This window comes from Pezoporus occidentalis, unplaced genomic scaffold (genome assembly GCF_034315485.1).
Source record: "Pezoporus occidentalis ecotype Australia unplaced genomic scaffold, CSIRO_AGI_Poc_V1 ctg367, whole genome shotgun sequence".
NCBI lineage: Eukaryota > Metazoa > Chordata > Aves > Psittaciformes > Psittacidae > Pezoporus > Pezoporus occidentalis.
The window spans coordinates 75,794-212,605 of record NW_026915669.1 but is presented as its reverse complement, the minus strand read 5'-3'; the positions used below and the strand labels follow the sequence as shown (position 1 = coordinate 212,605).

At 48.2% G+C, this 136,812-nt stretch overlaps 2 protein-coding genes and 2 long non-coding RNA genes across 5 annotated transcripts; 2 read left to right on the top strand and 2 right to left on the bottom strand.

The window, feature by feature from the left end:
* The first annotated feature begins 6,104 nt into the window (after window positions 1-6,104).
* On the top strand, window positions 6,105-8,667 carry LOC134170046 (uncharacterized). The gene is made up of 2 exons (XR_009967101.1): window positions 6,105-6,287; window positions 6,934-8,667. It is a non-coding gene; the product is annotated as an uncharacterized LOC134170046 (long non-coding RNA).
* A 15,285-nt stretch (window positions 8,668-23,952) lies between these two features.
* JPH3 (junctophilin 3) lies at window positions 23,953-80,041 on the top strand. Of its 2 annotated transcripts, XM_062631089.1 has the most exons (5): window positions 23,954-24,715; window positions 39,818-40,595; window positions 60,949-61,073; window positions 66,045-66,964; window positions 78,442-80,041. In XM_062631089.1, exons 1-5 carry the CDS (start codon window positions 24,334-24,336, stop codon window positions 78,520-78,522), a joined length of 2,286 nt encoding a protein of 761 aa, XP_062487073.1. In that variant the 5' UTR covers window positions 23,954-24,333; the 3' UTR covers window positions 78,523-80,041. The 2 variants fall into 2 exon arrangements, with proteins under 2 accessions (XP_062487074.1, XP_062487073.1); XM_062631090.1 differs by lacking the exon at window positions 66,045-66,964 and having other exon boundaries at window positions 23,953-24,715.
* LOC134170045 (uncharacterized) lies at window positions 79,657-82,606 on the bottom strand. The gene is made up of 3 exons (XR_009967100.1): window positions 81,608-82,606; window positions 81,390-81,498; window positions 79,657-79,793 (listed from the first exon to the last, which is right to left on the bottom strand). It is a non-coding gene; the product is annotated as an uncharacterized LOC134170045 (long non-coding RNA).
* Window positions 82,607-84,692: 2,086 nt separating this feature from the next.
* On the bottom strand, window positions 84,693-116,495 carry KLHDC4 (kelch domain containing 4). The gene is made up of 12 exons (XM_062631087.1): window positions 116,261-116,495; window positions 114,820-114,911; window positions 113,768-113,846; window positions 112,735-112,833; window positions 109,596-109,732; window positions 99,458-99,550; window positions 98,409-98,568; window positions 91,096-91,177; window positions 88,005-88,213; window positions 86,288-86,687; window positions 85,569-85,685; window positions 84,693-85,283 (listed from the first exon to the last, which is right to left on the bottom strand). Exons 1-12 carry the CDS (start codon window positions 116,357-116,359, stop codon window positions 85,108-85,110), a joined length of 1,743 nt encoding a protein of 580 aa, XP_062487071.1. The 5' UTR covers window positions 116,360-116,495; the 3' UTR covers window positions 84,693-85,107.
* Between the last annotated feature and the right edge of the window lie 20,317 nt (window positions 116,496-136,812).

The following is a 136,812-nucleotide window of genomic DNA, read 5'->3' as shown; positions in this document are numbered from 1 at the left end:
CCGTAAGCCCGGCGCCCCGACACCCCCTAAGCGTCCCCCTCCGCGCTCCCGCCCCCCCGACAAGCCCGGCCCCCGGGGGACAAGGGGGCCCGGCGGCGAGGAGCGCGGGGGGCAGCCCCGGCTGCGGGCAGGGCCGGGCCGGGCCCCGCCGAGGGCCCGGTAGGGCCCGGCAGCACCAAGCAGGCCTCTACGCTCCCGCGTCCTTCCTCCCTTCCGGGGCGGCTCCTTCTTCCAGCCGGGCGCCGGCTGCCTCCATCCGCCGCGATGGAGCCGCCCCGCCGCCGCCACTACCGCGGGAAATAATCCCTCGCTGGAAGGCAGCGAGCAGGCGGAGGAGCACGGAACCGTGCGGCCAGTACCGCTTAGGCGCGGAGGGATCCCGCAGTGAGCAGTCCCAGCCGGCAGCGGAGCGGCAGGCAGAGAGGAAGGAGCAGCGAAGCGCCTTCACTCCCGGTCTGACCCCGCGGCGGGCCACGCCCACCGCCACAGGGATTGGCTGAGCTGTCTACGCGCGCTCGGTGATTGGCTGTCAGCGCGCTGGCTCCACCCGCTCCCTCTCCGGCGAGATGAGGCGCCTCAGAAGCTCGTCAATCAACAGCTCGTAGTCCGCGGTAATCCCGCCCCTGGCGCTGATTGGTCGAAAGGACCCTTAAATAGGCGAGGCGGGGGTCTACTCCTTCTTTTTGTGTGCGGTGTTTTGGGGGTGCGGTGGGCGAGGGGCTCCCTGCGCAGGCCGTGGTGGGGAATGGACTGTGGGTGTCCCAGTGCTGCCACCGCCTGTGGGGCCGGGCCTGAGGCAGTGACCCCCCTCAGGGCATGGCTGTGCTTTGCTCTGGACACCGCGGAGGAGCTCTGGTGGCTGATGTGGGCCTGGGGCTCCTGTCACGCCCTCAGGGAGAGGGGCACCCCAGAGAAGGGCCTGGGTGACTGACTGCCTTCCTGTGCTCGTTGCTTGCTGTAATATGGGTTAACGTGTCCTTTTCCCCTTGCTTTGCAGTTCAAAAGCATCCTCATTCAAGCCAGGAGGCGCTTATGGAGTAGCAGAGGGAATGGCCATGCTGCTCTCTTCTCCTAGCTGTTGTTTTAGGATGGTGAAGAGCCTCAAAGGCACAGCAGAAGGGTGCAGTATGGCATGAGATGTTGCTAGGTTTGTGATGCCAACAGCTTTTGGCACCAGTGTTTGCCTGAGCAGCCTCACCGGATTAAACCACACTCTCTGGTCCAAGCCAATTGGGCAGTTGATTTCAGATTACCTTTAAAAATGTGGAAATAAGCGACACTAAAGACCTCTTAACATGGTTATTTCCCACATGAATGCACATTCCCACTGTAAACTGGGGTTCTGGCTGACAGCAGTGCACTTTTTGAAGCACCTTTATCGTCTTTAGGCTTGACTATGGGTTGCATGGATGGCATCCAGCAACCAAGAGGCCAACACATCATTTCTTTTAGTTCCAGACCATTTTTCCATGGGACTTGGCTGTGTGTCAGCTGCAGCCTGGTAGCCAGGCTGCACATCAGCTAGATAAATGATACAGGTGGTGATCTTTAAGTGGAGCAGGCCAGGAATAACATTCTTAAATGCAGCCCCAGGCAGGCAAAGAATGATTCCAGACTTGTTTTTTATATGATGGTATTCTTCTTGGAAGACAGGGAGAGAGTGTTTTATTTTAGCAAGTGCAATATTGCTGCAACGCAGATAAACAAAACCTCTGACACTGTTGTTTTTTAGAAGCACAATTGCATTTTGCCTTGAGTTGATCTTTATGGGATGCCCACTGCACCCAGATGCAGGCTGCTTTCTGTCACATGAGTTGTGTGAACGCTTGTGTTGGTATTGGCTTATTCCTTTGGGTGATGGCTTATTGGAAACTTCATTATACACCTTGCAAAGGCAAACTGCCACACCACAAAAATTCCAAATGCTGGTAGCTTATCCTTTTTTATTTCCCTGTGGAATATCTGAGACCATCAAGTGCATTTATTGAAGCCATACTGAAATGCAAGAGTAAGCAGTCAAAGGATGCTTACTGTCATATATTGTAAAGCTGCACAACTCTGCTTCTGTGCTGCAGACTCCTGCTGTGAGAGGGTCCTTGAAAATCCCACAGCCTCTCTGTGTCCTTTCCTTGTAGTGGTCTGTTATTGAGTGCAAACCATATGTGCTTCCTTTTCCTGCCGTGCCCAGTATTGTCTGTTGGAGGAAGGGATAATGTGGAAAACAGAGGAAGTACTCTCAGACCCTTAGGAAAGGTTTGCATTGATTCACAGCAGTAGACATAAGGACACCAAGTTCTGTGGTGGCTTTTCTGCTTATGTTGGTGTCTTTATCCCAGCATTAATCCGTCCTGACGGGGCTGCGCTGTGCTCAAAGTCAGCCATCTCATGATTGCCTGGTCTGTAGCAAGATGAAAGTTTAAACTTTTCTGCTTGGGAACCAGATCTAAGCCAAATGAAAGTTGGAATGAGAATTTTGCTGCTTAAAGAGTGAGTAGAGCTGTGATTTGCAGCCAGAACAGAAATTGTTTGTCCTCAATGCCAGACAGACAGTAAGACAAACCCTAATCTGAAGTGTAGTATACAAACTGGGAGGCTTTTCTCTCATTACAAGTGGCTTTGGGAGAAGCCAGAGGAAACGGAATGGAGCATGACATATGATTCTGTCACAAGCCACCAAGAATTCCTGGCTAGCCAGTGGGCAAAGCAAGGAGCTGCCCTCAGCAAGATAAATCAGCTTTGTAAGAGCTCGTGTTACCACTTGCTCAAGGCAATGGGTTGTGAGTGAAGGTCATTCTGGGGTGCCTGTAGAGTCGTGATCCCGTAAGAGCCCTCAGGACACCAGAACTGGCTCCTTGTTTTGTCCTGTGTGCAGCATCTCCTCTCATCCTGTGAATTCTCCTTGTTTGTTTGAGACAAACAGCTGGGGAAGATTCCTTGTCGGAGTGATCAGTAAACAATAACTGAAAGCACAGTTATTTTCTTCTGATTTTCAGAACATGCACAGGGCATCACTGAATGTCTCCATCAGGCGAGAGGAGAGGGCCAGTTTCTTCAACACTGGGTACCGTCTTAAGGGTCTGAATTCTTGTACTCGGTTTCCTCAACCCTGTTTAACTAAGAAGCCCAGCTGAAGTGTTTCTTTCCCTTTAAACAGCATGTCAGAGCAAATATAGCCAAATCCATCAATATAATCTTTTCTTTATGTGAGTTTGACTCAATGCAACTGGGAATGTCCAAAAGCGTGTAAAAATGGACTAAAATAATACAGTGCGAGTCCAGAGTGAACAGAGTCAGCAGGAGGTGAGAATCTCTGCCACTGAAATGAGAGGGGGAGCTTTGTTCAGGAGGCTGCTGGTTAAAAGGACAGTGGCGTTACCCACATCTATCTTGTCCTCATTGCTCCCAGCCCACAGGATTCCTCCATAGGGACTTTTTCAGAGCTTTTATCTATCGCATTTTAAAAGTTCCCTAGTTCCTTTAGGAGGCCGTTCAACACTGGTCATTAAGTGGGCAGATTTCGCATGTCTGGCATTTCTAGACCTCCTAAATGTGGTTAAATATTAGCACTTCTGCCAGAAATTCAGCTTGGAAATTCTAAGTCTTCTACCAAAATGACTTGCAAAGCCCTAGATGAACCCGCTGCTGGCTTGGTCTCACTGGGGATGGTTTAACTGATTGGCATCCTTCTCTTGTGTGGGTTCTGCCCCAAACCAACTTTCCTCCCTTTGGGGAAATATGCTGAGAGAAAGCATACTTCTGAACCAGCTGTCTGTGTGTGTGAATGGCACCTCTGTGGACTTTCACCCTAGAGCTTCTGGCTCCTTTTGTGCTACTCAGAGCCACCTCCTTGTGTTTTCTCTGCCCTATCCCACCTCTAGCAAAGTCTCCGCTGTTGATCATCCCCTGCCTGTCTCCTCATACCCTTCCTGGCTGCCCTCTGCCAAAACCTTGCTCCCTATTGCCACCTAAACCCGCCAAATCTGACCTGCTCAGTGTCCACCTCTCCCACTCCCTTTCCCCACTCAGCCTCAGTGAAGCATTCTGATCCTGCAGCTCCACCCTGCACTCTCTTGTCTCATTTCTGCTTGGATGCAGTGACAGGAGCAATAGCATTGCGTGCTGTCCATACTCTTATACAGAAGGGAAAGATAAATATTGCTATGGCATGTTCACTCAACTACTTCTGTGCACACGGGTTATTTCCTGTAAGGTTTCTCGCAGATGCTGGAATTGGAGCTCTTGGTTTTGAAAAAACAAACAAATCCCAGCTTTGAAACACATAGAAAAACACCACGTGGGCTTTGGGAAGAGGGAGACTAAAAAAAGAAGCCAGATGTTGGGCCTGCAGCATCGCTTGTAGCTTGCCTTCCAAGTAATAAACTGAATGCGTTTGGTTTGGACGAGGGTGGTGGAAGGTGTCCTTGCTGTGACAGAAGCAAAAGCAGGATGGATTAAAGGCTGGCAGGGACGTGTGTGTGTGCGAGTGTCACTGCCCTCTGCCGATAGACTCTGGCAGGCACAGACGTGTCTTTAAATAAGGATGTTTCAGGGTTTTTCACCAACTGAAGGCACAAAGGATAGACTTGCCTAACCCTGAGTTAAGGTCGCCCCTCGATCACTACCCCTCTCATCTGTCACCTTTCAAAACTCAATGTGTGTGTTAGCCCTGAACTTCCCTTGCCCTGTGTTCCTCCTCCCACTGGGTACCCTGGCACATCCCTTCTTTGACCCAGAAGCCAGGCAGACCCTTCTGGCTCTGTGTGATTCCCCATGGTGCTGGCTTCAGTGTGACAATGCACGGTCCCTGGCTGCCCAGAACGATTCCCCCAGTTCCCTTCTGTTATTCCTTACGTCCAACTCAGGAAGCATTCTTTGTCTTCCCATGTCCACCCATGCTTCGGCCTGTCCCTGCCTCTCCAGCACTGTGTGTTGCAATGGCAGGGGTTCCTCAGTCTTTGTAAAGCCTCCCCATCCCTGCTGGCCCAGTCACAGGGCAGCTCTTTCTTTTCCATTCCTGCTTGAAACTCTTCCTTACTTTAATCTCACCCCAGGAAAATCACATTTTGGGTGACTCTTTACAAAACAAGGGCATGTTGCAGTCATTTTCACTTTCCTTTTACTTGAGCTAACGTAGCCGCTTGCCACACAGGGGCCAGAGCCAATGTTTGCCCCATGCACAGAGTCCTGCTCTGGCAGCCTGGGAGGGATGTGCAGCAACCCAGAGTGGAGTCGTCCTCTCCAATTCCACTTTCATCCATTACACAATGTCAATTTACTCTTTGCTACAGCCAAATCACTTTACAGCTGGAAAGGAAAGTCTGGAAATATTTACTTGGCTGTTCCAGTGACATTCCTTGGGGTGTTTTCACATCATATCCCTTCGCTCTCTGCCTTCGGTTGGTATTCCAGCTACATCCATTTAAAATGCAAGGAGAAAGCACGAGGAAGAAAAGGAACGTGCACAAGTATTTACTGAACACGAATGTAAAGTTCAGCGTTCCTTTGCAACATTTAAAGTTCATGCTGCACTTGGTTACAGAAATACCAGCTTGGGCAAGAGGGATAATGTCCTGCTAACCCCACACTTAAAGCACTTCCGTGCAAGCTCCGGGTGTTTACGTGTTGCATGCTGGAATTGCACACCAGGAATGGTTTCCTGAAGAAACCCACAAATAACTTCTGAATGACAACCAAAATGAGAAAATTGGGATTGGTTCACGGGCAATTCATGAATAGAAAAAGAGATGGAATTAGCTGAATGAACTGTTCATTATGCATTATTCAACCAGCTGTACTAATTAGTGCCTTTAGGACTGTTCCTGTTCCCTCTGCAGCCAACTCCAAAACTCCTTTTGATTTCAGTGGGAGCAGGATGGAGCCCTCAGAGAATGGGCCTGGTGCCTGCCTCTTCTGAAATGCAATGTTTTATTTTTGCCTTTTACTATTGCTTATTGATTCCAACTTTTTGTGTCTTCTGTTAAAAGCGCTACCTTCTGAAATGTCCTGCATGATGATCAGCTAATCACAGGAAAAGAAACGTACTCTCAGTCCCAGACACTGTGTCTTATGCCAAATGCGTTCTCTGAAGGAGAAGGTTTTTCATATGTCTTCGTTTGCTTTGTTTTTCTCCAGACTGAGTGGTGCAGAGGAGCAGAGAAGCTTGAAAGCCCTTTGGAAAACATGAATCAACCCAGAAATGTCACTAGGGCAGAAGGTGCAGGAATTAAATGTTTGCACCCTGAGCAACTTACAGCCATGCATTTAATTTTCTAATTCTTTTTCCCTGTGTAAGGATAATGTTTATGGTCCTTCTTTCCCACAACAGAGTTCCTACAGTACAGTTTTGTTTGGGATGTGGCATTGTTGGAAGAAGACATCAGCTCAACCTGGTGCATGTGCCTCTGTAATAGCTGCCTAGTATAAGACTTGCCTCAATAGCAGATAGCTTTGTCCTGCTTTTAGGTTTATAACACGATACTGTCTACATTGATCTCGCCATCAGACCACTCATGTTAGTGACCAGAATAGCATGCTTTATTTCTGGCTTTCCATACTATGGGCAAGCCAGCACCTTCAGGAGAAACAAAACCTGATTCTGCTTATGGGAGACTGCAATGTCTGCAGTCCTATTTTATTCTGGATTTCAAAGCCAGTTATTTCAGAGAGGCACAACTGCAGACCGTCATCCACATCATCCTCCCAGCTGGTGATGAGGCCACAGAAAACCCAGATCCCAGGTTAAACTTGAAGGGATCGCATTTAAACAAATCACCCCAGTCTCACTGCAGAGCCCTTATGTCCCTCCAGCCCAGGAGGACTGTGCAGGGAGTTGTTGGCTGGAAAGCAGCTTTCTGTTTACACACAGAGACATACAAGTTCTGTCTGGATTTTACCCAAGTCCATCCATTTTGTAACACATCTTTTTTCTCCCAGTTCTTTTGACCCCTTGGCAAGCAGCAGCAATGCAGCTCCTTGGTGCTGATGGTGGGGTTCTGCCCCAACCTGACCCAACTGAGGGGGAGCTGCTGCTGCATTTCCTTTCCCTGGTTCAGTAAAATCACCTACTGGGAAGAGAGCAGAGGATCTACCACCAGCTCAGCCTGGAGGAATCTCCACAGCCCCACTCTTTGGGCTTCTCTCCACAGACTGCCTAAAATGGATATAAAGGAGCCTCAGAGTGGAAATTATTTTCTTCCTAAGACCATCCTTAAAATAACAAACACCAGAAAGCTGGTGACATGCAGTACATCTGTTTGAATAACATGGACCTTCTGTCTATAATAGAGGAAACTCCAAATAACTCTTTGATTTGTGTTTCCTTTCTTCTCCTTCCTCATCTCCTCCTCCTCACTACTGTATACAAATCTGTTGTGCAAGCTCAAACCCACCAGTATTCTCTCTCCCCTGATAAGCTTGTTTTTATGCCATGTGATAGTTATTTAATTTCCTCTTTGCTTTTAACACTGCTAATATTTATGTTTCCGTACGGGATTGCGTCTTTGTTTGTACCCTGAAGTCAGGGGGTGAGGACAGCACTTTAGATCCAGCAGACCAAATTCCTGCCCTCTGACTGCATCTCATGGAATAGCATCTTCGCCTCCAGGCAGTCCTGCAGCAGCCAACGGTCCCAGTTCAGAAAAGCAATTAGGATTAAAATACATGTTTAAAGTTAGCACATGTACAAGTCCTTTCCTAAATAGGGACGTGCTCTAGAGCAGAGCCAGTGGAGTCACTGGTGTGGCAGGCGAGGTTCAATATGCATAAGGATATTGAATAATCTGGCCCAGTGTTAGAGCCTTAATTGCTTCCCCAGAAAGAGCAAGGCTACGAAAACAATGGCTAATGGCCATTTCTCCTTATTTTTTTAAAGACAGCCATTTAAACATGAAGTTTAAACACAGGCAAAATGGATATTGTAAGGCACCATTTCCAGCAATCCCACTGAAATCAGGAGGACCCTTAGAAAAGGCAGGATCTTTCCAGGTGGTGTGTATTGTCCATTTTCCTTTGTTCAAAGCTGCTCTCTAAACCGAGTTAGGAACCATCTTTTCCTCATTAAATTTGTTTCCTTTCAGCACTGATCCTTCATTACCACATGCAATTTTTTAAAGCCCTCATAGCTAATATCACAACTATAGACCTAGGGTTTATTTATAGCCCTAAACTCCGCAGAGAGCTGTGTGTCTTGTTGCTGTGGAAACTGGGATTCTCAACGTAAAAGGATTTTAAAGGGATTTTAGAAGAGATCTGCTGAATTCGAGTACTAGCTTCCACTTCCAGAGGTCTGTGATCAGCTGTGCCTTAAACTTATGGGTGAAATACATCGGACTGTCTCAGCTAGCCCTCAGGGAATACTGGTCCTCTATGCTTTTCATATGGCAGTTTGCAGCCTGCTTTTTCCTCTCAATTGTGAGACGAAAGAGGCACAGGTAGCTCTGGGATGTTAAACTCTTGGTGTCAGCAGTGGCACACTTGCCAGGCTCGGGTCAGTTTTTCTTTCACTTTCATTGGTTTTGGGGGAGCCTTTTGCCAAGGGAAATGACACCTTACGCGCTGCTATGTTTGCAAACCTCTTGCATGCTGCAGTAAATCCAGAGTTTTGAGACTGGCATGGATCAATGTTTCCTGGAAATCAGATTTCACTGTAATAGACAGTTATTTAAATGATTTTTATCTCTGGGTATAGTGTGTAAAGGGTGAGAGCATGATTGATGGGCTGGGTCCTACTTATTCCCTGCATCCTGTGTTGGCAGGTCAGCAATGGACAGAAATTGAATGCTTTACCTGGGGCAGGGATCTCACTGATCCCCCTCCGCCTGGATGTATGAGGCTGCTGGATTGTCACAGGAATGCTGTGCTTGCCACCACCCAGGCTTTTTCCATGCCTCTAAATGTCAGGTATCCCCTACCGCCCAGGGACATACCTTTTAGAGAGCTCTGCCAAGGGGCTGCGTGCAGGACTTCTCTGGACATGGGTGTCACTTTCTAGCAAGAGCTAAGGTTTAAAAGCCTCTTATAATTCAGAGCAGGAATTCTGTTTACAAACCAGCTCCAGAGCCACATCTAACCTGGGCAGAGATTTCAGGTGCTTCCAGACTGCCTAACTTGGAAAAATACCCTGGGAAATGCCACCCTATTGATGTGGCTGGGGGAGAGGTGGGGGGAAAGGGAGGGACAGGCAATGTAACATGACTAGCCCACGAGCATGTCACTTCAATTCGCAAACAAGGCACAAGTGTCGGAGCTGATCAGCTATTGCTTTGCATTTCCGTAAGTAAAGCAGCAATCCCTGTGTGTGCTGGCCTCCAGGGCTTAGGGGGCAATCGCCAGGCAGCCTCTCCTTCCCCAGAGCAGCCTTGACATTTGTTCAGCACATTCTCTGGGTCCACGCTGGCACAAGGTGTATGGTGCATGGCTAGAAGTTATTCCTGTGATACTAGTTTAAAAATAGAAATGCAAAAGCCAAGGCTCATAGACCTAAGGGATGGTGATTCAGTGACTTAACTTTTCCATTAGAGGGTGCCAGGAACCTACTGTTGCTGCAGACCCCAGAAATCGGCACTTTTTCCTATACTTTTTGGGGACCAGCAAATCTGTGCCCGTGGTTGGACCCAATGCTCATACTGCCCAATTAAAGTAACCTTCCTGCCATGCTGAAATGCATATGGGGAAAAACTGATGTGGCAGCTGTAAATGAAAAGCACATCAGCAGGTGAGAGGCTGCAGCAAACTCAATGAGGTGAAGCCCTCACATTGCTGTGTGTGAGCAGGAGCATCAACTGGGGATGGGAGAGGTCTTTACTAGGCTTCGTGTGATGACGATGAGATGTGGGTGAAGTCCACTGTTCCCTACTTTACATTGCCCCTGTGTAGGAGGTAGTGACAACAGGACAGACGTGCAAAGAGCCTTTGCTCAGCCTGGAAATGAGAGTTGTTATGCCCAATACACAGACCTGACTCGTTGCAGCATCCTTCGGGATGCTCTTAAGAAAAAGGGGTGACTGAAGTTTGTCAAGAGTGTCCCCTGTGTTATCAGTCCCTCCTCAGAAAAGGGTTCCCAGCCCTTCAGCTGTGAAGTGTGAGGAGTCTCTCCTGGATCTCATTGGCATGGTGAGTGTTATTAAAGAAATAATGTTTGTTCTGAAAGGGAAGGCAACCACATGCTCCCAGTTTACGCTTTTGAAAGAAAATGCAAACTTTGGGAGAGAACATGGCAGGGCAGGATGAAAGTCTTGGTTTGGGTTTTGAACCTTTGGAAAAACAATTGGAACAGTTGTAGGTTTGTGGAAGAAGTGTTAGTGAAACTATTCTGATTAGCCAGTCACTCCCAGCTCTGGAGACCCCAGCTCTTCTTTCTGCCCCAAAGGCCACCGGTGGACAGAGTTCAGATGGCCACCCATAGGACACCAGTTCCTCTTTACAGTGCAGCTGCAGAGGGACACACAGCTGCTAACACATGGAAAAAGCAAAATGAATTCTTGGTCTAGGACATATCTTTGTGCTTGGCCTGCTCCGCAGTGATTCATGAGGCAGTGCTGGGCACGTCCATCCCTGTGCATCACTTTCCCCATCTACCTGTCCAGCACAGTGCTCTTCTGGAGTATATGGCTTTCTGGTGGACCAAAAAGGTTCATAAGGAATATCAACCTTTTTGGGGATTGGTGTCCTGAAAGTGATAGGTAATAGCAGTGAGTGGAAAGGTGTTTAGACCCCAAAGCCCAGTGCTGCTTGGCTATGAATCACAACTCTGACAGCTTTCCTTGTGGACTTCAGCCAGTGTGGCTCACGGTTTGGAGCCGTCAGCTCCTGCCCCAAGCCACAGTGGGTGATTCAGAGCAGATGGGATGAAGGGCTGACCCTGAGCCCCACCAGCAAGACTGAGCTGTGCTTTTCTGCCCAGGATTTCAGCATAAAGCGGGGGAAGCAGTGTCTTCACCAGGTGGATAAGGGCTATGTCAGCAGCTAGCTGTTTTTTTCTCTGGCTTTGGGAGGAATGTGGTTCTTCTGGACCCAAAAGTCAGCATCATGTGCCAACAATTATTTCTAGCTGACAGATAAAAAGACAGCAAGTGACTTGTCTGAGACAGCAGTTCTGCAATAAACCATACTTGGCCAAGTGCTGGTGTTTACTGAGGCCATCTTTTTGGTCATGGTGGTTTCCCTGGTGTTGCAAGGACGGAAACTACGGTTCACATGCAATCCGTGTAGAGTTCAGGCAGACCTTTGTGGGCAGCCCTTCTCCCTTGCTGCTGTGGACACGGGGCAAAAAGAAACCCCACACCCAAGTCTCTGATCCCTCTCATACCTCTGAAGCACTCTGATTTCACAGGACGGGAATAGCAAATTGCCGGGCTGCAGTCACATCCTCATGGAAAGGGCCACCAAAGGAGGGTGTCCTCTTACATTGCTGGAGTGTCTTTCCTCCCAAAACGATCCTGAAGCATTTTGTGGAGTAAATATAAACCAGAGGTATTTGGGGAGGAGCAAGGGGTGGGACTCATGGCTCAGAGTGGCACGGCTCTGCTGCTTGGGATAGGAAGGGGAAATCCAACATCTGACAACACTGGAGGGAGTGCGGGCCAGCAGAGAGTACAGTACAGCAATGGCAAACCTGGGGCTTGGCCAAGAAAATCAACATAGGAAATATTTGAGACTGATGAAAACCATGGGCAGCCTGTTCTTGTTTAAAGAGGTCTTTTTGGGACACAGAAACAGATGCCTGTTGCAGACAGCATGAGATCCCAGCCATGTTCAAACTTGTGGCAAAACCTTCATTGACTTCAGCTGGGCCAGGATTCCATTGCAGATGGTTCTGGGTTTTCCCAGGATGTGATTGCCCAGAAGGGAGAGCAGGCTGTTGCAGTTCTGGAGGTTTATATACACATCCTCTACGGGGCTGAGTGCTGCCAGGTTGTCAACAGGAGCAAAGGATGCTCTGCAGTGCTCCAGAGGTAAGGATAAGCATGTAGAATCAATACAGTCAGAGCTGAAGACCAAAGCTGAGTGCTCAGCAGCCCTTCTAATCAGTTGAGTGCCTGTGTATGTCTTGAAAGCCAGTTTCTTCCAAATTTTCACTTTCAACAAATGACTTGGAGGCTTTTCACTCCAGAGTTTGACTTGGGCCACTTGCTTTAACAATTCAGGCCGCTTTATGTTCTTCAGGTTCCTAATGAAGATGGGAGGCCCTGTGTCAGTGCCAAAAGTATTCATTTGGCACTGACTTTTGGTCTGAGACCATCTCCAGAATTAACCATCCAAAATTCACAGGCTCTTGAAAATCGTGGTGACTTTAGGCCCCACTCCTTTTGAGGAATGACATTAATCCCATTGTGTCTGTGATGAGCAGTGGAGTTTCAGACCAAATCCAAATCCAGTTCCCAGCTGGGATTTATCAGGACTGTGTGCTCCTGGGAGCCTCTGTTCCAGCAGGACGAAGGTATGTGGTTCATCACAGTGAAAATTCAAATACCCTTTTCTTCTTCATCCCTGCTGCCTCCCATGCTTTGTGCCCAGGGTGTCGCTTGGCGGTGACAGCTGAGTTAATCTCATGGTTTGGAATTCTCATGGCTTTATTTCTAAGTACCTGGCTGTTCTAGGACGACATTCCTTTATCCCTCACCCTTTCTTTTCCTCCTGGATTATCCCGTGTTATTAGGCACCATCTAACACATTCTGTTATTAACTACGCCTGAACCCTGCTTGCTGATTCCTTAAGTAGAACTTGAAACCCCATGAATCTGGCATTGAGTTTTGTGGAGGTTTGGTTTGTGCTTTATGTGTTTTTTTCTTAAACGCTGCTCATGAAACGCATAGTACAGCTTTTCACTCCAGCTTTTGGTAAGCAGAGGAATTTCATGTGTTCAGACAGTCTAGATGTGCTATTCCAGACTGCAGAGTGTATCTGCTTAAATCCCCTGCAAAACAGGCCGTAAGAAAGAAACCTTGTTTGAAAGACTACATCAAATATGGAATAAATCCATCAATAGCTGTTTATCTGCTCAGAAAAAAAGGATCCTTGAACACCTTTGCATGACAGCATTTCATAACAAAAGAATATGAGTAAAGTCAACTTTCTTACTTCACTGTGTCTTCTTGCTTCAATGAAGGACATTTCTTCTTTGTTATGAATTATAAATCTGTTTCTACAGTCCAAACAATTCTGGGAACTACTGCCACTGGCTTGCTGAACACAGGAAGAAACACTGCCCTTACCATTTGAAATGCTCCAAGCATTTCCAAACATTCATTATTCACATGGAAATTCCCACATCAGCGTCTCTATCATGCTGAAAGCATGATCACTTCTTTTTAATCAGGTGCCAGACTGTTTCATTACTTGGTTTGTTCCTGAATGTCCACGGTTTCAAGCTTTAATGTTTGGCTTTGCTGAGGCTGGCAAGTGGTAGGTGATCCCATGGAGAGGACAACTCTGCCTAAAAATCCTATGGTTGGAGCAAGCAACAGGAGCAACAATGAGCTGCAGAGCACTGATAATCTGTACTCCTAAAACCAGGGATGGAATCTTAGTTCTTCCATCAAGAGCAGATGCTGATCCCAGGGTTCAGAAGCAGCACCTTTTCTGAAGAGGCAGATGGAGGAGTATTTCTTTCTCACCATGTGACAGCAGCAGTGTGGCTTTACTGTGTCACCTTTGGCAAGATGTGTTGTGGGTGCCAGCTTCAGTTTCCCCATTGGAAAAGTCAGATACTAATATTCAGTCCATTGGGAGCTTAAGTTAAAAAAAGGGAAATAAGGCCAGATTAGACATGGCTTGGAGCAGCCTGGTCTAGAGAAATGTGTCCCTGCTCATGGCATGGTGTTAGAACTGGATGAGCATTAAGGTCTCTTCCAACCCTAACCATTCTATGATTCTGTGAAAATCATTTTGGCCAATACTTGCAACCCTCAGCTCCAGAAATCCTGGGGTTCTTATGGGAGTTTTCCAAATAAAAAGAAGTGATTTTTTTTCTGTAGCTGCTAAGAAAAGCCAGAAAAAACAATCTCCTTCCACAAAATACCCAAAACCAAACTAACTCCCTCCTCTGAGTTGTTTATTCATTTAAATCTCATGTGCGATGAAGCCTGTTTCAAGACTGGGATGGGACACAGGGAACAGGCATGGATTTTGCTGCTAGGTTTGGCAGTGCTTTTGGGATGTAATCCATTTGGACTGGGCAGACTGACCAGCCCCGCATTAGCTCTTCTGTCCCTTTCCACCTTCAGCAGGCAGGAGTAGCCCTGCACATGGCAGTGATGAAGATGGAAACCAGCATGCCAAGCCGTTTTCCAAAGCAGGTTTCTTCTCCTCACATTATGTCAGCCGCATTTCCTGACAAAACCAGCAGGAACATGCGGGTGACAGATGTCCTTTAATTATCGCCAGTGTTCCTGCTCCTTGGTCTCAGACATAAAATTCAAAGGCTTGAAATGAAGGCTCTGTTTTGTTTGATTAGTACTGGCTACCTCGGTTTTATTTACAAGCATCTTTCAGCGATGGAAAGGTAAGGTTAGGCTAAGGTTAAGCTAAGGTTGGCCACCTCAGGTTTTCTGCCATGCCAAGGGGCATGCCAGACATCTGTGAAAGCAGCGGGTAGATTAGCAGGGTGAAAAATACAGGGAGATGTGGGGAAAGCTTGGGAAAGCCAAGTCCCTTTGGATAAATTATGTTATCACATCGCCTTTTGCAGAGGTTTGCCACCTGAGATGAGAAAGGCAAAGCAGCACCACGCTGCATGACAGGCTGTGTCTTGCAGAGCAGTTACCGTGAGAAGGATGTGGGGTTTATCATGAACAAACAGCTCGACACACATTTGTTGTAGGGTGAGCCAGTAAAACAGAAAGGAAAATGAGACATCTTGGGGGGAGATCACGTTGTTTTCCCTTTGCTTTATTTTTCGGCTTCCAAGATCACAGTGGGCAAAAGCTACATCTGTCCTTCAGCAAACATCACAGAGGGATGGAGGGACGGAAGGAGGATGAGGTGCTGCCACCTGCGGAGCCATGTACTGGTCCTTTTCTCCTTTTATCATACTTGCTTTATAAGCTTTCACGCAGGATAGGAGGTCAATTTTACTGAATACACTTGCTGGGTATGTTTCACAGCACAAAGGAGCCTGGATCTGGTCGTCATCCACCTATCAATGTAGCTAAACCTGCAGCAATGTGTACTTTCCTCCAGCCTGAATGCCAAGTGACCTGAATTATCTGCTCATATTTCTTTGCCCTTACTGCAAAATACCTCGTGCACACCTCTGCCTCCTATGCGTCAGCCTTGACTCGTTTGTCCCTTCCAGCTGATCGCAGCCCTATTCCTTCACTCCTGAAAGCACACAAAGCATCAGTGCTCAGAGGAGGCCTCTGCCCACCTGCCTGAGGTTCGCATGCTCCCCAGATCCTTTCTTCAGGCTGCCTGTAAGTGCTGGGGAGCATATAGGCCTGGGGGGCGGGGGGAAGATCCATCTGGCCATGAGGAAGGAAGCATCATAACACATTCCATGCTCCTGGCATTGCGAATCTTCCTTCCTATGAGCTCAGTTGATCAGGATCAGCTTCTTTGCTGCTGTTTTTGTGCCTCTTGATTTCCACACGGAAACTGGCTCTATTTTTACCCAGCTAAAGCTGATTAGATTTGCAGTCATTGGCAGGATAAACAGACACATACTGTATGCAGCAGGTTAATGCGATACATTCAGTGACCAGCAAATGCACTTAGCCCATGCCCAGCCCAAAGAAGACAATCAAGGTAATTTATTGTACACATGCCTGTAACATGCACATTAGCCACCCCTGTCCTTCCTCTGTCTGCAAGCCCATTTCCCCTCTGAGATAATGAGGGTTATTGCAGGATGCAAAACATGTCATCATTTTCTCCATAGCTTTTTGCAGATCGATATTAAGCCCAAGGACACACAGGAGTTTCTCATTCTGGTTAACCCAGGTCTTGACTTTTTTTGACCCGTGAGAGATGATTAGCACATATTAAAAAAGAAAAATGCTACTTACAACTCGAAGGGTGACCTCTTTCAAGCAATGCAGTTCCCAACCATTTCAATCACTTTCATAAGCTACAATCTACCACAAGATTAACAGTGATCCTGCTTGCTGCAGTATCATTCTGTTCTTTAATTGGGCTTGGGGTTAATTCAGCTAGAGGGCAAGTAGGTAAGAGAAAAATTGGGGGCAACATCAGGTAATTGGATATTCCTGAAATGCAATTCACTGGGGGAGGCAATGAGTGGGAAGCATTCATCATTCCAGTTTCCAAACCTGCTGTTAGATGTCGGGAGTACTCTGGCAGTTGTTGTGGTGGTGGTGGTGATGGGATGCCCAGAAGAGACACACAGAGTGAACAACTCCCCCCAGAAACCTTATGACCCAGGGTTGGAGGTGCCCTGTTTGTTTGAAACACCCATATCCAGTGCAATTCCATCCCAGAGGGCTTCCCATCCTTTTGGCTACTGCAGGACCCCCACTGACTCCTACCCTGCTGCCAAGAAGAGAACTGTTTTTTGCAGAGCCCCTCTGTGCATGGCTCTGAGCTGGATATAGAGAATAAACCCATCCTCTTGCTTGTTGCCAGGTTGCTCTGATCCCCAGCATTTAGCTCCTCTGCATGCGCTGGTGACACGGGCAGGATATTCAGACCACCTCAGTCCTTACCTTACCCAGGCATGCCGCAGCTCAGAGCTGCTGCCTGCACTACCTCTGGACACAGGCTTGCTCAACACATACTCGCTGTTTACAACTGTGCTTTGAGCCCTCTCCATTATGCAGTTTTAATCAGTTTCATGCAAGCCCTGTTGATTATGTATTGTTTCCTGATCAACCCACCACATGGGACCAAGCCAAGGGCTGTGCAGAAAGCTGAGGGTATTGCATGGATGTTATAGAATCATAGAATCATAGAATAGTTAGGGTTGGAAAGGACCTTAAGATCATCCAGTTCCAACCCCCTGCCATGGGCAGGGACACCTCACACTAAACCATGTCACCCAAGGCTCTGTCCAACCTGACCTTGAACACAGCCAGGAATGGAGCATTCACCACTTCTTTGGGCAACCCATTCCAGTGCTTCACCACCCTAAGAGGAAAGAACTTCTTCCTTATTTATATCCAATCTAAACTGCCCTTGTGTAAGTTTTAACTCGTTACCCCTTGTCCTATCACTACCGTCCCTAAAGAAGAATCCCTCCCCAGCATCCCTATAGGCCCCCTTCAGATACTGGAAGGCTGCTGTGAGGTCTCCACGCAGCCTTCTCTTCTCCAGGCTGAACAGCCCCAACTTTCTCAGCCTGTCTTCATACAGGAGGTGCTCCAGTCCCCTGATCATCCTCGTGGCCTCCTCTGGACTTGTTCCAACAGTTCCATGTCCTTTTTATGTTGAGGACACCAGAACTGCACACAATACTCCAGGTGAGGTCATGCCTAACACCCTGGTCACCTCGTTGGTGAAAGACACTGAGCTCACCACTGCCTGTTTCCCTCCAGCTCCTGTTCGCCATTCATTACTTCAGCCTCTTCATTCTCCATCTCTCACGTTCAGTGTTAGTGGTTCCATTAATTGTGGAAGATCCCTCCCAGGCTTAAAGGCTTAAAATTGACGGTGTCCTGTTCCCCCATTAAAGCGTGGGCACAGGGCTGGCTTTTTCCCAGTCCTCTAGTACTTTTGATGACTGTTCCAAGACGTATTGAAAACCACCATTAACTATCCAGACAGCTCCTTGGCCACCTCCCCTACAACTCTTGCAAGTTACTCAGCTCTGCTGGTTTACAAATATAGAGCTCTATCAGCTTGCTGTTCTGTGCATACCTCCCATGTACTCTTGGAAAGTATTTCATTAGCACGTTGTCTTTTTTTCCACCAGATACCAGGAAGAGACATGCACTGAGCATTTCTGCCTTTTCTATGTTATTGATGAACCTTCCATTTCTGTGGAATATCAGCCCACTTGCTAACACAAGGCTCCTTTTATTGAAAACCCTGGAAAATACGCTTCTGTCTTTAATTTCCCTGGCTTCTGTGGTCCATTAATTACTACCAGTTCCCCTTTTGTTCTTCTTGTGTATTTATATTTTATGTGTTAGTCTTGGCGGCTCTTTCACTTTCTTTCCAAGCACTGTTGATTTGTTTTTTGGTTTGTTTTTTGTTTTTTAAACAAAGGTTTCTGTCTCCTTAACTGCTTTTTGGGTAAAATATTTGTAAAGGCTTCTCCTTTCCCATCACATTTTTCAGTTACAGCCTTTCTCCAAATTGATCTGACCTGTGATTATTTTCTGCTTTGTGAAACAGGACCTTTTAAAGTGGCAAGTATATAAATATATTACTGCTTTAAGCTTTACTTGGTTTGCACATAACAAATGTAATCAAGCCATGATTGCTGGTGCCCAGCATGGTGAGAAATGCATCTTCACCTGCCGGGGTGAGGCTGAATGTGGACTTCCCTCGTGTGGGAGGCAGTATATTTGTATTAGGAAATCATCTTTCATTTTACTCCTCAGATTCTAAGGATATTTTAATACTGGCAGCTCAGGACCTCCAGCACCCATCGCTCTGCCTGAAATCCCCAGTGATCACAAGATTTTTATTAGATATTATGGATGTGGCTGCTTAAAGATCAGATTGTGTCAAGTCCCTGCAGTGGCATGGTGGTCTGCTGCAGACCCTTCTTGCCTCATGCTTTATTTCCAGGAATATTAATCCAGGAACAACCTGGATCTTTTATTTCCATGTTGCTAATGACTTGGAACCAGCCTGGGACTGCCGGTGCTTGGGAGATGGAGATAGCAGCTCCCAAACCAGTCCCAGCGGGATGCGGGTCTGGGCCAGCAGATCAAGACCTCTAAGCACAACTGGTAATCAAACAAAAAAGGTGGTTGTAACACAGGGCTGCAGTACTTCAGGTGGAGAAATCTCCCCACCAGCCTTAGGAGTGGGGCTCTGTCATGTATTCAGCAATTCCACCTTGTGCAGGTGGGTTTTGCCACTGCAGTTTCAATCCTTTGTGTCTTGTGATTTCCCAGTTGTATTTTTGTTCGGAACAAGCATGGTCCAGTGTCCTCATTCCTCCTCCATTACGTTACCAGGATAACGGGCCCTTGGCTTGGCTGGCTGGAATACCCTCCAGGAGCTTTTCCTGTTGAGGTGGAGGTCAGCTGAGCTCTACAGCTCCACCATGGATGGCCTCACCCTGGGAAAACACAAACCTCCCTACACCACTTAAACAACCTGGTATTTAACTCCACATTCAGCTGCCTTTTCCCTTTCTTTCCCTGTGAGACAGGGATGATTTTTCTAAGCTCACGTCAATGTGCTTCCCCTTCAGCATCATTTGGGCATCCCCAGGAGCTGCCCACAGTGTGTGAGGTCCTGTGAAGCCCTGCTGCTAGTGCCAATAAACATCCTCCCCCGTGGATGTAGACCCACTCGGTTGAGAAGCCTTCAAATCACACCTCATGCCTGGGCTTGGGGAGGACAGCACACTGTCCCTCCTCCTCCTCTCCCCATCCTCTGTTGTTCTTCACAGGATCACATTCCCAGAAGAAGCTGCCTGCCTTTCTGGGATGCTGGAGATGATTTTCTGAGCAGCTGGACCCTTGGAGATACATCCCTCCGCTCTCACGCTGAGGATGCAGCAGCAGCGTGCATTCCTTCACTTAATCCTCTCTCTCTCCCTTTGCTCTGTGGCAGGTTCTTTTTCTTTCTCATGCATAGCCAAACTTCCCAGCGGGTTTTCTTTAGAGGCTGGGTCTCCCTGATGGGCTGCCCTTGTCTTTCTGAACCATGTTGTACATCAAAACCCGTTGCTCCCTCCAGGAGCCGCTCCATTGGCTCTTTATAGGGCCAGGGTGGTTTCTGCATGCAAGGGATGGGATCAGCTGGAGATCTGTGCCTTTCCACCAGTGTTTTTGATTGCAAGGCATGCCAGGAATACGCTGGTGCTGATTTTATTCTGTACAATTCATATTGCTCCCGCTGCTCAGTGCTATTTTGCCATTCATACTCAGTTACTGACCATAAGCTGATTTGCTTTTTATTGTATTTTTTTCATCATTATTCTTTTATCCCAAATGTCACCTCACTCCCCTCATCCACATGTGCACCAGGTTATTAGAAAACCAACTTAAAGCCCTATCTAATGCTGTCTGTACCCTCTGGGACAATGTCTCCAGAGTTAGTCAAATATACTGGAGAAATCCTGCTGCAGCTTAAAGACAGTCCAGCTCCAGCTCTGGAATAGCAGCATCTGTGGAGATCAGCCTGGCTCTCACTGGTAGCAAAAGCATCTTCCAGAGGGAAAACCCCACTGATACTCAGGGCTGGTGTGAAATCTAACCTGGAATTTCCTCTCCGTCAGCCTCCTGCACATCGGCAGCACTGAGGAAACACAAACTGGCCCGAAAGGGATCCCCAAGGCAGTAAGGACTGCAGATGGCTGGGGTATGAGGTTCTGTTTTGAACTAAATCCTGACCTTTGCAGGAAGTCTGAGAAAACTGGATTTATTTGGGAACAGGCTCAGGGACAGCAGTGTGGCTGTGTCATAGTCAGCCACCACACCATGATCACCCAGGCATCTGTAATTGTCCATGCAGCCCTTTTGCCTGGTACTCCCACAGGTTTCTTTATTTGGCTGCCAGCATGGCTTTAGGTGATTTTTGGAGCATCCTGAAGCCCATCCTTTATACCCTTTAATAACCAAGGTGGTCCTTTCTGACCAAACCCTCCACTCCAGCCCCAGGGCAGCAAGGCAGGCTATGGGCACACCACAGAACCTAAATGGTCGTGAACCAAAGATGTAACATGTGGCTGCATTTTTGGTGTAGAAACTGGCCATAAAGGTCCTGTTCCCAAAATCATATTCATTTTAAAACCATACACCACCCTGACAGCCCTGCACTGGCACTTAACACGAGCAAATCTCGGTCTTCTTCCTCAGCAGATTGTTATTAGTGATTTGCTTTTTGCCAGGTACCAGTAAATATGCTGTTCTTTTAAACATTTCATTTAAAACATAGGTCCTTTTAAGCCTATTTTATTAAGAGCAGCATCCCACACTAGGCAGAGGTGTTTTTGCACCTTAGTGTGTGCACAGGCATTAGCCTATGGTTTCTGTACCCCGTTGAAGTATACAGAGGGAATAGCTGGCCATTAATTAATGTGCCAGTTAACACATAAAACTACTATAAATATGTTAAAATAGAAAGGGGATGGAATTTCTTTTCTTTCTCTGCCAAAATTTTAATATACATTTAAGTAACTTTGGTTGTAGTGGTTGTCTTAGAAAGTTTGGGGGTTTCCACCCAAAGTCTCTTTCCATGAAAAAATGGGAGCTTGCAGTTCCAAAAATGCAGTACCTGAAGTGTGTGATTTTTAGGAAAAAAAAAAACAAACAACAAAAAACAGCAAAACCCTTCAATGTACACGGAGGGCAGTTCCTGCATTCACAACGGGCAGGTGGGCAATGGAGGCACATGCTGAGTGTAACCATCCCTTCCATGGGGATGCACGTGCCTAAATCCTGTGGGTTTCCATCACCAGGGTTTATACAGCTCATTTTTATCCTCAAGGTTCTGGCTGAGCTGGGTCTCGAATCTCAGTTAATAGTCTTGGCTCAAAACTAGCTCTCCAGTAACTCCAGTTGTGATGGCAGGATGCAAATATGAGCCAGTGCTCCTGGAAGACCTAGTGGAGATTTTCCTGAAGAACTGTGTTTCCATACATTGCCCAGATTTTGCCTTATAAGGCAAAAAAGTGCTCACAAGTGCCTTGTGAGCATCGTTTTATTTTTTTCTGAGAGCTCCTCCTTTACTCATAGAATCATAGAATAACAGGTTGGAAGGAACATCAATGATCATCTTGAGGTCCCTTCCAATCTCCCCACAACTTACTCTTAGGGAGATCCCCGTTGGGCACAAGAGGAACATTTTTCTCAGTGAGAACCACCCGTTGGAATAATCTCCCCAGGGAAGTGGTGGATCCATCAGCACTGGATACTTTAAAGATTCAGCTGGACAAGATGCTGGGACATCTTGTCTAGTTAGTGCTTTTGCCAAGGAAAGTTGGACCAGGTGATCCTTGATGTCCCTTCCAAGATGCGATCCTGTGATCCTATGATTTGACTTGTGATAGCACCCAGGAAGATTCACTTTATAACTGAGTGAAATAAGACTTATGGGCCAATCATTTCCTGGATCCTCCTTTGAGCCCTTCTTGTAAATGGGGGTGACATTCGTCTTCTTCCAGTCTCCATGACTTCTCAAAGACTATGGAAAGCAGCCTCGCAAGGACCTCATCCACCTCTGTGAACACCGTCAAGCACACAGTGTCAGGGCCCATCCTTTTCATGGAATACCAGGTTGAAAGGGACCCCAAGGATCATCTGATCCAAAATTTTATAGGGGTCAAGCTCCTGTATTAATCAACAAACCAACTTCTTTTTTTCACTGCTGATGGGTTTATGTTTACATCAACCTGGATTTTTCCTTCAGACTTGTGCGTTACACTCATGTATTAAGACAAATATACATGCAAACAGCGCTGCACAGACACCCCTTATACTTGTCACACTTAGAAACAAAGGAGTGTATGGCCAGTGGCAAGAGCATATTCCAGAGGGAAATGCCTGGACCAGCATCCCATGTGCTCCATTGACATGGAGCTGTTGCCACTGCCTGGGGAGAATTTCACATCTTCAGCAATTCCGGATAAAAATAAGAAATAAATCTATGGACAGGACTGGTGGGGGCTTCCTGCTGCTTTGCCCCTTCCCAATGGATAGGAAGGGCCCCAGTGAGGTGCCCTGTGTTGAAGGGAGAGGACCAAGGTGTGCATCAGCCCAGCCAGAAGGGGATACAGCTGTGACCACTGCCATAAACCTGGAGTGACAGCACGGCCTTTCCATGAATAAATAATCCGTGTTGCAGTCGCAGTGTGCTGGGCCCGGCACGGAGCGAAGTCTGCCCGGAGACTTGGCTCTGCCGGCGCTGAACGAAGGCGTTTGTCCCTTTCCTGTTGGCCCCGCACTGGGAAACGGGGACCCCGGGTCTGGCAGGGAGCGGCCGCCCCTCGTCGCATCGAAGGAGAAGAGGCGGGAGCGGGGCGGGGGAGAGATGAAGGGATAAATAGGAGCATCCCGGAGCCTCGGCGGGGTGCCGGGGGGAGCGGGGGGCTGCGGCCTTGCCGGGGAGGGAGGCGAAGGAGACGCAGTTCCTGTCTCTTTAAATCCACCCTGAGCCCGGAGCCGGGAGCTGAGGCAGAGCAGAAAGCCCAGGATCCTCTCATTAATAAGCAGGATTTATCCCCATAGGGAGCAGGAGGTGGTGGTGCGGGCGGGGTTGGGGGAAAGCGCTGTGCGAGCGGAGAGAGACCGCTGCCCAGCCCCTCACCGCGGCATCCAGCCTCATTCCCGAGCATCCTCCGGCCGAGATGCGGGATCCGCTGGGCGAGGCGAGCGGGTCCTCCCGGCAGTGAGGTTTGCTGCGGGCAGACAGGCAGGCAGGCGGACGGACGGACGGGCAGGAGGGCGGGCTGCGGTGCGAATAGAGGGGGGGTCTGTAAAGATATAGCGGGGGCGATGTCGAGTTTTTAGGGCGCGGGGTGCTTGCGCGGTGCGAGGCCCGGAGCGGGGCGGGGGGGGGGGGAGCCGAGCGGGAGCGGCCGAGGCGCCGCATTGCTGCTGAGCAGCCGCCGCCGCCACCCCGCAGCCCCGCATCCCCTCCACCCGCAGCCCCGCAGCATCCCCGCAGCATCCCCGCCATGCCGCCGCTGCCGCCGCCGCCGCCTCCGGCCCCGCGCCGCAGCCAGGCCGGGCGGGCGGGCAGCCCGGGGAGCGGGGCGCAGCGGGGGCTGTGAGGAGCCGCGGCTCTTCCCTTCCCGGGGTTCTTTCTCCTTCTCTTGGAATTTGGCCTCTTTTTTTTTTTTTTTTCTTTTTTTCCCCTATTTTTCCCTTTTTTCCCCTATTTTTTTTTCCTCCCCCACCCCCGTTCCCTGCCGTGGATGGTTTTTAGGTGGAGTCGTTTGCACCAAAACCCAATAGCTGCTGCTGTTCTTGCTGCTATTTTTTTGTTTGTTTAATGATACTGTCTCCACAGCAGGGGAAGAGAGAACTGATCCTGAACGTACTCCCAGAGAATGAATAATCACAAGAAACTGGCTTAAGCAGCTCCCTTGGATCTGGTGCATGGTTGTGATTGATTTGATTTTTAAATTCTCTTTTTTCCCAAGTCATCGTTTGCATTTTATTTCCTTCTTTTTTTAATTTTTTTTTCCTTTTTTTCTTTTTTCTTTTTTTTTTTTTTTTTCACCTTTTGGGGGATTTGCAAACCGAATTACATGCATGTCCAGTGGGGGAAGGTTTAATTTTGACGATGGAGGGTCGTACTGTGGAGGCTGGGAGGACGGAAAGGCTCATGGCCACGGAATCTGTACCGGCCCGAAGGGTCAAGGTGAATATTCGGGCTCCTGGAGTCACGGCTTTGAGGTGCTGGGGGTCTACACTTGGCCCAGCGGCAACACTTACCAGGGCACCTGGGCGCAGGGCAAGCGCCATGGCATTGGCATGGAGAGCAAAGGGAAGTGGGTGTACAAAGGAGAGTGGACCCATGGATTTAAGGGACGGTACGGGGTCCGAGAATGCACTGGAAATGGGGCCAAGTACGAAGGCACCTGGAGCAATGGATTACAGGATGGCTACGGGACAGAGACCTACTCGGATGGAGGTAGGTGCTGCATTGATACCTTCCCTGCTAGGGTGGGTGATGCTGTAGGGTGGAAACCTTCTAACAGGGATCCTGGGTTAAGGCTGGAGTCTGGGAGTTTGCAGCCTACTGATGTGGATGGAGGGAGGGATGCCCATACTCCATAGGAGACAGGGACCCAGCCCATTGTGGCATCAGCCCAGCTCTTTGCCACAGGTAGCCCCACATGCTCAATGGGTCCCCGGTGCCAGGTGCTGCCCCCTTCTCTCCTCAACCAGGGTTTTTGGGGATGGGAGCTGGCTGCACTGGTTGTGGGGGGGACACCCAGCTCTCACAGTGGTGGTTGGAGGATGGGGATGGGCTGAGCCATCAGGAGACAACCCAAGTTGCACGTGGGATTTGCAGTTCTCGCTGCATCACTGGGACCTGTAGGATTTGTACTGAAGCAACCCAGGGCAGGGGGGGAAGTGAGAGTGTGTAGGGGTGTTCAGGGCAGATGGGTGCACCTCTAGTGCTGCCAGTGGTCCCAAGGAGGAGCTGGGGTCGTTGTTTGCCCTGCAGCCCCTCCAAACGCAGCCCCATGCTTAATAATACCAGGCAGAAGACTTTAATTCAGACAAGAGTCTTACATTCCTAGTTTGCAGCTTAATGCTTAGCATAGGGGCTCAGAGGGATCATCAAAGCTATTCTCTGCCGTCAACATGGCTTAACGAGATGTTGAGGGGAAACTGGGATTAAATGAAAAACAGGAAAACCCAATTGGAGAGACCTAAAACAAAATATTGCTGGACTTAAACAAGCTTAAAGGCTGAACCAGGGGAAGCAGCTGGTGCTTTGCTGTAAGTGGCTGTATCATCCTGTCTCATGGTTTGTGGCTACTTCCATCTCTATTGCCACAATAATCCGGTCCAGGCCTACCTACCAGTGGCCGAGGGCATTCAGCAGCACTGCCTCCTTCTTTCACTGTCAAATGTGTCCATCTAAAGCAGGCTCTTTTTAATTATTATTTTATTTAAGATATTATAATTTTCCATTATTTTGCTTCATTAAGGAAATTACAGCATTGATGAGCTCCATCGCAGCCTTCCTGAAAGGTGTTGCAAGACCTTTCTCTATAAAATCCAGTTGGTTGCTTTGTGATTATGCAGGCAGGCAAGATTAAACATTTCCTGCAGCTGCTCTTTTATGCTTTGGAAGGGAGAAGTGGAACAATATCTTGGGTTTTAATGATAATGATAATGATGCTGGTGGCTTTCTCCTAAAGGCAAACAGAGCTGCAACCTTTTGTTTCAGCCGCCTGGAATAATGCTGGGGTCTGGGCTGGAATCTGCCGGGTGTGTGTTTCCGAGCCATCAATAAATCCCAGCAGTCCTTCAGCTGAGAATAAAGCTGCTTGGCCAGAGAATAATTGTGGTCTCCCACTTTCAAAGTGGTCAGGAGGGGATGTGGGGGGGGGGGTTCTGCGTGCTCAATATGAGAGCTGTCTCCTTGCTCCCCTTATGGCACCCAGCCCCTACCAGGGGAGGGTTGCAGGAAGGCGGACAGAAGTCGTAACAAACTACATCTCTCTGAGGGCTGGGTGTTGCAGGGCACACACGTGCCCCCAGGCCAGCACGGTCCCCATCAACTGCAGCGCAGCAGTGATTTGGGAACCCTGGGGAGCATCCCCCAACTGGGGTGGTTTACCGGCAGTTTCACCGTTTCTGAGAACCTACCAGAAGCAAAGAGCTTCCTCTTCCATCTTGTCAGCCCGGACCGGTCTCTTGGTGCCTGGGGATTGAGAAGCTGTATTGGACGTTTATCATTTTAGGAGGAGGTAGGGAGATCAGTGGGAGAAAAGGGCAGGGTCTGTAGCAAAATGCTCCCTCAGGCACTCTGAAGCCTTTCTAGGAGGGGCAATGCAGAGTGATGGTGGTACCTGTGGCCAAGCCCATCGAGCTGCCAGGAGTAGGGACACCCCATGTGCGCCCCGATTGGGCTCCTCCACACCAGCTTCCCCCCATTTCAGTCGGGCAGTCACCACGGAGTGACTGAACCCAGCCAAAATTTCACATTCACCAACTTGGTTGCAAAAGTGTTCAGAGCCCGTGGCCCTTTCCCAGTTGCCTGTATCAGTTCCGGGTGGAAAACCCCGAAGTTGGACATCTCCAGCCTTTTTGGATACTGAAGGCTGATGAACTTTGAGCATTTAGATTCAAGAAGCCGATGTGTGCAGGAGCTCTGCTGGAGGGGTGGCTGAGTAGCTATGGCACAGAGGAGGCAACTGTTGGGAAGGATGTTTCTCATTAATCTATTCAAGCTATTACCTTCATCAAACTGAAGTATCCTAGAATCCTCGCCCCAGCATCTGTCACTTGCCACCCACAGATAAATATTCATCCCTTGCATTATGCTTTTTTAGCACATCAACCATGGCTAGGGGATGGGTCCCTAAATGCACAGCAAGGCTCTGGAAGCGACGTGCCCCAAAATCCATGGGTTTAGCTCCAGTTTCACCATTCCCTCACACTATAACGGGTGAGGACAAACCCCAACACTCCACCAGGTGCTATCTTGGGCAGTGATACTTTGCGTGGCTGATGCACACGTGTTGATGCACAGGGCTTGGACGCTGAGCAGTGGGATGCGGTGGCCTGAGCCACGCTGCCATCCCTATGCCCTGTCTCTGCTCATCGCCCCGGGTGCTCGCACACGCACGCACGCTTCCCCCACATGCAGCTTGCAGCTCTCACACCTCCCACACGGGCACACTCATCGCCATGCACACACGCCTCTCCTCCCCACGCCGAGGAGACGCTTCGCCCCTTCTCATGCATACCCACATGCACGTGGTCTGCCCCCAGCCTGGAGAACAGCCCTCTCCGACCCGTGCATGCACCAGGTGAATGCGAACTGTGTTCCCCGAGCTGTGTGGATACGTGTCCATCAATGTAAACCTATCCCACAGAGCCCAACTACGCAAATGCAAACGTGCTGTTCCCCTGTAAGCCCACGCTTTGCCCAATCTCCTTGGCACACGCCTGACCCATGTGTGGCACATGTATGCACTGTCCTGTCTTTCCCCTGCATGTACACATACACTTGGACCCCCCTAAACCTCAATACTGCAGACATGTCCTTATCTTTCTGCCAAAAATCCCTCCTGCCCGCATCCAGAAGCTCCCTGGTATTACATAAACCAGGATCCTGAGGGTTGCTTCAGTCAGATGCTGGAGTTGCACTGCTTATTTGCTCAAGTCCAGAGAGGGAGCAGGATTGCTCCCTTGCTTCAGGCGAAAGGGGCTGCATCCACATGGATCAGCACCGACGTGAGCCGGAGCTTCTGCTGTGGTCCTTGCTGGAGCTGGTGGAACCTCTCTAGAGCAGAGAGTTGGAGACCCCCACCTGAGCAGGTCTGGAGACATCTCAGCTGGTTTCTGCCTTTCTGTAACTCCTTGGACAGTTTGGAAACACTCAGGGATTTTACCCTGGGGACAGCTGGAGTGGTAGCTGCAGGCTGTGCATTGGGTATGGGTTTAGCTGCTGAAACCGTGGTTGTGAGGAATGGATGAGGTGGGGTGTGTGAAGGAAGCCCCAGATCTGCTTTTGCCCTTTCAGTGCTGTTTTTCTCCTCCCTCCACCTCTCCCCAGCTGAGAATTTTGGATCCAAAACAAGACAGGGTCTCAGGGAGGGCACCAGTCCCTTGCTTGGGTTCTGTTTGCCCAGCCAGTCCTTAGGGAATGGCTTGCAGTGATTCCCTGGTCCGTTCTGGGTCCCTCCCTCTGCTACCCACATCCCAGGTTCCCATGTGCTGCACACAGCCTTGTTTCTCAGGAGGGCTACCCCAAAACAGACGGGCAGTCGCATCGTGGTGCTTATCTTGTGTAATCCTCCGTGCCCACTCACCTAAATGAATCATCCCTTTGATAGGTGAGTGAAATATAATTAGTGTTTTCATTGTTAGCACCATGTGAGTAGGCATGTAGGTTTTCTTGGCCCAGGCTGGGAAATGTTCCTGCTTTGCAAGCAATGGGGAGAGGAAAGCAGTGCGGTGGGAGCTGCCGGTGTGGGCTGTCTCGCAGCCTGTCCTGCCCCAGTTTCCCCACCTCTGCAGTGGCACTGGTGACACTTCCAGCTGCCCTCTTAAGTGGATGCACCAGGAGCTACCAACCAAATGGCTTTAATATGGGTGAGAAGGTGAAAAACATGAGATATTGGGCAGAAAAAAGCCCTTTGCCAGTGTAAAGGGCTGCTCTTGGGGGGATGCACTGGGGATGCCGTGATGCTGGTCCAGGAAGGGGTTTTGAATGAACCACCACCATCCAGTGCCTCTAAGGGCAGCAGCATCCCTGACAGCTGCCTCATGCCTCTCTCCATAGCGGGGTTTTCCACGGGTTCCTCTACAGCAGCAGGGAACCAGCTAGTGAGGGCAAATTTCCATGTGGTCTATTCATAGCACGGATGTCAGAATTACCTTAAAAGTACCAGCTCTCATCTTATTTTGCTGCCGGGAAGGAATTGTTGATGCACTTTAAATAGTGGGCGGAAACAAGCAAATACAAGTGCGCCCTGATTCCCCATCCTCCCGCTTCCTGCAGATCCAGACAACCCCCTAAGAACCTGATAATTAAAGATGAAAGCTATGAACTCTGTTGATGAAGCATCCCACCTCCTAGGTTTGGTACGGAAGTTGCTCACAGCGCGGCAGTGGTTAGAGGAGAGCAAGAGCTGAGGCGTCAGGACCCACCTAGCATAGAAAAAATGAATCAAAATACTAAATGAAGATTGTGACCAGTGTTATTAAAAATAAATGACATGAACTCATGGTAATAACTTATCTCACTGGAACATGATGGTTAGATTCAGGTACAGCTTAGGACAGAGGAGGAAGGATTTTGACCCCAGGGGAAAGGATGAGAGATAAAAACTGTCAGACCGGCTCAGACCTTCACTCCATCTTCTTGAGGATTCCACCCAGCTCCAGGGTATGATGTAGGACCCCAACCCTGGGGCAGTCTGGCCTCCTTACACCTCTCTCCTTGACCCATAATAGAGGGTGACCTAAGCTGGGAAGCACTGTTTTAATATCCTCTCACTGGGGATGCTGGGGTGGGTTTCTCATGGCTTTTAATGCGAATCTCAGGGTATTTGCATGTGATTTGATATCCCATGGGGCCCCTCGTGGTTGGGTGACATCTGCTCCTGTAGCTGAGTGTTTTTTTTTTTCCCCTTGAAGCTCCAGCTTGTGGAATCATGTGATTTTGCAAGATTTTCAGCTTCATTTTCGAAGCAAGGTTTCCACCCAGGCTATTGCAGAGAAGTCATTCTTACAGGCTTGGAAACCAGCAGATGAGAGCTAAAAATGCCTTCTGTTTAAAAATGCCTCGATTTTAAAATGAACCTGATAAATTTTGAATGCTTTGAATCAGGTAACGCTGATGTAGATGAATGATCCGTATTAACGTAGGCATGACTTGGAGATGCATCCGGGCAGGATGGAGCTGGTGATGGTCCTAGAGGAGGCAACACTGTGGTTTAGTATCTGCCTTATGAGATTTGGCAGGGTTTGCCTGTCTGGGGTCGGGGTTTGACATTGACTGAAATCCTGAGCAATAAAGGAAGTTTTTGGCAGGAGTTTGCAGTAGTTGCAGGAGAGTTTTGATGCTAGTTTGCTGTTTAACTTAAACTATTGGTTAACATAAAAGGGGAGCTTGGAGGAAAAAAAAGCCCCAAGCACTTGAATGGCAAGTGTTTGTATTTTGGGGTTGATATTGGCTTTCCAAAGACAGATTCTTCCTTCTGAATCCAAAATCCTTAAGAATTGCAATCGATGCATGGGCATTCCCTTAGAACAGCCACTCCTTTCCCAAAATGATTCCCTGAAGATGTTCCACTTACTCTTAGCACACAGCAGAGCATCATGAATTTTCATGAATGAGTGAACAGCTGGAGCAAGGTCCCTAAATTTGCAGACATTTGCACCAAGATGACTGGTAAAAAGGTATAATTCCCTGCTCAGGGCATCGCTTTGGGTCTATGAGGTGTTTCCCTGGACTGCATAAGAGATTGACCATTTATCTCATAGAATAGAAATAAATCTTGCTTTCACCTCACCTCATCCTGCGCTATCCCTGCTCCTGGTGCAGCCTCCTATCCCACATCCATGGGGAGCTCAGCCTCATCCCATGGACCCCCAAAGCCTGGTGCTGGCATACAGCACTGTGTGTGAGCATTGGAGAATTAGCTCTTACTCCTGTGAGCTCTGCTCAGAAATGGGGTGAGATCACAGAGTTTGCAGTGAGGATTAGAGTGCTGAGGGATTAATGGACTAAGTATTAGCCCGATTTCACTCTCCTTTGTGAGAGGAGCACATTAGCTGTAATAAAGGAGCTGAATGATATGTTAATGTGTTTCTCACCCCTTGTGTGAAAGCCTCATCCTAGTTTTGGCCCCAGTCGGTGGCTGAATCCACAGGGATTCAGATGCCCATGGGCCCCATTTCACCAGGGGATGATGCTCCCTCCACTGTCTCCAGTGCACCTGGCACTTCCCGCTCCCAGGAAAACTGGAAGTTTCTTTTTGCCTGTTCTTTCCTTTTGAAAAGCTCTATTTCCCCTGACTCCAGGACCTGGCACTTTAAGGAAAATCACAACTGGCCTGAGACGCATTGTGAGCCCCATCAGAATTAGCAATGCCAGGATTTGATTGCCATTGTAATGGCTTAAAGCATTTCTCCAAATGCTGGCTGGAAAAGGCAATTACTAACGCAAACAGGCTGGGGGAAGCAGGAGCAATAAGGGAGAAGAGGGAGGGGATGCTCAGGATGGACTTGTGTTTTCCTGCACGGGGAGAGCAAATTGAGCTTTTTCCCTCTTAAAGCAAATAGCCAAAGTGCTTCAGAAGTTGTTACCAGGAGAGTCTGAACCTGGTCACGGGTATGTGAGGATGCTCATCTCACAGGTGTTATCTGAGCTGAATTTCCATACGTGGTTTTTAATGTAATTAATACCATAAAGGCACATACTCATTGCTGGCTATTCCCTGTGGAAAATGGCTTAATTCCTGTAGCCTGGCTTATCTTCAGAGGTAGGGCATTGACTTCAAGGCTTTGCCCCATTCCATATGCTTGCTGTGGGCTGTGCAGAGCCACTTTGTGCCTGCAGCAGAAAGGCACACACCTCGTTTTGTTGGAGGAGCTCATCCTCCACCTCGCTCTGCGCCTCAGTTTCCCATCTGTAAGTGCAAATATCAGCAAATATCTTTCCAGTACCATGACGCACAGTGAGGGAAGTAGCTTCCCTCTGCTGATCTGATTACAAAGCATCTTCAGAGCAGGCCTCATGGCAATGAGAACGTAAAGGACTCCCGTGTTTTGGATGGAGCTCATATCCCCCACATGATCACTCCTGATGATGCAAACCCGCCTTTCAGATGATTTTCCCGAGTGGTTGAGCAATCCCTGTTCTGTGGTATTTCATCCTGAGTTACTCTACGTGGTTATTTGCATCTGCAGAGGAGGAGGCTGTATAGATCCATCTCTTCTCTCCAGCCCCAGGCTCTTGCTGCCCCAGGTGTCCCACGAGGCACTGGCTCTACTGGGGCCATTCCTGCACCCATTTCTACCTGCTTGCAAAACGATCTCCTATGGCACATCATCCAAATGCAGCAACTCCACTGATTTATTTCCTTAGATAGAGGGTCCCTGGCATTTAGCTTTTAAAAGTGCAAGCTAACCATGCTGATAGGAGCTGTGGACTTGAAATGCTTCATTATTTGTTGAGCCCCAGCAATAGGCTTAATGCTACCCACCATCCAGGCAGTTACAAAGCAGCTCATGTCCACTCTAGTCCTTCCCTCTTCATTCTTCATTGCTTTTCTCCCTTCTCCTTTCTTTCTTCCCCTTGTCCCCTCCAAGGATGCCAGGACCTCACTGTGCCCATCATATATGTACGTATCCAGCCTCGCATTAAGCAATATGACTAACATCCATCACGTGCTTGTGCCTGCAGATTATATTTGCATACTCAAAAATCCATACTTTATTCCTTCCCCTGTGTAAGCACTTACCAGAGCATATTTTTGGCATATTAACAACCACATAAGAAGCACCTGACTGTGTTTTCAGCATGGCCTGGTGATGGTCAGAGACCATTGGCAGAGCTGGGGGGAGATAACTTACCGCTGATGCTGTATCCGTGTGGCATTGCACACATGTGCCATCACTGATTCCCACCTTTCATAGTGGGCAATGCAGGTGAGAAGTGCTAACCTTCCATATCATGCTTGTGTAGGATTTAGGTGAACATATGGGGTACAACTGCTGTGTTGGGCACACAGCAGGAAATGCAAGTCACCCAGCACAACGCCTTGTCCTGCTGCCAGGAGTGCAGGAAGGATGGTTCTTGGGATGTCTTGGCACCCACATGGATGCTTGGGAGGACCCACACCTGGAGGTAGCACATTTGGGGGGCATGTTTTTACCAACAAGGTCCCCTGACTGCTGGATGTCAACCGGGGTGGCCAACAAGGGTGTCCCTATCATTGCACCATCAGGATCTGAGGCTGAATTAGCATCCTCCAGTCCTCTCTTTTCTCTCATACATCTTCTCATTGGGATAGATGTTTCTGAGATGCAAAACATGAGATTTGTGCATCGACCCTCCCTGGGTCTTTCTGATATTGAATAGCTGGGAAGTGATATCTGTAAAACCTGCTCCTTCCATCATCATGCAAGAGACTGGCCTAATTATTGCCATCGGATGTCTTTAATTAATATACTGCAGAGTTCAGAGATGGGGAGGTAGGGGGTAAGATGTGAGCGTACCAGGAAGGATCCTTCACAAGATAAATGAGCAATTTGCAAGGCCTAATGACTTCAGCTTGGTTTGGAAATGTGGATGGTGGACACTCTGGACAATGCAGACCTCATTCCCAAATTCTGCTGAGTGGCAAAAGCTACCTGGGAGGCTTGGATCACTGCCATTGCCAAACACAGTCACTGTGACAGGCAGATCTTGGCTGTGCTTCAAGGATGGGACAGAGGCTAAAGAGGAACCTATCCTTTGAAGCTTGCTGCTCCCATGTCTATGGAAGCCTGCGTAGCTGTGCTTGTGTTGATGATTATTCTAGCTAGCCTTGAAGTACTTTACATTGAGCCATGACAGTGGGTTATTTGTAGGATTTTTAACTTCGTGTTACTGATGGATAAGGAACATTTTTCCAAGTGTTTTGTTTTTTCCCGAGGTCATATTGTGATAAAAGTATGCACGTGCCCACCGACCTCAAAATGCTTTACAGCATCCTAAGTAGCTGCTTGAATTTCTCCATGTGAGAAGCTGAAGTGGAGTGAAGCAGGGCAGGTCACTGCAAATCTCCCTGTGTGCTTTAACCTGTGTGCTTGCCAAGGGCTTTCTTTTTCGAGGAGAGCATGGAACTGATTGTCTTGTTTTGGGAAGTGCCTGTGAGCAACCTTCAGTCCATACCACTCCTACTTAATGGTGTTCCTGGACTGGAGCCAGAGGGCTCAGAGGACTGCAAAATGCCAAATCCTTGGGTACCAGGAGAGGGAGGAAAGAAAATGTAGACATTCCACCCCCAAAATCCTGACTTCTGTTTCCGTACAGTGCCATGGTAAAGATGAACCAGGTTTATACCCAAGTGTGTGGTCCCACCCTGGGCCAAAGGAAGCTGTGTGCCCATCACCCTCAATTTTTATGTGCAAAAAGGTATGGATTAAAACGGCATCAGTGAAGTGATTCTTCTGGCCCAAGGCTTCAGCCTGGTGTGCTGTGTGGCAATGAGCTGGTTGCCTCTTCCCAGCCACGGTTAAGACCTTGTCTGCAAGAGCAAGCAGCTCCCTTGCTTGAACAAGCACATGAGCCCTGCCACAGCATCTGCATCCCAAAGAGATGAGCTGGAGCTGGAGATCAGTCTTCTCCTTCCCTCTCCCCAGGAAAACCCCCAAATCCCTTTGGCAAAACCAAGGAAATGAATGGAAATCTGTTGTTCTTCCCAGTGTCTGTAATGCCTCGGATCCTCCCGGAGCACTTGCAGATTGGAGCTAATTAGTCTTCCCCATAGCCAGCTGAACTGATGGAGTGTGGCTGCATCATCCCTGTTTACAGCAGGGAACATGAGGCGCAGGGGTTGAACCCAGCCACCTTGCCACCAGCTTTGCACGATTCCCTGTTTCTCCAAGGGGCAACCAAGGCAAACTCCTATTTCAGGGATTTTGGCATTATGGGGACAACAGGAGCAGCCCTGCAGTGTCTCTGCTCTCTTCCCAGAATGAATCTTAGCCTCCTGAGCCAAATGCTGAGAAAGCACTGAGGAGCTGCAATGAATTAGATCACTTTTTGGTGCTTGTCATTTCTCCAAACGTATGATCTTCTGCTGGAGAATCAGGAATGATGCTTCAGAGGCCAGTGACTTCTCGCTTTCTGCTTTCAGCCTGCCTGGCTCCAGCGAAGGATGGGGCTCTGCATGGTCCTCTGGGGAACAGAAATTCCTGCAGGAGCTTAAAAAGCCATTTGGAAACATCCTAGCCTTGCTCCAAGGGGAGCAAGCCAAGAACCTCCAAAACTCAGGCTTAAGAACACAAGCGAAAATGGCCAACAACTTCATTGCCCATTCCCTTTTCCCCAGGTTCCTATCCCACCCCAACTTTCCCCATATTTCCTGCAAGCCCATTCCCTTTCTCACATTCCATCTGCTGTTTCCAAAAGGTGAATACTCTCAGTTACTTTCTTGTAGCCTCAGGTTATTCCCTCTCCTTATCTCTGTGTGGCTATATCCCCACCATTCTTGACATTACCTTTACCTTGACTACATCATGCTGGAGTGATTACACCAGGAATCAAGGATTCCTCCCTGTGAATCTATGGCAAGCAGGAACACAACCTGCTTATTCTCTGGGCTCTGATTTTGCTGCAAAATTCCCATTCCCAGGGCAGGATCAGGCCCTCTTTTCAGCAGGATCATGGTGGTGACTGAGATTTATTGGCTTGGCTCCCCAGTGCTCTCCTATACTCCACACTTCCACCTAGCCCTACCACTGGCTGTCTGTATGATGCTGCCCTGACCGTGTAACGGGTGCTGCATTTTCCCTGATACAATCACTCCATTGATCTCAAGCAATTAATGCTTTGTAAAGCATTTTGCAAATATTGATAGTACAGAAGGAGCTGTTGCATTGGTTGTGTTACCATAGGAAGTCACAAGTTACCTGCCTCAGGAGGGTGCTCTTTCCATGTCCAAGACTTTCTTGGATGCTCTTTGTCCTTTTTGCTCGGTGTAAAAGAGCCACATAGAAGTGGGATGGATATTTGTGGCATCTTGGAGGCAGGAGTGACCTGCGTGGCTGGGGAGAAGTTGGTGCATTTTATTCCCCATAAATTATCCTCTATCACAGTGTCTTTGCCTCTTTTCCATAGGGCCCTGGCTTGGGCAATGCAATCAGCTTGTGGCCATGACTGCAGTAGTGTTGGCTTCCTCCCTGCTTCCCATGCCAATGTAGGCATGTTCCCATCTTGCACACAGTTGAAAGAGGGCATCTGCTTTTCTGCCCAGACCCTGGGAGGTGCTCAGCTCTCATTCTTTGCACTGAAATCCTTGAGGACCTCAGTTCAGCACCTCAGCAGATCAACCTGGGGACCTTTCGCATCAGATGTGTTCATCCCGTTACACCCAACCCCATCCTATGGTCCCCACCGCACAGGCTTCCCATTGCCTGCTCCCTTTTCACCTCCTGGGCAATGAAATGGCTATAGCTGTTCCATCCTGGCATGTAAAGTGGAAAACCATAAACCCCTGTCTCCTCTGCAGGGAGAAAGAGTCTCCCAGCTCCTGGTGAGATTAAGCTTTGTGCATATATCTGCAAATGTTAGGGGGCAGAGGTTAAACTGAGCAGTGCAAGGGGAGGAGGTGGCAGCGCTTAGCAATGCAGATCACATGGCTCTGAGACCTTCCAGTATTCATGTCCAAATCCTGGGATATTTAGGGATCTGAAACGTTATGAAGTCAGATGAAGGAAGGAGTGCTGTTTGGGTGAGAAAGTATGGATGAAATCAGCTACCTGGAAGGAAGCTTTTTGATGTGCTGGTGGCTATGAAGGTGGCCAGATGTCTTGGTGGCCATTGGGACCCTCCTAGGCAATCCCCAGAGGTAATCCATGCTGCTGCCTCCATCAGGGAAGCAATCAAGAGGGCAATACCACCCACGAAAGCAGACTTGGGGTTTGGGTTTTGCTCTCTAATGGGTGTTGCTCCATGATGCCAGGAGGGGAGAAGCAGGATGGAGTGGATGGATGGGGTGGCTCCTCAAGCATCCTTTGCTAACTAAAATTGGCCTTACCAAGGAGATGCAGAGCATCTCCTGGCACCTGTGCAATTCTAGGAGCAGGTTTTAAGGTCATGCAAGGATGACAGCTTCCCGGGCACCTCTGCATTGCTGGAGATACACTGCAGCTGTAACCTGCTATGGCCAATTTGCTGCCTCTCTCCAGCTGAGATGCGCTGTCACGCTTGCTCCGACAGCGCTTTGTTCTGCTCTTTGCTGCTGCCTGTGGTTTTCAGCAAAGGGCTGTGTCTGCTTTGCGGTGCTTTGGTTTAATCCGGTGGGGTTTTCATCAGCTGTAGATTTGCTGGGGACAGGGAGGTCAAGGGACCATCGAAGGGAAAGGGAATCCAGGGCATAGGCAGGGCAGGCTCTGACAGATCCCTTGCAGGACCTTTCCTCCCTCTCTTCTTGCCCACAGGAGCATCTCTCCCTGAAACCCATTGAATCCATCTCTAAGGGAAACAGGAGACTGAGCATGGTGTGAGGGCATCACAACCATCTTTTGGGCTGCCTTTGCAGGGGTGCTCAGGGCACTGGGGGAAATGTCTCTCACCCATCTGCTGCCCATTGCTCCCCAGATGCTCTGGGAAGGAGCCAGAATGGGGAGTGACACAGTGCCAGGTCTGCAGGGGATGGATGGAGAGCTCGATGGTCTCTCCCCTGCCACAGAGACCATTCCAGGGTGCCACTGGGCACGGGGAGAGCCGTGGGGGCACAGCATCGGTCGTTGCATGTTCTTGGGGACCCCAAAGTGGACTGAAGCAGGGCGAGCAAGGCTCACTGCTCGAACCCAACCACAGGACATGTCTGATGTCTCCTCTGAGCTGTTTGCCAGCTGTGTTGTCCCCCATCCTTCTCCCTGCCGGAGCTGCCACCACCTCCTCACCCTGCCCTGCCAGTGCTTTCCATAATCCTGGTGCTCTGCCTCCCTCCCTGGTTCTAATCCTATAAACCCTCAGTAAATCCTGCCCACCTGGCCCTGCTTCTCCAAGGAAGTCTCTTCCTCAGCTTGGGGCTGGCATTGTTTTGGGGTGCACAAGGCTGTCACCCAGACAACAGAGCAACTCAGGGGCATTGCTTGCATCGGGGCAATGGGAAGGATGCCTGAGCTCCAGGGGATCCGTGCAAATGTGCCTGGGAGCTGGTTCCACTTTCTGTGCTCAGGGTGAGCCACTCCAGCCTGTATCCATCTCCAGAGCCAACACTGAGCCCCAGGGTCTGGGCAATAGAAACCCTAAGGGAGCCCTGGAGGTGGGATCAGGAGGAGGAGGAATGAAGAGAAGCAAAAGGATGCGTAGCTGTATGGTTGGGATCACTCCTTGTAGTGAGAAGGGGGTTCATCTGGGTTGAGGGTGGGCATGGGCAGCACAGCCTGTTTTAATCATTCTTTCTGCTGGGCTGTTGGGAAATGTTGGGAAGGAAACACTGCAGCAAAGTGGCTGGATCTTAAGGAACAATATTTTTGCAGCCAAAAGAGCAGTCTGAGGTGGAACCAACGGGTTGCTCATGTCTGATTGCTTACCCTGATTGCTAAGGACAAAGAGCATCTTGTGCAGAGAGGGGACGGAAAGCCTTTATCAGTCTGAGCTGGTGATAGTCATTGGGTTGGTTTCATCTGGGCTGTTTTGGTTGGATTCACAAAGGATTCACTCCATCAGCTCATGTATTTTTAGATTCCTCTGGTGTGCAGGAGCAGGGCTGGCACGAAGGGATGCTGTGAGGTGCTGCCTGTGCCTGTCCCAGCATTACCAGCCGGGACTGGGAATCAGGAGGGCAACCAAGGGCTAGGACTAGCCACAGCATCCCAGCAGCACCAATGCCAGGTGAGGAGCTGTCCCTGGGCTTATCCATCTGCAAGGGCTTAGGTGGGCAGTGAACCATAGGATCACAGACTGATTTGGGTTGGAAAGGACCTTAAGATCATCCAGTTCCAACCCTGCTGCTGTGGGCAGGGACACCTCCCAGCACTGTGTCTTGAACTAGTCCAGAACAGATTAAACTATCCTAAGAATAAAAACAAGCCACATGGTTCAACCAGGTGGGATGGAATGTGAAAGTGTGCCAGTCACTGAGCTCCAGGAGGGGAAAGGATTATAAGCCCCAAGGAAGATTGCCACTGGGCACTTCGGTGTATGGGGCAGGCATTACACTCTGGTTGTGCTTCCTTGGGCCGGGTGGGTTTCTTTAGCCTCCATTCACAGTGTTGTAGTGAGGTCTTGTGTGTGTTTCAACCCATTACTGACCAGTTAAGCAACTCCAGTTAACTGCCCACACAAATGCAGGAGTTCAAACAGGGGCACATTTCCAAAGAGAATAACCAAATGGATCTCTCCCCATGAGGCCTTTACTTCTATAGAGCAGCTCCCTTCTGCTACATGCCAGATGAAAGGTGCTACGTATGTAAGTAAATGCGTTGTAATGCACCATCCGCTTTGAACACTGCCGGCAGCATTGACAGGGATTGAGTCTGCTTCCGGATAACGATTCCCTTACCCCAACTCCCCACTCTCTTCCCTTTCAAATTAGGGTCAGTTCCTCGAAGCATCGCTCCCTGCTTGGTGATGCCTTGGCTGGTTTCTAATATTTCCATGCTGCATCTGGAGTGCAAGCCTGCAATCCAGCCAAGATCTTATTTTTCCCTCCCACAATATGACATTGCAGTCCTTGTCACGGAGATGGCACTGGGATCCAGAGCTGCTCTTTGCTGCTCCCGCTAACCAAGGGCTTGTAGAACAGTTTGATGCCATTAGCGCTCCACAGGATGCCATGCCATGAAGCCTCTGTTTGCTTTTGTCTCCTCTTCCTAGGGACATACCAGGGCCAGTGGGTCGGAGGGATGCGCCAGGGTTACGGCGTCCGGCAGAGCGTTCCCTACGGCATGGCTGCGGTTATCAGGTCACCCCTGAGGACGTCCATCAACTCCCTGCGCAGCGAGCACACCAACGGCACGGCGCTGCACCCCGACTCCTCGCCGGCGGTGGCCGGCAGCCCTGCCGTCTCCCGGGGTGGCTTCGTCCTCATGGCCCACAGCGATGCCGAGATCCTCAAGAGCAAGAAGAAGGGCATCTTCCGGCGGTCACTGCTGAGCGGGCTCAAGCTCCGTAAGTCCGAGTCCAAGAGCTCCTTGGCCAGCCAGCGAAGCAAGCAGAGCTCTTTCCGGAGCGAAGCCGGGATGAGCACGGTGAGCTCCACCGCCAGCGACATCAACTCCACCATCAGCCTGGGTGAGGGCGAAGCCGAGCTCTCCGTCATCGAAGACGACATCGACGCCACCACCACTGAGATCTACGTGGGCGAGTGGAAGAACGACAAGCGGTCGGGCTTCGGGGTGAGCCAGCGCTCGGATGGGCTGAAGTACGAGGGAGAATGGGCCAACAACAAGCGCCATGGCTACGGCTGCATGACCTTCCCTGACGGCACCAAGGAGGAGGGCAAGTACAAGCAGAACATCCTGGTCAGCGGCAAGAGGAAGAACCTCATCCCGCTGCGGGCCAGCAAGATCCGTGAGAAGGTGGATCGGGCCGTGGAGGCTGCTGAGCGGGCAGCCACCATTGCCAAGCAGAAAGCGGAGATTGCAGCATCCAGGTAAGGTGTTCCCCATCCCAGTGTGGTGTCTGAGCAAGGGTCAAGCCCCAGTGGCTGCGGTTTGATGGGAGAAGTGGGAATAGACTTTTTGCAGTAGGAGGCTCCTGGTGGGATGTTTTAGGGAGGCTGGTGGAGGCAGGCAAGGGTTGCAGTGCTGGCTGGACCACAAAGCGGGAGCGTTCAGCATCCTGGAAAGCCATGCTTCTGGATTAGTCCAGGTGTCATGGGTGGTGTTCGAACTGAGGTGGATACAAGCTGATTTGTCCTTCTGGTAATTCCAATTGGGATGTGGATGCAGAGTGTTTGCAACCCAGCCAGCAAGACCGTGCAAGGTCACCCAGAATGATGCAGCCTGTGCAAGGGGTGATTGTGCCATGCACTTGTGGCTGACAATGTGGGTCTCACATGCTGATAACTGTCACTTAGGAACTACTGGGTTATTTACCCCATTTCTCCCTAGCCTCTTTAGTAAGCAGGATGATACCCTTAGCAGAATTGCTCCTGAGATGTCATTTGCCCATATCCTCTGTCTGACTTATAGCCAAGAGGAGCCATCCCAAGGCTGGCCTGCACTGGGATGATTCCTAGCTATTTCCGTTCCCAAAAGAGGTTTTGAGTGGAAAAGCAGTCAAATCACTGGCTGCAGCTGATGCCTGTGGAGGGTTTGCCCTGCCTGACGCTCTGCTAGGAAGAAGAAGCTGTGGGTACCCAAATAATCCCTACTGGCCCCAAGAAGCCCCTTACTCCCTGGGCTGGCTGTAGCCATCATGGAACTGCTCAGTGATTCAGGGCAAGGACCTTATGTATCTGAAAGAAGGGGGGAGCAGGGGGATAGGAGTAATGTCTGATTTAGCTTGAAATAGGGTCCAACTTCCAGCTCAAAGCAGGGAGAACTCAAGCACCTTCTAGCTGGCACCTGGCACTTCATGACTTACAGTGAGCTCCTAACAAGAGGTGAGCTGAGAAAAGTCTCCTCTGTCAAAGTCAGGGCTCCTTGGGGATGGTTTATTAGAGCATGGTCGTTCCTTTCTGTTTTATGAGCAAATGCTACATATAGCAGCCAGGCTGGGGAAAATGGGCTGGGGTTCAGGGAAAAACCCAGGTACCTCTTCAGTCTCCTGTGCTGGATTAGCTGTTGGGTCTGAATCATTGGTATGCAGAGTCACACTTGGAATCTTTATCAGCACGTCTACCGATGACTTATCTGCAATATAAATTAGACTCCCAGGCCTGCTTTGGGAGCATATTTGGGCTTGATGATGTTTTTGAGATGATGTTGTACGAAACTGTTGTCAAAGCTTTGGAAAAGGAAAGAAATCCCACTGGATTGCCAGGTAGGAAACAGACTGCAGAGCAGCGGAAAACCCAGATCTTTCCCTGTCATCTGGGGATGTGAATGCCTCAGTACAAAGGCATTCCTGCAGTCCTGGAAGCCTGGAGCTCTAGTCTGCTGTGGGATGCCAGGTCTAAGAACCCAAGCATCCTCTGTCCCTAGGTGCTAATGGTCCTGGAAAGTCACGATAGTGGGAGTTGGCAGAGTTATGACCGCTCCCCATGTTGGAAATGCTTAATGAGCTCTGGGCATATGATATTCTACCTTCTAATTATGAGACAGAATGGAAAACATCAAATCAGATAGGGATGCAGAGCACAAGTACCTTCCTCCCCTGCACCAGCTGGGATAAGATGGTCCTGAGCTCTGCTGGACAGCAGCAGCAGTGCTGGGAGGGAGGATGCATCCTGTAATCACACGTGTGCATGGAGGAGGAGGAAAACCTGTGGGATTTGGGGGGTCACAGAGGACCCCTTCAGTCATCAGTGAAGATGCAAAGAGATAAATGAATGGGAGCGCACTGCTTTGACGATACTGCCAGAGACTAACCTGGTCCCACCAGCAACCCGACATCTCCACCCTGCAGCCCAGCTCCCTCCACTGTTTGGTCTTAACTAGTTGTCCTTTACTAGACACACATGGAAGAAAGCAAGCTCTGGGAACCCAGGGCTTGGTTCTTTTTATGGCACAGCCATCGCCTCCGGTGCATGAAGGCTTCTGGTGTGTTGAAAAGCCCTTTATTGATCTCCTGCACAGACAGACTCCAATGTGACGTGCACTGTGCATTAGTGCTGGGTTACCAATCATGGATGACAGCCGTCCGGGGAACTTTGGCTGCTGTGTTTTATGGTGGGGCCCCAAATCCTATCAACAGAGAGCCAAATCATCCCAATACAACCCAGGCAGGACTGAGGGATTTAGGCTTTGCTGGAGACACAGGGCATGCGGGATTAGGTGGGTGAACAGGCTTAGCCCCAAGGTGTTAGGCAGTATCTCAGGTGTGCAATTTGACTATGTGCAGGAGAGGCCCAAGCACCTCAACGTGCCGGTCCAAAACCGATCATCCTTCAGCTCAAGCTCTTCCCTTTTGTGAAGGCTTTTGCTGTTCTCAGCGCGCAGAGCCACAAGAGAGCAAGCTTTTACAAACCTAGAACCAGCTAGAAAGGCTTCCATATCATCAGTCCGGTTAACTTTAAAGCTTCTAAATGGATAAACACTTCCCTGCAGTGCCCACACCAAGCTGCATCTTCCAAATGGAAAGAAATGCACAACTTAGGCAGTGGGTGCATCGGTGGAGTCCTGATGCTTGGTTTGGTGGTTTGGTGGCTTAGAGGTACCATATTCCTTGCCTCACACCAGCATGAGCTCTGGCTTACCAACACCTGGGGGTTTCATAACAGCACTGGTGTGTGGCTGTGTATGTATGTGCTTGCATGTGTGTGTGTTCTTTTCTGTCTAATAATAAGGCTGAGTTCACTGTGCAGCCTTTCCCCTGGTGGGGGAAAATATGTGCCCACCCACATATTTCATTAAATTTGTAAGATTTCAGTATTTTTGAAAATTCTGCTGCTCTGTCAGATTTGGTTGGAATTGGCCAACACGTTCAAAAGTTATTAGTGTGGGAGTGATGGCATATAGATATATAAACAGCACAATCACATAAGTAAGCCCCATTTCCTGAGGAAAGTAGGCTAAAAACACAGTGTACTGGAGAAGTCTCCAGTACACTATGGAAAGTAAATTGGATTCTTAAAGGTGTTTTAGTCTGAACAGTGTACAATGTGACGCAGGAAAATAAGCTCATTTAGGGAATAGTTTTTAGGTTCAGTAGATGATCCTTCTAAATTTTCTTTGATGCAATTGAAATTAAAGAACACTTTCTTTCCTCTTTTATGTCTAATTTGCTGTGAAGTAATTCGTATAAAGTCAATGGCCGAGAAGGGCTGTGAATCAGGTCTGAAAAACTACCATTGAGATCAACTCTGGGTTTTCCAAGAGAGCCAAGGGGGAAGACCCTTATAAGCCTGTCTAAAATGAGGGTTCAAAGTGTCCTTTTTGTGCTGTGGAGTGTTTAATTCCCTCTCATATCAGCCAGGAGCCATCACTCTTTCTCCTGCTACCCTGGAAGGATGAAGGATGCACTGGAGATGCCGGCTCTCATCTCCTTAGTGCTAACATTAATACCTAAGGCAAGTTGTCCATAGGCACTCATATGTCATGGTCAACTAAAATGTAATATCCAGGCAAGAGTGGTGGGCCAGAAAGACCATCTCCACCCCTTGGCTTTCAGCACGGCCACCAGCCATGCTGATGCTGATAGATGCATGTGGAGCGCAGTGAGACCTCAGGACTGACTCCAGCCCTCAGCAGCAGATGATGATAGTTTCAATGCAAAGCAGACAGACTTTAATTCTCTCCAGGTTTTCCTTCTGCTACCATAGTTCAAGGTTTTGTAATTCGTGGCTGCACTATGTAGGAGAGGTAGTGCCATCACCGGAGCTAGGGTTGTGAGTCCCAAACATGGGTGGCATTTAGCAAGCACTTAGCACAAGCTTCCTGGGGCCCTGTTGTTCAGCATCTTAAATAACAGCACCCCAGAGCAGCCAATGACCTAGCACCCCAGAGGGGGTGCTGCTTTCAGGTTAGTCCTAAGTAACACACTTCCAGGCGTAATTATAGCTGAGCCATTCACCAATGATGAGAAAATATAATTAAGCTCAATAGTCTCAGGAGGAGTCGGGCTACAGATTAGTGCAGTGTCATTCAACTTCAGAAAGGGAAACTGGAGGAAAAAAGGAAAAGGCAGTGAATAAAGACAAACTGGCAGTGAGGGCAGGTAAAGGAAGATGTTTGGACTCAGCACGGGTGCTCCTTCAGGATGCTGCAGTGATGATGCATCCATTTGTGTTTGAAATATGATGGGGAGCAGGGAGGCAAGAAAAGCCCCCAAGAGCTGAACAGCAAAGTGTGTAAGGTTGTCTGAGCCAAACAGTTATTTTCTGCAGAAAAATGAAAAAGCAGCCCAGGCAAAACCCACAGAAAAGAATAGATTCTGCAGTTCTGATCCCAAACATTTTAAGTTGCGGTAATGTCACTACTGGCAGTACACCGAGCCATGATAATGCTGCTTAATGCTCTCTCAGGCCTGTGCCTGCAGCTTTGCAATTGTACTTAGCTGCATTTGATTTAAGGTTTCTGCTGGCTTTTCTCATGCCTGGGGGAGGTGGCTGCGGGGCTCCCACATTAGTATCGCCCTAATCCCTGCCTCGTGCTGCCAGCAGGGCTTGTGCTGCGGATGGAGGCAGAAAGGAGGAGGAGGGATGGGGGTTAAGGGGAACAATGTGGCCCCAAAGGGTTTTGTGTGCCAGGATGGCAGGGACGAGCTGGCAGTGGACTGAAGCCAAAGTGGGTCACAGTGGAACTGCCTGTGCGGATGGGGCTGAGTGAATGATTTAGGGGTAAGACCACGTGTGTCAGGGCCCCCCCACTGCCTCATCCAGCCCTTCTTTGCGCACCTCCGGAGCCAGTTCCTCTACTTATGTTCCCTTGGAGAAGTGCTGCCCCTCTTCAGGAGTCATTAGTTGGGGACCAGTGGGGTCACTGATGGCATCACCTGGTACCTGCTGGGTCTCAGGCAGGGAGAGCTTGAACCCTCCATCCTTTCCCAATCTCTGCATCCTTTCCTTGAGGGGTGCAATGGGACAGGGAGGGGAGCACAGATGGGATGGGCAGAAGTGACTCAAGGGCTGAGGTTAGCTGGGGCAGGACGTAATTCTCTCTGTGGCAGCATTGTCTTTTTCCTTTGTTCCCTCTCTCCCCAAAACCATCCCCTGTGCCATGCAGACAGGAGGAAAGTGCAGGGCTGGCAGCACCACTGACACAGAGCTGAGCTGCAGCACAGCACACTGGCTTTCCTTCCCTCTGCCACCTCCCTATCTTCCTCCTGTGCCTGTGCACAAGCTCCCGTGTGTGACAGGGCTCAGGCAATACTGTGGCAGCAGAGATTAGGATCAGCTGTTATTCCTCCCATCCCAGTGCCACTATCAGCTGGGATGACACAGTCACATCTGACTCACTGCGAGCACCTTCAGTTCAGGACACTTGAGTATGGCATCCCGGAGCATCACATCCTTACCCATGACTGGCTCTTGCGGGACATGCTGCCTGCACCGTGACTGTTTAAGTCCTCTTGCAATGCCAGTGTAATAACTTCCTGCTCAGACAGGATTTACAGCATTAAGCTTTTTTGTGGCCACGTCAAAAGTCAGAACTAGGTGGCACACTCATGCAAGGCCAGCCCTGCGTGTCCCCAACTGCCACCCGCTGCCTGCGTTGCGATGCAGGGCTGCAGGGACACATCCGTGCATGGATATGAACAGGCTGGAAAATTAAGTGCCTTTCATAGGAATGATGCTTTACAGAATAATCCAACTGGAAAAACCGCAGCAGGGTCTTTTTTAGCTTCTAAGAGAGCAGCTTAGCATGGTTTCGTTAGCCCTTCTTCTTTCTTCGCTCTCCCATCCCTCGACCATGACTCCCAGCTTGGCAGCTCCCACTGCCTTCCCTCTCTGCTGAGCCAAATATGACCTAAACCACCCTGGCTCCATGACCCAGGTGTGTGACTTGCATTCATATCATTATTTCCAACATTGCTAGGTCCTGATGGAATAACATGGGCAGGGCAGAGATTCACAGCCTGTTGGATTCACCGTGGTCCCAGATGGATCTACTCCCTGTGCTCATAGGTGAAGACCTCCAAAATCCACACAGTCTTGGCAGACGCAGCTTGTGTTGGAGCAGGCCCACAGCAAAGTGCGACTGGAGGGGATGGTTTTGCCATAGAATGAAGTAGGAGAAGGGTCCTGGGATGTGGGAGGAAGCGGCAGTGGCAAAGCCGGGATAGGAGATCTGTGCTGGTGCTGGAGCATGGTCGCTTTGTCAGTGGGACCAGATGGAAACAGGCAGGGATGGCACCGTCCGGCAGCGCAGGAGGAAGGACAGGAGAGTGATTCACTCCTGGCAGGCACCACCTCCATGGGAAGGGGCTGCCCTGGAGACATGGGCAGGAGGTGAGGGGCTGCATGGGGGCCAAAGTGGAGGCTGCCTCCTCCTCCTCCTCCTCTTCCTCCTCTCCGGCATCACACAGCAGCCCATCACAGCCCAGATCATCTGCTTGGTTTCTGATCCAAGCCTTTTACCAGCTTAGCATATGGGCTGAGTGGCCGGCACTGCTGTCCTGCTGCAGAATCAGCCCTTCTCAGGAGGTGGTGCAGGATGATTTCAGCCCCCTGAGCAGTGTTAGATCCCATCACTAACACAACAACCTCCTGCCCACCCTGACTGCCTGCGCAGCATCAGGAAGAGGGAATGAGCTGAAGAAGAGGATGGTGAAGCCTTTTCTTCACACTGACGCCTGCTTTTGGGTGAAGCAGCTCTTCGTGAGATGGGGGGGAAGGAAAAGCAACAATCCCCTGATTTTCCTTTCTGTTGCCTTTCCTATTCAATGAGCAGAAGCTGCAGTGTTGCTTTTCTCAGCGATCTTCGGGAGGGAAGGGAGAGATCCTCCCACAGCCTGCGCAGCTGCCTGGCTCGCAGCCCCATCGCTCTCCTCCATCCTCATCCTCACCCTCTGCAGGGTGCAAGGAGACTGGTAGGGGTACACCCAAACCTGGCAGGCCCGAGGACTGCATGCAGAGGATGATGAACTGTAGCATCCCACCGTGTCCCACCACCCTAAACCCCCTGGCTGCGTTGGTGGGAGCTGCTGTGCCGTGCCCTGCCTGCTCCCTTGCTGCACCCCAGTAATGCTGCACCTCAAAGCTTTGATAGCAGAGGATTGCTGAGGGGAAGGTTTGGGGTCCCTGTCTGTGTCTGTGCTGCCTTCCCATCTCCTAAAGGAGGCCTGAGCGCTTTCCCCTCTCCGAGATCTCCCTTTTTGGGTTTCCTGGCATGCGTTCCTGCTGGCTGCGCTGCTCCCACTGGTCCATCCTCCTGCTTCATTGCAGCAACAGCCCCAACAGCCCCATGCTCCTGTCCCTCCACCAAAGCCCCTTCTGGAGAGAGGCAAAAGCAATATCAGGAGCACAACTGAGACGAAATTGCAGAATGGAGCAAAAATACTGAGTGTTTTCCTGGGTAATGTTCATTAGCACCGCTTCCTGCTGCAGACAGACTGGGATGCTGGGGGGGAACACCAGCACTGCCGTGGTGGGGATGTCCCTTGGTGCTCTTCAGTTTGAAAAGCCTCAAGCAATGAGGTTTCTGTTGCCTCCTCCATGCAGGACAAATAACAAGCTGTCCTAGCTTCCTAATCCAGGAAATTAAAGGATTTGACCATAGACCCTGCTAAGCAAATTTCCCCCTGAAAATCCTAGGGGGATTTAACCCATGGATCTGACTGATTATCCCTTTAATACCGTGACTAAGGAAGTTCCCAATTCTTCAGGGTGCCAAGCACCCCAAAAACCCACAACAGCAATGTAGCCATGTCTGGTGCTCAGCACACCATCCGGCAAGACCTTCTATTCAGTCTTAGCCCACCTCTACTACTCTTTTGAATGGTGGGCTGGCAGCAGCCCTTTCCTGCCTGCTTGGTGCAACCATGGCCCAAACGCACCCCACCCCATCCCTGTGTGTCACCCTCCAGGCACATGGCATGTCATTTGAGGACTGTTGGTCTCCTGGTTCAGCCTCAGGAGCAGCTCACATGGGAGATGGGCTGGGTGCCCCCCAATGGTAGATGTGTAGACTCCTTACAAGCAGCACCAGCTCCTGTTCATGGACCTTCATGGCAGAAGGGAGAAATGTGTTTTAGCTTTGCTAAACTCATTCTGCTCAATTAAAGCATGTCTAGTATCCATCCCCAAAGCAAAACCTGCTGGGTCAGTGAACCCAAGCAAGGCTGGATCAGTGGATACCCTGCCATGAAGCATCCTTGTAAGCCTCGATGGCTCGGTGATGCCACCATGAACCCTGAGCAGCAGTTCCTTGGGGTTGGGCTGCCTTATGGAGGAGAAACAGGTTTGTGGGCTCAAAGCTGGACACCACTGTCACTAGAGCTGTCCCACAGCCACCGCACTGTCAGGCAGCACAGCCTGTCCCCATCCAACACAGCAAGATCCCTTGGGAATGTCAAACAGCCATGGCGGGTGACAGCTCTTCCCACCCCTGTGGTCCTGCGAATAAACTCTCCAGAAAAGCGGTGGCAGAGACAAGAGCCAGGGATGAGGCACTTTTGCAAGGGGAGAGGTAAGGGGCAGAACTGGCACAGGGGCTGGTAGCCCTTCAGCAAACCTGAGTCGGATAAATGGCCTCCCTGGGGAACCAGGCTGCAGCCTTCTCTCCGTTATGTGGATGTCTCTCTCTGTCTGCTCTGTCTCTCATCACCATAGCACGGAAGTGAAGCATAAATAATTAAAAGCCCAGATTCTCTCCTGGCAGAGCCAGGCTCCGGGTCCCTTCCCCTGTTGTGCTGCTGGCTGCTTAAGTGTGATGGACCTGCAAACCCAGCGCTGCCTGCTTGCCTCAGGGCACATCAGCGTTTGGAGACCAGCAAGTGCACCCACTGCCCCAGCAGGTCTCCAGCAGCAGCATCCCATCCAGGGCACCCTACAGGGTGCTTGGGGTAAGCTGGGATGAGCAGCAGCCATAGGTGAGGATCAGACTGGGTGCAGGGAGTGGGGCTGAGCAGGCAAACCGTGCTGCAGACCCAGCAGCTCATGCATGGTCTCCCGTCTTGAGGAGTGGATTATTTGGGGGGTGCTGGCTGGCTTTTAGGCTCCTGGTGCTCAAAACCCCTCAGGTGACAGGGAGCAGAAGCCCATGCAGGCAGCAGGGATGAGGGATGAGGAAAGAGGCTCCTTTGGGTGGGTTCTGAAGTTTGAGGCAGGCAGGAGCTGCTCGTTGCTGTGGCAACGGGATGATATATATTTCTTCCCCCTCCACATCCATCAGGGCTGTGGCCGGCTCTCACACTGCAGACGGGTCTGCCCACCTCTGTCTGGCTGCCCAGGGCACCACCAGCCCTTCTCCTTCCTGTCTGCATCCACTGGGTGCAGAGGACCGGGTGATGTGCACCAGAGGACCATGTCAGCCCCAGGCAGCGCTCAACACAACAATAAATATCACCAAACACTCTTGTCCCTTCCATCCTTCCCCATGGGGACCAGAGCTATAGAGAATGGTGACAGCAGCCTGGCACAGAACATCTTTCTGCAGCATTTTAGCATTTCATGTTGCTTTTATTAGGGCTGATTTGGTGGGTACTGTTAGCAGCTGAGATTGCTGTGTAGGTCTACATCCAACCCAACTCTGCTCAGCTGGCTGCACCAAGGGGTGGTGGTACCACGGCTTTGGGGCACAGCTAAGCAGGGTCCTTGTACCCACTCAGCATCTTCCAGGATGGTGTTAAGCAATGGGGTTAAAGGAGTGCTGTCTGCCGCATGCTTTCTGTGAGGAGCATTTTTGCTCTGGCTCGGCATTTTCTCATCATTCCTGAGGGATCTTGGTGGGTAGCTGGATGCCATAGCCTCGGATGGAGATGATGCAGCTGTGTCCAGCACATGGCTGTCTCCAACCAGCCACTTTGGTGGCCAGTTGCACCTTACAGCAGAGGAGAGCATTCCCGTTATCACTGGGTCCATCGTGGTGAGATTGACTGTGGCAAGAGGTGCACAAAGTGATGCCCATCACCAGCATCTCACTCAGGCAGGGAATCAGCCTCATCCTGGGTGTCTGGAGCAAGACGTGGATGTATTTGCTTTCCAAACATCTCTTGGGGACCTAGAGGTTGGTTTTTCATCCCTCAGAGGAGCAGACCATTTTAACACATCCCTTAGACTGCTGTCACATCACCCCACAGGGCTGGAGGCAGCAAGGTCCCAGATGGCAAGGCTAGAGACCAACCACCTCTCCTCTGACAGCTTGGAGAGCATCCATCAGTGCTCCTGAGGCCATTTCAGCTCCATGTCTTTGCCTGAGTCCAGACCGTGCTGGAACTACAATACCAAGTTCAGTTAAACGAGTTTGTCATTGGGTCTGGATGTGGGTTGGGTTTTCGCAGTTTGGTCCCAACTGGGGTGGGTTTTTCTGTTGGGTGCTGGCCAGGATATACCATGGATCATCGCTCTCCATCAGCCCATCACCAGGGGAAAGGAGGACAATGAGCTCAATGTTACTCTGCCTCTTTCAGGCCTTTGTGGCTCCAGCAGCAGAAAAAACGTTGCCTGGAAAGTTCTTTTGCCAAATGTCTGTTTTGCTTGAGGTGACCAAAACTTGGAAGCTTCCAGGGTGTTTCAGCCAAAACCCGAACAGGGCGAAGGGTCAGGAAGGGAGAAAAAGACTTTTCCTTGCAGTTCTGTTGTGTTTTGCTTTAGAATTTGTTTTTACTCCTTCTTTCTTAGGCATCAAAATGAAACTGAAATTAAATTGATGTGTTTTGCTTGCCTGCCATTGCCTCCCTCATCTGAAGTTTTTCATCTGAACTCCCCAAATTCTCTTATTCTGAGCACTTTTCCTTTGGCTGTAGGGAATAGGCCCCAGTAATTCCCAAAGAGCCAGGCAATGCCGATGGCTCTTCAAAGGGATGTGGGGGCTTCCCAGAGGGCAGACCAGAGGCTCCCTTTGCTCCCTTTGCCCATGACCTGGTTGAGTTCTCCGTGCTTCATTTTGCCCCTTTGGCACTGAGGTTCCCACCCCAATCTTTATCCTGTGTGTGGCATCAGCCAAGCAAGGGAGTCAGTGTGAAAAATGAGGAGGAATGGGCTGGTTTGGGGACCCTTCTAGTGATGGAGGCTAAGATTGGGATGCTGATGGTCCACCAAATCCTCCACCTTTTAACCTGCAGCCTGGGGAGGGTCATGGCAGGAGGAGGTACCCAGTGTCCACACCGAGCCAGGCTTTTCCTAACTTCCTTCACCCATCCCACAAAGGATGCTCCAGGTTTGTGGCTGGACTGGGGATGTTCATGTCCCGATTGCGTCTGTACCCTCCTCTCCTCGATAAATCCAAGGGGATGGGCAATGTTAACCAAACCAACAATCCAGACCCACCACCACCAAGCTTCCCACCAAACCCCTGGTGTTTCCCCAACCTAACAAGCTGGGATGGGCTCACAAGGGTTTTGGCAGTACCACCTTCGGAGCCAGCCTTGCCTGGAGACAGGGTGATGCAACCAGAATGCAGGATCCAGCCTGAAGTCATTACAGTCAGCAGCATGTGCAGCCAAACTCAGTGCTACACATGTCCAAGCAGGCTGAGTTATGGCTGCTTGGGGAGCTCTAACTTGGTCTGTTGTGCATCTAAAAACCTCCACCCGAATGCAGCATTGATGTAGGGCTTTTCTGCTGCTCTGTGTTTGCATTGAATACAGAGGGTACAGGTCTGCAGTGTGAGGATGATGCAGCCCTGCCCGGGTTCCTCAGAGATTTTGTGCCTCCGCTTGTGTTTTCTTGGGCTTTTTCTCCTTTCCTTTTTTTTCCTTTTCCAAGGGTTGTCAGTGGTTCCTTCCAACCTGTTTTGCCTCCTGCCTGGAAGTGGCAGGCTCGTTTGTAATGCGCTATTTTTTGCACAGGGTTAGAGGAGCCTTTGTGGCGTGGTTGTGCCTTTCGGATGTGTGCGGGGAGGGCTGTCTGCTAGCACTCTGCAAGAGCAGATGAAAGGAGGGACGTTAACATTTCACATTCCCTTTATGTGCATTTTCCGTTATGTACATAGCAGTTATCCAGTGAAATCGTGGAAACCTGCCCCAACCAAAACACGACAGCTGGAGAGCAGGCAGCATCCCCCCTGCTCATTCCTTTCCCTTCCTTGAAGCTAGCTCTTCCCAAACCCTGCTCTGAGCAGGTTCCTGCAGGTTTTTCATCACCACCCATCACTTTCCAGAAGATAGCAATGCTCCTGATTTATAAGAAAAGCATGAACTCCATCCATGGAGCTGGAGCTCGCTCTTGATGCCTCTGAGTCTGACTTGGGAGAGGGGACTGTGTCCCAGGAGCAGCTTCCTGCCCCATTGCTGCCCATCACTGCCATGTTTGAGTCACCAAAGTGCCTGGTCCTAAGTGAGGCCAAACCCATCTCCTTTGGTCGGTCAGGCTGGGACAGTGGCATCAAAGCTGTACTTTTCCACAGCAAAGCCCATCTCCCACATGATGGTCTGTGCTAGCAGGCACTGAAGCAGCAGGGTGGGCAGCTACTGCCTGGCCACACCGCTCACCTGCATCCTCCCTAGCTCCATTACAAGTGACAGATGGCAGGAGATGAGACTCCCTCTCCAGATGTTGATTTTCTTGCGAGCTGCAAATAACATCTCAGGGCAGCTTGAGCATTGTCTCCAGTGTGAAAGACCCATCAGCTTTGCCCTTGCTAGTGGGCAAAGAATTAAAGGGAAGGAAACCCAGCAGGAGGGAAATGTACGGGTCTGCCTGGCTCTGCTTATTCTGTGCATCCTGTGGCCAGAGAGAGATGCTGGCAGCATCCTGAAACAGTGGCAGATGTGCCTTTGGGTACCAGCTCCACCTAGCTCAGCTCTTTGAAGTTGATGGGGTTTGATTTTCTTGTGCCAGGGCTGGCATTTTGTGTTTAGGAACAACAGGGATAAAATAAACAAATCCGAGCAGCCCCATAACCGATGTGGGATGACGGCAACAAGGCAAGATGGAGAAGATCATAGCATTATGGTCCTTAGGCTGCTCTCATCCTTCTCCACCTGGAAAGACCCAGCTCAGGGTCCCAGGGGATGCACAAGGATGGGAGCAGCCAAGATGGTCACAATGCACCTTGCTTTGGCTGTGCTTTGGGCCATGTTTCTCCCAGGATTTTGGCCATGTGACGTTTGACTGTGACCCATCCTTGTCTCCTATGTTACCATGACTTTGCACCATTACTTGCGAAGTCGTGATTCAGATCTTCAGCAGTAGTCACTTTGCCTGCTTAAAGGCCAGGCACAGGACAGGACACAGCCTGGCATAATTCGGTTTTCCCCTTATTTGGATGAAAACCATGATATTTTCAAGGAAATGATGCCTTGGTGAATTTGCTCTACATTTGTAAGCTCCAAAAATACAAAGGTAGAGAAGAATCTGGCACAGGTGCCTGGAGCAACAAGCTAAATGGGAACTGGCTCCATCCCTGTTTCCATGGATTTTGGAAACCTCATGACTGCCTCACCCCCCCTTGGCCATAGGTGCCTGCTCTTCTTAAGGTTTCCCAATTGGCTTGGGAATGGTTTCCCATTAATTTCCCAGCATAAAACAACAGGAAAACCCAGATTTGGGCTTTTGACCATAACATTTTCCATACTTCTCTGTATTTTGCTTTCTTGGGCAATAGCAGACAAATGGATTTTTTTTTTTTTTTTCAAGATTAAAAGGTTTGACTTCATTTTTTCTTTTTTAATTCAGAACTTTTCTGAATGTGACTCCTAAAAATGTGACTTTCAGAGCAATACTTCAGAGCCTGCAATAACCATTCCTTCTGCCCTGTGCCATCCCGGCCATCCCCAAACCCTTCCCTCTGTCTCTTCAATGAGAGGTTTCCCACTCTTCCTCCCAGTCCGTGTTCTCCCTGCTGGTACACAGAGCGGTGTGGTCCATCCTCCCATCCCAGAATCTCCATCCAGACCTGGGAATCCTGGCTGTGGGTGCAGGGAAGCCAGGCTTTCTCTTTGCTATGCGCAGCACCCGCTTTCTGTCTGGCTGCAAAGAGCCAGAGCAGACTTTTTTGGCTGCATTACATCATGTCAGAGGTCACATTAGCTGCTTTTTCCTCTTGATTAAGAATTCTAGCAGTAGGGGGGGTGGAGGGAAAGCAGACAGAGGAAGCGGGCAAGGGAGATATGCTTGCAATAAGCAGGTAAATGGGAATTTATGCACAAATAGCTAGTTGGTGTGTCTAATATTCCACCCCCTGAGTACCAGCACTGTATTACTGCCTTCACAAATCACTCAAGGCAAGCCTAGTGCAATAACAACCAAGCCAGGAGAGCTGTGGAAAGAGTCAAGATGGAATTAAAAGCGGGTTTTATCGGGGCAATAAATGCCAGATAGGGAAAATAACAAACAGGTTGCTAATTGCTGCCATCTCCCCACTCCCTGGGGGAAATGTCTAGACGGAAACCAGCCTTGGGTCGCGCCAGCCCTTGCAGTCAGCTTACTGCACTGGTCTTTTGGGGCCAGAAAGGTGCTGGGATGCAGGATGCTGTGCCCTATGAAGGCTGCAGAGCCAAAGGCCATGCCAGCAGCCAAGGGAGGCAGGACGGGTGCTGCAGCTCTACCCTAAATCAGAGATGCTCCCACAGAGGTAGAAGCCAGACAGTCTGCAGCAGCTCTTATTAATAATTCAGTCCCAATTTGTCCCATCTAGGAGAGCATGAAGTCTAGCCAAGCCTCCCCTGCTTGCAGGCAGGGTTTGAGATACTGCCCTAAGTAGGCAGAACCTCTGGTCCCTCCCTGGTGCTGGTTGCAGCTATTGATCCTATGCCAGCAAGGGTTTGGAGCTGGAAGCGCCTGTCCTTCACTGCAGGGTGCGGAGCGTTCGGGTAGCCTTGGGAGAGGGATGCATCAGGAGAGATCCCTCCCTCCCTCCCTTCCTTCAGCTCTGGCGTTTGGTTACCAGCATTGATCACTTGGGGACTTTTGCTTCTTGTTTCGTGGTGCATCACAGCTTGATGCAATTAGAGCTGGATCCTGCTCTCCACTGTGTCAGTGGGAACATGAAATAACCCCTGGTGAGTCAACAGAGCTGAGGGATTCACGCTCATGCAAGCCTGGGTTTTGCACATGGGGTGGTTGGACTGAAAAGCTCCTTTTCCTCACCTCATCTGGCCATCCCAAAGTGCATCCCAGCGCTTTCCTGTGCACCCCTGAGCAGCCAGTGCTGTAAAACAGAGCTGGACTTGGAGGGAAGAGCAAACCACTGGGTCTTAAATGCCCTGCAAATTTATCTCTGAATTTTTCCTGTAGTATTTTCTTGCAGCTAGCGTGTGTTTTAATTGAATTTTGCCATTTGAAAAATGCATGAACCTCTGTAATGGAGGCATCCTATAGGAAGATAAAGATGCCTTTAAAAAATACAAAACAAAAAGCTGCCTGATTACATATTGACCTGAGAGACAAAGTGAATCGGATGGAGCCAGCCTGGCCCCTTAGGAAAACTTGAGGCTGTTCATTATGTCCCAGGATGAGCTCACTGGCTGGTTAACTCCATCCTCACCACTCGTGAGTGCCTACGAGCCAGCAGTGCTCATCTGCTCAAGTGAAGCCTCCAATGGAGACACCACATGGCAGGTTTGCCATAAAAATAGGGACTGCAGGGTTTTCTCCTCTTATATGGTAGGAAGAGTTTAAAAAGCTGAACAGAAGAAGGCTTTAATAATCGTTTTAGTAATTTTCTTTCTATCTCAGCTTTCTTACTTCATTTCTAAGTTCTGGACGACGAGATCAGTGTGTCCCTCTCTTCTGCCCCTCCATCTGAGCTAAGAAATGGAAAACAAAGAGGGAGAAGACAGTGGATCCCTTTGTAGTTACCAGGAGCTTGGGGGTTTTATGAGCTCCCTTGCAGGGGGGTTGAATTATAGGTGTAGTGGCAGTATAGAACAGGTTAAGACCTAACAGTCCTGCTGAAATCAGGTCAGTACTGAGCAAAGGGTTTAGTGCTTGTTGTGATGTGCTCCTGTTGAGGAGTTGGAACTATCTGGAGAGTTCAGGGGAGGTTTCTATTCAGCCCTTGGCATGGGATGGAGGAGTGCTGGAGATCTTCATCCCCACAGCAGGATCCCAACAGTAAAGCAGCACTTTCATACTTCCCTATATGAAGGGAAGTATGAAAGCCTAAATCCCACCAAGGAGGGGGTCCCTCAGCCAAGCTTTGAGTTCTCAGGGGCACCACAGAAGCAAGCAATGTGCTTGCAAAAGAACATAAATCCCCCAGCAAAAGCTGAATTTTGGAAAACAGACCTTCTTTTCCAGAAATGTTGCCCAAATGACACTTTTTCACATTTAAACCACAAGCAATGCAGATTTCCCCCTGCATCCAGGACATACCTTCCTTCGGCCCAAAAATGCTTCTGCTCAGAGTCTGCTACCTGCTTTTTATTGAGGAGGAAGAGCGTGTTTTCCACACAGGAATGCAAGAAAGAAAGGAATAAAGATGGCAAATCCTTCATCTGCTTCCAGCTCGCCCATCACTGCACGAGAGAGGAGATGGACTCAGAAACAAAACAGGTTTCTTGTGACAGCAGTTACCATCCATACAGTTACAGGTGTCACATTTACAACTCCCAGACAGACCCACCTCTGTTCAGGGGCGTTTCTGGTGTTCTGGAAACTTATTCTGTTTTCCAGCCTAATTTTTAAGCAGTTTGTCCCACTTGTCCCCCTACCAAAGCGGTTCATTAACCAAATCACCACTCAAACTTTGCCTGGTTCTAATTTTGCTTCCTGTTTTTGCTGAAACCATCAGGTACCACAGATTTTGCTGAGAGTTCACCCTTTTTCGGCTAAACTGGCCCTGAGCATTGGATTTGCAACAGAAGCCCTTATGCCTTGCTCAAGCAAATCCAGGCCAGTAGCTGTTGGCATTCCTAAAAAGCCAAGTTCTTCCTTGCAAATCAGTTTATTCCAGCTTCTTGTGGATTAGATGGAGCTGATAAAGTTGGCATTACGAACCATTCGCAGATATTATCCCTTCCCTTGTCGGTTCTGGCCAAATCACAAGAGATCTGCAAAGGAATCTGGTTGCTCTTTCTCCCTGCCTCCTCTGCCAGCTCTTCTTGCCAGTTGGACCACTTGCCCGGTCATCCTCCCAGGAGTCAGCTTGGCAAAACTCCATAAGTAACATATTCCAAGCCAGATCCAATGTGGACTCTTTGCCCCAACCCAAACCAGACCCTTGCATCTCAAGATCTGTAAACCACCCCTTGCCATCCTCACTGTGGCTCTTCCCAGCCCCATCCCAAAACGCCCACCCCGGGATCAGCTTGGATGTGCACTAAAATCTGATGATGTGCACTAAAACATGATGTAGAGGTTGTAGCTATCCTCAGAAGTCCCTTTGTGCTTGGGGGTGCCGATGCTCAGGGAGCTCTGGCTGTCTCCACAACCCAGGATGTGTTTTTCCCTCTCCCTTGCTCATCCAGCGGTGGTAGAAGGAATCTTCCAGCAGATGTGCAACCTTTTATCAGCTCAGATGAGATGATAGGAGCACTGTGCTCTTGCAAATAACATCATTTGTCCAGTGGGCTCATCACAGGATGGAAGACACCACAGGAGGTAACTAAGGAGCAATGCAAGAGGATCTGTTTAATTCCTCCCACCTCCAAGCATCCCCAGCCTCCTCCTCCAGCTGTGATGAATCCGTAGGGAAGGATCCAGCCTTGTTTTGTGGCTTCCAGGGTGACGTTTCAGTCCAGCAAAGATTTAGGGCAGGAGAAGAGCGATTAGGTTGAGCCCCATCTATGTGTTGAGGGGGTTTCTACTTTGCAAGGAAATAAACTCAAGCAGTTAACTGGGGAATTAAGATTTAGCGCAGGCTGTGAGCAGCAGGCACGTATAGAGGAGACAGCTGTTAAATTTAGGATGTGACAAAGTCATGCGAGCACTAACTGGATTACTTGCATTTATTTGGGAATACTTATGTCTTTTATTATGCAACGTATAGATCACCATAATTCTGCTTTTCACTCCGACGGCGCGTCTCCTTCAAGCATCTTAGAGAGCATTACAAACAATTAAGCCTGCTGTGACTCTGTGCAGTGCTCAGCGTTACATCCGCTTTGTGGGTATCGAGTACGTTTCAGGTTGGGGATGGCTTAATTAATGTGATTGATTTTTAACACTTTCTGCACCGAAGCCCCAAGCTGCTGCTCTTCCTGGGCTGATCTTGCAGTCCACAGAGATGAATCGGTCCAGAAGTCTCTGGAGTGAGTTTGCCAGGGATGCAAATCCATTCATCCCCAAGGGATGGTGATTTTGACCCATTCTGGTGAAAAAATGGGAGGTGATGAGTGCTGGAGAGGGGAGCATGACCTGGGTAGTGGCTACATGTCTGCTTTACCAGCATAACCTCCCACTCTGCAGACACCTTTGTGTGCCCCCAGGACCCCTTGGAAGTGGCACAAGCTGCTTTTCAGTGATTCCAGCCTCCTTCCCTGTCAAGCAATGGCAGATAACTGCCTCCAGCTGCATCTCCAAGGAGGAGTTTAGGAAGGCACTGTTTAATCTTGCCTGCTGAGTTTGGTTCAGATGCTCTCAGACGTTATCAATCCTTTGTATCAGGCCAGCAGGGACCAGCAGCCGGCTCTATAAATGTGCTGCAGCATGGGTGGAACAGTCCCTTCCCTGAGCAGTTTTCAGTCCAAGGAGATGGTGGAGGGATAAATGGACGGAGGATCTTTGGGAGCCAACATCCAGACCACCGAGAAGCTCCTGTGGAAGATGCCAGCTAAGGTTTCAACAACCTTTCAGAGTCAGCATCTTAATTTTAAGCCTCAGGTGGCACTGGGGTGGTTCCAACTGAGCACATTAGGAGCAGTTCACGCCTCCTCTCCCAGCAGTTTGCTGCACTGAGCATCCCTGGTCCTCCTGGGCGAGCTGAGCTGAGATACCTGCCAGGGGATGGGGCTGTACCGTGCTTGTCCACTCCTCCAGCTCTGCATGAGTGTTGAGCAGAGTGAGTGCTGGACCCAGGGTGGGTATAAAAAGCCTTAAACCCAATTTTTGGTTGCAATTGTCACAGGGGACCCGCAGGACCTGTAACAGCATCACCACCGCCCCACTGCCACCTTCAATAGCTCTGTGAGAACAGGTTGTCTCTGCTCCCTCAGCTACTCCAAAGCAGGCAATTTATACACGTAAAGCACTTATTGGAACAAAGACAACTTGTCAGCACCTGAAAACAGTTGACAGGTCAGCTCCAGGAACAGGGACCGGGCTCAAAGGGGTGACAGCACACAGGCGCACGCGCACCCGGCTCCGTATCCCTGTGGGCTGCACGGTGCAACGGCGGGTGCATTACTAGCCCTATTTTCCATTTATAGGAGCTCGTCAGAAATGGCACTCCTCTCCGAGCAGATGTCGAAAAATTAGGGGGAATTCAGAGAGTGGCAGAGGAAAAGGAATGATTAAAGGAGATGGAGGGCCTGATTTTGGAGGGAAAAGAAATCAGTGGAGCTATTTATAACGCTGCCTGCACAAGGGTGGGTAGGAACAGGCGTTTATAAAGTGCCTCCATAGCTCAGCTAAGCGGAAGGGGCAAACCAGCCTCAAAAAGGATGTCTGCAGGAACACTGCAGAGGGGCCAGATAGCAGAGTGTAGATCCTGAGTGGTGGAACATTGTCCAACATGAGCGTCTGGGGAATTGCCGGTAATGGGTGAGTGCAGGGGACAGTCACACATCCAGATGAAAAACAACGTCCTGGTAACAGAACCACAGAACCACTGAATCACAGAATCCATAGGGTTGGAGGGATCTCTGGAGATCGTCTTGTCCAGCCTCCCTGCCAAGCTCTGTTAAGGGGTGGTAGAGGTGGTACTGATGGCAAGACCCCACTCCTACCTCTGCTCTTGGTGACACTTGCATTTACTTCCATGCAAAACGTGGTGGGGGTGGAAATGTTCACTTTTTCATCCCAAACAAATTCTTTTTTTTTTTCATTAAAAAGCAACCAACAACAGCTTTAAATTTGGGTCTTCAGGCCCAGGGCCTTGCGGGAAGATGCACACAGAGATTGTCTGTCAGGCAGGGATGTGTGGAGGGTACCAGCCTGTTTTGGGTCGATGCATCCCCAGGAGAGCATCCTGCCCCTATTTCCAAACAACCTGGGTGATTTGCAGGCTGAGAAGCAGCTCATGAACACGTTGTTGCAGCATCACCAGTTCCCCAATGAGCCCCAGCTACTGGTGGTGGCTCCTCTGCCACAGTGAATGGAACAAAGGGGTTTCATGGGGGGAGTTTGTGCTTCTCCGTGCCTTGGTCTTCTAGGGAAGCTGCCTAACGTGGTCCTTGTCTCTCTGGTTGCCTTGCAGGACCTCTCACTCCAGGGCCAAGGCAGAGGCGGCTGTGACAGCGGCGCAGAAAGCTCAGGAGGAAGCACGGATCGCCAGGATCACTGCCAAAGAGTTTTCGCCTTCCTTCCAGCACAGGGAGAACGGTCAGTGCATGTCCCTGCTCTGCCTGGCACCATGGACGGGGCTTCGGCACTGTGCCACTCTCTGCCCCACTCAGCCCTGCGGAGACCCCAACCCTCCCAGGAATGACCCAAGACACCCTCAATCTGTGCCTGCAGTCCGTGGTCCTCACTGGGACTCTCTGGGTGGGAAACTGCCCCAAAACACCCGTTTTCAGGGGTTTTAGCACAAGGTTTTTGGTAGCCAATACTTCCGCCCTGTGCAGTCCTGTTGTTACAGGAATCTCCTCTTTCCACACCAAAACACACCCATTTTTTTAATTCACAGCCTTTGATGGTTGCACAGAAAAATCCCAAATGCAAAGACAAATGTTCCGAGGGTGGTCACTGATTTTACCCCCATGGCTCTTATGGTTCCTGGTTTCCCATGCATGGGTAGCTAATCCTTCACTTAAGTGTACAAATCAGTTGCAATGGTGTTGGGGAAATGTGTGTTTGAGGTGTGCCTGGTGGCTCTTCCTTACCTCCATCACCTTCGACGTTTCTTGCTGGTTTGGCCTAATTTTCACTCATGGACAAGAGGCTCAGGCTCACCAAAGGCTCAGGGAGGAGGAAGCCAAAGCAAAGCCATGGGGTCTGTGCCCGGCGGGTACAGAGGGTGGATTCACCCCATGAAGGCTGTGCCTACCCAGAGGGGCTGCTGCAAGTGGGAGTGGAAAGCTCCAAGTCCCTACAGCAATGATTAACACAGTAATTAATCCATATGAATGGCTTTATTCAGAAGTTTTCCTTGCACGGAACCCTCATTAGGAGGCGTCTATCATTATTTTCTCCCCCTTCCAGCTCTCTAACTGAAGATTACTCATTCGGTTTAATTGCTCAAGGGCCTGGCGCTGGTGACTCACGTTGGTGCCATTCCCTGAGGCCAGGGAAAAGGGCTCATTGCATCCTTTGGACCAGCCAGCCCATGCACAAGTCCTCACCTCACCGCAGTGGCTGCAGGAGAGTGGCTGGGAGCATCCCATGGCTCAGCAGCGATGAGCCAGACAGGGGCTGAGGTCTGGCTCCAGCCACGAACCTGCCTGGGGTGGGTGTTAGGGGTAGAAAACCCTCCTCCAGGACATGTCCAGATGCAGATGGGCATTTGGGGGGCTCAAGCATCCCCCTGGCAGAGGATGCAGAGCCCCACACAGCTCTCTGCTCGCTGGTGGAAGGCGCAGCTCTGTTCAAACACCCCTTGGCATTTCTCCTCCTGCAGAGGTCCAATTTGTGTATCAAGATCTGAGATTTTTCACAGGGCTGCATGGTCCCAGGGGCTTCTTCAGCCCTGAAATATTCCTCATCTCCATTTCCTCTTGCCAAGAGACTTTTTGCTGGTTTTAAATCGCCTCTTGGAAAGATATTTTTAGGTAATACATTTTTTACTAGCTTCCAGACAGGGACATGGTGCTTGACTTGTGCTGGGGCTTGTTTCTGATGCTCGTGTCTGGGTGGGTTGTGTGTGAGTGAAGGGGGGGGGGAAGGAGTTTCCACTTAGAGCGCATTAAAAAACAAACACACCATCCAAGATGAATTGGGAAACCTGGGAGCACCCAAGACCAACTCAAGCAGATAATAACTGTGAGCAGCCACATCACCCCACAGACCCCATAACCTCAGGCTGGGGGAGCTGCAGCAGGGAGGGGATGAGTTGCCACCACACTGCATGGCCTTTCAGGGGCTGTATATGCCCACCTTGCACAGTGCTGCAGGCACTGCCTGCCGTCCTCCTTGCTCAGCATCATGGATGCTGGATGTACCCATATTGCACAGCACCATGGCTGCTGGACATGCCCATCTTGCAAGGTTTTGTGGGTACCGTGTGCCACTCACCCTCACAGCACCACAGGGCATTTGATGCCCACCTCACTGTCTGCCCCGCAGGCATCCTGGTCCAGATCATCCCTGCAGCACAGCCCCTGTTTGAAGAGATGCAGACTCCAAACCCACAGGCAGTGGCTCCAGCAGCCCCAGACATGCCACAGCAGTGCTGCAAGGCTTGTACCTGTACAAAACAAAAACAACCATGCTCAGTTCCCTGCATGCCCTGTGGTTTTCCATCTCTGTCTGTGGGGGGGATCATCCATATCCCCATCATGCTCCCCATGGTTGTGCATCCCTGGTGCTGGCTCTGCCAGGTGCCAGCTGGGTCAGCCCATGGGCTGGATGATGCTGGTGAAGTGACTCCCCAAGGAGCTCAGCACTGCTCCCAGATCCCATACATGGGTCCTCAGGGGCATTGAAGATGCTGTGGCCAGGCACGGCTGCCTCAGTCCTGCTGGAAATCCAGATTTGGTGCTCTGCATCCTCCTTCGTGCTCTCACAACCGTTCTTCCAGGAACATCACGTGCTCTGTGACTAATTTTAGCTCAGAATAATTGTTGCACATCCTCGGGTGTCGAAAGCTGGCAAGACGGCACCATGCATCTGTCAAATTCCTCCGCAAGGAAATGCCTGCATCCCTGTAGAGCTCTGGGGCTGGAGGGGCAGCTGTGCCATAGCGTTGCCACCCAGGGCTGCAGAAGTCAGGGAATTAACCCATGGAGAAGCAGATTTAGCTCAGCTCGTTGCAGTTGTGGGTGGGAAAGATTTAGGATGTGAAGGTGCTTAAGAAGGTGGTCCCTCGTGCAGGACTCCAGGATGAGGATGCTGGAGCATCATTGGGCTCTCCTGCCTCCATCGCTGGACTCAGGGGACCAGGGGTCAGTGCGAAAGCACAGGAGCAGCGGGTGTTTTGTGGCTGGTTGTGCTGTTGGAGCTCAGCTTTGGGGTCGTTTGAGCTGGTGGGAAGCTTTCAAATCCCTGCAATCCCAGCAAGAGTCCTGGGGACCTGAACTGGGGAAGATCGGTCAAAGTCTGGGACACCCCAAGTCTCGGGTGAGCCCGTTTCAGTAGTTTACAGCTTTCTCATAGGAAGCCATTTATCCCCTCCCTGCCTCAGTTTCCCATCTGTGGTATTAGAGGGTGGCTGGAACAGGAACTTCTGAACAACACCCACAAAAACAAGTCTCTATTTTTGCCCTGAGACAGTTATTCTGTGTGAAGGCGGAGGGGGTGAACTGCACCTTGGTCCTCATGACAATTTCCCACTAGTACAGGGACTGCCTGGGGGCTCCAGATAAATCCCTGGAGGCAGATAAACAGGAATGAAGGGAACAAACTAAGAGTGAAACAGGAGTGTTGTCCCCAGACTGATTTTTCTATAGCAAATAGTACCAAAAACCTTGACAGTCATTAGGAAACAATTTCCCATTGAGAAATTGCCTCAATAGGAAATTTCCAAGCAGCCTTGTTACTTTTTACCTCCCCTGCAAGTGGTTCCATGGGGACATCCATCTGCATGTTCCCAACATTCCCTGGGTGTATCCAGACCACGGCATGGTGGGACATGGGGACAGCACATGCCAGCAGTAGCAGCAGCACCCGCCCAAGAAGATGCGATAGAGAAAATTGCTTAGCAGAATTGTGGAGAGCTTCTGAGCATGCACTTTTAAACCACAGTAATAAACTGAGATCTTCCTTTTAGAGATTCATTTCTTGCCAAGCCATAGCAATTGCAATTAGATGCATTTCAGGGGCATTAGGCAGTTAATGTATTTATCAAATTGTTCACCTAATTTCGCATGGGTTTAGCTGGAACAACTGTGCCTTGAGAGGGTAAAAGAAGAATTAATGCTATTAGTTTGTACCCCCTTGAAATACTTCAGTATAAGCAATGTGTTTAATGCCAGATGCTCACCTCCTGTTTGAAACCCTCTCCGAGTCCCTGTCTCCAGGGAGATGCTATCTTAGGGGTGCTCTGGGCTCAGAAAGGATGAAATGCATTCTGTACTGATTATTGAACACGCACAGCACCGAACGTGCTACCTTGCTCCTGCCTGAACACGAGAGGCACAGCCACCCATGTGGTTTCCACCGCATCCAGCAAGGAGGGCTGCATGGGGAAACATCCATGTCCTCCTCGTGTGTCCAGGGCAGGAAAGCTGTTTGATATATGGCTTGGGGGGGGATTTTATGGGAGGATTTATTTTAATGGGAGGCTCTCACATCTGCATGGATGAGGCCATCTCCCAGTGTAAACATGCAGGTGAGATTCTCTTTACCTCCCAGCTGCAAAGCCAATGTGTTTCCCATCCAGGGAGAGGTGTGAAGGCTGTGGGCAGTGAGCTGGGCACGGGGTGAACCCAGCAGCACCCAGCACACACATGCACACAGGGCACAGGGTGAGCCATGGGTTCATCTCACATTTCCCCTCTTATGCTCGCGTGGGAACTGATGGAAAAGGGTGATCTCCAAAAATCACCTTAACACCCTTAGTGGGCTTAGAGTGACTGCTTAATGTGGAGCAGCACAGGATGCTTTCACACAGGGCTGCAAGCTGCCCATCCCTGCAACCTGCCAGGGAAAGCAGGGTTATAGAGCCCTACAGAGCTATAGAGCTACAGAGAAGCGGCAGGGCACAAGGCTCTCAGCAGCTCTGCATCATAAGCAGCTTCCCCACCTTGCTGGGGCTGTGGTTCTCCTATGCACATCCCCAAGCAAGCAGGGCACCCACTAGCAGCAGGGGTGGTGAGAACTGTGGAGGCTAAAGGTGTTTCCTAAAAGGCTTGGTAGCCCTTAGGTTAACAGCAGTGGAGAATCGCATCGTTAGTGCAGAATGCATCTGTCTTGACAATGCCTGCAGCGGATGCAGAACTGTTTCCCATGCTGCAGAGCTGTGGATGCTGTGGTGACAGCAGGATTGGTGTAAAACCAACAATGCCTTTTCTCTCAGAAAAATCTGTGTGTTGAGCTCCGCTGCTGCTGTCCTGATCTTGCCTTGCGGTTCTCCTGCTGTCCAGCACTCCCAGCCCTATTCTCTGCCATGAAAAACCTGGTGGGTGCCCACAGAACAGAAATAACCCTGTTGCATTTCTCTCTCCCTCTCTTTTTCCCTCTCGATGACTGCACCAAAAGGGCTCGAATGCCAGAGACCGAAGCGCCAGAACTCGAGCGATGACATTGAGGTCCTCTCCACCGGGACGCCTCTCCAACAAGAGAGCCCCGAGTTGTACCGCAAAGGGACCACCCCGTCCGACCTGACTCCGGATGACAGCCCGCTGCAGAGCTTCCCTGCCAGTCCCTCCTCCACGCCGCCCCTGGGTCCTTCCTGCAGGAACAAGAGCGCTCACTTCTCCAGGCAGGTCTCGGTGGATGAAGAGAGGGGTGGGGAGATCCAGATGTTGCTGGAGGGACGCGGAGGGGATTACTTGCGACCCAACAGCTGGAGCGAAGAGAAGGTCGGTGGGACTCGCGGCATGAGAAGCGGGATGCTGCGCAGCGGGCAGATGGGGTCAGCCTCGGTCCCTGAAGACTACAGAGGTCGGAGTGGAGGACACAAACATTCGGCCTCCAACCACAAGCAAAGAGAGAGGTGGACAGATTCCCCAGCCACAGTTTCATGGACTTCCCACCACAGGTCCCACAACCACAGCTCAGGGAGCTCCAAACTGCTTGAGCTAGAAGAGGAGAAGATGAGCAATTACGAGATGGAGATGAAGCCCCTCATGAGGATGGATTCTTATATGCAAGAGATTCACACCCAAAAAAGACACTATAGCAAAGGAGGACCCTGCAGGAGCATGGCTGATGACCACCGTGGGGAAGACCGGGGCTACGGGGTTCAGAGACTGAGGTCTAAGTCCCAGAACAAAGAGAATTTCAGGCCAGCTTCCTCTGCAGAACCCACGGTGCAGAAACTGGAAAACCTGAGATTCGGGGACAAAGCTGAACCTCGGCTACTAAGGTGGGACTTAACCTTCTCCCCTCCACAGAAATCTTTACCTGTTGCACTAGAATCTGAAGAAGACAATGGGGATGCTCTCAAATCCAGTACGGTAAGTAGGTGAAACTGTGTGTTGACATCAACGCAATGCAGAGCTGTTGTGGTGGTGGACCCCAAAGTTGCAGTGGGTTTGTGCCTTGAATCCCTGCTCATCCCTTCTCCCATCCTGCATAATGGTGTGTGCTGGAAGGGTTTTCTCTGCACAACATCCTGGTGGGAGCTGCAGGAAAGGTGTTGGTGATGCTTCCTGGTGGTTTGGTTATGGCAACAGAACTTCTTGCTGGCCCAAGAGCATGGCATGACCCTGTTGCAACACCAGTGCTTAAATCGTGGTATCTGGGCACTGTGTGAACCTCCCATGGCTCTCAGTCATTCTGCTGCTACATGATGGCACTGCCTGCTGAAGCAGAGGCCTGACCCAGGTGAAGAAGAGAGCCATGGCCACGGAGCAGGGGACATTGCAAAGTGGTTGTGCTCCTGAGCTGATCGCTGCTTGGGTTTCCTGTGCTGATCTGCGTGGTGCAATACAGCTCAGGGGTTTTTGGTGTGTGGATGTGAGCCAGGAGGGGGGATGCAATGCGAAAGGGTCTTGGCAAACTGCAGACAAGAGGATGCAATTTAGGAAGGACACCAAGGCAGGGAAAGCAATGCACAAGCACAGCAAGGGTAGTGGGCTATTAGAGCTCTGCAGATCAGGGTGACAGAGATTACAGCCAAACATCAGTCTGTGCTATCTATACCTATACCTATATATATATAGCTATACTATTTATGTCGGTATCTGCACCTCTACAATCTATATACTATACTATCACTCCACTGTGAGGAGCACAAGCACACTTTCTAAGCAGGGGCATAGCTTGTGGGACTCAGAGGGTAACCTTTGTGAGAAATCCAGTCCCGAGCTCCTTGCTTTGGGATAGACAAGGACATGTTGGGCATTACCAACTGCCTGCTGGAGGTGTGCAGTGTAGGGAAGAGGAGACAGCAATCTTCAAACACATAAGCAGCTGCTGAAAAGTGGAAGGGAATAAACCATTCTCAATGAACTGTATTGATGGGCTTACATTCAAGTGTTAGAGGCAGTGGTTACCCGTTAGCCATTACTAGTGAGCTGGGACTTCACCTGGAGTATTGTGTGCAGTTCTGGTGTCCTCAGCATAAAAAGGACATGGAACTGTTGGAGGAAGTCCAGAGGAGGCCACGAGGATGATCAGGGACTGGAGCACCTCCTGTATGAAGACAGGCTGAGAAAGTTGGGGCTGTTCAGCCTGGAGAAGAGAAGGCTGCGTGGAGACCTCAGAGCAGCTTCCAGTGTCTGAAGGGAGGCTATAGGGATGCTGGGGAGGGACTCTTCATTAGGGACTGTAGTGATAGGACAAGGGGTAACGGGTTAAAACTGAAACAGGGGAAGTTCAGGTTGGATATAAGGAGGAAGTTCTTTCCTGTTCGGGAGGTGAGGCACTGGAATGGGTTGCCCAAGGAAGTTGTGAATGCTCCGTCCCTGGCAGTGTTCAAGGCCAGGTTGGACAGAGCCTTGGGTGCCATGGTTTAGTGTGAGGTGTCCCTGCTCATGGCAGTGGGTTGGAACTTGATGGTCTTAAGGTCCTTTCTAACCCAAACCGTTCTATGATTCTATGACAATAAATTGCCAGGGGAGGCCGTGGTGGCAGGGAGGGAGGAAGTGATCTAAAACCTGGTTGGACATCTGCAGCTCAAATATAACTTGGTCAGAGCTGAACCTGCCTTGGGAGAAGGCTCAGCTGTGTGATTTTCAGACCCTTTGCAGGCCTGCTTTTTGATGACTCTTAGACTTACATTGAGAGCACTTGTTCTCCCCACTGGTTTGCTGTTGCTAAAGGAGGTGATGGGGATCTGATGGGAGCAATGGGGAAGCCACCACCGTGCCAAACTGCCTCTTGTCAAGTGCCCAACACAGGAGGGATCCTATGGTGCTGAATTTCCCCCAGCCCAGGCCATACCTACTCAGGCAAAAGAAAGTCTGTAACTCTCAGATGGTGACATGTCAGGCTCTGGCAGAAGATAGGAGCTAAATCTCCTTGTCAGGGCAGCAGAAGATGACGCTTGGTTGTTTGGGAGACAGGGATCATGAAACTGAAACTACATTTATCAGTTATGCTGAAATTTTGGGGTAGAAAGCATCATTCTCTGTAATGTATCATCACCGCTGACACCCCTAAAGCATCCCTGCTCCTCCAGACGCTGGCAGAGCAAAGGTATCAGCACCTGCAGACGAGGAATGAGAGCAAATGGGTGGGGAAAAGGAGGGAGCGGGGACATCCGCAGCCGTGAGCACCCGGGATGCAGGGGGGACTGAACTACAGATCTGCTGTGGTTTCCCTGCTGTGGCTGTGGATAAATCACCCCCGCACAGAGCCCTGTAGCTTTCCGGCTTCCTATTCATCCTGCAGGCTGCAGCGCAGGCTCGGAAGCACCCACACGGCATTAGGGAAGAGCTGAACACAGTGTGTTTGTTGGGGGACTGCACTGTAGGACACACAGTGAAGCCAGCCCTGAGCACACACCACTGAGCAAACCAGCGGGTGCTGAGGCCAGACCAGGCTGTCCTTCCCTGCTAGAGCAGATGCCTGTGAAACACCAGAGGAATGACAGGCAGCATTAGGAGCCTGACAGGCTTCCAGAGGGGAAAAGCAGCAGCAGTAATTGCACAGACATCAACCCTGTTGAAGTCTGTGGGACTCACAGGTGGTCCAGCACCTCTCATGATGTGACCTTGCGTGGCAGCAGGGAGCTGGGACAGACGCAGGTCCCAAAGGAGGGATGGAGCCACCATTTCTCCTTGCTGAGAGCCACACATCCCTTGGGGAGATCACTGGTGTGAGTGGCACCGATGTCCCTCCCCACCCAGCCCAAGGCAAGCAGACCCCAGCCTGCACATACATAAACCTCCCACCCAATGAGGTGGGTTTGAGCTGGAGGTAAATATCCCCTAATGCAACATAACATTAATGGCTCTTCCGAGTGAATCCCAGGCACTAATGAAGGGTCACAGCCTGCATGGAAAGGCACACAGAAAAGCCATTAGGATGCACATCATACTTTTAAAGTGCTATGGCTGTGGAGCAGCATGTTCAGTTTTCTCACATTCATAACCGAGGGTGGAACAGATGGCGAAGGTTTGGGAGGAAGCTAATGTAATACAGAGGAAGAGATAATATGTGGATTTAAATAACCTACAATGCCAGCAACAATTTGTTCTAGCAAGAATTGCACTGTGCTAGCAGGGTTTTGTTCCAGTGGCCTGGCAGAGAGGGGTGGTTGGAGAGGAGCAGGGGAAAGAGGTGTAGGAGAGCAATGGGGGATGCAGTGATTTGTGTTCCTACCTCCTGCCTAGCACTGTGAGCCTGCCTGCACCCACCAGCAAGGACCTGAGGGCATTTCAAACTTCAATGAGCATGAGTCCCTGAGGAAGAGGAGACGAAGGCTAAAGGGAAGGATTTACCCCACAGCCCCCACATCCACCTTCCTTGGTGTGCACTCGGTGACACTGCACACACGGATGCTTAGCCCTGCGACAGAACCACTGCATCCTCATGCTCTGGGTCTTTCCACACAGAATTAAGTCTCTCCAGCTTCCCAAAATCCCTATTTCTTACTCTATCCCAAGACAGCCCTCCTCTTTGGACTGCCAGCAGCTCCCAGGAAGGGCTGGCTGTGTGTATGCGTGTGTGTGCACATGTGTGTGCCCACGCTGCTTCAGCTTGCATGACAGCCTGCTTCCCTGTGATCCACAGCACTGCCATCTGCGATGCTGCTCCTTGGAAAGGGCATTTCTCATCTCCCAGACAGCTGGGCTGCTTCAGAAAGGTGCTGCCAAGGAATGGGAAGGATGCTCTTAGCTCGGTAGGGCTATTTTTGCCCTAAGTGTAGTATCCCTACGCAGGGCTGAGGTCACCCTCACACCTTAATCTTGGTTTAAAAGTAATCTGCCAAAAAACAGCTCTACACACTCCATCAGTGAGGCCAGTGGGCTGGCTCTGTGTTGGAATGCCAGCTTCAGCTCTGAGAGCAAGCACACCTCTGGTAGGGCTCGTGGGAGCAGGATGGGGATGCTGGCCTTGCAGAAATACAGTCTTGAAATGGTCACTGGCCTTGATTTCTATCTTAGAAACAAGGCTGGAAGGGCTGCAGGGTCCCTTGGAGCCCAGCCTCTTGTAACATGGGCCCCAGTGGGGAGGCAGACCTCTGCAGAAGAGACAGATGTTGCTCTAGGTTGCTATATAAGTTATGATGCAACCTCTTGGTTGCTATACAAGCTATGGGAACTTTGTTCTTCTGAGCCATTTTTCACCAGCCCCTTAAAGAGATGCTCCCAGAGCCCCTCTTCATAGGGGCTGCACATCAGTATTTGAAAATTGCTCTTATAAAGGTCACTTCGTGTGCCCAGCGCTCAATAGCATTGATGAAATTCCGCACTGCTTGGTGTTCACTGTCAGGGGACTTTGGGGTTTCAGGGTCATCAAGCTCACACTACAGTCATAGAAGCCCTTTAAAATTACATTTAAAGCCACCTGATCTTTCTGTGCCTCTGTGTGCACTGACCCCTGCATCCACAGTACAAACTCACGTCAATTGTCACCATTCAGGCAGATGAAAATGGAAGCCAACACACAAGGATCAGTGTCGATGTTGTTGGATTAAGGGACTTACAGGAACATCACCACCCTTTCTGCCCTTAAATGCCCACAAGGTGCAAAGCTCAGCCTGTGCCTGCATGCTTCACAGGTTCCTAGGGCCTTTGAGAAGATCTTTTTAGATTGGGAAAGGAAAAGAGGAATTGTTGAGGCACTGGAAAAGGAAAGGGGCTTTCTAAAATGCCAGCAACCCTTTAACCCACAAGCACAAAACACATCACATTTTTAGGGCTGGGGGGGGGGAAGATATATATGTCCTTTCCTGCAGGTGCCGAACATCTGCAGCTTGTAAAAGGGAGAAGAAGTGTTTTAGGCACAGAGGTCCTCAGCGTGCCTGCAAGAAGGGCTAGTGTTCAGGCAGTCAGGCACGAATGGAGCCTGATTCATCTGCTGTCCTCATTTGGCAGGAGCAATCACGGACATTCAGGTGAAGACTCATAGGGACACATGGTGGCCTCACTAAAGGCACCCTTGGAGATGTGAGTAGGCTCGAGACTTGGCTCCTTAAAATCCCCATCTCATCTCGTTGAGAAGGCCTGATGGAAGGGCAGTAGGCAAAAAAAACCCACCCCACAGCCAGCCCTGTCATTTGCTTCCATTGTCACAGGCTGTTGGATAGGATCTCTGTGCTCTCAGCTGTTTGCTGACAATCCTGCCTCTTACTGCAAAAAAAAACAGGGCAAACAGTTGCAGCAAATGGAGCTTGCAAGCATCTGCTGGGTTGGGGATGTCAGAGACACCCCCTTGTCAGTGCCAGGTACCCGCCAGGGAGGCAGGGAGGGATTCCAGCAGCTGCAGCATCTTCCCTGCTCACTCCCTGCGTGAGGGGCGTATTCTCCATCAAGATATTCCGAGCAGGTTTCGCTGTCGCTGGGGAAAGTGAGGAGGAAGCAGCCAATCTGCATCCAGCACAGGCTCTGCTGGAGCGCACTGTGCAGCCGGAGCCGGGCCGAGGGAGGGTACCCAGGCAGGGGACTCAGTCCAGGCTTTGATGGAGCAGGGTGGGAGGGATGGAGCGTGGCACTTGGCTCCTCCTTACTGATGCAGGTGTGGATGGCTGCCTTTTCTTCCAGCTGTGGGGTTATTCTTGAAGAGATTTACCTCAATGTGGAGTGCTCTCTTCAGAGAAGTTAGGGACCTTTATCCCTGAAGAGTGCAAATAAAAACACAGCTAGGTGTTCCCTCTGTCCTGAACAGGCACCCACCGAATTGTGAAGCTTCGCCTGCATCTCAGACTCGGCTCAATGCTGTGAACAGAGGTGCTCCATCTATCTGCCTTTGGACCACTGTGCTGGGAAAGCAGCCTGGGGGCTTTATTGGTGTCAGCCTCCTTGGGACTAAACCCCGTGTCTTAACTCTGTGGTCCTCTCAGTCTTCCTGCTTCAGGTTTTTCCACTTACATTTTTCCCCCATCAGAAGGGAGTCTTCCCCAGGTCTCCTAACACAAGCATGACTGGCTTTTCCTTATTTCTCTTATCTCAAACAGGCTCAAACCCCAATCCCAAATGGCCATAGCACATACATGTGTCCATGCAAGTATAAATGTAATTACCTGGGAATAAGGAGGAAGATGGTCCTGCAGACACCCATTTGCCATCATACACCTCTAGGGATGAGCCAGGTCCAAGCATCACCACAGGGGCCGTGGCATGCACGGGAGGAGCTGTGCACAAAGCAAACAGTTTGGGGATTGCCTCGTTTTAAAACACAATAATCAGAAACTGTTCTTTTCTCTAATCCCTTTCATGTACAGGCATCGCAGGCATTACCAGCAACAACACAAAGTAAACAGTGTTCAGAGAGAAGTGCACTGTTTAACTTGAGAGGGTCCTCTTATAACCCTTTTAATCTTAGGGCCCCTTTGATGTACCTGAAGAGAGCACCTCTCTGACTTTGCTCCTGTCATCCTGGATTCATATTAGGTTTTGAGCCCAACTCCACATCTTCCAGCTTTGAAGAAGTTGGGGTCAAAACCCAGCTTTTAACCACAGGAGAACCAAAAGTCTTAAAAACATGTGTACAGGTCCAAACAAGAGAGCTCACTCTGGCACCTGTAATGTGAGGACTGAACCAGGGGTGATAGTAAGAGACCCCAGATCAGGATAAACCCTCACATTCACTTCAGCCGCTTCTTTTCTGCAGAAGCAGGTTTCTCCATGCCTCAGTTGCACACTGGTATCAAGTGCACATTCAGCATCTCCTGGGCTGCTTTCCTCAAGTCACGGGAGACGCTGTAATACGCTGAAGAAAGCAAGTGAATCCCTTATGTTTCTTTTACTAAACGCTCTTTAACCGTTTCACAGCAGCCTGTTCCTGGCAATTATGTGACAAATCAGCACAAATGTCATGGAGCTGCTAAGTTTTCATCACTTTCCGCAGTGCTGAGGCTGGGAAACAACACATATATATTTTTTGCTGATCCAAGTCCTTAGCAATTACACTTAAAGGATCCCAGAGGGATTCCTAGGTAACCTGCGCTATGGTTTCCATGGCAAGAGAGGCAGAGCTTGTACCCTGCTATAATAGATAATAATGGATCGTTAATGCTTAAATTAATTATGCTGCAATTGTATTTGTGAACCAGCTGTCCCTTGTATTCCCAGTAAGACTCCTGAGTTGCTACACAACTCAAAAGGATAAAAACAAACAAGAAGGAGGGGCAGGAACCGTGGTGCTCGGCTGCAGCCACCATCGGAGCTGCAGAATACCAGAAACCACAGGCTGGAGGAAACCTTCACTCATTACTTCTATAGCTCTAATTTCTGTTATTACCTCCGTGCCATAACAAAGCTTTATTCACATTATAGTGTTTACATGGGTCTATGTTCCAACTCTCTAATCTGTGAAGGAAAACTTGAAAGTCCTTGGAGGCTTATCCCTGCTGATACAGAAGGATGCTTTCAACTCGCCGATACTGGTGTATCATCACTGGGCCCATCCTGGGCAGATGTTTTTCTCCTCCCAGGAAGGATCTCATTATAAAAAGCCGAAACAACAAATCCCAGCCCCAGAGCCGCCTCGTTTTGCTGATGAAATTTGCCATCACCCACTATGCTGGATGATGCTTCGGCACACCAGAGCTTGATTTAATTTTCCCTTTCCTGGAGCCAGGCTGGTAACCGTTCTGGGTGGAATTCATCTCACGTCACTTGATCTACAGACAGCCTAGATGGTTAGCACAGACTAGATGTCTAACATTTAGACAGCTAAAATTGGGTGAGAGGACGCTGCCAACTGGCGTCTGCTTCCCAGAGGAGCGGGTTCTGGACTTGCGGGCACGGTGCTGGGAGGCAGAGCAGCTTTCTGCAGCAGAGCCCTGTCTCCCGGATGACAGGCAGGGTGGTTTAAACAAATTTCTGCAGCTCCTGACGGCCTGCTCTAGCACCATTTTAGGGCTAAAAAAGATATAAAAAAGCAGAGCTTTGCAGGATGCTCACTGTGTTTGACACACAAACCCCAGGCTCTGAAAATCAGCTCGACCTCTGGCTTTCTAGCACCACAGATCCTGAGATGCCACTGGCCTCGGGGTTTTTTTTGGGCTCCTCTATGTCTGAAGGAGGCCACAGATGAGATAAAGCACCACTGAACTACTAAAGCAACATGCAAAGTCACAGATGAAGGGTTATGGTTCTTTCTGCATGGGGGTGGCTCACGTTAGAGGGCTAGCATGTGGCGTGACGAGTTGTAAAAGCTGCTAGCTCTAAAATGCTGGCTGTAGCTGCAGTAAAAGGGAGTTCACTGACCTATTGCCAGGCCGGGCTCAGCAGAACATCTCTTCCAAAGCACAGACCCAGAAGTGATTCATTTTCCACCTGGGCACTGAGCAGGAATCGCTTCTTAGATGACACGTATCTCAGGACATCCTTGCCACCAAAGGGGAAAAGGACAAGCGTTTCCTCTGGGCAGAGGCTAGGGCACAAAGACACCTTACAAGTTAGAAATAAGCCAGGCATAAGCATTCAGGAGTGCAGCAGGATTCATAATTGGAGCTAAACCAGAAGCTTCAGAGTCACAAAGCTGCTTATCCACCAGCTGCCACAGGCAGGAGTCCAGCCCATGCCAATATATGCTGGGGGGGGACCAGCCGTACCTGTAGCTGCTGAGTGAAGAGCTTGAGTTAGTGCAGAGAAGAGCAGGTTAAAAAGAGTTAACTGTGAAAAGGAAGCGGAATGTGTAGGTCGTCAGACAGCTGGATTTGAGCTGTTCAGTTTGCAGAGACCAATCCCCTCCCTGGTCATCCTGTTTCTGAGAAGCTTTTGCTGGCAAATATGGAAAACCCCACATGTGCGGTGGCAAAGCAAGCTTTTCTCCTGCCTCTGCATTGAACTGGGGGTGTGAGATACAAATAAGTGCAGGCTGAACCAGGGACCTGAGCAAAACATTTGTGCATGGGAATCCAGTGGCTACTGATGCAGGCAGGTTCATGTGTGTTGACTCCCCCAGTTTTGTTGGATGAGGCCATGACTTTGATGTACTGGAGTATAAAGGAAGGGCACGCTCTCTCCCTGGACACCATCACATCAGCATCCTCTGAACACAAGTACCAAAGGGTTGTGGTCTCTGATCCATCCCAAAGTGTCCATGCCTGTGAGGGAAAAGCGTGAGAGGGAATTAAGAGGTGGCCAGTCCTGCTCTATGCTTTTTGTCATCCCCCAGATTATATATATATACAACTTTACTTCCTCCATGGTATTGAAGTGATCCAGTAACCTGAGCAGAGCAGAGGCAGAACTGGTCAGCACTGCTTTGGCAAGGGACATAAGATGGTGAGTGGACCAAGGCTAATGTCAGCACAAGGGAGAACAGTTAAGTCCTCCCCTGGCTGCGAGGTGGAGAGAACCAAATGCATTGTGTGCTTCTGCGGTGCCCTGCCAACAGAAACAATGACAGTGATGATAATCACTTGCAATCTGTTATTGCATTAACACGAGCTCAAAAATGGTAAAACCCAATAATCTTCTGAAATGAAGCTAATCCCCCCCCAGTGTAAATAACACACCGCATCGCAGTGCTTGGCGGCAGCAAGGCTGGGAGTGTTGGGGGGGGAAGGTTCTGCTTTTGAAAGGCTTGGCATGGTGCAGGCGGAGGGATTTGCTGGAAGCAGCCAGGCATGGATACCTGCTTGCCAGGAGAGGCTCTCTGCAATCCTTCCATTTGGTTGGCTTCCTTTGACCCTGTTGCTAAGCTACAAATATGCCTTTCCAGCAAGCTCCAGCATCCTCGCTCCCACCCACTCCCAAGCGCAAACTGAATCAGCCTGCTCAGAAGAGAAACCATCTCTGGCCAGCAAAGAGCCTTTTTTAACTCATTTTCCACCCCCCCAGTATCTCTGCAGAGTGGTACTTGGTTATAAAGAACACTCACTCTGCCCCATGCCAACCCAACAGCCTCAGGAGCTTTGTTAGGAGGAGTGTGGAGAAAAGCATATTATACCATACCAGGTGATGAAACCTGGCACTGCTCCGTTGCAGCAAGAATAGATGAGGATACCAGCGACTCAGAGAAGTAGCTACCACCTACCTGCACACATGCTTGCTCACCCTGATGCAAGCCACGTTAACACTTCAGGACAGCAGATGTTTTATGGCTGGGTGAATGCTTTCTGACCGTGTGCTGGTGTCCTGCAGAACAGCGTGCTGGAGGGTTGTCTGCAGACCCCATGCTCAGTGGTCTCTTCTGCCATCCCTGGGATGTTAATAGGGTCCGAGTCTCATCCTCATCAGGACCATCACAAGTTGTCAGGGCTGCCTTTTGGCTCAGTGGAAGGTAATGGATGCTCCTTGAGTTCACTTCAAGCCAGCCTAGGGAGGGCGTCTGACATGAGCCAGCTGCAGTGCAGGTTGCTGCAAAGGTTTCTGTGTAGTCCTCGGGAGCTTAATTTGGTCCATATAAACCTCAGGAAAGCTTATTAAAGCTTTCCCAAAACCCTGGCTTTATATAGACCACAATATACCGGCCTGACTTTTGCCATTATCAGGATACTTGTATAAGCAGTCATGTTTACAGGTAAATGTCCTCTGAAGACTCCTCCAAACCATCCCCAAACAACTATATGACTCAGTATAATCGTTTACACGCTTTTCATCGACTATCAACCAATTCTAGTTATTAAGGCCAGATTTCTGATCTCCACATGGGGGAGTCCATAAGCAACTGCTGTCTTAATTGATGGATCTGGTGGTTCTGCATCCAAGTGTTTCCTTGGCAGATGCTAAGTCTGGAGCTCAGATTAACACTTACATGTCATACGTGTTAATGTATGACAGTAAACAAAGTGGACCCCCAGACTTGCAGGTATGCATGTACATGCAGGCAAATGGATGGAAGTTAAGTGTTGAAATGGCTTAGAAAAGCAGGATCCAACAGCTCTGCTGTCACACAGGGATAAGAGGGACAGAGCTGCCAAAGATGCTGCAGGCCCCAAGAACGCCTTGGGCTATGGCTCAGCGTGAGGAGGGAGCAGAGTGCTCCTGGCAGAGGCTGGTTCTTTTCTGGTGAACCAGGAGAGGGATTTGTCTCCCCTTGGAGAAGCAGAGGCTGCCTTAGGAGGATGCTGTCCTTGGATGAAGGAGCTAGAGGTAGCCTGTTTATTGTCCCAGGACACGGGGGGCAACGGAGCTGGGTTTAGTCCCTGCTTTTGTTCTTTGCTCACCTCCAAGGGGGAGATCTTATTCACACCTTCCTCATACAGTAATTCAGTGCGGGTTCCCATTTAAGGGTATAAACGGGCAGTTTGGGGTCTGCCTGCCCTGCAGTATCCAAGACCCAGGGTATCTTCCATCCCTGCCCCAATGCAGCCTTAGACAGACTTTGAACGTACCTTCTAACTCCTCTCCTTCTCTTTCTCTTCCAGGGTTCAGCTCCCATCCTGGTAGTCATGGTGATCTTACTAAATATTGGAGTTGCCATTTTGTTTATTAACTTTTTCATCTAATTCAAGACTGTCTTGTTTGCAAAAATAACAGTTACATGTATGAATGGGGGGAAAAAAATCCCGAACAACAACAACAAAAAGGGAAAAAAAAATCCTAAGTCGAACTGTCCTACGACAATTTCCAAGTCTTTTCACAGAAGAACAACAAACGATCGAGTCTCACTCACAGTTTGCCTTTTTTCCTGGGTAATGTTTTTTGGATTTTAGCCAAAATTCTTTGCTTGTATAACACTATGCTGTGTGGCATGGCAAAATGCTATCAACACTCTGCCCCCCCAACACTGGAAAGGATGAGAAGGAATCCCAACAAAATAAAAACCTCATTTCCCTTCCCCTCACCCCACAAAAAATATATTCAGAACAACAGCAATGAACCCCAAAATGGAGAGTAGATAATGCAGAGGGGACCATGGGGAGATTTTGTTTGATGTACGGGTCCTGGGATGCTCCGGGCTGAGCTTCCCAGGGAAATCCACAACAGCTTTAATGATAAATGGGAGAGAAAAAGCAAAATCAGCCTTTTCTTCCTTCTCCCCTCGCAAATGGAGAAGCGTTGCTGTAAGAAGGAGGAGAGAAGGAGCACAGGGAAGCATGAACCCTGTCTGGATGCAAAAGATGAGAGAAGGGCAATGGGCCCCATTTTGTTACTTGTTTTTAAAACAAAGCAGCAATTGGTGTTTTGTTAAATTTCTTGGGGCAGGGGGGGAATAGGGAACACAAGGTGTGAGCAGCAGCCCCACCACACTCCTGCCTTCACTCCTCCTCCTCCCCAGGCTGCTCCCCACCATGGCAGGGCTGGAAAACCACCCACTGCTACTTTTAATTCACAGCAGATTTTACCGGGGTAAAACCCAGATTCCCCCCAAAAAACACAGAGGCACGTTCAGCAACACAAATTGAGTAGCTGCTGGTCATTGTGCTATGCTCGCCACCACGCGAGGAGCAGCATTAACTCGAGCATCCCACCCCAAACACAAGCGTGAACAGAGATGCTGGGGAGCAGACTAGTGGGGAGGGACTGGGGAGAGAGGGCTTGATTCTGATCCACTTCGGATAACAATAAATCATAATAAAGCAAAATAAGGTAAAACTGTTCTTCAAAGGCATCTGGGGAGGAGCACTGGAGCATGTCCCAGAGAGGAGGGCGAGGGTGGTGGGTTTGTCTCTTTACATCTTGCTGTGGACTGTTTCAGACATCATGCTTGGGCTCTAAGCATGTGGTATTTTGCACTTTGTAATGCAGGATGTATATTCCAGCTTCCAACATGTCCCTGTAAGAAAAAAAAAAAAAAAAAGGAAAAAAAAAAGAAAAAAAGAGAAAAAAAAAAAAGAAAAACAAAAAACCCAAACATCATTGGCAATGGCAACCTCTAAGGATGTATTATTTACTTTTTTTTTCTATGTCACTTAATTTGTTCGTTTATACCATCTTTGTAATATGCCTGCCTTGATTTTCTCCCCTCCCCTGTCCCCACTGATAATATGCATACTCATTAAAGATGCCGTATCCCTGTTCTGAGCTGTTATGGTCCCCATCACACGAGTGCAGCCTTAGCTCAATTGCTTGGAAGCGGCCAATGGCCCCTTGCTTCTCAAAACTGACTCCACTGGTACCTTGTCCCCACCAGGTATGGTCCAAATAGCTTCAATTTGGGATTTGGTACGTCCAGGGACCAAATTCCACCCTCAGTTCTACCCACTGCAGCGCCAGTCAGCAGGAGAAGGGGTGCGAGCATGGCAGCAACCCGAGGGTGGGATGAATCCCTTTCCACAGCTACAGTTGGGGGGAGGAAGGAGGGAACAAATCCTCCTTGACATTTCACATACAGAGGTGTTGGGTACAGCCCTGACTTGCGGACTCAGCTTTGCTTTGCTTCTGTTTTAGCTGTTTCTCTGCTACCTTTTCAGCAGATTTCTTATTACATTGCACTGGATTGCTATATTTTTAACCAGAAATAAACTAAGGATTAGAGCATGTGCCAGTTAAATTCAGTTCTTTGCCTTACATGGTCTTACTCCCTCCTGTCGCAGTTTCTCTTCCTCTTTTTCTTCCTTTCCCTTTTCAGGCAGAAGGGCTATGGGTGGACAGGGTAAACGAGAACTGAAGGCAGCAAGACCCCCTGTAACTTTGATTTCATTTTCCACAGTAACTGTCATCTTCATACATTTTTTGTTTAGGTTTGGTTTGGTTTTAGGTCTTTAGTAATCTTTTTTACTCTTGAATGGTTGCTGCATACTTGAACCAAATAGCAACATGTTGTGGTTGCAGCCCTAGGAACTCATCCGTGTGTTTTGTAACTCTTTGTAAAGACTGTCAAGGATTTCTTTTGTACATTCAGGTGCATGACACAAAGGTCCCACCAGGAGCAGGTTCAACAGTTACATACAAACACGGTACTATATTTAGATATATATATAAAACAGCAAAAAATGCCTCTTGTTATTAATCAAATAAAAGTACTAGTGATTTCATGAGTAGCTTTTTCATGCTGGTGACTGACTGATTACTGCTCTTACCCCTGTACCAGCAGTTAGGGTTTTTCATTGCTTTGTTCCACAATATAAAGCTCCACGAGATGAGGTTTGTCCAATATGAAAGATAGCCAAAGACTAATATCAATTGGGCCCCAAACCATGTGCTTAAAAATCGTGATTTCTTTATTAACCATGGGGAGCTGAGCAATCTGTCTTAGTTCTGGGCTTTTCACATTTGCCCAAGGCCAGAAATATCCTTGAGAAATAGCCCAGAGAGAGAGTTAATTCAGTATATTTCCCTATCTTATAAGCCCTAGATTCATGCATCTCTACCTAAGGCACATTAAAATGTCTACCATCATGGCATATAAATCTATGTAAATTGTCCATACCTGCTGTTTTATGTCCACACTGACAGATGCATGTGAGCAGTTGAAGGTTTACATCAGTTTTTTTGGCTGCAGTGGTATTTTTAGGTTCCTACAGTGGAACATGCAGCACCTGAAACGCAAGGAGGGGCTGAAGAAACCAGCCCACCTCCTACCATGGCAGTAAAGACATCAGGAAGAGGGTGTCTAACCCTCCCCAGGGACCCCTGGCTGGACCCTACCTGTGTGAGCGCTGTGCTGATTTGATGCAGCATCTTCAGGGAAGGCAAGAAGGAAGGAATACAAAACTCCTCTGCCTGCTCATGCCACATCAGCTTCTCATCAGCCCATCTGGTGTCTGGGTTGCTTGTACCCAAGACCTAGATTCTCTGAGCACGCTGGGACTCTCCAGGGCCTGATCTTTCAGAGATCTTGAGTTGTTGCAGCATCTATTTACCTTGTGTGGAGTTATAAAGCACTGCTGGGGAAAAATAACCATCCAGACTGCAACAGAAGGGGAGGGGCAAGAGGAGAAATACTGTCTTATGACGATGAAGGTCTTAATTGAAACCCAAGGACTAACTCTTTGTCCTGACAGGCTTTGGCAAGATAAGGGAGGATAGAAAAGCAGCCATTTCTTATACCTGTCACAGGGTGAGGATGGCTGCAGACATTTGTGCTAAAGCAGAACAGAGCAGAGGCCGGACTGGATCCTGTCTGACAGCACAGATTCACGGCGTGTGGGTAAACTGTCTGCCCCAGATGGGCCACGCAGTCTCTTGACATGGTGGCAAGTTTCCTGGTGTAGGGAAACCGGTCAGTTCCTTGCACAGCCCCTAAATGAACTGCATCAGTCCTGTTGTTGCCTATTCCCAACCTTCACAGCAAGGCTCCCTGAGCAGCTCTGCAGCCCAAGGCTTGAGCCACTGCTGAAGGCAACCCTGAGCACAGCAAGCACTAGAGATACCATGCCTTTGAGCAGCAAATCCACCAGGACTATGCTTCCCTCAGAAGCATTTCAAGCTCTTGAGTTCCCTTTATAGGTCTGTTTTAACTAATATTAACCCACAGGCACTCAGCTACAGAACTACCACCAACCTGTTTTTCCAGGGTAGGTGTATCACTTCATTACCATGCCCGGTGAAGGAGTTTCAACCCCGAGAGCTACTAATCAGTGCCCAAAGGTCTGAATACAACACTCCGATACATCATGAGCTGTGTCCCTTCACTCAAGGCATCTCAGAGGTTAAAGGAAACCTCACTTTGTAGATGCTGGGAGATGCTGAGTGTTGCCCAACAGGTTTTGTGGAATGGATGGCTTATGGTGAGTTGCCAATCGGAAATGTCAGTGGAAGATAAACTTCAGAGAGACACCCATCCTTACACAGGTGTTATTTGCTCAACCACACTGCTACCTAGTAGACTCACAATCCTTATCATTTGCCTGTTTCCTTTTTATCCCCGATTTGGGAATAACAGCACTGAGCCTAGTAAGGCTCAGGCTTTGTTACAGACACATTTTAACATGGTAAGAACACCAACATCCAGTCCCTTACCTCCTCTACAATAGCAAACATCCCCACCCCAGCAGCAGCTGCATTTTGGTATTGGGTGTTTGGTCCTGTTAGAAGAGAGAGCTGAAAAATTACTCCTGCAAGTAGTAAGAGCACTGCTCCCCAACCCCTTCAGCATGGAGCATGTTTCAAAGCCCTTCTCATGTTCATCTGCAGCTGTGGGTTAGTGACTTATCCTGGCTCATCCAACACCCCAGCTCCAGGAAGAACTGAAGGAAGCTGCAAGCCTGGGTCAGCTCGACTTCACGGAGAGCAATGACAGCCCTGGGAAACCAACATCTCCCAAACCTTCCACTCCCTTAGCAGTGGTGTGCTCCCCATGTGGAGCTGCTGTGATGCATGCCATCCTGACTCAGCTTCCTTGGAAGCATGTCTCTTCTAGTCAATGCCCTCTCCAGTCATACTTAGCTTGGAACAGAACACAACTAGGACTATGTTCCAGAGCCCTTGAGGAAAAGATGAAAGGAAAAACTTCAGATTATCACTGCACACACTCTAGCTCATCTGATGCATCTACTTCCCTCATCCAACAGTCTCTTCCAGAGAAGGGGGAGGGAGAATCTTTTCCTGCAGCTGTACAAAACTGTTCTTCATCCTTGGCACTAATGTAACCTAGCTTCAGCTCAGGGAAAAAATCATTCAAGGTGTACGTCTGTACCTGAAAAGGCAAAAAATGATGAAGTGCATCTAAGTGTGGTTTCCAGTGTCTGGAATAGGCCTTTGCAATGGAGTCCTTTGCAGAGATGTTGTGATTTTAAACCCACTGTTTTTCAGACAAAAACATAATTATCATCACCAGAATCTTGAAAATCCAACTCGGCAACAGATACCCCAATTTTTGCACAGCAAGTTATGGACATCATACAGAAAAGATCAGAATTCAATGAGATCAAGTTATAAACTAACCCAAGTGACAGGACAGGAGGACACCTGATGTCCTTAGCCAAGCAAACACTACGGATTCTTTCCTAGGCTATCAATAAATGGTATGTTTTCACCTCTTATCTGTTATTCTACATGGAAGGTACCTTCCTATCAAACATGTTTTTATCTTGACAATTGGCAGCCTGCTGTATTTAATCTTTGTTACCTTCCAATTAGCCCTGAACCTAGCACTGCTCTCTCGAGAGCTGGCTCCCCTGTGATGCCTCTGCCAAAACAATACCCATAGCACCCTGGATCTCCCTGCACAAGGACAGCCTTCTGGTGTCAACTCAAGCCATCACTTGTTTGCTGCAACAGACACACTTTGATCCATCTGTTGTCCCTATAGACCACAGTGCTGCTCTGCTGGAAAGTGATGCCTTGAGGAGAAGGGCTGAGGAAGCAGGGGTGAAAGAAAAAACCCTTTGAGAGTGCCAGCTCACTCCCTACCAAGGTAGGATGTTTCACGGGTCATAAATAAAAATAAATAGTTTATACAAATAAATAGTTCATTTTTAAGACAACTAATATCTTGTCAAACAAGTGAGAAACAGAACTGGGGGATTCCACAAGCAAAGGCAAAATCTGCTACAGCTGATTAAAAAGGAAGATATTTCTACTGTTATGTGTATCAGGGGTTACAGCGGCTCTCATACAGCTAAGGTATGAAAGGATTCCCAGGATTCTCCAGGCAGTGCAGCCGTATCTCAGGGCTGCTGGTGCATCTTACAACCACTACCTATGTATTTTGCATTGGGAACAGTGATTCCTCTTCCACAGCAGGAGAAAAAGAAGTAGAAAAGCTATGAAAGGACAGAGAAAAACAAAATGATGTAACCAAATAGATTTATTGTAGAAACCCGCGGAGACACATTCTGGCCCCCATCAGGGCAGGGATTTTGGGACCAGTGAACCATTGTGATGTGCAGTTTGTCTTGACAGACTCAAACCAGTTTTGAACAAAAATATGACAGTATTGTACAGGCTAGCCTCAGCAGAACAAGTGCTCAAACAGCAATCCTGTTCCTCAAGACCCTCCCACAACCTCCAGGAGAATAACAGCACATCCAGAGAATTAACCAAAGAGGCATACTGAGACTGGTCAGCCCAAAGGCACCCAGCGTAGGCAAAAGCTAGAGTATGCCTTCTAACATGCTGACTGCCTGGTACATCAGGATGAGTTCCATGGGGCTAACCACTGCTCCCAGCATGTGTTTTCACTCACAGAACAGTCTCAAGAACATCTAGACTGAATCTTCATAGAAAGTCTTTGCCATGGCATGTGCCACTTTTACCACCTTCTTCTCCTTGGCATCCAGGCCCATATTGCTGCGGGCTAGTTTAATCCAATACTGCTCCGTCCTCGACAGGTAGTCTGCATGGCTCTCATCAAGCTGAACAGACGGGTGTTGCTCCTCTTCTAGTACACAGTGGGAAGAAGACAAAAAGAGAGGTGACAAACAGTGAATGAAGGCACTGCTCTTCAACTCAGCCAAGACTGCTCTTAATGTGTTTAAATGTAACAGCCTAAAATCCTATCAGTCATGAGTAGAATTTCTCTTCTAACCTGAGAGCAGTGCACTGTGAAAACTGCTTTTGCTAGAAAACTCACCTGGATGACAATGAAGCCCCCCAGGCTGGCAGCAGAACCAGCACGTACTGTACTTTATATTAGTATGAAGAAAACATTCATCTTAATTATTACCTCCCTCATCTTCACTCTCCTCTTCAGAGCTCTCCTCTTCTTCTTCTCCTCCCTCTGCACCTTCCTTATCATCCTCCTCTTCATCTGACTCAGAATCCTCCAGCCATTCTTGTGCTTCTTTGATGAGAAAGAAAATAAAATAAATAAATAACAAGCTGTTTCCCACTCCTACAGCCAGAACTATCATGGAAGATCTGGGCAAGGTCAGAAAGATGTGCTTCTTAAGACCCCTGCTCTATTCACTGCCTCAAAGATCCATCCACTGTACAGTGCCTGTATCTGATGGGAACAATGGGAAGAGATGAAATAGGAAGAAGTGAACAGCACAGAACAGCTGTGGAAGAGAAGCTGGTTAGTGCCAATGCTGACAACAGTCAGCTCTCCTCCCTAGCACTTCACAGTTCAATGATCATGAGCCAGACACCTTCCTTTATGCCTTTTGCCAATTACCACATGCAGACTGCGAGCTTCGAGGGCAAGGTCACCTTTTGTGATCACAAAGCTCTGGACTAGACTGGTTTCCACAGTGATGGTGACCGTAACACACTGCATATCACGTAATTCCAAACTTTCTCCTGTCCGGGAAAAAACACTACTCAAAGGCTCACCACCACGCCTTGAGGAAGCTCCACAGTTGTTTTGTTGGTTAGTTTTTCTCTTCCCTAGTGTAGTGCTGCTACACTAAAAGCAGAGAGAGAAATCCCACCATCAGAACTTACCTGGATCCATCTCCACTAGCACCTTCCATTCTTCCATCTTGTGTAGGTCGATGCTGTAGAGGTCACTGAGGGTGAACTGGCGATCACCCACCTCAAACATTCCCCCATACACATAGAGAACCCCATGTTTCACTGCCAACATGGCATTTGAACGTGGGCATGGCTCCACTTTCTGTCCCAAGGCTCCGTCTTCCTCCTCCTCCGATTCAGACCTCTCCTTTTCTTCTGCGGGTCCAGAGATCACCTGCTTGATTGTCATGACAGTCCCATCTTCTGCCACCACCTCTTTGACTATTTCTACTGGGCCTTGTGGAGGTTGCTTCCCCACCTCCTCATCTCCAGCACCCTCTGCCTCAGCTTTTCTGCCACGTCTCCGCTTCCTCTTCTCTGATTTTGGTCCCTGTTAACAGCAACAAGGAACAGAAAGAGACTGAGTGTGAATTGCCTGCACCTAATAGCATGTACAGCAGTTACTATAACTACTATGGATGCTGCTGGGAGGGAGGAGAGGGAGAATTCAATCGCTTTTCACTACAGCTATAAGTCTCAAGTAATAGGTGCAGCCTCCCACTCAGCATAAACTTCTACCAGCCATAAAACAAGGAACAATGAAACTCCTGGAGAGCCCAAAGCATGAAGTTGCTTCCTCTATTAATGGCAGCATGTGCTGAAGAAGCAGAAAACAGCTATTTTGCTCTCTGTCTTGCAGGTACACGCAAACATGCAAGCAGTCCAATAGTCTGATGAGAGCAAGAGAAAGTAACCCCCATTTTTGTGAAATCACAACAATTGCCAGGTGCTAAATTACAGTGCATGACCAGGAAGCACTCCAGGTCTTCAAAGAACACAGCAAGGAAAGCAGAAGCAAACATCTGAGTGCCTGTTTGCCTGTTACTATGTGATTGACTTCTGTTTGAGAACAAAGCCAGAAACAGTGGGGAAGAAGGAACTTCTTCACCTGCACCTCATTTGCCCTTGAGAGTGGTTCAAACAAAATCACAGATCAGAGGGCCGCATTTGTGAAGTTTTTATGAGCCAAGGTTAATATTTCATCTCTTTAGTAACTCCTCAACACTGGGGAAAAGAGAGGGTTTTTTTGATCCCAATGCAACACAAGATCTTTTCACAGTAGCTTTTACTGAACTATCTGATGTCAGATTTATATATCTGACCTAGAGCCAGCCTCCAGTAAAACACTGTTAACGATGTTTTCATGCTGCTTTGTTTCATTTTGCATTACACAACAACGGGACACATTCAGCCTGACTCCTTAGGAGGGAGACTGCTCCTGAACCACTCCCACTTTGCGCCCAACCATCAGGGCTCACAGGCTTCCTCTCTCCACAGAAGGGTACCAGTCTACATCCCACTGTGGAAGCAGGGCATGGAGAGCACAAGGAGCTATGTGGCAGAGAAGGTAGCATGAAGGCAGCATGAAGTCAGAGAATTCAATTCATCTGGTACCAAAAATCTGCTAGAGTTGCACATCACCAGCTTCATTTGTACAGCCTCACCTCCTCTTCAAAGTCAGTGGGTCACAGATCAATGCAGCTGCCACACCTAGTGGATCACCTCTTGGAGCACCCCAAGTTATTACAAACAGAGGCTTGCTCCACACTACAAGAAAACTCTTTCAGGCCAAAAAAGGCCCAAAGAACACACATCATGATCAAGAAGAACGAACTGAATGTATCTGTGTTAATTTTTAAAATCAAACCTTCAGCTGTCCAGGAAACCAGCGGTTTTTCCCGAGGTCATAGAAATAAATATCATTGAAGAAGTCCCCTTCAATGCTTTCCTCCTCTTCTTCATCATGCACACCTCCAAACAGAAGGGAGCGGTTATTGGGACCAATTGCCACGGAGAAGCCAGATCTGGGAGTGGGTTTCACTCCAGAAGGGTTGAGCCGACTCCATGCCCACTTGTCTGGTAATGGATAAAAGCAAATACAAGCATCAGCAAAGGAGAATCCAGGATGCTTTTATATCTCCTACGCCCTTCAGTACTCCAGCAGTAAGTCTATGACCCATTTTGGATTTCTCAGAACTGCACAGTACAATGTTAATCAGAACCACTTATATTTCCACTTTACGCACACAGCTAATAGCACATCCATTCTACCCTTAGAAAACCATTGTGTCTTCAGTAAAAGCAACTGTAGAGGGCTGTCTTCACGGCATACTTTCTGGGGCAAGGAGCCTCTTGAAAGCTGTATACACCTTTATAAGAGAGTGGAGTTCAAGCAAGGATTACATATATATATATATATATATATAGCCTTCGCGTACCAAGGAAATGTGCCTCAGTTAACCCAGGAATCCCACTCCACATTCATTCTTTCTACAGCACTCTTCTACTAGGGTACTTTACCTGCCAATTTGCATCACTGCCTTAACTCCCAGAATAATTACAGTTCTTTGTAAGGAGACCCAACCACACTTTAAAAAAAGGCTCAGGAGCAGGAGAAGGCTTGTGCTCTAAACCCTTTGCTTTTGCTCCAATCCTTTCTACTCTGGATTTAGAGCAAATCCTGAAAACACAGGCTGGGAGAAGCACATGCACTGGCTAGGCACTCTTGTTTCTGAAGGAACCACAATTTCAGTAAGATGAACTATAAATAGTGCATAATGCAAACAGGGTCTGGAATCCAGACAATATATGTGACCCAAACCTCCTTCCCAAATCCTGCTTTAAGATAATCAGGTTTAAAGAAATCAATCACAATTTTAATATTTTAGAAATTCAGCTCAAAGAAGCTTGTCCCATTCCCTGAACCAAGGACAAAATACACTCTCTCCTAAGGAAAGCGATGGAATTCCTATTTCAGAGACATTCAGAGATAAAACAACCAACTAACCTATAATATCTTGGTTAGGCTTGGTTTTTTTTGGTAATATCCCTGCTCCAGGTAATCTAATGAGATCACAACCCAATCTTCCCTCTTAAGAGTCTGTAAGACACCACTACCAAAGAGTTTGTTAAAACAGGAATTTCCTGTGTGGAGATGCACTGGGTTTGCATAGTGAGGTTTTGGTAGCAGGGAGGCTATGGGGATGGCTTTGAGGACAAGATGCTAGAAGCAGTGTCTGACAGACCCAATGCAGCTGGATCCAACACGGACCTGCCACTGGCCAAGGCTGAGCCCATCACTGACAGCGGAAGCAGCTCTGGGATAACGTAGTTAACAGAAGGAAAAAAGCAAACCAAACTGCACAACTGCAGCCAGAGAGAGGAGTGAGACTGTGTGAGAGAAACAGCTCTGCAGACATCAAGGTCAGTGGCGAAGGAAGGAGGAGGTGCTCCAGACACCAGAAGATTCCCCTGCAGCCCATGATGCAGACAGACCATGGTGGTCCTACAGAGGCCCACAGTGGATTAAATATCCATCTGCACCCTGTGCAGGACCCCATACTGGAGCAAGTTTGATGGCAGGACTTGTGACCCCCCGAGGAACCTACTCTGGAGCAGCCTGTTCCTGACGGACTGCAGCCTGAGGAAAGAACCTACGCTGGAGCAGTTTGCAAAGAACTGCAGCCTGTGGGAGTGACTCACATTGGAGCAGGGGAACAGTGTGAGGAGTCCTCTGCCTGCAGAGGAAGAGGCGGCAGAGATGTGTGGTGAACTGACCACAGCCTCCACAAGCCACTGAGGAGGAGGAGGCAGAGAAATCGGGAGCAGAGTTGAGGGTAGAAAGAAGGGAGGGGTGGGGGGAAAGTGTTTGTAAGACTGAGTTGCTATTTCTCATTAACCTTCTATGATTTGATTGGTAATAAATTAGGCTAGTTTTCCCAAGACAAGTCTGTTTTGCCCATGATGGTAACTGATCTCTCCCTGTCCTTATCTTGACCCACAAGCCTTTGGTTATACTTTCTCTCCCCTGTCCAACTGAAGTGATAGAGCAGCTTTGGCGGGCACCTGGTGTCCAGCCAGGGCCAACCCACCACCTGAGAATTCCAAAACTGCAAAGATTTTCTGTTGTGAAACAGAAGAGCAGTGATCAAAATGTCCCACAGACCAGGAACTTTCAACATGTTGCTTTAATTCCCTCCCACATACAAACCAAAAAAATTCCTAAAATATCTTTCCTTGTAGTTTTTCCTGAAGCTGCCTGTGCAGGACAGAGCTTGTCACATAGTTATGCAAGGAGCCTGGAGACCCTCCACTCTATCTCAGACTATTCCAGGAGCAACTGGGAGGTGTCAATAAATGATGCTGTGAGCTAGAAGTGATTCTCTGACAAAAAGTATATCCCAACCTTCCTCCAGAGCTCTGCCAGTTTCTCAACCAGCTCCAATTCCCCCAGGGTTTTGCTGTGTCAGAGCTACCATTTACATCAGCTCTGAGATCAAGTCACCTAGAGCTGAGAACTATGACTCCTTACAGCCTTCAGCTAACTGAGAGCTTTGTTCAGCAAAGCCTACTTCCCATTTCCCTTTGCAGAGCACAGCAGTGAGGAATTCCACCCATCTTCATTCTCCAGCACACAGAAACAAAAAAGAAGAACACAATTCCTCTAATACCCCCTGTAATTGCTGTTTCCTTCACCTTAGCCCCCTTTGCTTTTAAGCTAGAGTCACAGTATACAAATGCAATTCGCTATTTCTGGGAGAAAGAAGAAATATTTAAGCCAACTCATCTGCTGTGTTTAGCCCCAGAGCAAACACTGGGGCATAGTACTTTCAAAAGGGAAATTTTGTTCTAAGATTGGGGTTTTTTTGCCTGTTATTCAAAGGAAAAGAAACGATCTGCATTTACAGTCCCGCAGCATCACTTCCAGCACAGCCCTCCTGGCTGCAGCTGTAGCTTACCTTCCTCCTTGCCTGCACCTTCAGCCTTCAGCAGGAACATATCTGTATGCAGGGTGCCTTTGTCAACATCCTTCTTAATTCTCTGCAGAGAAGGGAAAGACAGGGATGCTCAGCAAAACAATTTTAGTGGCCCAACTTTTCAAAGCCTAGGAAGTGACCCATGACAGAACAGCAGTATGTGCCAATCTGATCTCCTCCCATCCCCCAAAAAACCCTAATCCCCTAATCACAGCCCAAACCTGTACATTCCCATGCTGGAAATGCAAACACTGTGACTGGGCAAGGAGAAGCCATGCTGTATTCTCTGTAGTCACACTGTAGCTCTGGAACATCAGGCAGCTCACAACCATAGCATTCAAATCAGGGCTACATTCTGTGATGAGCCACAGCCAACTTCTGTCTGTGACAACTGGGAAGGGAACAGGAGACTCAAGGTCCTGTCTTTTACTCTGACACAGACAATATCAGGCGCTCTCAATGGTCTAATTTAATATCTGTGACTCTGCTTCTGTAGCTGTAAAAGAGAAAAGATACCTACTACACTCAAATGGCACACAACTTTCTATGGGATTTGTAATACCCATTGGGATTTCTGTCCTTGAATGTTGAGCAGAAGCTCAAAGCACCTGTGCTCTATCATTTGGAAGGTCTAAGTTTAAGTACAGATCTGTGACTAGTACACAGACTCTCAGTCCCTGCCACCCGCTCATCTCCATCCCACTACAGGAGCAGCAGAGGTGACAGCTCGCTCTCTGCACCACAGCCTAACTGTAGCTGTCAGCTTTAGGATTTGGGGCCCCACAGAGCCTTGAGCAAGTCTTTTCTCCTAAACAGAAGCCCCATGACCACTCCTGCTAAAGGCAACAGCAGGAGCAGAATCAAGCCCCAGCTGAGGCAGTTAAAAGCATCATTTTAAATGTGATTTTCTCTTGTTCCTCTCACTGTAAGCCCCTGTACTCCAGTGCTCATAGCAACATGCAGTATTGGAAAGCAGCACTATGCAACACCACTGTAGGAGGTCTTCTAATAATGTCATTATCCACCCATCCTTCATGCAGAGCTCCTGCTTGTAATTCCCTTTCTCCTGGGGGTGATGCCATTGCTATGCTGTGTAACTGCTTCCAGGTAGTGGATCCAACAAAGCTGAAAGGGTTGGATCCAGTTCTCAGGAAGATAAGCAGGGCTTGTATGCACCTGAGAGCCCAACAGCATGGTGATACCATGTTCTCGCTGCATAGCTGTACCCAAGCTTGTACTTTGCACTTAACAGGTTTTGTTACTGCAGAGTACGCTATGTTCTTACTGCAGGGCCTATTATCCAATTTGTAGGAAAGGTCTTCAATTCTTAGAAAGGTGGAAGAGAAGAAAATGTGTTAAAAGCATTGCAGAACACTACTGAAACTTGGATGATGCTGAGAAGCCCGAGGGAAGCATGATAATGAAGTGCTGGAGGAAACAGAACTCTGCTTGCAGTGCAGCAGAAGGGAAGCTTCAGTTAAGGGCCAGGGTCTGCCTCAAGAGCTGTCCTGGGAAATATTTTAGTTTGGGGCTGTGGCTCATGTGTCTTCTTGCTCTCAACATGCATCTAAGCATGCCCATTAGTGAACTAGAAAGACACACACTCTTGAAGACAGGATGTCTACACTAGAGAGATATTCTGTGCAATCACTTCTATGAAGCCAACAACTACACTATTCCACTTACTGCCCTTGAGCAACACAAGTCAGGCACACAGGGACAGGAAGCCTGTAGGAACAGGCAGTCCCATTTTCTGGGTATGAAGTTATATAGTGATGACTTCTTCAGCTACTGCCAGTTCTCCAGCACACAGAAAGCAAGTAAGACAAGTTTTTGCATAGGTGTGTGGTTCTGAGGCATAGAGGACCTGTGGTGTGAAGACATCGTTGGAAAGGCTCAAAGTTACCTACTTTGAACAGACCCCTGACTGACAGCTGCCACGGTAGAAAGGGAAATAAACACCTTGTAGGAAAGGTGCTGTAAGTATTAACTGAGTATTCAGTTCATAGCCTGGTACTGCCATGTACTGTGGCATTTACAACAGAGGCTCTCAAGCTCAATGGGCTGTGAGTCACCATGCTGAGCAAGTGCTATGCTCTGACAATGTCACGCTTTGCTGTCTCTGTCACACAGGTCTAGAGAAGCAGACGCCACCAATAAACTGCAGGCTGTGGACAGCAGAGATACAGCAGCCTTTTCAACCTGTCCTTCACTTTAAACACCCTTTCAAGCCTCACCTGAGCTCTCAGGGATGGATAGGCAGAGGAGAGGGAGGGAGACATGGGCAGGGGGTCCACACCTTACAGCACTAAGGTGTACTCCAGTGACTACAAAGTGCCTAACTGCTAATGGTAACAGAAATGGTAGTTATTTCCACCCCAGTCCCAGGTAGGCTGCAGTCTGACCTTCAGTGCTAGACAGAGAACACAGGCTGAAGTTTGCACTAAAGAAAGGGACATCACAAATACTGAGAGCAGCTGGCTTCACTATCATAAAAGCTGCGTAGAATAACTGCATTATTTTTCTCCTGAAAACCACAGAGCTCCCTGTAGTAAACACACTGCATATGCAACATGACAAAGCTTCTCAGGCTGAGAAAACCCCAATGAGGTGGAGTGGGAGTTAGTTATTTATTGTCAAAGAGATGCCTGTTTTCCCTAATTCACACTGGCTCAAAAGCAGACACTTCGACAGCAAGCAGTACACTGCAGCAGAAGACATCAATCCCTTCGCACCCAGGACACCCTCTTGCCCTGAGGAAACTGCTCTGTCAGCCACAAGAGGCTCCTGTTCTCCCTCACAGTGCTCCTTGCCTTAAAGTTCCAGGCACTTACTTTCAAGCACAAAAACTGGCTTGGATATCCACAGCTTATTGTTTGCACGTACAGGTACATTAGCAAGTAACAAAAGTCTTACAGGCATGAGCTAAAAAATCCCTAGCTCCACTGACAGACAGCTAGATGCCTGTTTATCCCCCTTCAAAGGGCAAGGAAACTGAGGCACAGAAAACTGTTCTTGAGACAAAGGGGTATCAGGGTTCCCCATGTATAACATGCTAAACATGTCTCGTAAGAGAGATCAGCAGCGGCAAAATACATCCAATTAGCAGAAGCCCTTAGCAGGCAGCACTACAGAGGGAACCAGGCCCACCAGATGTTGCAATTCAGACCTGTCACAAGCAATCTCCTAGCAGAATCCAATTCAGCTTTGAAAAACTTGCCACAAGCTTTGCTCAAAAAAAACCCACCACAAAACCAAAAGAAACACCCACATGCTAGTCGTCTTTGGCATCCAAAAGCCTTGCACACATGTAACGCAAGCCCTCCCATGGCTTGTAGGCTGCTTGCACCTGCAAGGTAGAGCAGTGTTAGCCTCCAACACTTCCCGGCTGCGTCCGCTGTGCCAGTCAGGCACAGTGTGCTCATGTTGCCTAGCAATAGAGAGCTATAAGCATTGCTTGATACAGCCAAAAATGCAGCTTGATGCTGCAAGCCCCATCCCAAGCATGAGAAATGGATGAGGATATCTTTAAGATCAGCAGGACAGCAAGCCTGAGCTCCCTGTGGGATTCTGAGGCACATTTCAGGCAGAGCTTACAACACCCACAACATTCCCTTCCTGGTCTAGTGGAAGGTGTCCCTGCCCATGGTAGGGGTTGGAACTGAATGAGCTTAAAAGGGCCTTTCTAACCCAATCCATTCTATGATTCTGTAAGGGACCACAGAAGTTACCTTTATCATTTCCAGGCTGAAGATGAAAGAGATGAACACAAGGACACTATTGTGCAAAGAATCACGCATTTCATAGTATCAGGCATGCTCTTGTCAATTTGTGCACCCACATCTCAAATTAGTCACACTCAGGGTTGTAAAACTCCTTTTTCACCACTGGCATCCTGGCTATTCACCAGTTGGTCAGCAAAATCTATTGGCTGGCATAGACAAAAGCATGCCTGGGTACTAAGGTTCTTGTCCTGGCTCTGTATACGAGTATTGGAGTGTCTTAGACAAATCACTTGACTTGTTTTGCCTGTACTTCTGCAGCCATGAAAGAGAGTTTCTTATTTGGGCCACATAAAGGGAATACAGCCACATGGCCTGGACTGACAGACATCACTGAAAACTGACCCTGCAAGCTCAGTTCTGCATTCAAGCCCAGAAAATCAAAGCAGGGACCAAATCTCTGTTTCTGCCTTGCCAGCTCATGATGCCTGCTGACCAGACTGAAGATGGGGAATACTGATCACCCAATCAGAAGAACACCCCTGGCAGCAAGCGGATGGTGTTGCTCAGGCATTACAGAGCCCCAGCTGTAATGGGTACAAAGATGCCTACATTTCCACCCGTAACCATGAATCTACTGGGCTTACACTCTTTTTCTGCCCTAGGCAAAATATATGCATTATACCACAGGTACTTTGGTACAGTACTTGAAAGCAGACTTGCAAGAGCTAAGGGAACCACAGTACATAATGCATCAGAACTGCCCATTACATAAAAGCAGACTTGCAACATCGCAACTTTCCTCCAGCAGTGTGACAGCCATATCATGCCAATACTAAAACAGAGGAGCTATTATGATTTGCACTCCCCTCCAAACCAATTCACACCATATACCTGCTTGGTAGGAGCTCTGGCCTCAGAGGCCTCCACACAAATCTGCACCATTTTTCACAGCCCATGTGCAGCTTAATCTTGCCTCTTACGAAGAGAGAAGCCTTTATATGACTTGGTGAATGGCACTTTGCTTGGACACTTGCCTGGTTTCATATGCTAAAAGACCCAGTCTTCATATGACAAAAATGTCTTCACAGCCCTATTGAAAGTAGCATCTGCCTCTCTAATTGGAGACAGGAATAGCTCTACTCCTGTTCCCACCCAGCTCCAATTAAGTATTGTCTCCTCCACTGTCTCTCTCTTATTTTTTCAACAGTATCCCAGTCAATGACTCTAGGGGAATATACAAGCCAAACACGCCTTCTTCACTTCAAAGTAAACCCAGAGAGACTTAGCTCCACAACAGGCTATAAGCAAAGATACAATGAGAATTAAAAAGCCACACATTACTGAAGTTCTGCTCTCCAAAAGAGCTAAATCTTGCTGAATTAAATTTTGAGAAGCATGCTAAATGTTTGTTGCCTTTGCATGTCAGGAAAAGCTGCAGAGAAAATTCTGCCCAGTGCTTTGGTCAGTTTATAGCTCAGCTGCGCCATTCCTGCCTGACAGTTGTCTTGTGCTACAGAATACACAAGCAAAGTCTCTGTTCAGAATGGCACAGAAGGAAGCAGACTTAGCTCTTTATACTACAAAGGAAATAAATTTGTAACAGGAGTGGCTGTTTCTATCTCAAAGCTGTTCTCCAAGCTGGAGAGAATCTGTACACAGCTCTTATCAGTTCAGTGCCCTGCATGAAAGCTGAGGGCAGCTTTGCCTTCCCCCATACCTTCCACTTCTTATTTATTAGCTTGACACAACCCAGAGCAGTGCAGCAGAGCTCACCCTTGTTAAGTGGAACAGAACCAAATGCAAACATGCATCAACTTTCATATTTCCATGGGGCTCAATGTGCACTTGAAACCCAGCTGCTTTCAGTAGCCATAAGAAATCCACATCTAGTAACGCAGGCAGGCTCATGCTTCCTTCCCACCCTCAATAGTGAGAGAACAGGACAGCGAAAGGAAGAGGACAAAGCCTTTTGGGGTAGAAAATGCTTCTGTATTGTTACTGCTATTTAATCAAATGAACATCTGACGAGATGGAGCCCCAAGCACAGGCCATGAGGAGGCACAAATGCTTCTAAATATATAGACAGACTACCTTCTCTTCCCTTTCCCCGCTTTTCTTTGTTCATTTATTCACATCAGAAGAACAACATGTCTTCCTCCTCCAGCACCACGCTGCTGGAAGCAATGCCTTTCCACTGAGACAGTAGCAGCGGGATCTGGGTCTTCTGTCTGCACTTGCAACATTAAAGCTTTTGCAGAAGCCTTTTGCTCAGTGAAATATTCACTTCCTCCTACCCAGCATGGAGACAGGGATACTTGGTCAATGAGGACATACAGTCTAAAGGGCTACCCAGTATAAATTACCATGATTAACAAAGCAAGAAGCAGAGGAGAGGAAGCCTGGTGCTCATCAGAAGTCTTCTTTGGCTTACTGAGTTTGCTAACTAGTGCTTCTCCCTTAACCCTTCAACTGATGTAAGAAAATACAAATCTTCTGGCAACTGCTGCTTAAAACCTGCAAGTGCTGGAATACAGATGAGTTCTACCTGGGAATGCTTTAAGTTGGCAGTAACCACCACTACTGACAAAAAATGTAGTTTCTCCCAGTTTCTACCTCTATGATACCATCTCCTTATATTGGATTAGATTAGCAGGGAAAATACTGAATCCATTTTTAATGAAGATATGGTCCTCAATCAGCACACAACTGCCTGAAAGAAGGCACAATTAGAAGACCAGATGCCTCTTTTTGTGGCAGTACTGGTTCACGACAACCTCAACCATTGTAGACAAACAATCCAAGGGCATAACTGCGTATTTGCTTAGTTCTTCTATAGAATCATAGAATAGTTAGGGTTAGAAAGGACCTTAAGATCATCTAGTTCCAACCCCCCTGCCATGGGCAGGGACACCTTATGCTAAATCATATCACCCAAGGCCTCGTCCAACCTGGTCTTGAACACTGCCAGGGATGGAGCATTCACAACCTCCCTGGGCAACCAATTCCAGTGCCTTACCACCCTAACAGGAAAGAACTTCCTCCATATATCCAATCTAAACTTCCCCTTTAAGTTTGAACCCACTACCCCTTGTCCTATCACTACAGTCTCTAATGAAGAGTCCCTCTCCAGCATCCCTATAGGCCCCCTTCAGATACTGGAAGGCTGCTATCAGGTCTCCACACAGCCTTCTCCAGGCTGAACAGCCCCAACTTCCTCAGCCTGTCTCCATACAGGAGGTGCTCCAGTCCCCTGACCATCCTCGTGGCCTCCTCTGGACTTGTTCCAACAGTTCCATGTCCTTTTTATGCTGAGGACACCAGAACTGCACACAATGCTGCAGGTGATGTCTCACAAGAGCAGAGTAGAGGGGCAGGATCACCTCTTTCGACCTGCTGGTCATGCTCCTTTTGATGCAGCCCAGGATTCAGCTGGTTTTCTGGGCTGCAAGCGCACACTGCCGGCTCATGTTCATTTTCTCACCAACCAACACCCCAAGTCCTTCTCCGCCATCAACTCTTCAGTTTAGAATCCAGGAAATATTGCACCATCTTACCAAAAAATCTCTCTACCTGTTTGGAGTAGCCTCCATAGATGATTATGTTGCCCTCAGGATTGGTAGCCATCTGACACCCAGATCTTGGAGTAGGGCCTATTCCAGATGGAGCCAGCTTGCTCCAGGTGAAGGAGTCCAGGTTGAAAGCATACACATCATTGTAATAGATGTAATCTCTAGGGAGAGCAAATTGGCATATCACAGGTTTTTGTAATGGTCACTCATTTAGGACAGGATAAAGTATCACTGAAATAGCACCAGGAATCTCTGAAGAGGGGCAACACCTTACTCAACTTCTTCCATTTACGGCTTTTCTCCTTCCGTAGCAACCTACACATTACTATTTCAGTGCAACAATTTGCATTTGACAAAGCTCCTTTAAGCAAGACCTCCCTGGGTTCTTTTTTACCTACCATCGTTCCTTACTACAGAAACAGAGGTTTCATCAACTCTTGCCAGTTAACACGGTCAAAGGTAACTTAAACCAGAATACAAAAGATCAAAAGATTAGAGCCATGTCTGTCATGGGGGGATGGGAAAAATACACATATGCCCTGTTCCCCTTCTACTGCTAGTGGAAAATGCTCTACACAGGTTAAACTCTCAAGGACACAGTCAAGTCTAGAGTGGGCTTATTCAGCTTACACTGTCCTCCCAGGGACTGCCCTTATGCTGCTTACTGTCTCCGAGACACTACATAGCACAGCTCTCTTCACAGTCTCCATGACAGTGTTGCTGTGACCTCACATAGAATATGAGAGCTACTGAAGTTGTTTTGGGAAGACAAGGCTCTTTGACAAGATGCAGAGGCCAAAAGTGATCTATTGAGCTTTAGCTACAAGGATAAGCAGCTACTTGAGTGATTAGCTAAGTGGTACAATGATTTCTCAAACACTTGAAGACCTTAAATCAAGATCACTTGAATTTCTAAAATAAAAGTCTAGTTCAGTAACAGTATTGCTGAGGATAATCCCTCCATTGAAGCCCAGCTTTCTGTTACTGGAGAAATTCTGTTGTCTTTGTTAGAAAGGATTCAACACCATGAGCCATCCTGCAATAACCCACCTTGCGCTCTCATGGAAACCTCCAAAGATGATCAGCTGTTTTTTGCAAGCAACCATTCGATGTCCACTCCGTCCAGATGGACCTCCTGATGCCCTGAAACACAAAGAAATCCCACATTATCAGCAAAATTCCCCTTCCTGTTAGTGTGTCAGTTCATTTTTATTAAAGTCTTCAGCAGCTGGGCTGGTTGAGTTCAGCTTCTGTTCTTCTGGAATGGGAAACCATGGGGAACCTCGCTGCCTTAATACATATGTATGATTTTCTCCAGAACAGTATGTGTGCTCTTCCTGTAACTCCTGGTATTTGCAACACAGGCATTTTGCAATAACAATTTTATTCCTAGTGATAAGTCAACATGTCTCTAACAGCACCCAAAGTCTTGAAGTCTTTTCTGCTATGACTCAGAAGCTAATTTGTCAGGATAGTTTAATGAATAGCAGTTAACTCCCAAAACTGCAAGAAAGGAACTCCAGACAAAGATGTTTTCTCCAAGTGCCAAGAAAGAGCAGGAGAATGGCTCAGACATGCACTCTCCTTCCATGTCTTAGGAAATCACGTACCCATAACATCTTCACTCACCCACCTGCAGATATGAGATGGTATCAAACTAGCAAGAAGACTTTGTAAATTACTTTGATTACTGTGTGCAGTTCTGGTGTCCTCAACATAAGAAGGACATGGAACTGTTGGAACAAGTCCAGAGGAGGCCACAAGGATCATCAGGGGACTGGAGCACCTCCTGTATGGAGACAGGCTGAGAAAGTTGGGGCTGTTCAGCCTGGAAAAGAGAAGGCTGCGTGGAGACCTCAGGGCAGCCTTCCAGTATCTGAAGGGGACTACAAGGATGCTGGAGAGTGCCTCTTCATTAGGGACTGTAGTGACAGGACAAGGGGTGATGGGTTCAAACTTAAACAGGGAAAGTTCAGGTTAGATATAAGGAAGAAGTTCTTTACTGAGAGGGTGGTGAGGCACTGGAACAGGCTGACCAAAGAAGTGGTAAATGCTCCATCCCTGGTAGTGTTTAAGGTCAGCTTAGACAGAGAAGTGGGTGACATGGTCCAGTGTGAGGCGCCCTTGCCCATGGCAGGGGGTTGGAACTAGATGACCTTAAGGTCCTTTCCAACCCTAACTATTCTATGATTTCCTCAACAAAGGCATTGCCACAAAACAAATCATTGTTATTATCTTGTACACTAAAAGGCAGCTACTCTGTTCTGTTCTTTCAAGCCTTCCTGACCTTTCAGTTAAATGTGCTACTTCCATTTCCAGGAACAAGGAACAATACCCCATTTGTCACATCCAAAGGTTTCATGCGGAGCTAGGCAGCTGGCAATGACATTCCTGAGAGGCAATGAAGATGCACCCTCCCTCATGTTCACCTACAAACTGCACATTACATGAGAGAGAACAAAAACAACTTCAAGAACTCTCAAAACAAAGGCAACTTTAAGCCAAACTGCAGCTAAAACAGGGTTTGCTTTGTGTGTTCTCTGCCCCCGTCGATCAATCTATCACATTTTCACTCAGGCTGAGGAGCCTCATAAAGCGCACACAGCAAGACTGCTCAAATAGGCAGTGTTAACATGTGTTAAGTGGTTGAAGAATCAGGGCCTAAATAAATAAGAAACCTGCTCACCACTGAAGACAACAGCAAAACCTAAACCCACAAACATACTGGTACACTTTAACTGGCAGCAGGTAGCTGTAAAGTGCAGAGACACACTTTTGTGGAGAGGGAAAATGGGGGCCCTTATTCACCATCAAAAATGACAATCTCACACGAGTCGTAATGAAAAACTCCAAGCAGAACAGCATTTGGGTAAGAATGAATAAATATTGACTGCCTGGACTTTTTATTGTAACAGCAAGTAAGGTTTTCTAGGCATTTACTGGATTTTTAAGTATCACCCTGCACAACAGCACCTTAGTATTAATTTCATCAAGATGTGAAATTGTTATTTTCTTTTCTGTAAAAAGCTCCCAAATTACTATTCCAAACAATGGTCTCTTTCAAAAGACTGTTTTTTTTAAGGAAAGAAGGAATTAAAAATCAACATTAACATCAAAAACCAACATTAACATTAAAAATCAACATTAACACTAAAAAATCCCTTTTCTCAGAGAATGCCTTCTGCCTTTCTTCACAAACAGGTTCCCTCCAAGTCAAAAATCAATTCTGAATAATAAAAAGTTTATTCATCAATGTGTGTGTTTTAATAAATGAGTTCCCACAAGCATACAATTACCTCAAAGTCACAAAGAAAAACATCCAGTCTGGAGCCTGATCTGAATTCAGAGAAGTCTCACTGACACCTGCACCACTTGCTCTCGGTCACAAGACTGTTCTCTCCTTCCTTGAGACTAGCAACATAACCTACAAGAACAGATGCTGAAAAACAGTTCATGGAAGCCTCACCTTGCACACTGTATCCTCTCAGCTTCCTTGGCCTTAGGGTTACACACTGCAGAAATGACCTATAGAGGAATGTCTGTACAGTCTTTGATGTAAGGACATGCCCTCCTAAACTTGCAGCAATTACTCTTAGAAAGTATTTTTTACATACAGCTATTCACAGACCCAAGGTCCTTTGACCCCAGTCTCCAAACATGACACTGGAAAACCCAAATGGCATAGTCAAGGGAGACAGGCAGGAACACGTAACCACGCTGCCACTCAAAAAAGCACTTGCTGCAAGCTTGAAGACTCATTTCCCAAATGTAAACTGTCTCTTTTTACCTGTATCATTGCTCATGGTCCAAAACAAGCATTTTGGAAATGATTTCACAGACTTTATGATTAATACTCTACTTCCTGGGGTTGACACCAGAAAGCAGACATGTGGGAGGGAGCTGTAAATTCTCCAGACTTTTTTTAAAAATAGATTAAAATATAAGTCTGGATAAGGACTGGCTCTACACATGTACAGCATGAGTCTGATCAGAACTGCTCCATAAGGAATTTGCTTTTGCTTCTGGAGGTACCCTGGGACTTACAGTAAGATGACAGACCTGAATTTAGCCTCCAGATTCAAGACTTACATTTCACAGTGGCTACAGACTGCCTAAGTGAGTTACCTTTTCATTCATTCCTTCATCCAGAGGATGCCCAGATGAATCCTGGAATCTTTCCATAATAATAAAAGCGATGATGCACAGAACATCCCATCAAAGGGGCATTTCAGGATAAAGCACTTTTATTCTTCAGTACTCAAGGCCACTGAAGGCCAGGACTTCAGTTCTGTATCTTGTATTTGTGAATGCTCAATGGCATACACAGAGAGCGTAACCCCACGTCTGCACACTCAGTTAGGAAGTACATGAGTGAATATGCAATTGCCCCAAGGCACAAAATCCTCAAATCAAATCCCTTGCAAAGTCAATCAACAGTTGCACATTTGGATCCTGATCTACCAAAGCTCATAAGGCTCCCTTCTGGGCTGAGGAGGCCTACTCAATGGTAAACAAAAATACCCTTCTTTAAGCACCAAGGTACCTTTCTACTTTGTGTCACAGGACCCAATCTTTCTGGTGACCTAACATATGAGCAAGAAAAGCCATCAATCAGAAAATAAACCTATGCTGAAAGGCATCCTGCAGCATAGTGACTGTTCCAGTTCTCTCTTGTAAACAGCATTAAACATGCACTTGCAAAATGCTACCCTGAAGTATTTATAGCACCACATCTCACAAAACTGTTATGGGAAGTATCATTAACATTCCAGTATTAAAGAGAAGGGAGCTATACAGACTCAAAAGCAAGATAAAGATCCACAGAGAGGAGGGATCTGACAGTTCCCAAGCATAGCTCCAAAGCATGATGCTCCCCGTCTCTCTTTGAGGGAGTGCATAGGGCAACAGAGGTGATATTAATCTTCTAAGAAAGAATAAGGCAATTAGGTTAAAACATTGCTTAGTTCTAAGGCAGAGTTTGTGCAGAGACAACCTTATCTATCACACACATGATAAGGTGCTTTCTGTAAGCTGAAGTCAGTTGCTGGCCAGTCCTCTAACAGGCTAGGATTTGTTGTATTTGCATGTGTGTGCACAAAAAAATGCACGTAAATATAGCTAAATGTTGCTAAATATAGCAAAGTTTAACTCTGTCAAGCAGGCTGGCAGCAGTGAGATAATGTAGCCCCACATTACCTCTGTGCTGAGATAATGGAGATCCACTTCCTCAGCAGCCTTTGCAAGCACAACACAGGTATGCTACATACAGGGATGAGTTATTTAAGGTGTTCTCTTTAAAAGTGTTTTACAGCCAAGCCTCTTATGGCACCAGAATGATCTGTGACTCTCCAGAGCAGCCTTGGATGCAGCGATCATGAGATACTCGAATTTGAGATCCTCAGGACAGTGAGAAGAGCGTGCAGCAAGCTCACTGCCCTGGACTCTGGCCTCTTCAGGAACCTGCCCAGTAAGGTTCCATGGGATATAGCCCTAGAGGGCAGCGGGGCCCAGGACTGTTGGTTGATATTCAAAGATCACCTGCTCCAAGCTCAGGAGTGTTGTGTCCCAACTAGAAGGAAGTGCAGCAGGAGGGCCAGGAGACCTCCTTGGATGGATAAGGAGCTGCCGAGGAAACTTAGAGGGAAAAAAGAGGCTTATAAAAGGTGGAAGCAGGGACAGGCGGCCTGGGAAGAGTACAGGGGTGTTGTCCGGGAAGCTAGGGACCAGGCTGGGAAAGGTAAGGCCCAGTTAGAATTAAACTTGGCTAGGGATGTTAAGGATAACAGGAAGGGATTCTAAGGTACGTAGCGAATAAAAAACAGACTAGGGACAACGTAGGCCCCCTCAGGAAGCTCTCGGGAGAACTGGCTGCCCCGGATTTGGAGAAGGCTGAGGTTCTGAATGACTTCTTTGCCTCAGTCAGAGCAAAGGCTCTGACCACACCACCCAAGTCTTGGAAGGCAGACGCAGGGACTGTGAGAATGAAGACCTTGGGCCCACTGTAGGAGAGGAACTGGTTCGAGACCATCTTAGAAACCTAAATGTGCGCAAGTCCATGGGACCTGATGAGGTTCATTTGCGGGTCCTGAAGGAGCTGGCGAATGAAGTTGCAAAGCCGAGGGCCATCATCTTTGAAAAATCATGGCAGTCAGGTGAAGCTCCCAACGACTGGAAAAAGGGAAATGTAACCCCCATTTTCCAGAAGGGGAAAATGGATGACCCAGGGAATTACAGACCAGTCCCACCTCTGTGCCTGGCAACATCTTGGAGCAGATTCTCCTGGAAGGCATGCTAAGGCACATGAAAATCAACAAGGTGCTTGGTGACAGCCAGCATGGCTTCACTAAGGGGAAATCCTGCCTGACCAATTTGGTGGCCTTCTATGATGGGGCTACAGAACTGACGGACAGGGGTAGAGCAGCTGATGTCATCTACCTGGACTCAAAGCATTCGACACTGTCCCACATGACATCCTTGTCTCTAAACTGGAGAGACATCAATTTGATGGATGGACCACTCAGTGGATAAAGAACTGGCTGGATGGCCGCACGCAAAGAGTTGTGGTCAATGGCTCAGTGTCCGGCTGGAGACCAGTAACGAGTGGTGTCCCTCAGGGATCGGGGTTGGGACCGGTCTTGTTCAACATCTTTGTCGCTGCCATGGACAGTGGGATTGAGTGCGCCCTCAGCAAGTTTGCCGATGACACCGAGCTGTGTGGTTTGGTTGATACCCTGGAGGGAAGGAATGCCATCCAGAGGGACCTCGACACGCTTGTGAGCTGGGCTGATGCCAACCTCATGAAGTTTAACCATGCCAAGTGCAAGGTCCTACACCTGGGTCGGAGCAATCCCAGGCACAGCTACAGGTTGGGCAGAGAAGAGATTCAGAGCAGCCCTGCGGAGAAGGACTTGGGGGTGTTGGTCGATGAGAAAATGAACATGAGCCGGCTTCAGTATGCGTTCGCAGCCCAGAAAGCAACCGTATCCTGGGCTGCATCAAAAGCAGGGTGACCAGCAGGTTGAAGGAGGTGATCCTGCCCCTCTACTCTGCTCTCGTGAGACCTCACCTGGAGCATTGTGTGCAGTTCTGGTGTCCTCAGTGTAAAAAGGACATGGAACTGTTGGAACAAGTCCAGAGGAGGCCACGAGGATGATCAGGGGACTGGAGCACCTCCTGTATGAAGATAGGCTGAGAAAGTTGGGGCTGTTCAGTCTGGAGAAGAGAAGGCTGTGTGGAGACCTGATAGCAGCCTTCCAGTATCTGAAGGGGGCCTATAGGGATGCTGGGGATGGACTCTTCATTAGGGACTGTAGTGACACGACAAGGGGTAACGGCTTAAAACTTAAACAGGGGAAGTTTAGATTGGATATAAGAAAGAAATTCTTTACGGTAAGTGTGGTGAGGCACTGGAATGGGTTGCCCAGGGAGGTTGTGAATGCTCCATCCCAGGCAGTGTTCAAGGCCAGGTTACACAGAGCCATAGGTGAGATGGTTTAGTGTGAGGTGTCCCTGCCCACAGCAGGTGGGTTGGAACTGGATGATCTTAAGGTCCTTTCCAACCCTAACTGTTCTATGATTCTATGAACTGCAGGCCAGGAAGGACAACATAATTGTCTGAAATCTATGCTGGGGAGCTGAAATAACTAGATTGCCTAAAACTGCAAGTTCGGATTGCAGCAGGGCCATCTTAGCTGTTCAATCCACACAAACCAGTACATTCAAACCCACCTGAAAAAGGGCACATGTGATTCTTTCCATGTGGAACAGAAACAGAAACTGTCTCTCTTGTCCAGGCAATGCTTAATGAACAATTATGGTATCCTACTATTTGCACTAAAACGATGTCTTCCAAATCCAACTGACTTTACTCAATACTAATCTTTACCCCAAATGTCTATCACCAGGCATTTATTCAGGTAACGCTGCTACCACTTTGGAAACATGGAATTACTGCTTGGCCTACTATGTGAGGGCTTGTTGTACCATGACCCAACAAACCTATGCAATCTTCCCTTGCCATTTAGTTCTCCCAGTTACATTCACTCTCCCAACATCACTAGCCCCAAAGCTGATCCCCCACTGTCACCAGTCATCCCAGCTGGTTAATGGCTATTTCAACAGTGCTAGACTTTCAGACGTGAGAAATCTATGTGGAAAAATGACAGCAGCAATGGGATTTCCTGGCAAGAAAAGCAAAATGCTGAAGGAATTGAAATGCAGCACGTGTTACGATCAGTTTTAAAAGAAGCAGGAAAAAAGAATCCCTCATACAATCCCTCAGCGATTATCTCTGCCTTTTCCTATTCCTCTTTCCAAGCAGACTGTAATCAAGATGCCACATGGAAAAGCAAAGAAGCAGCAGAAACCTGATTTTCATTCTCAGTCAGGTTAGCATTAAAACAAAGACATCCCCTCCCAGCCTTCTCCACCAGATGCTTCATTAATGCAGCTCCTGGAGCTCTGCCCAAGGATGGGGAGGAGATGCACTTTGTTTTACCCAAACACTGGGCCCAGGCCACAGGCGTTTCCAGAATTCCAGCAAGGCTGAAAGACAGACATCCACCCAAACACATCAAGAAGCTCAAATGGAGCAGATCCTGCATGGGGCAGAGGGAGAGAAAAGATCATCTCTTCAGGGCATCAAACTTACGATGCTCACTTAGAAAATGTCTGTACTTTTTTCCTACCAAGAAACAGTGAAGCATCAATGTCTCCAAATGCATCCTCCCTCTGTGGCATGGCAGCCAAAGGGGTATTCAACGAGCAATACCTGGCGATGGAGTTGAACAGCATGGTACCTAACACTTGCTCCATAGGAGGGACCAGGAGCTCACCTTGCCAATCTGGCTCCTTCCTCACTAGCTGCAACAAGCCACCACAACAAAATCTCATGCCACGGTTTTAGTCCACTTGGGTCCTGGGATTGCTGGGGGCCTCCTGCAACTCGCAGCACATGCAAGCTTCATGCTCAGCTCCTTATACAGCTTTTGCAGTGTAAGTTACACCCAGCATCCCTCAGGCTGCTCTCCCATGTGGGATAAGATGCAGGATGAGCTCACAACCACCTCAGTTCCTATTCCCAGGCAGGCCAGGTACTGCAGCATTTGTTTTTGGAGTGGAAAACCCTAAATCAGCTCGACAGCAACACATCTGCAAACCCATGAGAGAACAATTTGCGCCATCGGTGGTGGAGCTAATGAAGCCTCAGCTGGATTCTCTCATGGCTCACAAAAACCAATCTCCTGCCCTTGCTCTCTCTGCAGCTGGGTATTAACATTGCTCTCTCATGAGAATTTCTTCAACCAGGAGTTTGGTTGAAACGTCAACCCTTTCTCTTAGTAGGAACTCTATAGTGAGCATCACTTCCTCCCCCCTGCCTAATATGAAACTCGTAGGGATATAATGCATTTGGAATTCATCCCCTTCACTTAGCTGAGATGAAGCAAGGGATTCAGCAGTTATTCTGGGGAGCTGGGAGGGGTACACTCACATTTACAGTTATTACGTCAGCTTCTGCCTAAAAACAATAGGCAGATCAGCCTGCACAGTGACAGGTCTTTTTAATCCTTGCACCTCTTAAAGAGCCCTCCCTTGTTTGGGAGGGTTTCTCTCACCCCCACTTCTCAAAGACAGGCAGGGCTTACTAGAGGAAACCTGGCTTCCTGTAACATGGCAAATTACAGCTGTTACCAGATTAACACTGCCAGCTCTGGAGCCAAGAACCACAGTGCTGGACAGGAACCAGCCGCCTACGAATCAAACAGTTTTCCCTCAGACTCCCAGAGCATGCAAAAGGACTACCCTGGATTCTTGCAGAGCAGTCAGCTGCCAAGATCCTGTGCTCCAAAGCATCCTCTAACACAGCCTGTTTTGGACTCCTTGAGATTTTAGCACTTTGGCTCTATATGCCCTCCTGGACCTTCCACACCAGATTCCCTTCAGTGCTACATTAACATTAGTAAAATTAAACCTCTAATTTTTCCCCTTATGAGGCAATATCAATCCTCCCATTTTGCCAGGAGGGGGGAAAGGAAGACAGGCAAGATGATTCACTGTGTGGCCTCAGGCATGTGCCAAGGCAGAGCCAGGGTATTCATCTTTGCACAGCTCAGTCTTAAACCGCCCTCTCAATTACTGTGTAAGAGAGACACAGACAAACAGGCACCCGCACTCTGTAAGTGGGGTCAAAAGTAATCAACCTAGGCAGATCTAGAGCTTTCCATCTAAAGGAAGTACACAGAGCTCATAACCAGGCGCCTGACAGGTTGAACAGCAGATGAGCAAGTGTTCAAAACCTGCTGCTTTCCCCAGTGCAACCTCAAGGATCAGCTCAGTTCCACTCGAAGCTGGGCTCTGACTAATCCCACAGTCAAGATAATCCCAATGTCCAAGGGAATCAAAGCCACATCTCCAGCCTCTCAGTCTACTGGATGATCCATCAGACCTTCTCTCAAACAAAAGCAACATAACCAAGGAAGCCAAAAGTTAAGGAAACGTTAGCAGAGGACTTCAGGCCAGATCCACAGAAGATACTAGACACCTTAACTCCTGTTAAAAACTACCAGGGCTTTTGGCACCTATTTACTTAGACAAGTCTGAATGATTGGCTTGTTTATCCCAAGGAATATTGAGGCAACAAGTGCCAGTTATCAGGAGGGAAGTTGGCCCTGTGGATAGATATAAGCTGTCTTCTCAAGCAATGGTAAAACTGGGAGATCCTTGTACTGGTCTTGTACAGCCCAGCCAGTAGGAGCCCCGGAGATGGAACAACAAGTACTGCTTCAAAACAGGCAAAGTGCTATTCATGATACTGTTTTCTTCAGTTAAGAAACACCCGAGCACACCCATACTCCAAAAAATCATGTATTAAACAAAATCATTTTGGCCTCAATAGACTTGGAACACAACTCTCATTTCCATTTCTTAGTGGAGGCTGTCCTCTCCACCATTTATTTCTAGGATGGGCATCCCTGTACTGAATGGAGATGAGCAGACAGCTGGGAAACCACAGCACTATACCAGTAATCAAACTCAGATCATGCTGGCACAGTTCCTCATGAGGTCAACACCACTGACTTCAGAGCACACCACAGAATTGTAGAATCACGGTTGGAAGGGACCTCAAGGATCACCTGCTCCAACCTTTATTGGCAAAAGCATGGTCTAGACAAGATGGCCCATTACTTACTTGATCTGCTCCCAGGTCTTGGTAGCCAAATGCAGTACCCAGAGATCCTTGTAATGATAGAACTGCTCCCCACTGGGAGATGCAAACTCCCCGCCAAACACCCACAGCTGCCCGCCGGCTGTGGGCACCACTGCTGCCTGTCAGGAGAAGAACGAAGAGCTGGATCAGACAAGGGTTCAGAAACCAGAGACAGAAGTACTTTATCAGTCAAATGTACAGCTGCCTCCAAATACCAAGGAGCAGACAAGTGGCAGCGGCTGCTGCTGCCTTGGTTGACAGAAGCAGCTCTCTGGGGCTGAAGGAAGAGGAATATTAAATGCAAGTTATTCACTGTTACTGCCCCTATAGCAAAAAGAAAGCTGGCCAAGGAGCTGGGCTCTTCCCACCTTCTAGCATTTTGAGTTTCAGTTACACAATTTAAAAGTTCCCTGGGAAGCTTCTTGGGATTTAGTTTAAACTAAACAATTTAGTTTAACAATTGTTCAAATCTCTCTGCTCACCAGAAGAAAACCTCTCCACAGCTAAGGCTCAGCAACATTTCACCCATCCTTTAGTCACACGAACAGCCACACTGTGGGTGATGAGTTCTGAGGCATGGGAGGAACAGGGGCACTTCCTTCCTCCAAGACACATCTAATATCCCAGCACCAGGCAGGCACAGCAATGCAGGAAAAAGTCTTCCGGAAAAGGCCATTAACAGTGCGCAATTGCCCTTTACAGATTTGTAGATTATAAAACAACAAATAGTAAAGAAGCCAAGGTGCAGCACAAGTCCAAACCTGACACTTTTCAAGACCTGAAAAGCATTACTGTTCCCTCTGAAGAAACAAAAAAAAAAAAAACACCCCACCTCCCCTCCCCCCCCAAAAAAAGAACAACCCCAGAAAGCCCCCCAAAAAACAAACACAGAAGAAAATGTGCATCATTTGAACAAGAGGAGACTGTTAGTGCTTTGATTAGGGCAAGCAGCAGAGAAAAGAGTATCAAAGTGGTTTTTAATATATTTTTTTCTGCAGAGCAGCACCAAATGCTGCAATGCAAGCTGACAGTTAAAAACAGGGAGGGAAGAGCAAGAAACTAATTCATAATTATCTGTGTAAGCACTAAAGAAGAAAGAAGGAATCCCAAAAAGCAAACTATGTGACTGTGCAAATTTATTCCTTGATGAGGATCTCTTGGGTTGTTTGCACTATAAACAAATTCTTCCACGTGTTTTTTCCAGGGTACCTATCAGAGATCAACACTGGGATAACAATCTCTTTCTTCAGAAGGGCTCCACTGGCCGCCTACCTTTCCCAGCAAACAGTAAAGATTTTTAGCATCAGATACATGACCATACCTTGACAAACCAGCCTATACATGCAGAGACTAAACACAAGAGAAAATATGGGTGTGCCTGCAAACAGGATTTGTGGAAAGTTACCTAAACAAAGGGGATACAAACCTGATTTTTACGGGCATCTAGAATTTGAAAGCTTAACAGAAAGGCAGATGCAACAGCCCACTCATGCTTGTATGTGACCTTCTGAAGAGCTGGCTCAAAATTCATTACATAGCTAAACCTTCTCCTCAACTGACAACCCCCATCTATAGGGGTTCTCGCCTCGGCTCTGTTACACTGACTTCATTACATCAGCTCAACTCAGAACTGTGCGTCTGAGGCCAGAGATGACAAATAAGACTGAAAACATACTCCTACAACCCCACAGACACACTTCTGTTTGCTTCATGCACAATACACATTAAGTCGCATGAAAGATAACAGACCAGTCAACTAATGAGGCTGAACTGTCTCCTGTACAACTATAATTATCAGACAGAAAACACATTGTTGAAGCAAGACTTCCATTTGATTTTTGTGGTAATCCAGCTGCAGCTCCCTGATGCACAGCCTCCCTGGTTAGCTCATATTCAGCTGCTAGACAGCCACCTGCTGGCTACCAACACCAGCCAAACATCTTTCAACTCCGCACCCACAAAGCAACCTCCGTATCCTCTAGGGAGTGTTTGAATTTACAGTCTCATTTTGGAATCTGGCCTCTAAAATCAAGTTTTATTTTAAGCATCACAAGACACCCCCAAAAATCAAGTCAGAACCTTTCAGGACACACAGCTCAGAGCAAGACTGGCATTTAAGTGTAGCATAACAAGGGTATATGAACCTAACCAGCATGTTGGATCTTACCAGGAAGCTCTAAAGAGCTTTGGCCATGGGTAGCCAATAACATTCGCATCCTGTATAGCAGCTTTTGAAGTGTACCAGTCACCCAGCCACTTGCTGCGACAGGTAAGATAATCTACCAGACAGCTGGAGAGGGCCAAAGACCTGCAAAAAATACAAGTCTTTGGTCCAGTTTCTAATGTGGTGTTCACATAAAGTAAACAAACACAAATCCTTCATCATCACAACCAGCCAGTGACCTTAATGACACAGGTACAAGAGGTGAATTCTAGGGGAGTATCACCACATCCCAGAGAAAATTTAGGCAACTTTATGTCTTGCCTTTGCAGACTAAAGAGAAACAGCCACCCAAGGAACTAAAAAATGTCACAATCCAAAGGCAGGACACACACAGTCAGTGCTAGTGGTCTGTTGTGTTATACAGCTAGGATACTTTGCAGAGGCCAAGTGCTGCATTCTTGCAGGGACACCCTATGGCAATGGGTCTTTCACACTGCTGGAGCAGCAGTATCTCTAATGCCCACAGATATAGGCCTGTAGGCATTAAGGAAACAATAATGCATAGTAACTCTGCCATTCATAGCACTTTGGTTGAATCTGAAGTTATAACCTGACCACCATTTTTGAAAATACAGAATTGTGGTTGAGCTGGTCCCCACATGATGTAGCAAAGAGAGCTCATCTTCAACAGAAGTCTCCCCGAGTCCAGCCAACTCAACAGATACAACCCCAGTGTTCACACTTAACATTTCCAGAAGACACCCAACGATGCTTCCAGAGAGCACAAGCACTGCGGATGGGCTTTTACAGGCCCCCTCAGCAGAGGTGAAGTGACACCATTAGAAAGGGAATGAAGAGAAGCCAGAAACCCTGGGCGGGGGGGGGGGGGGGGGGGGGGAATCAACTCCTATCCATCTTTAGTGCCATGTTAGAACAATTCCAGCACCCAGTACCTACCTGGTGAGCACATCGCCTTGGTGGTGGGTTGGGGATCTCTACTTTAGACCAGCTGTTCTTCCGGATGTTGTAAACATACAGGTCGTTATACAGATACGTCTGTTAGGAAGAGAAAACAGACATCACCACAGCTCTCCATTTGACAGGGCCAGTCTGTTCGAGCACAGGCATGCCTGAGGGTTACCTGTGAATACAGGGGAGAAGGAGACCAGCACCAGCTTTGCAAAGCAACACCCCTCCTGCCTGATCAGGCAGGGAAGGACAACAACCTTTGACTGGGAGTCAAAGTGATTCACTGGGCTGGACTGTTCTTTCCCAAACCCTTGGTTAAACCTTGAGATACAAAGACTTAAAAAGCTGGAAGTTTAACACAGATGTGCAGGTTACAGTTGCCCAAACTGCTACTCAATCCCAGAGACAGGAATCAGTTAAGGTAGTGAAGCAAGCAGAATTAAACACATCACACTGGGTGACCCTAAGGCAGCCAAATATCACTGGCAGGTTTGAGTTTTCAAGCTACAGTATGTTCAATTTCTTAGTGTCATAAGGACCAGTTTGTCTCCAGGAACAAAATAAACACTTGCAATATGCAGAAATGCAGTAACAAGAGCATCCTCTTGCAAGTATTTGCTGCTGTACACATCTCCAAGGCAGGCAATGCCTTGCCAGCAGCAAAACTACAGATGTATCTTGTTTTGGAAGCTGGGAGTTAGAGATTCTTCAGTAGTTATCAAAAAATGAGAGGCAGATATGACTACAATTAAGTCTGGAGAAATTATGAAGCCCTGAAATATTGATGCCGAGACAATTACTCTGACTTCTTAATGGGCTCTAGCATGTCTCCTTCCTGCCAACTGCTCAGGCATGAGACAGTATCACGGCAGAATGAAAAGGCTATTTTGCTCTCATTCAGGGACAAATACATATTTTATGAGTGCTGCCTTGAATTTCACTTCAAATGAGACTCATGCAAATTACAGTAAAAGGCAAGGAGAGGGTGGAATAAAGAAAAAAACAAAGAAGTATACATTACTTTTTGGCCATTGAAATATTCACCTCCAAAAAGGATCAATTCGTCTTTCTCAGGGTGAGCAGAGAGGGAGCCATTCAGCCTGCAAAAGAAAGGGACAGTCAACTGGTAATGTGTAGGAGTCTTGTAAAAGAAGCTTGCAGTCAAACTCAGCTAGCAGTAGCACCTCTGCCCTCCAACCACAAAGGTCTCTCCATCATCTGCCAAATTACAAGGCTGTGATATTCACCCAGGGCTAAAAACTTCTCAAAGAAATTAACTTCTTAAAAACTTCAAGCAAGATTAATTTGACACCGTCTGAAGTCTTCTCCTATTTTAGGAGCACACGTTATAATGTCATTTAGCACCCCTTTTGACGTGAGCTCTTGAATTTTAATGCTGGTGTGTCAAGAACAAAAATTAGTTTTGTGAGGGCACGTAACTGGGTAGAACTGGGCTGTCTCAGATCAACTTATCTGCATCACTATTCTGCAGCCTGCACTGGTCATTGCTTTACACACCACCAGAGTGTTTTGTAACATGTGGAGACAGATCTCTACCACTACCAAGAAGGAACTGACTACTCTAACACCCTTGTGAGACCAACAGTAATGACATAGCCCACTACACAGCCAGGAAAAGTTATCTTGGAGAAAGGCATTTATTTAACAAGCCACAAAAAGCAGGAATACGGAACCTAGAAGTATGTGGACCCCAAGCTACACTTGATGAAGTGTCTTGTACCTCACAATGCATCCTTTGGTCTCTTAAATCCTTTCAGCTTTCTAGTCCAAATACAAAACTTCCTCTTAACCTTTATTTTTCCTCAAAGCCCTGTAATCTAACGCTCCTTTGCCTCTTTTGTGTTGATGAGATGACTAAAAGTAGATTTTAAGGCCAAAAACAAACAAGCTTTTGGTCCTTTTTTGAAACAGGCATTCAACATACCAGATATTTTGTAACACCAGATATCAGCTATGCCAGATGTTTCCACTCTCAAGAAATAACTTTACATAAATAAATTTCATTAAAAGTACCAAAAGAAGTGACAGCCAAAGCCTCATACACTCTCTTACCTGGGTGAGGGTGGTGGGCAGGACGACTCAATTACTTGGGTCTTTTTAGCATCTAAACTCTGGAATTGTGCTATCAGGGCTTCAAGATCCTCCTGAAAATAAAAGCCAGACGTGAGCTCCTTGACATGCACAGGGCCACTGCACACCACATGAAAACACCAAGAAATGGATGCTGCACACTTCCACATACAGTTTAAAGATTGGTCTCCCCTAAAACACTAACAAGTTGCTCAAAAGAGCCCTTAAAAGGATGACATTCTATGACATTCTAAGTGCACTTAACACACACCTGCTAGTCCTGCAGCAGAAACGCTGCACAAATCTGCAAGTAAATGCAAATCATTCAGGACCTGAAAAGCGATGAGCAACTACAATGCTACAACCCAGCTAGTCCTCTTCTTTGTCTGCAATGCGAAGATGCTCAAATGGAACTGAAAACTCTTTTCAATTCCCAGCTCACACTTTAGCTGGAGAGAAACCTGCACGTTATTTTTATCCCCTTTGAACTTTTGTTAATCTGCATCCAAAACTGCAGATACACAGAGCTGCGAGGGCGGAAGCAGGGCTGCAGCTAGGGGGAGTTTCTAATCCCTTCTGCAGCCCCCATTGCTCACTATATCCCTTCAGTTAACCTGTCTGAAGGTGCAGTTAAAGCCGAGATTTCCAAATTCTGGGGATTTCACCTCCGCAGCATGGCATAAACTCTCCCTGCTGCCAGGAAATTAACAGTGGCTCCCTCACTGTCTTCAGTTGTGCATTATGCTGGTAACAGGTAACACGATGTTTTGACCAGGGAAAAATAGCTGTTTTGAGACCTAAATACAAGCACCGACTCTATGAGTGACAGAAACAAACATTTTCATTCGCTTTTAAAACCAGAAGAAAGGGATGAGGGAGCTGGAAAGCAAAAAGGACCCTTAAACTGGGGTTTCTTCTCCTCTTCTACCACCTGCTGTCACACACTGCTCCAGCTTGTCAGACACATGGAAGCCTTCCTGGAAGCAGTTCCTGTTTCACCCCTTATGCTGTTTTCCCCTGTTCCCACTGATGGCCCCGCAGGCTGACCCACAAAGCGTGAGGACAACCACTGCTTTTTCACCAGGACGGCGCTAATACTACCCCTAAATCTCACACGAGATGCGAGGTTTTGTGATCTCAGACCCGCTTCACCTGCACATCACGTACCCGGTGATGATGGGCAGGCCCTGAAGTGACTTACCCAAGTTACAGCCGCTTGCGCTTGGATACACTCATGTGCTTTCAACGTGAAACACCCGTTTCCAACCTCCTCCACCGACCTCCCGTGCCTCCACCTTCACCGCCTGTTTTCCCTTCGAGCCCCACTTCATAAAACACCCCGAGACCCCACGAGAACGCCGCAATGCCCCTGTGGAGGCCCAGCGGGCTGCGGCTTCCAGAGCCCCCCGTTCCAGCCCCTCACCTCCTCCTTCTTGGCTCTGCGGGACACCTTCTTCTCCATCTTCGCCGCCGTCTTCTCGGCCCCCTTCCCCTTCTTCTCCCGCTTCCCCTTCTTCCCCATGCCTGAAAGGCCGCGCTAGGCCGCTCACGGAGCACCGCCCTCGCCGCGCCGCTCTGGCCGCCCCGGGCACACCAAGAAGCGGCCAGCGACGCCCGCTAAGGCCCGGCGCTTCCAGGCCGCGGCCCGCCTCCTGCCCGAGCGGCGTGGCCGCGGGAGCCCTCTGCAGGCCCGGCGGACTCGGCCCGCCGTCCTTCTCTCTTGGGGCTGCCGCATCCCGGCCCTGCGAGCCCCGGTGGGGCGGGGAGAAGCATTAATGCGGCTCCATGCACCGCCAGAGCCCAGCGCCCATTTAATGCATGTTCCTGTATATTCCAGCCCTGAGGAGTATGTTAAACCCCTAAAATGGCCCCGCTTCCCTCACAAAATGGCCCCTCCTGGCGAAGAGAAGGGCTCGGTGGACACCTGAAGGAGTAAGTCCACAGAAATAAGCATTAACCATGGGCTGAACACCTCAGGATTGGGGGGGCATAAAGCGTTTTCATTTTCAGCTGCAAAGTTTGGAAATGGGGTTTATCCGGGTCAGTCTCAGAGACCCGTGTTGCAAAGCTGAAGGAAATACCATGCGCTGCGAGGCAGTGCCAGGCAGCTGCTGCTTCTGCATCTGATGGGGGGGAAGGAATAACGCTGATTGGGTTTTTATGGGGTATTTCATGTAGATGCTGATCCTAGGTAAGATTTCTGAGGGAATACCTACTTTGAACACCTAACCAGCGTGTGTACTGTAAATGTGAGCTGAAATGCGTCTTTAAGCTGTGAGTTCCCTTTCATTATCACCCTGTGGTTCAAAATTCCCTTTGTGGTTGTTTTTCACTCCCGGCGAAGGAGTGCAATCATAGCATTTTTCACTGAATTCCCTTAAAAACCTGGATTGTCTGAAAGCAGGGTGGCTTTCAGCACTGTCCAACCCAACGCCTGTTCAAAACCAAGGGAGGATATCCACTGAAGGTCCCGTTCAGTTCCCACCAAGCTAACCCAAACACCCAGTACATGCCATGGAAACTGCAGGACAGATGCTGTGCTTTGAATATCCACCTACACTTGAACCTCAGATCTTGGAAACGGAGCCCCAAAGAGCAAAGGGAAGAGCTGGGAATATACTTAGAGGCTGCAGACAATGTACATCCCCACCAGTGTGCTGTTTGTCTGGTTGTTCTGAAAACATTGCGGTTACAAATAAAGCCACAGCGTGTCAATGTTTATGCACAGGAAGGGAACAGAAAGCTCCGGAGAGACCAGGTCAAGTGAATGGGGCAATTTCTCAGCCAAGATGCAGGAGCTCTGCTGAGTTCTCTGGCGCTATACATAGGGTAGGAAGTCTCCCCGCTGCTTCTTGGTCTTTAACTTCACAAAGACACCAGTGTGTGAAAACCCTGATATCTACAGGAATTTGGTCACCAATTCCTCTGGGGCTGCGTTTTCTTCTGGCTCCTTTTGCGGGGACTTTGACATGAAAAATGCTGCATCCTTGTGAAACTCACTCTGGAAGTCATCACCAGGCATCACTTTACTGGGGGAGCAAGGAGTCTTTCACCTCCTGCACACCCTCCTCCACCTGACCCACTATTTGCATTGGCCTTTTCAGTGCTGCATCATTCATGGTAATTTCCATAACTGAGTTTGCAGAGATTTTCAGCTCCACAAGCTCAAATTGCATTCTCAGAACTTCATTTTCCATAGTTCTGAATGTAGTTTCAGGTGTCCTGGGTCATTTGGAGCTACTTACCACACGGGGGACTGCGTGAGGTAGAACATTCTTGGTGTGATTTCTCTGATCTTTTGAACTATATAGTTTAGTTTCGCATGGTTTATGTGGAAAAAGAATGAAAGGACAAAAAAAAACTTTGTGCTGCACTTTGAAAATACAAAGCACAATATAAGCATGAAACAGAGCATGAACTTCTCAGGGGTAAATATACCCTGCTCCACCATGGTGAGAAATCCTGTTATAGCAATGATGGTAACTGTTAAGAGATGCATCTTCCTTGAAGGGATCCAGTGGACGCCTTGACTATGTAGATGAGACTAAAGATTGTGACATGAGAGCACCAACGCCCTAAGAATTTAAGACTCCAAAACTGACTCAGGTGAGCTCTCTTCACAGGTTTCCCATCACCCTGACTGGGAACTCCACGTTCCCACACAACATGCAGGGATGTATTCCTGCATGTTCACACAAACTTCTTCACCCAGCTGGCAGACAGATGTGTGCTCCCAAACACATGGCCGAGTTCAGGCACACACACACATGCTCCCACACACAGATGTCCTCACACTCTCATTTCTGTTATGTCTCAGGTTTTGTTTCCACTTCGTTTTGGGGAACACAGCATAAGCTCCACTTTGTCTGTGTTTGCACATTTCCTTCTACTGCTGTGAAGTTGTCCTATGCTGTTATATCTGGCAGCCCATCTCCTGTTCTGACCTATACAAAGAGCACGTGGTTTTACTTTGTTGTTTTTTTATAGTCTGGAATATGCTCATTCAACAGGATGGTAAATCCAGCTGTATCAGCAAAGTAAAGAATAACAGGCATGAAAGCTTCAGAAAAGACTCAAAAGCTTTTTCCCACAAGTCTTCTTTGTGCTCTAACACTTGATTTATTTTTCCCGTGTTAATGCTTTCTGAAGCCAGTAGCAATGAAGGAATTAATGTCCACAGATTAAGCGGGAGGATATGCTGACAGCACAGTAACTAAATCAACCAAAAATGCATTGCAATTGTAGGAAGAGCTGGTGTATAGAAGGATGAGAATGAAGATAAGCTCTTGCAAACAGACAGAAACGTGGGGCTGCTAAGTGGGGACCGCTTCAACCATACTGGTAGGATCCACTGCAGCTGTATTTTGGTGAGGGCCTGTGAAGTGAGGAGGAGACTGCTGCAAGGGAACACAAAATCATTCCAGTGTGACACCAAGGAACACCAGTGTGTTGGAGATGAGCAGAGTCAGGGCTCTGAGTGCTGCCTTTGCCCTGGGACATGTCAGGATGTCCAGGAAAAATTATGTTCTTTAACTGCTGTGTGGTATATAACTCATGCAGGAGAGCAGCACAATACAAGTCAAAATACAGGTCCTTCAGTCTTCTCCGGGCTCTTCAGGCTGCAATTTTCCTCCTCCACACATGTAAAATAGGGAGGAGAAAACCACAAAAATCTGACCCCCTGGCTCTGGTGACAGGTTTTCAAAGTCATCCATCCCCAAAAGCAAATACAGCTGAGGGCCAAGGGCATGTCCATAATCAAGGCTTACTTTGTAAAAAGTCCCTCAAGTAAGAAAGTCTGGGTTTTTTATCTTGGCTGTGCTTCCAGCCTGGCAGAGGCCCTTCAGCCTCTGCGTATGCTTGCAGCACCTGAAACTGGATTCAGACCAGGCAGGCGGCTGCTGCAAGTCAGCAACAGTATTTTGCTCCATTCAAGACTTATTTATATCCAGAAGCTGATAATATCTCATGGCCATTCAATTGGCTTCCTGAATTTTCTGTTTTGAAATTGGTGCCTTAATATCTTGAAAACAGAGGAAGCAGAGGAAGGTGGAGGCTTCCCTGGAGGGGAGTACAAAGTGTGGCTTTATTCAGATACACATCCCAAGGGACATCAATCTAAATCCATCAGCAAACTGTCACACTTGAAGCCACAAGTTCTCATTGAATCTGTGAAAGCCCTTACTTTTGCCATTCCAGTGGGACTTCACTGGCTTTTCTCTGCTTCTGAGAAGAAAACTGCAGAAATAGTAATAAAAAACAAGACAGAGGAGAAGAGTGGCTTAGAAATTCACATTTGTAGTCATTAATAGTGATGCATCAATCTCGGTATCCTGGATGCTGTAGCACTCTGGTGTTACAGCACTAATTACTAGCATCAGAACTGGTAATAAGGAAGGTGTCAGCTCCAGTTAATATACAGAAGATAGCTGGAAAAAAAGCCCACAGACATGGCAAGATAAATTTTCACCTGAATCCACCCCCAATCCACAGTAAATAAGTAAAAATGTCTCCACACTCAGCCAGAGCAAATGAGCATGCCTCTCCCTGCTTTGAGTTCTGCTTTTCAATGTACATGCTTCCGTTTCAGCAAAATGAACAGCTGATGCCTAAAATAGTAAGTTTGGGTTTAATATCAAACTGAGCCCTTCTACACCATATTCCTTCACATGCGAAGCTTGCCCAGCCTGGCTGTGCTTGTTTTGTTTTTCATTAATTTACTTGCAGTCAAAGTGCCAGGATGAGAAGTGTAGCAGGAAACATTAATATGTATTTCCTGCATGCCAGACTCATTTGTGGGAGATAGCTCTAGGTCTGAAAACGAGCTCATTTTGCACAAGCACCAGTTCTGGCCTTGAAGATGAAATAGAGGAACCTTCCCAGGGTGGTAAAACACTCAGCTCAGCAGTAAGGTTGATCAGCATTTTAAGGGTGGCCATGTGCTGGGATACATACTTCCTGATATGTGTAAAACAGCTGAAACTGTCTACAAGGGTGATGAGTGAATGCTGATTGCCTTCTGCTGCCAAGGGATCCTGTTCCTGGGGCAAGCACCTTCTTTCCCAGCAAGCAGAACAGGACTGCTGAATTATTTCAGCTGTTCACCGTGAACAGCTGCCACATGAGAAAGGTCTGCTTGCACTGTTTACTGAATATGTCCTTCCAATTCACCACCATGCTCATAAGCACCAGGATCCAGAAGTTCTTTCTAAAGAAAGGTTTTGCTAACTTAGTACAAGCACACGTGCGTGCACACGTATATGAGTAAGTAGAGGAGGACAGAACTCTTGGAGGGACTAACGATTTCATGCTTCAAGTCAGCCTGTGCAAACTTCCTTGTAGAGCAGTCAAATTCTGCATGTGTCACTGCCTTCCTATGCTTGTCCTTTTTCAGACATCACAGGTTGCTGGTCTTTGCATCCGCTGTTTCATCAGAGCAGCTTTGATGGTGGTATTTCAAGTGTACAGGGTGTCTGCAGTGTCACTGTGCCATGGCAGTATTTACAAGCCCAGCCTTGAAGCTGCTCCTGATTAAAATGCTCCAGCAGCTGCACAGAAAATCTCTGTCCAGCTATTGTCACCTCTTTCTGTGACATTGGCCCCCATCGGTCTGCTGCAGTCAGTGTGCCAGTTCCCAGAATGGTAATGAGAAAGCAGAAATCTTAGACTGTCTCTGTGTCTGTCCTGGATCTTCATTAATTAGGGTAGTGAACCATTAATTAGGCTACCTAAGCTTCTTTAGAACTGCTTAATCTCCACTGTGGGTTCACAGTATCAGGGATGGAGTCTGGCTGATACCAGCTGAAACTCTTTTTCCTTACCTTTCAATCAGGCTTGTTTTGCTTTATTCCCATTTTGTGAACAGGTTTTGATATTTTTGCCACTCATTTAAGTACCAAGGGGCCACAGAGGCACTCTTAAATTCCAATTTCATTGCACAGATCCCTGGCTTGCCTCACCCTGGTATCAGGGATCTGTAGAGAGATTGCTTCCACAGGCAGAATATGGGACTCAGCCCCATTCACAGCACCCCAGGTATCTTTGAATCCACTTTGCTGTTTCTGAAAAGAAGTGTAAGTAGTTGGGTGAACCCAGTAGGAAGGAGGTCAGTGAAAGGAAAGCTCAGGAAGTTTGGGATGAGAAGTGACAGTTTCCTTTCTGGACAGGAAAGGTCATATTGCTCATAAGGGCAATACAGCCAAAAATACCTTAAAATCACCCGCCCTTATGTACACAGCACATTCCCCCCCACCATTATTCATATTCTAAGTCTGATGCAACCCAGCCTGGAATGCAGTAAGACTTGTAATGACTTTTGTGTCCCACCAGATGTCAGCTCCTCTGCACAGAAGGGCCCTGAGCCAGCTCCTACCGCACCATGGTGCAAGAGTTGCTGAGACGTTGCATCATCTGCGGAGGTGCAGAGCTCTTGCTGTTGGGAAAGGGAAAACCAAGCCCAGGGCCAGGCTTCAGGATGCGAGGGGAAAAACAACACAATGTACTCAAGTAAGTAGATGTTGTTTTTAGGTGAAGAAATCCTCTGTATTTTAATTTCTCCAGCTTTCACTGACTCAGGTAGCACCTCCCTCTTAAATCCTCAGGAACGAGGTGACAGAGAAAGCGGTTCCAGTGGGAACTCAATATTAATCCAAACAACAAGTCCAAGCACATTAATTTCACTCAGGGAGACTTATTCTGCCATGAGGTGCCTGAACAGCCCACGCTTGGTTATTGAGACACACCATCTCCAGAGCCAGGGCTTACGGTGGGTTTGCAGGTGCTGCTTTCGCTTGAATGCAAAGGGCTGGCCACTGCATATAGTTATCAGTCCTGTTTTCCCTTGGTAAGTAGCTACAAGTTCAATTTAAAACAATCACTGATCTATTAACACCTCGACAACACTCAGTTCCCATTACAAAGCCCTTCATCACATGATCTCAGAATATTTTAGAGGAGCATTTCACTTTAATGGGGAAGGAAATACCGGGGGCAGTAATACGAAGGCAGGGTTTTGTATCTCCTAGCTTTTGTTGAAATCACCAGGCTAGATACAGTGGTCCCCATTCAAGTGCTTTCAAGCTCCCTTTTCCCTCCCTCAGATCTAAGGGAACACATCAACCTGGTCTTGGTGGCTCGCATGGCTTCCTCTCAAGGAGGAAGACTTTGTGGTAACCTCATGGTCAGTAGTGTGGGGAGGCTGGCAGAGAAAAGTTTAATTTACACATTACAGAAAACTTACAGAGTGCCAGGTGAGAGAGTCGTGAGAAGAGACTGCCTGGGATGGCTGTGAAACTTCCAAAGACTTGTCTAAGACAGTGAAGCCAATATCAGCCAGAGATGGTTGGAGTGAGTCAACCTGCCTTGTGGCAGGAGTGGACATGGGTCATCACTCACTCTTCTCCCATGCCCAACTTTTACATATTTTCACAGCTGAAGAAGTAAAGGACAGGGTTTGATTTCTACCTACCTTGAAATAGTGACATTGCCCTTATAATAGAGACATTGATTAAATTAATTCTGTTTTATCTTCACAAAAAGCCACCAACCCCAGCCTGATGGGTGAGTAGGTTTTTCCACAACTGGTTGGCATTTGTTTTTCCTGGTAGTGCTGCATCAGCTATTGGGATCAGATTATCTACTTACTGCTGTACCTGCTGCTGTCACCTTGATTTGACAGGGCTTTACCAGTCTGAGCAATGCATTGTGGAGGGATTTGGGATGTTCTCCTGCTCCAGTTTAGTCTGGTTTTGTTAGCCCCTCAGTAAAGATAACTCCATACATCCCTTATCATGCTAAACATTTACCCGAAAGAAACGATGACCTGGCAAGATTCCTTGTGGTTTTGCAAAAGAAAAGAAAATATTTGCTCATTCTCAGAGGCTTAGAAAGGTACACTTGGGTATATTAACCACTCTCATGAGCAGAAATACTCTAAAGCATTAGCCTTTAGGAGAAGGAGCTGCTGTTGTGGAGTGTGTGCCTTGATGTGATCGTGCTGTTTGTGGTGTGTTTGGCAAGCTGTGCATGGAGTAGGAGACATGAGAGACACATGCTGTATGCTTGTAATTATATTGAGTTGCCTCTTATTCTTCCCTGTGAAGCCCCCAAAACCCAGCAGACCCCCTAGGGATGGTCAGCAATTTAGGGACCATGAGAAGTAAATAAAACTTTTCTTTTGTCCTTCCAGCAGAACACTGTGTGCCATCTACAAAGCCCACCATCTTAACCACGGTACTGTTCTCCTGCACTGACTGTTGGGATAGATTCATACTCCAGCAATTAATATGATTTAGTTATTAAAAGATGACATCACATTCACTTCTGAACATGTTTCAGGGTGTTTTTACAGATGTAATGTAATAGATGATTGTCCCAAGTCTGTCCATCACTGACTTGGTTTTTAAAGAAAAGGTTTAATTATAATCTCAAGCTGCAATTCCTGTGAAAATAGTAATATGTTAACTGATTTTCTATCACTCTAACCTGTATTGTTTTCTCTAGGAAATAACCATCTTGGTTTCCTGACCTGATGTCATTTCTCTTACTGAGAAAAGAGTCACACAGGAAGGCAAAACCCAGATCTTGGTGATAAATCACATCAGGCTATTTTCTGTGTGGTTTGAGTGGAAAATGCAGCTTTATTATAAAGATAACCACATGAAAACCAATATGACACACCACACATGATCCATTCTGCTGATGAAGCAGATGTGAATTAGGTCCCATTTGAAAACCCAATATTTACTCTGATATCTGCTGCTTGCTCTGCAGCTCTGTCTGGCAAGCATCAGGAGTGTCAGCTGGGTTTCTATGGTGGCTGTTGACACTTGGGCCAGCTTGACGCTTTCCTGCAAGATAAACTGTCACATTATGGGACCGAGGTGAGAAGCAGCTCAGCCACACAAGGGAGGGAGCAGGGTCATGGCTGGGTGCCTGGGCACCCATTCTCGTGTTATTCCTCTTGCCCAAGGTACGCACGCCACTGCTGGGTTATATTCCCGTTCAAAGGGCCAGCTCTGATTTAATACAAACACTCTTCCCTGCTCTCCAGGTACATAGTGAGAGACCAGGACAGGCACCAGGAAAGGGAGGACACAGGGGTTATTGTGCAATGCCAGCTGCAGAAGCTGCCCGTTCCCCTTCGCTGCCTTCATGGACAGGTTCCTCCTGCTCACTCGTGTCGCTGGAGGATGCTGGTCCATGAAAACGAGTACAAATATTTCAAGACACTATGAAATAAAGATTCTGTGCAGCTCACACAGGTCAATGAGTCCTGAACAATGTTGTCATGGGACATCCAGCAGAGAGGCCTGCCAGGAAGGTCTTCTGTGCAGAGCTGTTAGCTCACTATCAGCTCACTGTTAGCTGCATTGCAGCTTTGTATCAATGGGTATCGGTACATATCACACAAACACGTAGCAAAGCAATGTGATGATGCTCTGAACTGCAGAGCAGCTACTAGGAGAGGCTGACAGCTCTTCCCAGGCACAGACTTGCCTGCTGAAGGGCTCAGTTGGAGGCAGGCATGGGCTGGTGCTGGGTTTCCTCATTCCTACCAAATCCCTCACCTTTATCCACTGCACCTGAAGGCCAGTGGGGTTTGAACAAGCCAGGGAATGTTTGTTGGGGACAGGCAGTGAGCCGAGCACTGCTTGCATCCAAGGCTGTGAGGGGAAGTTACCAAACCCAGCTGGGGTAAATCCTTTAGCTGTTAAGTCGTAACTCCATTGGTCTAAAACCATGGGGAACTTCACCACATGTTGGTTCCTCAGGGGTTGGCCGTTAAGTAGCAATATCCACAGCCCTTCACTTTCCAAGGCGCTGCAATCCCAACTGAAAGGTTGTGTTCCAGTTCCTCCTGATATCCCTTTGGGGTTATTTGTACAGGGGAGGATTGCCAGCTCTTCCACCTGCCCACCCCCCCCCCCCAAACTTGTACCCAGAAGGGAAACTTTTCCTGACGTGCCTTTTGCTCTTTGATCTAATGCAGGATCAAGATCCCTTTTTTCATTTCAGGTCAATTTTCCTCTTTGTCTCCTGTTCCACATCTTTTCCCAAGCCCTGTTTCTTTCTGGCTGCAGTTAACCAGCCTTGAGATTAATATTGTCCTTTCATCTCCATGCTGTTTTCTCAGAGATGGGTGGGAGAGGAGTTCCCCCCATGTCTGTGGTTTCTTTTCAACACAGGCCCCAGGAGGGTATGAACATCCAGCTGCTGTGGTTGCCAGTTGCAGCTCCCCATCCTGGCAGGGTTTTGGGGGTAAGGATGCTGCAGGTCAAACCTCACAGCACTTGCACCAATGCTCGGAGCAAACCATACCAAAACACCAACACAGCACTGGCCCCACTAAGATTTGCATCAGGACTGGGACTGGTGCCTGGGAGACCGTGGCACACAAAGCAGGATGTGCAGCTCTGCAGAAAGGCTGGAATTCATTTAAGAAGGGCAAGGAAAATCAAATGAAAGCTGAAAGCATCCTTTCCCGCTTAACCCCCTGCATGAATCAACAGAGCTGGCTTCAGCATCCAAAAGCTCTCAGGCTGAAGCTTTTTTCCCAGCACATGGGTGGAGAACAGGCCACAACAAGAAGGTGGTTAAATCATGGGTGCCATAAATTGTGTTTCTGCTGGGGATCTTGTTCTGTAGCAAAACAGTGCATTTCTGAGACACCTTTACAGCTCTGTGCAGAGCAGCCTTGTGGCTGCTGGGTTTAGTATAAGGCTCCTTTGCTACAAAACAGCAGAGCCCACAGTTTCAGCAGAAGACAGGACAGACTTGTGCCTCTGCAGGACTTTCCAACCTTGTAAGGTGTGAAATGGCTCCTGTCCATCACACACTGGAGATGCTGCAAGCCCATGGCCAGAATTAGGCCGTTGTAAAAGTGGTTTTGCAGGCTTATTTTTCTGTGCTGAGGGCAGGGAAGAAATCCAGATGGTATTTGGCCCACACAGCAAGAAGAAAATCCCATGGGGAATATTTTGCAAGACTTTGGGGTTTATCTCATTTGACTTGGGTGCAGGAGGTTCTCTCCAAACCAAACCTAAATTTGATTTAAGGAGTCAGACAGACAAAACCTGTTTAACCTTTGCTCAGCAGTGATAGCACCTGCTTAAAACTCCACAGGGTACTAGAAAAAAGAGAGATTAATTTTGCATAAGCTTTCTATGTTTTAATTTAAAGTATTAATTGTAATTAAACATGGAAACTGAAGAAAAGCTAGAGAGGTTTGAGGCTTGCAGCCTTTGTAACTAGATAATGCCAGGCTTCTGGCTTTTTCTGGAAAATACTAGCAATATAGAAAAACAGACAAGAGCAAGTGACAAAAGGATTTTTCCATCCCCAAATGTTCCTTCTAAAGACAAAAAAAAAGTGATCAGCAACAGTAATTTTTGGTTACTCAGAGGGTGTGATTTACGCTGGGATTATTGTGGCTTTAACTGGTTTTGTTCTAGGAGCTGGCATTTTTAATTTGAAGCAATTAGTTTCTCTACCTGAGGAAGATCTGTCCAATTAGCAGCTCATCAGGCCAGACCTTTCCATTTGGCTGCTTTCTCAGGTTCCTGCTCTCCCTCCCCCTGTGACCACACTGTCTACAGCCAATGCTGATCTCTGCAGTAATTGCACAAGCCAATGTGTCATGTGAGAGCTTGAACTCTTTACATTGTGGAAAGCCAGCGCCTCTCGGAAAGGGCTTTTTCAAACAACTCTGTCAACCTGGATGATTTATTTTTGTTCCCTTATGCAAACACAATATTGGCAAATGGCTTGATACCATTTAGCAGGAGCAAAGCTGAAGATGGATGGACAAGAGCAGCATTAGGAGGCTGCATTTCACAGCAGGTAGCTCATCACCGTTTCCAGCCCTGGAAGTTCCTGCAGTTCATTGTGACATCTGGGACATCTTTTAAAGGCTTGGGACTTCAAACATGCAAGAAACAGTGAAACAGTGAAAGTGTGGTAATGGCCAGCATGTTGGGCAGCTTAAGTATGTTCCCTTTGGGTCTCTGTGGCATATGGTGGCTTCTCCCTTGACCCAGCCAGCTCTCCTCCAGCAGTGCCCACACCCCAGTGACCTGCAGGCAGCTTTCACTGGCAGAGGAGCCAAGGACTGCCAAGTCTGGGCATCTTTTTCAGTCCCTGCAGTAATGTCTGCAATCTGAGCTCCTTCTTGCATGTCTTTGGCTGGCCAGATCTCCCTGCGGCCACACAACCACTTCTCCAAGTGGTGTTGATGCAACCCCAAAGTGTTCAGCTTGTTTTTCTCAGGACTCGATGTAGAAAGAATATGCTTACTGTTGTTTTTACTATCCATGTGCAATTGTTCTGCTGACTTTTGTTTACTGAAAGCCAGGGCCAGCAGCAGCTTCATTTCAAGTCCTTGCAGGCCCGAGTGTGTCTTGCATGTTCTTTATCACACAGAGACTTGCAGAGCTTTAGTCCCTATCAGCTGAGCAGTAGATTCATCACCCATCCTTGTCCTGGCAGAGCAAACACATCTCCTCCAGACACTTGATTTTTTTCCTTTTAACTGATCTGGTGTCTTTGCAGAGCACTGCTCTCAGGTAGAACATGCACCAGCACCTCCCCACAGTTCGTTACACCACAAAACCTCCTGAATACCTGAGATGCCCAGGCCTGATTTATGAGCTCTGCAAAGCCAAAGGCTAAGAGGGACAAGCTCTCAGCACGCAGCGGTTGCACAAAGCAGGGAGCTGCTTGGGGAGAGGGGGGAGCCTGTGCTTTTCCCAGGCAAGTTAGAGCAGAAATGACCTCACAGAAATCTGGAGCCAGGCTCCTGGAGACATTGACCAAACCAGCCAGAAAACTGGTCCAAAGCGGAGAACACACTCGTATTCCCATCCTGTAGTTACGTTCTAGGGTTTATACAGGCGTATTGCCACATCCTCCTAATTTGCTTATGGCATTTAGTGTGCACGTTGCTCTGTGCCTTTTATTTTTGTTACTCTTTTTTGTGGTAATGTTGTTGACTGCTCTGAAGGCCACAAGATTCATAACTTTATGCCGTTACAGGCAGTACCTCGTTTTCAGAAGTGTGGAGAAGCCTTTGATAATACCCTGCCCAGAGCTTGCTTTGAACTGTGCAAAGAGCCTGGCACAATGCATGGACAGAGCACATATAAAGACCTACTGGTCTGCTCTGAGGCAGCAACAGACAAATGCATCCTGACCCACCCAGGCTGCTTTGTAAGCCGTGCATGTCCCTGCCACTGTCTAGCTCTGAAGGACGTGCTGACAAGTGATGACAACCCATGGAGAAGCTGGGAGAGCAGGACAGGATCCTCGAGCAGGATCATTTCAGTGCTTATTGCCCTGGCTGCAAAGGGCAGGCAGGGAATCGGTTCCAAAAAGAGGTGTTGAAAAGAGCTCTTAATACAAAAAGGGAATTATTTTTCTCACATAATGCGTCATCCTGCCTGTTTCCACTGTCTGAGGCACTGTCCCTCACCCCGCATCCTTCCCCTGCTCAGCACCTTGCCAGCTCCATCCGAAATGTGCTGCTGCTCAGCTCTTTGCTGGCCAACACCACTGCCATTGGTGCTGGTGCCCACGGTGAGTAATTGGATGGTGCTGAAAGTGTTTCCAGCTAACCCAGACCCAGGACAAGCTCTACAAGGCAATATTTAACTCAGCTAAGGCAACAGGTACATTTTCTGCTCCAGCAAACCTTGACTGAGCTGACTTTCAGCAACAAGGTGCTGGCACAACTCTTCATGTGAACATGGCGTACCTTGCATGGTGACCTTGAAAGGACAGTGTATGAAGGACAAGTTAGTTATATTAGGAAGGAGAGGCTCAGGCAAGAGGAATTGTCATTTCTCACTTCTCTGGTCTCTAATTCAATGTAAGGATTCAAATGTGGATTTATCTTTGCATTGTGCAGTTTCGGTGAAGAGCAGGGGATTTGCCAGCATTTCTTACCCCACCTGGTTCAGACAGAGCTTTTAATCATCACCATCTCCTGTGCCATCCATCCCCACGGCAAGGGATGGCAATCCGAGATAGGCACAAAACTTGTGTATTTAGTAAATATGCAGGGCAAAAAAACCTTATAGGTATCTGCACAAGAATCCCTCTGTTATATTTCAAGGTCTGGTAATCAGGGCAGCATGCTTTTGTTGAAGATCTACAACGCTCACTCTTTATAAATCCTGTGCGTCTGAGCTCTGACACCTTAAATAGGTCTCCAGCAAAATGAGGATGGACTAGCACATCCTGAAGAGACACCTTTATTTCACAGCTTTTGTACAGCAGGTGAAATATTAGCAACTCCTTTTCTTATTTTTTAAATAAAGACTCCCAATATCAAGGGGACAGTTTTGTTGTTGGGTATATTTTGCTTCAGGGCAGTTTGTCAACATCAATACTCCTTGTATTAAATTTCCTCATACCTGTATCTCATTTTGGGTGTATTAATTTATCTGCCTCAGAGGATCCCTTTATTAGTTCTATCCACAATTCCTCGGCAGCTGTTCTGCACCCTTGAAGCAGTTCCCAGCCCATGTCATACCCCACCCTTAGTGGCTTCTTCCCAACCCAAACATATTTAGTGCCTTTCATCTTTCACACAAATCTTCAAATAAACAACAGTTTTATTGCCTTTAGCTGGGCTTGCCCTCAGTTTGGAGAGGCTTTTCTACGTGCAGCTTCAAGGGCTCACCCTTCTATGGTGGTAGACCCCCATGCCTCTCTCCGTGCCACTCAAACACATAGGCGCTCATGGGTTTGGGGAGAAAAATGCAATGGTTTTGGCTTGAGGGTTGAAAAACATCAATCTTGATGCCTGTGTGTCTTCTAGAAGGGCTGAGTTCCCACGCCTGCCCCTTCCCATCACCTCCAGCCATCAAAGACCAAAGCTTGAGGAGATGCATCGTGACAGCCCAGTGCTGCCTGGGGACCATGCTGGGTTCATGTGTGGCTCCCATGATGTGAGTCCTTCCCAGGCAAAGCCCAGCATGAGCTTCCTCTACCACTGTGGGGCTCCCCTTGCCACCACTGTGAATCACCATTCATCTTCTGGTGACGAAGGCATGACTGCTGCAGTGGCACCAAAGGAAAGGACAACTGGAGGGGAGCCAAGAGTCAGCACATGGACAAAGGATCACATCTCCAAGCAGCCATCAGTAGTGATCTTTTAGGGAAGACTCCTGAAACATGAGGTGTGATCCCGTCCCACTTTGTTCCTTCCAGCCTCAGGCTCACAAAGATACGCTTCCTGAGGCAGAGGCTGCCCCAGGGCTCCTGCAGTTAATAACAAACCCTTTTATCTGAGCTCTTTTTGAACTTTAATGCACACATAAAAGTTGTCTCGACAACATCCCCTGACACTGAGTGCGTGATGAGCACTGGTGTCTGTGAAAGAACACTTCCTGCCTTTGTTTCATGCTGTCTGCTTGAGTGCTCGCTCAGTGCTCACTAGACAGTGAGTCCAAGTCCTCTCGCAGTTCCAATCCTGCAGCCCTGGGCCCCGGCAGGGTGACCAGACCCGCTCGGTGCTCAGGGTAGGCACATGGAGCAACATTACATCACGTCACTGGAGTTCTTTTTTGTTCCCACTTCCCAACTCTGTGTTTCATAAGCCTGAAATGCTTGTTCTAAAAGGTTGGGTTCAAGAGTGGTTCCAGGCCAGGCTGGACACAGGGGTTGGAGCAACCTGGACTAGTGGAAGGTGTCCGTGCCCGTGGCAGGGGGTTGGAACTGGATGAGCTTTAAGGTTCCTTCAACCCAAACCATTCCAGGATTCTGTGATTCCAAGAGGCTTTGCCATCCGTGTCTATCTCCTTCTCCAGATCGTGGTTGCTGACCTGAACCAAGAGAAGATTCATAGGCAAGCTCTGCAGACCACCTCCCTCCACTATAAACACTTTACCAGTGTTCTGTTGCTCCTAAACAATTGTTACCACCCTGTGGGAAGCTCAGTGAGACCTGACCCTGCTGAAAACCCAAGGTACTGGAAGCTCAGGGATCTGCTGAGGAGTGACCTTGCACAAAAGCCGTGTGTTTCTCCCCAGGATGCTCTTCTTCTCTCTGCTCACTGTATGCCCTATACCAGCTTCTGCAGCCCATCAGGACCTTTACCTGTACCAGCATCACATTTGCCATCTCCCATACCACAAGCATCACTGCCACGTTGTGCAGTGGGTTGCACACACCTGCTACTAGCACTTGATCTCATCAAGAACCCTTTGCAACTCCTGAAAGCCTTTGAATCCCACAGCTGGGGCTTTGCTCCGAGACACGATGCATTATCTGGCAGCAATTCCTTGCGCTTGCTCGCTGTGAAGAAAGGCTCCAGCATGGGAACTTCTCCAAGTCAGCCTGCAGGAAACACAGATGCAAGTAACTCATTTCTTCTCTGTGCTACTGCCTTATCTGTCTGTAAAGGCGCTTTGCAGTACAGCACGGGCCCTGCGTGTCCCTGGCAGGCTTCCTGCAGGCATCACAGCCTTCTCCTTCTTCTGCCATCAGCATCCCACTTGTGAATGTTCTGTTGAGTTGACTTATTGAGGTTTTGTGTTTAATTTGCCAGAATTTATTCTCTCCTGTTTCCTTCTTTGGCCACAACTGTCACTTTTTGAATGATCTCTTTTGAATCACTTAATGGCACAGGCTATTCTGCTGCTCAGACATGCTGGCTGAGAGATGTTTTTTTTAGATTACTCTAATTCCTCCACTAAGAGTCTCTAATGCTGTATTGGCGAGCCTCTGTGCTCCTCATCACACACATTATCCTTGTAACTGCATTCTGCACCTCTGTTTTCTTCCTTTATATGTTTAAATGTTACAATGGTGGCAGGGTTTGGCTTTATGAGGACATTGGGCTTGAGCATGTAACACTGCAGATTCTCTGTTCCAGTGTTAAAACAGCCACAATGCTGGAGAGTAAATCAAGGCTTACCTCTTTCTTGTGCATTTCTCATTGTCCAAGACGTCACTGAGTGTTGCATCTAAAATTCAGCCTGGAATTTTAGGTATAACATCTGTTCAGCATCACTGAAGTCTCACTTTCCTAACAGGTTTTCCTTGCAGCCCTTCTAAGCTTTAGCATTTCATGCCCCTTTGGGGATGTGTGTATCAACAGAATAGCCGGAGCACAATCCTCACGTTTAGGAAGGAAAGCTTCTGAGCTCTGCCATGTGTACACCCAGAAGTACAGATCTTTGAGGAACCCTCACACCTCCACCTCTTTGCGTGCCTGAGCATCCCTCCCCTGGCTCTGGTCAGGGGCCCTGCACACAGAGCATCTCTGCTCTAGCTCTTGGTCAGCCCTGACTTGGTCAGGCAGTTGGACTAGATGATCACTGTAGTCCCCTTCCAACTGAAATGCTCTCTTCTCAAGCATGGAAGCGGGACTGCAGCAGGGCATCACTTTCCCCTTACAATGTTTGATACCTTCCTGCTGCTAGACATTTCTTATGGCTGCTAGCTCCTCCATCATATAACCATGTGGATACTCACTGGGAATTGGGATATCCATCTTCTGCTCCCACCTCTACCCAAAGCTCACCCACTTTCCCATTCCCTTAGTTTTAACACATGCAAAACCAGAAATGGCCACGAGAACTCAAAAAGTGGAGGATGGTGACGGAGGAATGGATGCTGTCATTGCTCATCTATATACTCCTGGACCTGTCTGCAAGAGGAATGCTTGGATCCCAGGGCTCAGGTGCTGGTGGATGTGGGATAAACAAGGCAACTGTTTGCAAAATAAAAGTTTAAGAGATGAAGACCAGCAACAAGAGAATTGTAATTCAGCTTTCTTTGTTAAAAAAAAAAACAAAACCAGAACAAAACAAGAACCCAAAACATAGAACAACCCAAACATTTAACAGATTTGTTAACCACAGACATAAAAGAATCAAGAAATACTCGAAAAAATACATTGCAGGAGACATCCTGTTTTACAAGGCAATTTGATTAAGTTACTACTGGCTGAGCAGCACTCGGTCAGTTGTGGAATAGCTGTGTTGACAGGAACACAAACAGTGTAAATAGCGCTTACTGTAGAAGTATTAAGACTAAAAGATATTTACCCCTTAAAATAAATAGAATGTTATCTATAGCAACATTTAAATTAGTACAATATTTTTAAAGCAACCAAATATAACAAAATTGTAAATCAGATCTAGATTTTCTTCTATATGTTAAGATCTTTTTTGTGTGTGTGTGTTAAAAAAAAACAAACAAAACCCAACAAAAATACAAACTTTAGAAGAAAGGTATCTCTGAAAAGTCAAATTATTCACTGGCAGTGAATCTCACCCTCCTTTTGTTCTGCAGGCCAGCACAAGGTCTGGGTACCACTTAATATTCTCCCTCTGCAAGGACTTAGGTGGGACACAGACCTCACCCTGTCCTCTGAACTAAGGAGTCTTTCCCTACAAGTGATGTTCATCCCAGTGCTGGGGATGCAGCCAGACCCCACAGCACCACTGGCTAGGATGCGGGAGAGCATCCGAGTGCTTGCAGAGCCCCTGCACCAAGATGAGCATCACCCAGTGGGAACAATTTAGGTGTAGATATAAAGTCTCTTTTAGGCCATTTAAAAATTAATTCAATAGTTAAAAAAATACTTGTTTTTTCTCATTAACACTTCAACAGCTACAGGAAGCAACACCCCTTGTCACGCAAGGAACAGGGGGCTAAAAGCAAAGAAGTAATCCTCTGGACACTGGTTCCTTAGGGGCCACTGAGTCACATTGCCGTGGTAGGCATCTTGTAGGTGAGAGCATCTGCACCAAACTGAGAGCTCTTGATTCCACCAACCCCAGCGACATCACATGCACATCCTCCCACCCCAGCTACTAGTTCCAGTTCGAACTGTGTATAAACTGGGAAGAAACTTCTTACGTATGGGCAAAACCAATGTAACTCCTCAAGGACTGACCAGAAATGGAGGTCCATCAGCATCCCTCAATGCCAAGGTCCCCGGCGGAGGCATGGGAGCAGATTCCCATCACCACAGGGAGGCAATGGAATGCATCAAGGCTGCTGCACTCCCTGGTCAGGAGCCGTGGCGCCAGCTCCAGCCATGCTGGCCCCTCCTGCAGCCAGCAAACCTCGACAAGAGCCCCAGGGGGAACTGGAGCCGTCTCATCCCTGGCTGCCCTTTCCCAGGCTCCAGTAGGAAGCTTTGTTCCAGCCCTTTCTCAATGGCTAAGGCGGCCCTCCCCTTTGATATCATTATAAATGCGGTTGCGCAACCGGCTGAGGGAAAAGCTGGCATCCCACAAGAACAGCCCCAAACAGCCAGTGTTGTGCAACAAACAAGAACATCTGGCCTTATTACTTTACTTCTATTTTTTGTTAAAGCCCAAGAACACTGAAGGGATGGGCACCTTCCCAGACTGAGTGGAAGCCTTCCCTGTGATTCTCCACAGTGAGACCACTGTGGCAGGACTCTGCCCCTGTAAACATCTTCCCATGGTTGGGAACTCACATCCATAGGGAAGAGCTCTGCTGGGACGCTGCTGCCCCTCAAGGGCTCTGCTCTCTGTCCGACCCACAGTGGAGGAGCCCAATTTATTCCCCTGTCTGAGATGCCAGGAGAGGGCTTGAAGAACAGAAAAACCCACTTTGTAAGAGTTTCCATCAGTTGAAGAGTCTTTAAAGCTTGTTCAACAGTGACGGAGCCCCTCTGAACTTAGTATCCATGGAGGATGCTATTAAAAACAAAAAAGACAGAAAACACTGCAAATACTACAGGAAGTTTAAAACATTAACAAAAAAAAATCCACCCAGAATGACATATATCCCCTCATTTTTGACCAGAAGCAGTCTGCAGGGCTGGTTCCCCTGACTGTAGGGAAGAAGGTTTCTCATTTATAAAGAGGAACCCAGTGGATAAGCAAATGCCTGGCAGCCGGCTCCTGCCTGTTTAGCAGTCCCTGTAGGATGCTATTCTGTGAAAACCCCTAACTGCCTGAGACCCTAAACACTTCAGAACAAGGTAAGAGCAGTAACTGAAAACGGGGGTTAGTACAAGGACCAAGGGGCTACTAGTGGCACAGCCAGCACTTGCAGAAATACACGGCCATGGCTCCACAGTTGGACTCAATGATCTTGAAGGTCTTTTCCAACCTCCACGATGCCACTGATGCAGATGCTCTGGCTGTGTTTGCACAATACTGTCACATGAAATAGACTCACACGGTACCTCGATTAACTGTAGCTACTGTTTAGGAAAGCCAGTTCATGGTCACTGTGTCTGTGTATGTGCTTTATAGGAAGGGTGTATTTCCAACTGGTGGGTCACGACAGGCGTGACTGACCATGGCCTCAAAAGAGCACAAGCAAACACAGAAACAACAGAAAAATCCCACACCCGGCACTGGGAATGGTGAGAAATTTCCTGTGAGGTCTCTGTTCCTCCTTGCACCTCATTCCACATTTGAGGAAACGAAGCAGCAAGGAGCTCTTTGATGGGATGTATCCTCTCAACACGTATTTGAGCATGGCAAGCCTGAGGGAAGCAGACACTCCTGGGTGCTGATTCAAGTTACAAGCTGCCACGTGAGTACATCCTGTTAGTTTCACCATTGGAGAAAATACTTTCTTGTGTTTTCTTTATAAAATGGAATTAAGTTTTACCCCCTTCCTCATTATCTCCTTAATCCCCATGAAAAAAAAGTAAGCCAGCTTCTTACAGCCATGTCACCATGGTGGGGGGGAGACTATCGGGGTCAATGAATCAGGGATAAATCAGGTTTTTGCAAGGTAAACTTTGCAATGTGAACTGTGACTGACCAAATGCAACGTTTTTGTCATTCTGTGCTGGTACCTGGCTCAGTTTCTTCCTAAACCTCTATTGCCAGGGAGATGCTGGTGAGATCACCGTGAAACATACAGTATCAATGCCAGAGCCAGCAGGTTAGTACAAGAGAAAGATCTTTAGCAGCAAGTGAAAAATCATGAAAATTCATAAAGAGCGAGCAAGCGAGTGAAAGATTTAATTAA

Bases quoted from the DNA above. Each gene is read 5' to 3' on its own strand.
- JPH3 (XM_062631089.1), top strand. From the start codon at position 24,334: ATGTCCAGTGGGGGAAGGTTTAATTTTGACGATGGAGGGTCGTACTGT. The intron at 24,716-39,817 runs GTAGGTGCTGCA...TCCTCTTCCTAG, and splicing joins AGAGACCTACTCGGATGGAG to GGACATACCAGGGCCAGTGG. The intron at 40,596-60,948 runs GTAAGGTGTTCC...GTTGCCTTGCAG, and splicing joins GCGGAGATTGCAGCATCCAG to GACCTCTCACTCCAGGGCCA.
- KLHDC4 (XM_062631087.1), bottom strand. From the start codon at position 116,359: ATGGGGAAGAAGGGGAAGCGGGAGAAGAAGGGGAAGGGGGCCGAGAAG. The intron at 88,214-91,095 runs GTAAGCTACAGC...ATCCATTACCAG, and splicing joins AGGTGCAGGCAAGGAGGAAG to ACAAGTGGGCATGGAGTCGG. The intron at 85,686-86,287 runs GTAAGTTCTGAT...TTCTCATCAAAG, and splicing joins GCTAGTGGAGATGGATCCAG to AAGCACAAGAATGGCTGGAG.